Source organism: Pseudophryne corroboree, chromosome 11 (genome assembly GCF_028390025.1).
Source record: "Pseudophryne corroboree isolate aPseCor3 chromosome 11, aPseCor3.hap2, whole genome shotgun sequence".
NCBI classification, from domain to species: domain Eukaryota; kingdom Metazoa; phylum Chordata; class Amphibia; order Anura; family Myobatrachidae; genus Pseudophryne; species Pseudophryne corroboree.
The window spans coordinates 44,957,264-45,101,442 of record NC_086454.1 but is presented as its reverse complement, the minus strand read 5'-3'; the positions used below and the strand labels follow the sequence as shown (position 1 = coordinate 45,101,442).

Sequence of the window (144,179 nt, the reverse complement as noted above, 5' to 3'; positions counted from 1 at the left end):
TCAGCAAAACATCAGCTGGGTCCATGTGTGATCTGCAGAACATCAGTAAGATCTTGGCATAACCTGCACAACATCAGCTGTGGGTCCATGTGCGATCTGCAGAACAGCAGCAAGGTCCATGTGCGATCTGCAGAACAGCAGCAGAGTCCATGTGCAATCTGCAGAACTGCTGCTGGGTCCATGTGCAATCTGAAGAACATCAGTTGGATCTGCACAACATCTGCTGGGTTCATGTGTGATCGGCAGAAAACCAGCTGGGCCCATGTGCGATCTGCAAAATATCAGCCGTGTTTCCGTAAGTGATCTGCAGAACATCATCTTGGTACAGATTCTGTCTGCAGAACCTCTGTGTCTGTCCAGTTTGGCAGCATATATTTGTGTGTCGATATAAGTTCTATATTAAGGAACTAGAATTGCATATAATATTGTGTATGGGAGCCTTTAGTATGATCGTTTCCTGATATTTAATTTGGTCTCTTAGTTTCTGCACATCTGTAAGTCTCCTTTGCATTTATTGCCTGGATATATTTGTTTTGTTTATTAAACACCTGATAAATCTACAGGGAAGAGGATCACTCCTGATGTTGTTCCATCATGGTGATGAAGTGTTCCTGTTACACATGATGACAACTAGATCTAGCTGTTGATGATGGTGGAGACATATTTAGGGTTCTGATGTGAAGATAGGTGATTAGAAACTATATTGAGTTGCTGCCACCGGCCTCACAGACAACAGTCACTTGGTGACCAGAGTTGAACACTAGTGGCCCCATCTGGTGGGTGAATGTAATTATGGATTATGACACTACAAAAAATGTCACTAGGAAGGCTGGGTGGGTGTCCTACAGGACTTACAGCCCATCAGGAAATGGTATATAGTCCAGATTTCTCTGTAATAATTCTGCAAACTATAAATTAACACCTAGCATAGATACATAGATATTTTAGTGCATGTTTATTGTGGACTGGTCTGGACAAACTTGTTTCTTGGTTGTCTTATGTCACATTGTGACAGCGGGTCTCCAAACAGACGTCTGAGAACTAATATGACACAGGGCAAGTTACAAGCTGAAATATTTGTGCCCGATACCATGTGTTCTTCAGTATGTTTGGAGATCACTTGAAACCCAGGAATCTGAGAACGTATAAATTACTTCTCTGCTCACCACAACAGACAGAAATCTCTATTAATTTAGTTTTCTGTTACAAATGAATCTTCTTCCTGGAGAGCAGATTATCAATGGTTAAGAAATCTTGATAAATAGCAGTGTTATCTCGGTAGTGTGAAACCCATTATGACAGCGATCCCTCTCTAAGATCAGGTATCCGTGGGTCACAGTGACAGATGAGAAGAGTATAATCTTCGGGAACATTGACATTATTGCACAATACTGCACGCAACGTGGAGACTGTGGCAAATGCAACAACTATAGAGATATTTATCATTGTAGGAATGCGATCTGAGAGCCGATGCCTAATTACATAGATAAATGTATAAAGATAATATTAATATCAGCTGCAGACTTTAGTGTAACAGCGCCTCTAGTGGTCATTTTATCATGCAGTTACCTCTCCGCAAACTGTCCCAGAATAAAAGGATTGGGTTCAGATATGACACAGAGGATATTTTGGCTTTCAGTTCAGAAAGAGCGCAAAGGATATATTGGTGATTTTTGGAGAGGGTGCAAAAGTATCTACACCCAAATATTTAACATGGGGCCTTATGACCTCCTGCTATACCCTTGGTGTCTGACATCTGTAAAAAGCCCATTCTAGAAAAGATACAGATGATATTCTATTGAAATGGTTCTAACATTTGTTAAAATGGGTAATGAAATAGGTTAGAATCAAGCAGCCTCATGTTTGTCAAAGTTCTACCCAGTGCTTAAAGTGGTCCTAGAGAGGTGGTGAAACTCCTCCCCCTCCCTCTCCCCCCGGCACCCATGCAATAAGGGGCGTTCTCAAAAAGAAAGGGGTGTGGTCACACAATAGTAATAATTCCCACAGTAGTAGCACCCCTAATACACATAATGTCCACAGTGGTAGCACCCCATAATACACAATGCCCACAGCAGTAGCGCCCCTTTTACAATGACCACAGTATTAGTGCTCCTTATGCAATGTCCACTGTACTGGCAGTGCCCCTTATATAGAGCACATAGTAGTGGTGCCCCTTATGCAATGCCCTCAGTAGTAGTGCCCCTTATGTCCCCAGGAGTGATGCCCCTTATGAAGTGCCCCCTTTACAATGCCCTCATTAGTAGTGCCCCCATTAGTAATGCCCTTAATGGTAATGCCCCTGTGTAGTATTGTCCCCAGTAGTAATGTCGCCTGTAGTAATGCCCCCTGTAGTAATGCCCCCAGTCGTTTAGCCCCCTGTGGTTATGCCCCCAGTAGTTTAGCTCCCAGTAGTAATGTCCCTGCAGTTATGACCCCAGTAGTTTACCCCCACTTTAGTTTAGCCTCCCAGTGGTAATGCACCCAGTAGTTTACCCCCACTTTAGTTTAGCCTCCCAGTGGTAATGCACCCAGTAGTTTAGTCCTCATGTAGTTTGCCCCATGTAGTTTAGCCCTCAGTGGTAATGTCCCCTGTAGTTTAGCCCCCCTGTAGTTTAGCCCCCCTGTAGTAATGCCCCTGTAGTTCTGACCCCAGTAGTAATGCGTCCCTGTAGTTATGCCCCCAGTAGTAATGCACCCCGATAGTTATGCCCCAGTAGTTTAGCCCCCAGTAGAAATGCCCCCTGTAGTTTGCCCCCTTGTAGTTTACCCCCAAGTAGTAATGCCCCCAGTAGTTTGCCCGAAGTAGTAATGCTCCCCTGTAGTTATGTCCCCAGTAGTAATGCCCCCCTGTAGTTGTGTCCCCAGTAGTAATGCCCCCCTGTAGTTATGCTCCCAGTAGTAAGGCCCTCCTGTAGTTTGCCCCCAGTAGCTTACCCCAGTAGCTAGCCCCATGTAGCTTGCCGCAAGTAGTAATGCCCCCAGTAGTTTAGCCCCCTTGTAGTAATGCCCCCTTGTAGTTTGGCCCTACTGTAGTTTAGCCCCCAAATAGTAATGCCCCCAGTAGTTTACCCCTTGTAGTTATGCCCCCAGTAGTAATGCGCCCCTGTAGTTTGCCCCCAGTAGTTTACCCCTTGTAGTTTGCCCCCAGTAGTTTACCCATTGTAATTTGCCCCCAGTAGACACGCTACTAATACACTTAAAAAAAAAAAAAAACACACCATACTTAACAAGCCCCGCTCATGCGTCTGACCGCTGTGATCCTCCTGGCGTCCGGCTCCCCAGCACTATGAGAGAGACGTCATGACGTCTCTCCCATAGCGCGCACTGACAGGGCCCGAAGCCGGAGCTCAGTAGTGATCTCCTGCTGCCGGCTTCCACTGTGGAGAGAGAGCCGGGGAAACATCGAATTAGGTGAGGCGGAACTGCGTTCCGTCTCCAAATGGATCTGATAGAGCGCAGTTCCGCCCCGTTATGGCTCACTTTAACCCTTGGTTCTAACCAAATAATCAAATAATACACAAAAAAATATAAAATATAGACAACGATAAATTTATTTATTTTTTTGTATCTGTATTTTAATATACATAATTTTAGATTTTTGAGCCTTTTTAATCGCATATTTTATATATTTTCTGTAAATTTCTGCTGAAACACGTCCATTTCCACAGGAAGCGTATAACATTGCTGCACTACGGGGTCTATGTACTAAGCCTTGGACAGAGATGAAGTGCCAGCCAATCAGTTTCTGTCATTTTTCAAACCCAACCTGTAACATGACAGTTAGTAGCTGATTGACGGGTACTTTATCTCTCCCCAAGGCTCAGTACATAGGACCTGATTCAGTAAGGATTGCAAATTCTACTTATTAGCAGAATGTGCAATACTTGTGATCGCACACTGGGGGCCGCCCATCACAGGGCAAGGTCACCCAGCATGCTACCCGCCGCCTCCCCCCTGCGACCACGCTGAAATTGCGGTTGCACCACAATTTCAGCGTGATCGTAGAAAGTCGGGTAGCCTTCTGCCGCTGCAGCTTGGCTGCGTGTGATGTCATGCAGACACCCCGATCCCGCCATGCCCCTCGTTCACGTTGCCACGCCTCCGTTTCCCTGTCGCCACCCCCCGCACCGCTCCATCTCCACCTTGGAAACGGAGCACTGCCACCCCCCTCCCACCCCGCAAACGCCTCTGTCTGATTGACAGGCAGAGGAGTTTGCATTTACTGCGGGGCACCCGCAGTAAATGAGGGCGCCTGTGCAGGAAAGGCCCTGCACATGTACCTGCGCTGCCTTTTGTAATTTTTGCGGTTGGAACGCGTTTTGCAATCGAACCTGAATAGGGCCCATAGACCCCTATGTCTACACATGTAATAAGGACCCTATAAGGTGGCTATAAGCCTAGCAGAAGCACGGTTCTGGTATGAATGGTCGACCATGTTATGGTCGACAGTCATTAGGTCGACCACTATTAGTTGACATTGACACATGGTCGACACGTGAAAATGGTCGACACGTGAAAATGTCGACATGAGTTTTTTAAAAACTTTTTTTGGTGGTTTTTTGCGTAAAGTGAGGGGGAACTCCAATTAGTGCACCGCGTCTCCTCGCATGGCTCGTTTCGCTCGCCATGCTTCGGGCAAGGTGCCTCACTCTGTTACCGCTGCGCTCGGCACAGATTACCGTTCCCAATCGTAGTACACGTTGATCGTAAAGTATGGAAAAGTTCCCAAAAAGAAAAAAAACTCACGTTGACCTTTTCATGTGTCGACCATTCACGCGTAGACCATTTTCATGTGTCGACCATGGGTCAATGTCGACCATGTCAATGTCGACCAATAGTGGTCGACCTAATGACTGTCGGCCATAACATGGTCAACCATCCAAATGGATACCCAGAAGCACGTCAGTGCTGTGTCCTCATCACACCGACCCCAGGAACCTACTCTATAGATCAGAGGTGCATGAGCAGTCTCATTTACGAACCCTCTCTTTGGGTTTCTACTTCTCTTGAGGTCAAGCTGGAACAGAAAGGTCGAGCACTAGTTACTTAAACATAAGCATGTTGAAAAACATAGGACATGTATGTTCAGGGAAGTCTTTCCCACATGTTTGAGAAGGCATAAGTCTGGAACTGACCAGAGATAACAGGCGTGCAGCCCCCAGAGACAGCACGTGCCAATACAGATTACAATGAGTTACTGCAAGTCTTATGGACTCTCTCCCAGGCACCTAGGTTGTCCTTCCAGCATGAGTTATGTGTTCGTGCTGGAAAATATTCTGGTGTCTGGTGTCAGAATTGTGCCTAGTATTCAGGAACATTGCTCATATCTGCATTGTACCAGATCAGATTCATCATGGCTGAAACAGCTGTAAGGAAATAACTTATCATACAGATCCACAAAGGCTGAAAGATATTCTCGGGATCTCGGGATCATTTATATAACAAATTGCATTTGTGGCTAACAAGATATTGATACAGGATTGTGTGTGATGGCGTAATCAATCATGTACAAGGTTGTGTATGTGAGTAGATCTGTAAAGGTGCGAGTGTGGGTGACTTAATGCATTAGCAATTCTGTCACCAACATTTCATATAGGGTTATATGTGTATGTGTATATAAAGGGTTGCATGTGCGTGTGTGTGTGTGTGTATGTATGTATGTATATGGGTTGCATGTGTATGTTGGCATTTTTAACCAACCAGACTGTGCATACTGTATAGTCGGTCGGATGAAGCGGATTTCCCCTGATACTGGATATAGCGGACTGTCGCTGAGCTTATGTCTGTAGTTATCCAGCACTTCCTCACTTACTGTAGCTCAGCGATTACAGAGCTACCAACAGTTTATAGTTTCAAGGGCACTTTGCACCGAGCACCTAACACCCAACACAATCTCTGCAGATTATGGAGCACTACATAACTCCCATTATGCTACGTCTTCTCAGCATCACCTTCCAGCACCACTGGTGTATTTATAATGGGTGCAGTATGTGTGGTGCACACGGGCCTCCGCAGTCCAAGGCGGCCCACAACGCACACCCTGCACCCATTTTTTTCAATACTTACCCTCCGGAGTCCTGCGGCACAGTGCAGTTCTGCAGAAATCACTGGAAAATGGTACAGCTGCCATTTTCCCGGAGACCTGCACATGCACACTAGACTCTGGGTTAAGAGTTAAGAGCGCTGCTGGCTAGAGAGGTGGGGGCCCAGAAGGAGACTGCACACAGGCCTCCTCCTCCTCCTGAAGATGCTCCTGAGCAGCACACAGCTAAATCAGGAAAAGGTACAGGACGAGAGGGTAGTGTGGCTGGCAGGCCGGGCCCCGGAGCAACTGGACCCTTTGCACCTACTATTCCTACGCCTATGGCGTCAACTGTGCAAGCCCATAAACACCCACTCTCAGTGCCCATGTAGAATTGAGCATCCAGACAGAATACAGAACAAATCTCTGATTTGGGATCCGTCATTCCTTCTCCGTAACTTTCTTACTAAGGATTAAATTTACTAAGATGGTTACATTCCCTGGTGGATATAGTGAGGTCCCTGCTCTGTGACAGTGTCCATGCCAGCGTTGCGGTTCGTCTCCTTAAACCGCGACCGGAACGTGATTTAATGGCGGGTCCCGCCTGGGGGACCCTCTTCCTCCTCCCTTAGTAGCAGCCACGCGATCCAGGAGAGCATCTGCGGCGGTGTGCCTAGGAACCGGAGTGCCTCTGCCGCAAGTACCCGGGAACAGAGCCAGCGGGAGTATGCGACGCCGCTTGGGAGGTGATGGAGATGCAGCACAGTATGTCACACTGACATATGAAGTGCTGCAGCCCTTGAAGTCTTCTAAAAAGCTTTTTCAGGGCTGCCTAGCACAGCCCCCCTGTTAGGTGACCTGCTTCATGCAGGCACCAACTCTAAAACTGAACTCACAGTGCCTGGAGGCGGGGTTATAGAGGAGGCCCCGCAATGCATTCTGGCCTGGGACAGTCTAAAGCTTTAGCCTGTTGGTGCCTCTGGATCAAGATCCATCTCTACATCCCCGATGTATTCCCTGTGGAACACAGTGTACCCCGCTGCAGGAAAAAAAAAATGACAGAATGACATGAAAAATATCCCAACAGAAAAGCCATTAGTTTATAACTTTGCCTCACTCATTTGTATTACAGGTCATTGAAAATTAGATGGTATTGATATTTGCTGGCATTTTGTCCTAATGCCTCTGTCCTCGGGGAACAAGCTGGATTTTATAATGGAAGAATATTGTATTACTGCGCTTTTGGGAAATCTTATATGACTAATAAGATGGAATCATTTCTCTTCGTGGGCGATGTAGGGGATTTTCTGTTGTCTTAAATAACTTATAATGGGGTCAGTGTAGGAGCCGGGCAGCTTCACATAAGATTTATTATTTACTAATATATTATTAACTAAGCTGGTCCAGTTAAACTCTATGTATGTACTGAATGCATGTACTGTATATAGCTCATTTTTTGCATTTGCCAATTATTAATGCCAATTTCTCTCTGAGAATAATGTGAGGATAACTGATGTAAAATGTTCTTAAAACAATATTTAGTGGACAGCTGGAGGCCTTTAAACCTGGACTTTCAATTAGGACTCAAGTAGCCATATAGTGGGGGTGACACATTATTATTATTATTATTATTATTATTATTATCATCCTTTATTTATATGGCGCCACAAGGGATCCGCAGCGCCCATTACACAGTACATAATAAAATGAGCAAACAAGAAAACCGCACTTACAGTACAGGACAAAATAGGACAGGAATAGAAAACCCGGGGTTAGGTGCCATCAAAGGGAGTATGGAGTATAAGATAGTGTAAGTAAGAAAAGGCACATGAGGAAAGAAGTCCCTGCTCTTGCGAGCTTACAATCTTATATAATCCTATATAATAAAAGGATATCGCTGCTCCTCACCTTTTATGGGGAGATTTCAAGTGTTTTGCGCGCCAGATGGTGTCCGACGGAGAAATTCAAGTGTTGCTCCGTTAAGGCGCACATAGCCGTCAGCACTGACATTACTGTTAAGTTGTTCTATCATTTTGATGGGCAGGTAACTAGTTGACCTAATAATGGAGAAGCTCTCTGTAATAAAAAATGATTATTTATTATTAAATAAGTTAATTGAGCCAGCACAGACTAATATTCTTGTCCTCCTACTAGACACAAACAGTGGGTAATAAGGAATCTGCCTCTATGAACACATTTTGACCTTCTTCCTGGCAGACAAACATGGGGTTTATGCTCACAAAATGGCTCACTGACATGTTACACCATAGCAGAAAATCTATAACTCCATACCATACATTCTAGATGGGGAGTGGTGGTCCAGGGATCCACCCTCTCCTCACAGCATGGCCAGGAATCAATCCTCTCCTCACAGTATGGTCGGGAATGCATCCTCTCCTTACAATATGGCCAGGAATACACCAACTCCTTATATCCTGACTAGGAATTCACCCACTCCTAATATCATGACAAGGAATCCACCCCCTCCTCACAGCACGGCCAGTAATCCACCCCCTCTTCACAGCATGGCCAGGAATCCACCCCCTCTTCACAGCATGGCCAGGAATCCACCCCCTTCTCACAGCATGGCCAGGAGTCCACCTCCTCCTCACAGTATGGCCAGGAGTCCACCCTCAAGAAGGAGGACCCTGCTTCAATGAGCTTTCCTTATAAAAGGAAAACAAAAGGAAGGAGTAGGAGTGTTGTGGAGATAAGAGGGGTTAAGGATGTATAAGATGTGGTTAGGTAGCCATCTAGTAGGTCAGGCTAAATAAGTTTTGAGGGAGTGGTTGAAGTAATGGATGTTGAAGGAGATAGAATGAGGGAGAGCATTCTATAGACTAGAGGCACTGCAGAGAAGTTTTGGGGATGTGGACAAGAAATGGTAATCAGTGTGAGGAGAGGTGGGGGTAACTGGCTGACCAGAGGGGGTGAACAGGGAAAATATGTAGGAGGGAGAGGAGAGAGAAAGAGCTTTTTTTAAAATGAGGGTGACTAGGTTAAACTGTATTCTTTAGGGGATAGGGAGCAAGTGATGGCTTTGACATAAAGGAGAGTTGGCGTGAAAGATCAGTATAGCAGCAGCTTTAAGGAGAGCTTGAAGAGTAGAGTTATGGTTGAGGGGAAGACTAAAATGAGATGCTGCATTAATCAAGATGATAAATAAGAGTGGATACATGCTTTTCTAACATTGAGGAGAGCAAGGGGCAAACTCAGTCAATGTTCTGGAGAAGAAACAGACAGGAGTGGGTGAGTGACTGAATGTGGGGAGTGAAGGAGAAAATGAATTCAAGAGTGATGCCCAGGCAGCAGACTCGATGAACTGAGTACAGATGGAGCCCTGCTCATCTATCCCTTTAATACGATTAATTGAGCCAGTGCTGTCGGACTTAATCCCCTGTTGTAATGTCTTAATCACCTGCTGTATTGTTCTTTCTGTATTGTATTGCAGTTGAGAACAATAGTTGATAGCGTTATGTTAATAAACCTTGGTGCACCATGGCGCACCAGAGAAGGCTAGATGAGCAAGGCTCCATCTGTATATGATGGTGTTGGTAATGGTGAGCGAAAGATGAGAAGTGGTGAAAACACAAGTAGGATGGAAGACAATGAGCTCAGTCTTAAACATATTAAGCTTGAGAAAGGATTGAGACATCCAAGAGTAAATATTGGATAGACAGTCTGAAATGCATGAGAAAAAGGAAGTGGGGAGGTCAGAGGAGGACATTTGATATTGCCAAAGATTATTGGGGGGAATTCAATTGTGGGCGAAGGGTGCAAATTGCCATTTCCACAGTGTTTAAATGCTGGTAACGGCAGCCCAACTGGCGCCCTTCACCCAGTCGATTCTCTCCCCGATTCGCTCAACAGTGCTCACTACCCTATGTCCAGGCAAATCCGTTCTATATCAATTGAATTCCACCCACTGTGTCACTCCATTTGCTGGTTTTCCAAATCACAGTTAAACATTTATGTGGATTTTCCATAATTAAATCTGATTTATTTATGTTTTGGTCTTCATTCTGTGTATGGGCCTTATTCAGGTCGCATCGCAAAGCCGCAATTTCCCCTCTGGTAGAGACACGGGGGTAAATTTACTTAGGTGGGAGTTTTTTAGAACTAGTGATGTTGCCCATAGCAACCAATCAGATTCTACTTAACATTTATCAAGCTGCTTCTAGAAGATAATAGATAGAATCTGATTGGTTGCTATAGGCAACATCACCAGTTCTAAAAAACTCCCACCTTAGTAAATTTACCCCAGTGCGTATGCAAAGGTCTCATCCTGCGCGTGTGCACCCAGCCAATGCGATTGGATCGCATTGGCTGCGAACGCCTCTGCCCGATTGACAGGCCGTGGCGTTCTCAGCATGGGGGGGTGGCGATGGACCATTGCAGGGGCGGCACGGGGAAAACGGGTGGGCCCGCTGTGTTTTCATTGGTAAAAATGGCGGCGGACCGCCTCCGTACGCAGCCTAGCTGCGGCTGCAGGGGGTCGTCCACAATTGCTGCAACCGCAATCCGGTTGCGATCACATCGCAATCGGATTGTTGTCGCAGCTTGAGGGCGGGAGTTAGCATGCTAGGCGGCCTTGCACTGCTACAGTATTTATTGCAGATTATGCTTTTTAGCCAAATTTGCGCTGAATAACCCACTATATTCATTGCTAGCATCTCCTAATTTTGCTCAACCAGTTCCAAAAATTTAGAAAGTGTAGTACAGTAGATGTTCTTCTTTATCTCAACTAAAGACTGACAGATCCGATATTATCGCAAGGAAAATGCTGCATAGAATTTGATGAATCATTTGGGCTTTTCTTTGTATTTCTTTGTGTTTTACCGGTTTTTACATTTTCTTCCATGTTTTTTTGAGCGTTGTTTCCACCGAAATGAAATGCAGATTTCCCACTACAAAGCACAGACTCTTCTGTCGAAACTGGATTCATATCTTTGCTCATCTCTAATTGGAACAATTAATGATCAGGTAATTAAGGCCAAACACGTAAATATGCTCTGTGTGAGAAACACAATCATGGGCAATTTTAATTGGTGGGGGAACATTCTGCTGAGTGGAAGGTGGTAAATGTCAGTCAGCTTATTTTAGGCCCTATCTTTCGGTAACTTTATTAAACAGGTCTCCAGGGGAAAAGCGTAAACGTAGGGTCTCAACCTCTGCAGAGAGAGTATTACCTATCACACAAACACCGTATTAGCCACAGTCACGGTCGGCCTGGTATAAAGTGGCTGATGACAGCGTGTCAGCTGGACAGACAGCCAGGGAAATACATGAAGAATAAAGTAGACTTTACAATGAATAAAGGGTTCTCCCTCCAAAAGGTGACAAATTGACATATTAGTACATGTGAAACATCGACAATCCATATTATATAAATGTTGTTCACAGATTTACATAGTGTGAGGAATGGGTGGAAAATCTATATATTGTACATACAATATAGGAAGAGGGATCGAATATACAAATATGTACCATACACTCTGTATTTGTGGACAAGTGGACAAGTGGAGCAGGGCAGACTCAGGATTATATGACTGTGACAGCCTACTGGGTAGATGTATTGCCTCCCGCAGCAAGAACAGCAGCGGCGGCACCAGTAGCAGCATCTCGCAAACGCCAACTCGTTCCTAGGCAGGCTACGCTTTGTATCACCGCTTTCCATAAGAGGCACACAGCTGACAACCTCTTACGGAAACTGAGGAACATCATCGCAGAATGGCTTACCCCAATTGGACTCTCCTGGGGATTTGTGACATCGGACAACGCCACCAATATTGTGCGTGCATTACATGCGGGCAAATTCCAGCACGTCCCATGATTTGCACATACATTGAATTTTGTGGTGCAGAATTTTTTTTAAAAACGACAGGGGCGTGCAAGAGATGCTGTCGGTGGCCCGAAGAATTGCGGGCCACTTTCGGCATTCAGCCACCGCGTGCCGAAGACTGGAGCACCAGCAAATACTCCTGAACCTGCCCCGCCATCATCTGAAGCAAGAGGTGGTAACGAGGTGGAATTCAACCCTCTATATGCTTCAGAGGATGGAGGAGCAGCAAAAGGCCATTCAAGCCTATACAGCTACCTACGATATAGGCAAAGGAGGGAGAATGCACCTGACTCAAGCGCAGTGGAGAATGATTTCAACGTTGTGCAAGGTTCTGCAACCCTTTGAACTTGCCACACGTGAAGTCAGTTCAGACACTGCCAGCCTGAGTCAGGTCATTTCCCTCATCAGGCTTTTGCAGAAGAAGCTGGAGAGATTGAAGGAGGAGCTAAAACAGAGCGATTCCGCTAGGCATGTGGGACTTGTGGATGGAACCCTTAATTCGCTTAACCAGGATTCACGGGTGGTCAATCTGTTGAAATCAGAGCACTACATTTTGGCCACGTGCTCGATCCTAGATTTAAAACCTACGTTGTATCTCGCTTTCCGGCAGACACAAGTCTGCAGAGGTTCAAAGACCTGCTGGTGAGAAAATTGTCAAGTCAAAAGAAAAGGTGTAGTCCCCCACACATCACTAAAACCAGCACCGGCAGAACAAGCCAGGGGGGATAATGCCATAGCAGGGGAGACACTCAGTGTGGAGTCCCCCTGCCATAACATTAATCACCCCCCCCCCCCCCCCCAAGCCAGTCAGTCCAGGGCTGGAATTCCTCGGAATGTGGGTACACCAAAAAATTAAAATGGGGTCCCCCCTCCCGAGCAACAACCAGCACAGGTCTGATAGCCCAGTGCTATGCCCCGCACCTCTGGTGGCGGTGGGTGCAGGGTTCATTGTATGTTAATATTGTTCTTTACAGGTGGCCTACAGGTCCCAGCAAGCCTGCCCCAGCATGCTGGCACTTGGAGAACCACAAGTGCCAGCATGCCCAGGCATAAAGGGCCGCTGGCACCTGTAGTCCACCTGTAAAGAAAATATTAAAATAAAACACCACACTGTTTCAAACAAAAGTTTTATTAGACAGGGTCTTCACCTGGGGGCGGCGGCCTTAAAGATCTTTTGCATGGCCTCCGCCTTCCCAGGGCTTCCAGCGTCTTCGCCTGGCAGGCCTGCACCCACCGGGGCTTCCGCTGTCTTCGCCTGGCGGGCTGGCGGCCATAAGCGCTTTTGCGCAGCCGCCAACCCACCAGGGCTTCCGATGTCTTCACCTGGTGGGATGGCGGCCATATAGCTCTTTTGCGCGGCCGCAAACCCACCAGGGATTCCGGCGTCTTCGCCTGGTGAGCTGGCGCCCACCAGGGCTTCTGGCGTCTTCGCCTGGCGGGCTGGCGGCCATATAGCTCTTTTGCGCGGCCGCCAACCCACCAGGGCTTCCAGGGTCTTCGCCTGGTGGGCTGGCGGCCATATAGCTCTTTTGCGCGGCCGCCAACCCACCAGGGCTTCCGGCGTCTTCACCTGGCGGGCTGGCGCCCACCAGTGCTTCTGGCGTCTTCGACTGGCGGGCTGGCGGCCATATAGCTATTTTGCTCGGCCGCGAACCCACCAGGGCTTCCGGCGTCTTCGCCTAGCGGGCTGGCGGCCATATAGCTCTTTTGCGCGGCCGCCAACCCACCAGGGCTTTCGGCGTCTTCGCCTGGTGAGCTGGCGCCCACCAGGGCTTCCGGCGTCTTCGCCTGGCGGCCATATAGCTCTTTTGCGTGGCCGCCAACCCACCAGGGCTTCCAGCGTCTTCGCCTGGCGGGCTGGCGCCGACCAGTGCTTCCGGCGTCTTCGCCTGGCGGGCTGGCGGCCATATAGCTATTTTGGTCGGCCGCGAACCCACCAGGGCTTCCGGCGTCTTCGCCTGGCGGGCTGGCAGCCATATAGCTCTTTTGCGCGGCCGCCAACCCACCAGGGCTTTCGGCGTCTTCGCCTGGTGAGCTGGCGCCCACCAGGGCTTCCGGCGTCTTCGCCTGGCGGGCTGGCGGCCATATAGCTCTTTTGCGCGGCTGCCAACCCACCAGGGCTTTCGGCGTCTTCGCCTGGTGAGCTGGCGCCCACCAGGGCTTTCGGCGTCTTCGCCTGGCGGCCATATAGCTCTTTTGCGTGGCCGCCAACCCACCAGGGCTTCCGGCGTCTTCGCCTGGCGGCCATATAGCTCTTTTGCGCGGCCGCCAACCCACCAGGGCTTCCGACGTCTTCGCCTGGCGAACTGGCGCCCACCAGGGCTTCCGACGTCTTCGCCTGGCAGACTGGCGCCCACCAGGGCTTCCAGCGTCTTCACCTGGTGAGCAGCAGACTGTAAGCTGCTGCCTCTCCCCAGGGCTTCTGTTCTGATGTGTTCACCTAGTGGGCGGTAACCTTTAAGCTCTTTTGCATGGCCACCGCCCACCAGGACTTCATTTCTCTTCAGTCTTCAGGAGCTCTTCCCTGCTCCTCCCCGGCCCACGAACTGACTGCAACGCCTCGTGCTGGCTTATATAAGCCAGCCTCGAGGGGGCGGGGCGATGACGTGGCGAGCCATGATTGGCTCGCGGCGGCCATCTTGGATTTCAAAAATGGCTCTGCTACGCCATTTTTGAAACTGGAAAATGCTTTCCAACTTCAAAGTCATGGCTGACAGGGACTGGATCCATGATCCAGGCCTGCCGCCGCCCGCCACCGCCGATGCCCGCCACCGCCGCCGCCCAGGTCCCGCCGCCACCACCGCCGGCCAGGTCCCGCTGCCACCGCTGCTTAAGGCCCGTCGCCGCATAACTCCAGCCGCCGCTACAGTGACAGTCCCGCAGCCGCCCGCTACCTGCCCTCCATGCCGGGTCTCACACAGCACAGTGTGTCTGCTCATCAAACATGATGAGCAGGCACTAATACTTCACAATCTGTGTGTTGTGGATTTTTTTATAAATACATTAAAGTACCCTTTATTGTGTGGAACGGGGGAGAGGGGCGGGCGGGGGGGGGGTTTGGGTAGAGGGAGAACATTAACATAATATAACTTAATAGTGCTGTGGGTGCGGCGCTATTAAGTTTATGAAAGACCTGGACATCAGTACTATAAGGAGTTGGAGAGTAAACTGTGACTGTGTGTGTGTGTGTGTGTGTGAGTGTAGTGTACTGTAGAAACTAAACACTTACATGCACTCACGGACACACACTGCAGCTGACACCGTCTCTCCCTCCCGCCTGTATACAGCACTGACAGTGACAGCCGGATGCAGTCACTGTCAGTGTTGAAGCTGCTGCACACTGCCCAGCGCCCAATCACAGTGACAGGGGCGTGCTTTCATATGGCTGAAAGCACGTCCCTGCTGCTCTGAGGCACTTGTATAGGTGCCGCTTTTAGTGCATTTCTTAATGGACTTTTTCAGCACTATCCCTGGCCCCGCCCCCCGCCTGTCCCCTGCTTCCGGACTTTACAATGGTGAGCGAGAGGCACCGCTCTCGGTGCCGCAGACAATGTCAGAAATTAAGTTTAAACAGATATTTATGCTCCAAAATTATTAACATAGTATAAAGCAGATACTTATGACACAGAATATGTGTCATAAGTATCTTCTTTGTATTATATTAATCATTAATGACAGGGGAGGCACTGCCTCCCCTGACTGCACGTCCCTGGTCTGGAGCGAGTGCTGACATCTGGTCCGGACTGAAGGACCTGCCAACGATTACTGACATGTTGTCTACTGTCACTGCATATGATTCTGTCACCATTGAAAGAATGATGGAGGATTATATGAGTGACCGCATCCAAGTAGGCACGTCAGACAGTCCGTACTTATACTGGCAGGAAAAAGAGGCAATTTGGAGGCCCTTGCACAAACTGGCTTTGTTTTACCTAAGTTGCCCACCCTCCAGTTTGTACTCCGAAAGAGTGTTTAGTGCAGCCGCTCACCTTGTCAGCAATCGGCGTACAAGGTTACTTCCAGAAAATGTGGAGAAGATGATGTTCATCAAAATTAATTATAATCAATTCCTCCGTGGAGACATTCACCAGCAGCAATTGCCTCCAGAAAGTACACAGGGACCTGAGATGGTGGATTCCAGTGGGGACGAATTAATAATCTGTGAGGAGGGGGATGTACACAGTGAAAGGGGTGAGGAATCGGACGATGAGGAGGAGGTGGACATCTTGCCTCTGTAGAGCCAGTTTGTGCAAGGAGAGATTGATTGCTTTTTTTTTGGTGGGGGCCCAAACCAACCAGTCATTTCAGTCACAGTCGTGTGGCAGACCCTGTCGCTGAAATGATGGGTTTGTTAAAGTGTGCATGTCCTGTTTATACAACATACGGGTGGGTGGTAGGGCCCAAGGACAATTCCATCTTGCACCTCTTTTTTCTTTAATTTATCTTTGCATCATGTGCTGTTTGGGGACTATTTTTTGAAGTGCCATCCTGTCTGACACTGCAGTGCCACTCCTAGATGGGCCAGGTGTTTGTGTCGGCCACTTGGGTCGCTTAGCTTAGTCACACAGCTACCTCATTGCACCTCTTTTTTTCTTTGCATCATGTGCTGTTTGGGGACTATTTTTAAAATCTGCCATCCTGTCTGACACTGCAGTGCCACTCCTAGATGGTCCAGGTGTTTGTGTCGGACACTTGGGTCGCTTAGCTTAGTCATCCAGCGACCTCGGTGCAAATTTTAGGACAAAAAATAATATTGTTAGGTATGAGGTGTTCAGAATAGACTGGAAATGAGTGGAAATTATGGTTATTGAGGTTAATAATACTATGGGATCAAAATGACCCCCAAATTCTATGATTTAAGCTGTTTTTGAGGGGTTTTTGTAAAAAAAACACCCGAATCCAAAACGCACCCTAATCCGACAAAAAAATTTCAGGGAGGTTTAGCCAAAACGCGTCCGAATCCAAAACAAAAACACAAAACCCGAAAAATTTCCAGTGCACATCACTAGTATATACATATATGTATATGCATATATGTCTGCTTGCGGATATGTATGTATCTGTGTATGTGTATATATATGTGTGTGTGTGTGTGTGTATATACTGTATATACACACACACACATATATATATATATATATATGTATACACACACACACACACACACACATATATATATATATATATATATATATACACAGTATGTGTGTGTGTGTGTGTGTATATATATATATATATACTAGGTGCTTCATCGCGCCCTACGGGCGCTCTTCACACCGTCGCAAGGGGCTACGCCCCCTTAACCCTTGCATGCCTTTCTGGGGTTCAATATTTGTATTATATGGAGTATTACCTGCATTCCTTTGTTAGTGGTTAAATATTGCACAATGAAAGGGCGTGCGATGGTGAAGGAGGCGCAGCCCCTTGCGACAGCGTGAACAGCACCTGCAGGGCACGATGTACAGAATGTAGCGGGTGCGGGGGGGACTGCGGATGGAGGAGGGTGTCTGTAGATGCTGCGGGTGGAGGGGGGGCGGAAGCGGGGGGAGGGGCCCGGATGGGGAAGGGTCGGGAGGTGCTGCGGGTGGGGCAGAGGAGTGGGGGCTGCAGATGGGGGAGGGGTCCGGAGGCACTGCAGGTGGGGGAGGGGCAGGGGTGCCACGGGTGGGAGAGGGGCAGGTGTGGGGATGTTGCGGATGGGTGAAGGGTTCCGGAGGTGCTGTGGGATGGGAAGGGGCGGGGGTGCCGGGGGTGGGGTAGGGGTTCGCAGGCGCCGTGGGTAGGGGAGGGGCAGGTACGGGTGGTGCGGTGGATGGGGAAGGAGGTCCGGAGGTGCTGCAGGTGGTGGAGGGGCAGGTGCAGGGGTGCCATGGGTGGGTGAGGGGGGGACCGCGGATGGAGTAGGGTGTCTGCAGATGCTGCAGGTGGTGGAGGGGCAGGTGCAGGGGTGCCATGGGTGGGGGAGGGGTGGGTGAGGGGGGGGACCGTGGATGGAGGAGGGTGTCGGCAGATGCTGCGGGTGGAGGGGGGCAGGTGTGGGGGGAGACGTATATGGGGGGTGGATGGTGGAGGGGGTCTGGAGGTGCTGTGGATGGTGGAGGGGCGGAGAAGTGGGAGCCACGGGTGGTGTAGGGGGTCTGGAGGCACAGCGTGTGTGGGAGGGGTGGAGTGCCGCATGTGGTGGAGTGGAAGGTGCGGAGGTGTGGTGCATTGGGGAGGGGTCTGGAGGCGCTGCGGGTACTGTACCTGCCAAAAAGGTAGTTGGAGGGTATGCAGTAACAGGGCCAGGACAGGGGTGACAGGGCCAGGACAGGGGTGACAGGGTCAGAACAGGGGTGACGGGGCCAGGACAGGGGTGACGGGGTCAGAACAGGGGTGACAGGGCCAGGACAGGGGCGACGGGGCCAGGATAAGGGTGACAGGGCCAGGGTAGGGGCGGCAGGACCAGGACAGGGGTGACAGGGCCAGGATAGGGGTAACAGGGCCAGCATAAGGGTGACAGGGCCAGGATAAGGGTGAAAGGGCCAGGATAAGGGTGACAGGGCAAGGCCAGGGGTGACAGGGACATGACAGAACACAGGGCACGGGAGAGATTGGTATTAGGGACAGGACAGTGATGACAGACAGATGTGTGTTACCGGAGTCACTGCTGCTGGCTGCTGCTGTTCCACTCCAACCTGTTGGGATCTGCTGCTGGTGGAGACTTGGCATGGCTGACTCTCTCAGGCTGGAGTCCTGCTTCCTCTGCCCGTCCGCATCCCTCCTCAGTCACACACCGCAGACCTCGCGCAGCTGCCGGGCACTGTGAAAAGGGGAGACTGGGAGTGACTGGTTAGCCCCCAGGAGACGCTGCGGCTGGAGGGAGGAGGGGGTCATAGCATGCACACGGCGCGGACCTTGCGGCTGCTGGGCACTGTAATAAGGGGAGACTGGTTAGCTCCCAGGAGACGCTGCGGCTGGAGGGAGGAGGGGGTCGGAGCCTGCAAGCAGCTCGGACTTCTGCAGCGCTGCCCGCCAGCTAAAGTGTGTGAAGGAGCTGGGCGCACCTCACTGCGGGCGGCAACGCTGCAGCTAGCAGTGGGGTTGTTGGGGCTGGAGATAACAGAGGCAGTACGGAACCTGCACAGCGGCAGGTGCCCCACAAAACTGCAACTAAGAAGCGTGGAGTGTGGCAGAAAGTGACGCTCCTCCGCGCCAGAGAGACCCTGCTGAGTATGCTGATGTGGGGGGTCAAGCACACAGTGAGCCGGTGCCCGTCTGTCTGTACGGCATACCCCCTCACACCCCCCCATACCTCCCAACTGTCCCGCGAACTGTTTTCGCGGGACAGTCCCATTTTTTGGGGTCTGTCCCGCTGTCCCACCCGCGGGTCGCAGTGTCCCGCGGTGGGGGGTGGGGGGGGGGGCAGTTGGAAAGCTCCTGTACTCGCTGTTCTGTTTAGCAGAGCAGCGGTGAATAGTGGAGACAGAGGGAGAGGGGGCATCAGGGGGTACGGATTAAAGGGGGGTTCCAGCAGCAGAGCCGGATTAAGGGGGGGGGGCAGGGGGTACGTACCGTTGGCCCCACAGTTTAAGTGGGCCCCCCGGCTCGAATAGCTCTGTCCCAGCACAGAAGCTTCCCCGTCCTGCCAGCAACAGCGGCAGCATTGTGCTACAGTCAGCACACGCTGCTGCGTGTTGGCAGGTCTGTGGTGTTGCAGGGAGGCAGCAGTCTCCCTGCTTTCTTCTGCCTGTGCGGGTGTGTAGGGGGGAGAGACCACCTCCCCTTGATTTAGCCCTAGCTGAGGGGCCAAAATTCCATTGGGAAAAAAAAAAATCCGGAATTTGCATAAGGGGGCGTGGCATCGTGGGCGCGATTAGACCACGCCCCCAACCCCACAGCAGGCACAGCAATGAGATAGGGCTCCCCTGTCTCAAGTGCCTTGGGCCCCCCAAACTCATAATCAGCCCCTGGGGGCATGCCAGCAGCTCACAGAGCGCTGGGCATGCCCCCTCACTGCCGAAAACAGGGGCCCTCCCGTAAAGCCACGCCCCTTTTTCGCCGCTTGTGTGTCCCTCCTTCTGCCTGAAGAAAGCTGGGAGGTATGAATTGACCCCTGCCTGTGCCATGCCCATACTATCTGCTTCTGCTCCTAGTCTCCTATAGATGTGGCCAGATCTGTGACTCATTTGACTAACTCCGCCCAGTGTTGTGACTCCGCCCAGCGTTAGCAAATGAGTCACAAAGTCACAGATCTGGGCTATTATATAGGAGATATATATATATATATATATATATATATATATATATATAAAACCAAGTGAATGAAAAGAGCGACTACTGGTACCTCATAGAATAAAAATAATAGTGCTTAACTTAGGTGTTTGATTCCAGACCCTGGGCGGGATGTACTAAATGACATCACCGCCCATCGCCGCCATTTGTCACGATGTTATTCGCATATGTACTTAAATATGCGATTAGCATTACAAAGGACAGCTCTTCCGATAAGAGATGTCCTTCATGATCTCCTGCTGCTCCCTGACTTCCGGGTTTCGGCCCTGGGAGTCAGTCTGCACATAGTGACGGGGGGCGGCCGCGGGGCATGCTGCGAGGATCCCTCATACCAGCACGGTGGAGAGAAGCCCATAAGCTTCTATGGGGTTTCGCCAGCAAAAGCTGGCGATCCCCCTTCTGCTGCGCTGTCATGGCAGCCGGGGATTAGTACATTAGGAAAATGTGGTAGACGGAGGTTTACCGTATTTTCAGTTTAGTACATCCCGCCCCCTGTCCTCGTAGTATTCGCTCAAGGACACAGGGGGACATTTACTAAGCAGTGATAAGAGCGGAGAAGTGAGTCAGTGGAGAAGTTGCCCCATCAACCAATCAGCAGCTCTGTATCATTTTATAGTATGCAAATTATAGATGTTACTTCAGTGCTGATTGGTTGCCATGGGCAACTTCTCCACTGGCTCACTTCTCCGCTCTTATCACTGCTTAGTAAATGTACCCCTAAATACGGATCCAAGTACATGAGTGAGAGAGATAAAACATAAACGCAAAGCATTGGGGGAGATGTAGCAAATCTTGGAGAGAGAGAAAGTACAAACCAGTCAGCTCCTGTCATTCTTCAAACAAATCCTGTACCATTATCATTAAAAGCTGATTGGTTGGTACTTTAGCACTCCACTTTATCTCTCTCCAAACTGTAATAAATCTCCCCCACTGTGTATACTGCTTTACCAATGTGATTTGTTGTTAGCTACAGTACAGAGAGCTATTTTCATGGGTATAAGGATGTAATGCCCATAATTAGGAACAAAATATGTGTCCCATACATTAATGCATATAAAATCCAGATTATTATAAAAGATTTTAGTGCAAAATGTGTTCATTGAAAGACCAATTACAGTAACAAACAGTAACATACAGACAATCGTGGCGGAGAACATTGTCGTAAAATAACTAGAGATGAGCGGGTTCGGTTTCTCTGAATCCGAACCCGCACGAACTTCATGTTTTTTTTCACGGGTCCGAGCGACTCGGATCTTCCCGCCTTGCTCGGTTAACCCGAGCGCGCCCGAACGTCATCATGACGCTGTCGGATTCTCGCGAGACTCGGATTCTATATAAGGACTCGAGCCGCGCGTCGCCGCCATTTTCACACGTGCATTGAGATTGATAGGGAGAGGACGTGGCTGGCGTCCTCTCCATTTAGATTAGGAGAGAGAGAGAGAGATTGACCTGAGGCTGATACTGTAGAAGAGAGTGCAGAGTTTAGTGACTGACCACAGTGACCACCAGCAGTGCAGTTGTTTTATTTAATATATCCGTTCTCTGCCTGAAAAAAACGGTACACACAGTGACTCAGTCACATACCATATCTGTGTGCACTGCTCAGCCCAGTGTGCTGCATGCCTGCATCATCTATGTATATATTATATATCTGACTGTGCTCAGCTCACACAGCTTATAATTGTGGGGGAGACTGGGGAGCACTGCAGTGCCAGTTATAGGTTATAGCAGGAGCCAGGAGTACAAGACAGTCACATACCATATCTGTGTGCACTGCTCAGCCCAGTGTGCTGCATCATCTATGTATATATTATATATCTGACTGTGCTCAGCTCACACAGCTTATAATTGTGGGGGAGACTGGGGAGCACTGCAGTGCCAGTTATAGGTTATAGCAGGAGCCAGGAGTACATATTATATTAAAATTAAACAGTGCACACTTTTGCTGCAGGAGTGCCACTGCCAGTGTGACTGACCAGTGACCTGACCACACTGACCACCAGTATAGTTAGTAGTATACTATATTGTGATTGCCTGAAAAAGTTAAACACTCGTCGTGTGACTTCACTTGTGTGGTGTTTTTTTTTTTATTCTATAAAAAACTCATTCTGCTGACAGACAGTGTCCAGCAGGTCCGTCATTATATAATATATATACCTGTCCGGCTGCAGTAGTGATATATATATATTTTTTATATCATTATTTATCATCCAGTCGCAGCAGACACGGTACGGTAGTTCACGGCTGTAGCTACCTCTGTGTCGGCACTCGGCAGTCCATCCATAATTGTATACCACCTACCCGTGGTTTTTTTTTCTTTCTTCTTTATACATACATACTACTACATCTCTTTATCAACCAGTCTATATTAGCAGCAGACACAGTACAGTACGGTAGTTCACGGCTGTGGCTACCTCTGTGTCGGCACTCGGCAGTCCGTCCATAATTGTATACCACCTAACCGTGGTTTTTTTTTCTTTCTTCTTTATACATACATACTACGACATCTCTTTATCAACCAGTCTATATTAGCAGCAGACACAGTACAGTACGGTAGTTCACGGCTGTGGCTACCTCTGTGTCGGCACTCGGCAGTCCGTCCATAATTGTATACCACCTAACCGTGGTTTTTTTTTCTTTCTTCTTCATACATACATACTACGACATCTCTTTATCAACCAGTCTATATTAGCAGCAGACACAGTACAGTACGGTAGTTCACGGCTGTGGCTACCTCTGTGTCGGCACTCGGCAGTCCGTCCATAATTGTATACCACCTAACCGTGGTTTTTTTTTCTTTCTTCTTTATACATACATACTACGACATCTCTTTATCAACCAGTCTATATTAGCAGCAGACACAGTACAGTACGGTAGTTCACGGCTGTGGCTACCTCTGTGTCGGCACTCAGCAGTCCGTCCATAATTGTATACCACCTACCCGTGGTTTTTTTTTCTTTCTTCTTTATACATACATACTACTACATCTCTTTATCAACCAGTCTATATTAGCAGCAGACACAGTACAGTACGGTAGTTCACGGCTGTGGCTACCTCTGTGTCGGCACTCGGCAGTCCGTCCATAATTGTATACCACCTAACCGTGTTTTTTTTTTCTTTCTTCTTTATACATACATACTACGACATCTCTTTATCAACCAGTCTATATTAGCAGCAGACACAGTACAGTACGGTAGTTCACGGCTGTGGCTACCTCTGTGTCGGCACTCGGCAGTCCGTCCATAATTGTATACCACCTACCCGTGGTTTTTTTTTCTTTCTTCTTCATACATACATACTACGACATCTCTTTATCAACCAGTCTATATAAGCAGCAGACACAGTACAGTACGGTAGTTCACGGCTGTGGCTACCTCTGTGTCGGCACTCGGCAGTCCATCCAAAATTGTATACCACCTAACCGTGGTTTTTTTTCTTTCTTCTTCATACATACATACTACGACATCTCTTTATCAACCAGTCTATATTAGCAGCAGACACAGTACAGTACGGTAGTTCACGGCTGTGGCTACCTCTGTGTCGGCACTCGGCAGTCCGTCCATAATTGTATACTAGTATCCATCCATCTCCATTGTTTACCTGAGGTGCCTTTTAGTTGTGCCTATTAAAATATGGAGAACAAAAATGTTGAGGTTCCAAAATTAGGGAAAGATCAAGATCCACTTCCACCTCGTGCTGAAGCTGCTGCCACTAGTCATGGCCGAGACGATGAAATGCCAGCAACGTCGTCTGCCAAGGCCGATGCCCAATGTCATAGTACAGAGCATGTCAAATCCAAAACACCAAATATCAGTAAAAAAAGGACTCCAAAACCTAAAATAAAATTGTCGGAGGAGAAGCGTAAACTTGCCAATATGCCATTTACCACACGGAGTGGCAAGGAACGGCTGAGGCCCTGGCCTATGTTCATGGCTAGTGGTTCAGCTTCACATGAGGATGGAAGCACTCAGCCTCTCGCTAGAAAAATGAAAAGACTCCAGCTGGCAAAAGCACAGCAAAGAACTGTGCATTCTTCGAAATCCCAAATCCACAAGGAGAGTCCAATTGTGTCGGTTGCGATGCCTGACCTTCCCAACACTGGACGTGAAGAGCATGCGCCTTCCACCATTTGCACGCCCCCTGCAAGTGCTGGAAGGAGCACCCGCAGTCCAGTTCCTGATAGTCAGATTGAAGATGTCAGTGTTGAAGTACACCAGGATGAGGAGGATATGGGTGTTGCTGGCGCTGGGGAGGAAATTGACCAGGAGGATTCTGATGGTGAGGTGGTTTGTTTAAGTCAGGCACCCGGGGAGACACCTGTTGTCGGTGGGAGGAATATGGCCGTTGACATGCCAGGTGAAAATACCAAAAAAATCAGCTCTTCGGTGTGGAGGTATTTCAACAGAAATGCGGACAACAGGTGTCAAGCCGTGTGTTCCCTTTGTCAAGCTGTAATAAGTAGGGGTAAGGACGTTAACCACCTCGGAACATCCTCCCTTATACGTCACCTGCAGCGCATTCATAATAAGACAGTGACAAGTTCAAAAACTTTGGGTGACAGCGGAAGCAGTCCACTGACCAGTAAATCCCTTCCTCTTGTAACCAAGCTCACGCAAACCACCCCACCAACTCCCTCAGTGTCAATTTCCTCCTTCCCCAGGAATGCCAATAGTCCTGCAGGCCATGTCACTGGCAATTCTGACGATTCCTCTCCTGCCTGGGATTCCTCCGATGCATCCTTGCGTGTAACGCCTACTGCTGCTGGCGCTGCTGTTGTTGCTGCTGGGAGTCGATGGTCATCCCAGAGGGGAAGTCGTAAGCCCACTTGTACTACTTCCAGTAAGCAATTGACTGTTCAACAGTCCTTTGCGAGGAAGATGAAATATCACAGCAGTCATCCTGCTGCAAAGCGGATAACTGAGGCCTTGACAACTATGTTGGTGTTAGACGTGCGTCCGGTATCCGCCGTTAGTTCACAGGGAACTAGACAATTTATTGAGGCAGTGTGCCCCCGTTACCAAATACCATCTAGGTTCCACTTCTCTAGGCAGGCGATACCGAGAATGTACACGGACGTCAGAAAAAGACTCACCAGTGTCCTAAAAAATGCAGTTGTACCCAATGTCCACTTAACCACGGACATGTGGACAAGTGGAGCAGGGCAGGGTCAGGACTATATGACTGTGACAGCCCACTGGGTAGATGTATGGACTCCCGCCGCAAGAACAGCAGCGGCGGCACCAGTAGCAGCATCTCGCAAACGCCAACTCTTTCCTAGGCAGGCTACGCTTTGTATCACCGGTTTCCAGAATACGCACACAGCTGAAAACCTCTTACGGCAACTGAGGAAGATCATCGCGGAATGGCTTACCCCAATTGGACTCTCCTGTGGATTTGTGGCATCGGACAACGCCAGCAATATTGTGTGTGCATTAAATATGGGCAAATTCCAGCACGTCCCATGTTTTGCACATACCTTGAATTTGGTGGTGCAGAATTATTTAAAAAACGACAGGGGCGTGCAAGAGATGCTGTCGGTGGCCAGAAAAATTGCGGGACACTTTCGGCGTACAGGCACCACGTACAGAAGACTGGAGCACCACCAAAAACTACTGAACCTGCCCTGCCATCATCTGAAGCAAGAAGTGGTAACGAGGTGGAATTCAACCCTCTATATGCTTCAGAGGTTGGAGGAGCAGCAAAAGGCCATTCAAGCCTATACAATTGAGCACGATATAGGAGGTGGAATGCACCTGTCTCAAGCGCAGTGGAGAATGATTTCAACGTTGTGCAAGGTTCTGATGCCCTTTGAACTTGCCACACGTGAAGTCAGTTCAGACACTGCCAGCCTGAGTCAGGTCATTCCCCTCATCAGGCTTTTGCAGAAGAAGCTGGAGACATTGAAGGAGGAGCTAACACGGAGCGATTCCGCTAGGCATGTGGGACTTGTGGATGGAGCCCTTAATTCGCTTAACAAGGATTCACGGGTGGTCAATCTGTTGAAATCAGAGCACTACATTTTGGCCACCGTGCTCGATCCTAGATTTAAAGCAAACCTTGGATCTCTCTTTCCGGCAGACACAAGTCTGCTGGGGTTGAAAGACCTGCTGGTGAGAAAATTGTCAAGTCAAGCGGAACGCGACCTGTCAACATCTCCTCCTTCACATTCTCCCGCAACTGGGGGTGCGAGGAAAAGGCTCAGAATTCCGAGCCCACCCGCTGGCGGTGATGCAGGGCAGTCTGGAGCGACTGCTGATGCTGACATCTGGTCCGGACTGAAGGACCTGACAACGATTACGGACATGTCGTCTACTGTCACTGCATATGATTCTCTCACCATTGAAAGAATGGTGGAGGATTATATGAGTGACCGCATCCAAGTAGGCACGTCACACAGTCCATACTTATACTGGCAGGAAAAAGAGGCAATTTGGAGGCCATTGCACAAACTGGCTTTATTCTACCTAAGTTGCCCTCCCACAAGTGTGTACTCCGAAAGAGTGTTTAGTGCCGCCGCTCACCTTGTCAGCAATCGGCGTACGAGGTTACATCCAGAAAATGTGGAGAAGATGATGTTCATTAAAATGAATTATAATCAATTCCTCCGCGGAGACATTGACCAGCAGCAATTGCCTCCACAAAGTACACAGGGAGCTGAGATGGTGGATTCCAGTGGGGACGAATTGATAATCTGTGAGGAGGGGGATGTACACGGTGATATATCGGAGGGTGATGATGAGGTGGACATCTTGCCTCTGTAGAGCCAGTTTGTGCAAGGAGAGATTAATTGCTTCTTTTTTGGGGGGGGTCCAAACCAACCCGTCATATCAGTCACAGTCGTGTGGCAGACCCTGTCACTGAAATGATGGGTTGGTTAAAGTGTGCATGTCCTGTTTTGTTTATACAACATAAGGGTGGGTGGGAGGGCCCAAGGACAATTCCATCTTGCACCTCTTTTTTCTTTTATTTTTCTTTGCGTCATGTGCTGTTTGGGGAGGGTTTTTTGGAAGGGACATCCTGCGTGACACTGCAGTGCCACTCCTAAATGGGCCCGGTGTTTGTGTCGGCCACTAGGGTCGCTAATCTTACTCACACAGTCAGCTACCTCATTGCGCCTCTTTTTTTCTTTGCGTCATGTGCTGATTGGGGAGGGTTTTTTGGAAGGGACATCCTGCGTGACACTGCAGTGCCACTCCTAAATGGGCCCGGTGTTTGTGTCGGCCACTAGGGTCGCTAATCTTACTCACACAGTCAGCTACCTCATTGCGCCTCTTTTTTTCTTTGCGTCATGTGCTGATTGGGGAGGGTTTTTTGGAAGGGACATCCTGCGTGACACTGCAGTGCCACTCCTAAATGGGCCCGGTGTTTGTGTCGGCCACTAGGGTCGCTAATCTTACTCACACAGTCAGCTACCTCATTGCGCCTCTTTTTTTCTTTGCGTCATGTGCTGATTGGGGAGGGTTTTTTGGAAGGGACATCCTGCGTGACACTGCAGTGCCACTCCTAAATGGGCCCGGTGTTTGTGTCGGCCACTAGGGTCGCTAATCTTACTCACACAGTCAGCTACCTCATTGCGCCTCTTTTTTTCTTTGCGTCATGTGCTGATTGGGGAGGGTTTTTTGGAAGGGACATCCTGCGTGACACTGCAGTGCCACTCCTAAATGGGCCCGGTGTTTGTGTCGGCCACTAGGGTCGCTAATCTTACTCACACAGTCAGCTACCTCATTGCGCCTCTTTTTTTCTTTGCGTCATGTGCTGATTGGGGAGGGTTTTTTGGAAGGGACATCCTGCGTGACACTGCAGTGCCACTCCTAAATGGGCCCGGTGTTTGTGTCGGCCACTAGGGTCGCTTATCTTACTCACACAGTCAGCTACCTCATTGCGCCTCTTTTTTTCTTTGCGTCATGTGCTGATTGGGGAGGGTTTTTTGGAAGGGACATCCTGCGTGACACTGCAGTGCCACTCCTAAATGGGCCCGGTGTTTGTGTCGGCCACTAGGGTCGCTAATCTTACTCACACAGTCAGCTACCTCATTGCGCCTCTTTTTTTCTTTGCGTCATGTGCTGATTGGGGAGGGTTTTTTGGAAGGGACATCCTGCGTGACACTGCAGTGCCACTCCTAAATGGGCCCGGTGTTTGTGTCGGCCACTAGGGTCGCTTATCTTACTCACACAGTCAGCTACCTCATTGCGCCTCTTTTTTTCTTTGCGTCATGTGCTGATTGGGGAGGGTTTTTTGGAAGGGACATCCTGCGTGACACTGCAGTGCCACTCCTAGATGGGCCAGGTGTTTGTGTCGGCCACTAGTGTCGCTTAGCTTAGTCATCCAGCGACCTTGGTGCAAATTTTAGGACTAAAAATAATATTGTGAGGTGTGAGGTATTCAGAATAGACTGAAAATGAGTGGAAATTATGGTTTTTGAGGTTAATAATAATATGGGATCAAAATGACCCCCAAATTCTATGATTTAAGCTGTTTTTTAGTGTTTTTTTAAAAAAACACCCGAATCCAAAACACACCCGAATCCGACAAAAAAAATTCGGTGAGGTTTTGCCAAAACGCGGTCGAACCCAAAACACGGCCGCGGAACCGAACCCAAAACCAAAACACAAAACCCGAAAAATTTCAGGCGCTCATCTCTAAAAATAACTGGAGGACTGTTAAGCCACCTTAGCCATTAGCAGAAAAGCCTATATCAAAGTAATATAACAACACAACACACAGATATATACTATTTGGAGGCAAACACATCATGTTGGTCGTGTTAATCAAAAACAAAAAGCTACGTGGAGAAGAAAAGGAAAGAAAAAGAAAAGAGGTACAGAGAGGAACAGAGAAGAAGAAGAAGAGGGGAAAGAAAAGAAGGAGCATCAGAAGCAAACTCAAATCAGGTTCAGGTCAGGTACAGAGTCAAGTTCACCTGGTCCATGCGCGGACCTCCTGCTAGCCATAGAGTGGAGAGCAGTACATTGAGGGAAGGAAGCGTCTATGAAGATGGGTGCGAGCAGGAAGCGAGGATGGACCTAAAGGTTGGGGAGTCTTTGAAAAGTAGCCAGCGGGCCCACTTGTCCCTGAAGGACGAGTAGTCTCCATCAGCGGAGGTCATTATATCATCTAAGTCCATGTATAAATCTATCCTGGTCAGCCAGTCCCTAACAGTTGGAGGAGAGGAGGAGCGCCAACGGACAGGGATCACCGCTTTGGCAGCGTTGTTGAGATGGCATAGCAGGGAATGCTTGTAGCCCGAGACAGGTCTGGACGAGTCATGGAACAGCCTTATTATAAAAGATTTTATTTAGAAAAAATTCCCCAAAACAAGGAGGTAGGTAAAATATAGTAAGTATCAAACATACAAGAAGAAAACAATGAAAATGTGCTTCTCTGTCCATAAATGAGGTCCATTCTATATCTGTATATCTATTATACTATAGATAATTATCTGTTGCCCTCCCCCTCACTCCCCTTTTTTGTTCTCCTTTATCTCCCCCTCTTACTCATTATATCTCTATAAACCTTTGTTTCTCTTTCTTCCTCTGTCATTCTTCCGTCTTTCTCTCTCATTTTCTCTGTTTGTCTTTCTTTCCCTCTCGCTGTCCTATTTCTTCTTCTTCGTCTTTTGTAATTGTTTTTAATGGGGGAACAGGGGCAGGTTTGCGGGTGCTCAGAAAGTGTGTACTTTCTGAGTTTGCTGAATATTAGGTGTTCTATTGGTATTGGACCCCTAATAATTAACACTCTCTCATCCAATTTGGGTAAGGCAGAGCATCAAACCAAACTTTTTCCACAAATTTCTACAGTCAAACGACACTGGATATGCCAGATCCCATTTGATCTTGGAAGCCAAGCATTGTTGGGCCAGATCAGTACCAGAAAGGGAAACCCTCTAGGAATATCTGGTACTGTAGTATCCAGGAAAAGTGACCCATACACAGAGGTGGATTGGCCATAGGGTCTACAGGGAAGATTCCCGGTGGGCCGATGCACCCGTGGGGCCTGTTTTGTTTGAGGACATGTGGTCCTATTTATAGACATAATGAATAAGATGCCAAACAATTTGCATATATGAAAATTACTTTGCCACTTAGCCTGTGATTGCAGATGATCCAGTGTATGCTCTGTATGCCTGCTTGGCTGACATATAAGATTGAGTGAATAGTGATTGGGATACGGTTGGTGTAATAAGCAAGAAAATATCTTTCTAAAGAATTATATAGTTTCCTAAATTCTGAAGGTGTATCATATAATGTGCTCATAATATTTAATTTTATTTCCTTTTAACTTCCCCCTTGATGCTGGACATCCCCACTATCTGGAAAGTCTTGGGGGGGAGGGTGCTGCTGCCATGGCCCATGACTAGACCTTTCACCTCTGGTGCTGCCCGTGTGGGGCCATAGTACAAATTTTTTCCAGGGCCGCTTTTTGTTTCCAATCCGCCCCTGCCCATACATATACCCAGGAAAGCAGAAGTGTACTATACTTCCTTCACAACCAGATTATTGTGGTGTAGACACTCTCTCATTGCCCATTCAATGGAAACAGATGGGCAAAAGCAGAAGTGACTGGTTCCTATTACTATTCCTTTCTAGCTTGTGGACTATGGGTGTGGTATTACTGAATGGTTACTTAATTGGTTACCCCATAAGAAAAAGTATGAAACATTGATTGCTGTTGAGTCACAAAGCCTGAACCTGTTATTTTCAGTTTCTTCCCAATATGCACTTAAATATCTTCATTTGAGATAATAAGAACTGAAAAATAGAAATTTTCGCTCTAACAAACGCCTTTTACTATTATTGCTTACACTCGATATTGACAGTGCCCACTTGGACACTAGACAATTATATTAAAAAGAAGTGAGCAACTGATTTGGTGAATTTATTTAATATGTGTTTAAGTCATTGACAATTTCAATTGTTATTTTCGTATGTATATTCTCAATAAAAGTTAAGTTTTAACTAGAGATGAGCGGGTTCGGTTCCTCGGAATCCGAACCCGCCCGAACTTCAGGTTTTTTTACACGGGTCCGAGCGACTCGGATCTTCCCGCCTTGCTCGGTTAACCCGAGCGCGCCCGAACGTCATCATCCCGCTGTCGGATTCTCGCGAGGCTCGGATTCTATCGCGAGACTCGGATTCTATATAAGGAGCCGCGCGTCGCCGCCATTTTCACACGTGCATTGAGATTCATAGGGAGAGGACGTGGCTGGCGTCCTCTCCGTTTATAGAGAAGAGAGTGAGACTAGAGTAGAGAGAGACACAGTAGTAATTTTGGGGAGCATTAGGAGGAGTACTACTACTTGCTGAAGTGATAGATAGATAGATAGATAGTGTGACTGTATAATGTATATCTGACTTGTGGGGGAGACACTGACAGTGGGGAGCAGTTAGAGTCTGAGAGCAGGACTCAGGAGTACATATAACGTACAGTGCACACTTTTGCTGCCAGAGTGCCACACTGCCATTGTGACCACACTGACCACCAGTATAATATATATTGTGATTGTCTGCTTAGGAGTACTACTTGCAAGTTGCTGATAGTGTGACCAGTGACCTGACCACCAGTTTAATAATCACCACCAGTTTAATATATATATATATATATATATATATATATATAATTGTATATAATATATATATATAATATTGTATACCACCTACCCGTTTTTTTTTTTTTCTTCTTCTTTATACATACTACTATAGTAGCTTACTGTAGCAGTCTGCGGTGCTGCTGAGCTGACAGTGTCCAGCAGGTCCGTCATCAGTCATTACATAATAAATATATCTACCTGTCCGGCTGCAGTACTAGTGTGATATTATATATATATATATATATTGATTTCATCTCATTATCATCCAGTCTATATTAGCAGCAGACACAGTACGGTAGTCCACGGCTGTAGCTACCTCTGTGTCGGCAGTCGCTCGTCCATCCATAATTGTATACCACCTACCCGTGGTTTTTTTTTTCTTTCTTCTTTATACATACTACTATAGTAGCTTACTGTAGCAGTCTGCGGTGCTGCTGAGCTGACAGTGTCCATCAGGTCCGTCATCAGTCATTACATAATAAATATATATACCTGTCCGGCTGCAGTACTAGTGTGATATTATATATATATATATATATATTGATTTCATCTCATTATCATCCAGTCTATATTAGCAGCAGACACAGTACGGTAGTCCACGGCTGTAGCTACCTCTGTGTCGGCAGTCGCTCGTCCATCCATAATTGTATACCACCTACCCGTGGTTTTTTTTTTTTCTTTCTTCTTTATACATACTACTATAGTAGCTTACTGTAGCAGTCTGCGGTGCTGCTGAGCTGACAGTGTCCAGCAGGTCCGTCATCAGTCATTACATAATAAATATATATACCTGTCCGGCTGCAGTACTAGTGATATTATATATATATATATTGATTTCATCTCATTATCATCCAGTCTATATTAGCAGCAGACACAGTATGGTAGTCCACGGCTGTAGCTACCTCTGTGTCGGCAGTCGCTCGTCCATCCATAAGTATACTAGTATCCATCCATCTCCATTGTTTACCTGAGGTGCCTTTTAGTTGTGCCTATTAAAATATGGAGAACAAAAATGTTGAGGTTCCAAAATTAGGGAAAGATCAAGATCCACTTCCACCTCGTGCTGAAGCTGCTGCCACTAGTCATGGCCGAGACGATGAAATGCCAGCAACGTCGTCTGCCAAGGCCGATGCCCAATGTCATAGTACAGAGCATGTAAAATCCAAAACACCAAATATCAGTAAAAAAAGGACTCCAAAATCTAAAATAAAATTGTCGGAGGAGAAGCGTAAACTTGCCAATATGCCATTTACCACACGGAGTGGCAAGGAACGGCTGAGGCCCTGGCCTATGTTCATGGCTAGTGGTTCAGCTTCACATGAGGATGGAAGCACTCAGCCTCTCGCTAGAAAACTGAAAAGACTCAAGCTGGCAAAAGCACCGCAAAGAACTGTGCGTTCTTTGAAATCCCAAATCCACAAGGAGAGTCCAATTGTGTCGGTTGCGATGCCTGACCTTCCCAACACTGGACGTGAAGAGCATGCGCCTTCCACCATTTGCACGCCCCCTGCAAGTGCTGGAAGGAGCACCCGCAGTCCAGTTCCTGATAGTCAGATTGAAGATGTCAGTGTTGAAGTACACCAGGATGAGGAGGATATGGGTGTTGCTGGCGCTGGGGAGGAAATTGACAAGGAGGATTCTGATGGTGAGGTGGTTTGTTTAAGTCAGGCACCCGGGGAGACACCTGTTGTCCGTGGGAGGAATATGGCCGTTGACATGCCTGGTGAAAATACCAAAAAAATCAGCTCTTCGGTGTGGAAGTATTTCAACAGAAATGCGGACAACATTTGTCAAGCCGTGTGTTGCCTTTGTCAAGCTGTAATAAGTAGGGGTAAGGACGTTAACCACCTCGGAACATCCTCCCTTATACGTCACCTGCAGCGCATTCATAATAAGTCAGTGACAAGTTCAAAAACTTTGGGCGACAGCGGAAGCAGTCCACTGACCAGTAAATCCCTTCCTCTTGTAACCAAGCTCACGCAAACCACCCCACCAACTCCCTCAGTGTCAATTTCCTCCTTCCCCAGGAATGCCAATAGTCCTGCAGGCCATGTCACTGGCAATTCTGACGATTCCTCTCCTGCCTGGGATTCCTCCGATGCATCCTTGCGTGTAACGCCTACTGCTGCTGGCGCTGCTGTTGTTGCTGCTGGGAGTCGATGGTCATCCCAGAGGGGAAATCGTAAGACCACTTTTACTACTTCCACCAAGCAATTGACTGTCCAACAGTCCTTTGCGAGGAAGATGAAATATCACAGCAGTCATCCTGCTGCAAAGCGGATAACTGAGGCCTTGGCATCCTGGGTGGTGAGAAACGTGGTTCCGGTATCCATCATTACTGCATAGCCAACTAGAGACTTGTTGGAGGTACTGTGTCCCCGGTACCAAATACCATCTAGGTTCCATTTCTCTAGGCAGGCGATACCGAAAATGTACACAGACCTCAGAAAAAGAGTCACCAGTGTCCTAAAAAATGCAGCTGTACCCAATGTCCACTTAACCACGGACATGTGGACAAGTGGAGCAGGGCAGGGTCAGGACTATATGACTGTGACAGCCCACTGGGTAGATGTATGGACTCCCGCCGCAAGAACAGCAGCGGCGGCACCAGTAGCAGCATCTCGCAAACGCCAACTCTTTCCTAGGCAGGCTACGCTTTGTATCACCGGTTTCCAGAATACGCACACAGCTGAAAACCTCTTACGGCAACTGAGGAAGATCATCGCGGAATGGCTTACCCCAATTGGACTCTCCTGTGGATTTGTGGCATCGGACAACGCCAGCAATATTGTGTGTGCATTAAATCTGGGCAAATTCCAGCACGTCCCATGTTTTGCACATACCTTGAATTTGGTGGTGCAGAATTTTTTAAAAAACGACAGGGGCGTGCAAGAGATGCTGTCGGTGGCCAGAAGAATTGCGGGACACTTTCGGCGTACAGGCACCACGTACAGAAGACTGGAGCAACACCAAAAACGCCTGAACCTGCCCTGCCATCATCTGAAGCAAGAAGTGGTAACGAGGTGGAATTCAACCCTATATATGCTTCAGAGGTTGGAGGAGCAGCAAAAGGCCATTCAAGCCTATACAATTCAGCACGATATAGGAGGTGGAATGCACCTGTCTCAAGCGCAGTGGAGAATGATTTCAACGTTGTGCAAGGTTCTGCTGCCCTTTGAACTTGCCACACGTGAAGTCAGTTCAGACACTGCCAGCCTGAGTCAGGTCATTCCCCTCATCAGGCTTTTGCAGAAGAAGCTGGAGACATTGAAGGAGGAGCTAACACGGAGCGATTCCGCTAGGCATGTGGGACTTGTGGATGGAGCCCTTAATTCGCTTAACAAGGATTCACGGGTGGTCAATCTGTTGAAATCAGAGCACTACATTTTGGCCACCGTGCTCGATCCTAGATTTAAAACCTACCTTGGATCTCTCTTTCCGACAGACACAAGTCTGCTGGGGTTCAAAGACCTGCTGGTGAGAAAATTGTCAAGTCAAGCGGAACGCGACCTGTCAACATCTCCTCCTTCACATTCTCCCGCAACTGGGGGTGCGAGGAAAAGGCTCAGAATTCCGAGCCCACCCGCTGGCGGTGATGCAGGGCAGTCTGGAGCGACTGCTGATGCTGACATCTGGTCCGGACTGAAGGACCTGTCAACGATTACGGACATGTCGTCTACTGTCACTGCATATGATTCTCTCCCCATTGAAAGAATGCTGGAGGATTATATGAGTGACCGCATCCAAGTAGGCACGTCACACAGTCCGTACTTATACTGGCAGGAAAAAGAGGCAATTTGGAGGCCCTTGCACAAACTGGCTTTATTCTACCTAAGTTGCCCTCCCACAAGTGTGTACTCCGAAAGAGTGTTTAGTGCCGCCGCTCACCTTGTCAGCAATCGGCGTACGAGGTTACTTCCAGAAAATGTGGAGAAGATGATGTTCACTAAAATGAATTATAATCAATTCCTCCGTGGAGACATTGACCAGCAGCAATTGCCTCCACAAAGTACACAGGGAGCTGAGATGGTGGATTCCAGTGGGGACGAATTGATAATCTGTGAGGAGGGGGATGTACACGGTGATATATCGGAGGATGATGATGAGGTGGACATCTTGCCTCTGTAGAGCCAGTTTGTGCAAGGAGAGATTAATTGCTTCTTTTTTGGTGGGGGTCCAAACCAACCCGTCATTTCAGTCACAGTCGTGTGGCAGACCCTGTCACTGAAATGATGGGTTGGTTAAAGTGTGCATGTCCTGTTTATACAACATAAGGGTGGGTGGGAGGGCCCAAGGACAATTCCATCTTGCACCTCTTTTTTCTTTAATTTTTCTTTGCGTTATGTGCTGTTTGGGGAGTGTTTTTTGGAAGGGCCATCCTGCGTGACACTGCAGTGCCACTCCTAGATGGGCCAGGTGTTTGTGTCGGCCACTAGGGTCGCTTATCTTACTCACACAGCTACTACTAATTGCGCCTCTTTTTTTCTTTGCGTCATGTGCTGTTTGGGGAGTGTTTTTTGGAAGGGCCATCCTGCGTGACACTGCAGTGCCACTCCTAGATGGGCCCGGTGTTTGTGTCGGCCACTAGGGTCGCTTATCTTACTCACACAGCTACCTCATTGCGCCTCTTTTTTTCTTTGCGTCATGTGCTGTTTGGGGAGTGTTTTTTGGAAGGGCCATCCTGCGTGACACTGCAGTGCCTCTCCTAGATGGGCCCGGTGTTTGTGTCGGCCACTAGGGTCGCTTATCTTACTCACACAGCTACCTCATTGCGCCTCTTTTTTTCTTTGCGTCATGTGCTGTTTGGGGAGTGTTTTTTGGAAAGGCCATCCTGCGTGACACTGCAGTGCCACTCCTAGATGGGCCAGGTGTTTGTGTCGGCCACTAGGGTCGCTTAGCTTACTCACACAGCTACCTCATTGCGCCTCTTTTTTTCTTTGCGTCATGTGCTGTTTGGGGAGTGTTTTTTGGAAGGGCCATCCTGCGTGACACTGCAGTGCCACTCCTAGATGGGCCAGGTGTTTGTGTCGGCCACTAGGGTCGCTTAGCTTAGTCATCCAGCGACCTTTGTGCAAATTTTAGGACTAAAAATAATATTGTGAGGTGTGAGGTATTCAGAATAGATTGAAAATGAGTGGAAATTATGGTTTTTGAGGTTAATAATACTTTGGGATCAAAATGACCCCCAAATTCTATGATTTAAGCTGTTTTTTAGTGTTTTTTGAAAAAAACACCCGAATCCAAAACACACCCGAATCCGACAAAAAAAATTCGGTGAGGTTTTGCCAAAACGCGGTCGAACCCAAAACACGGCCGCGGAACCGAACCCAAAACCAAAACACAAAACCCGAAAAATTTCAAGTGCACATCTCTAGTTTTAACGAATATAGCTTCACTTACCTACATATCAACATGATATCTACCATATAACAAACTTATATACTTACCTTATTGTATAAAACGAGTTCCTCAGAGAGACTAAACAGATTAAACATAATGGGCCATTAAGTGATGATAAATAGACTGCTAAGAGATAAACGTGAATTGCGCCAGTAGATATATTTGGAATCTCCTATACACCAGGCTGTGATCGGAACGGAGTGTGTCCAGAGCACTCCAGCAAGTACCGAGGACAGTCCATTCTATATACCCCGGCAATTCTTCTTTATGGTTGTGAGTCACGGATTTCAGCCAGAGCACTCTGAGAGATTATACAGATTTTCTAGCAGCTGCTCCAGACTGATACTTGGCATCATGAAATAGGATAAAATTACAGCTTTAGAATATGACAAGAAAGCCAACAAAAGGTGCCCTCAAGTAACAGTGACGCAACGATGGCATCTGAGATGGTTAGTGACTTAAATGTGCCTTTAAACAATGATCCCACAGCTCCATAGAAAATGCCATAAAGGGTGCAGTAAAAACTGGGCACAGTGCTCCGATTACCGCTCCATTTGTCCCTGTGGTGGAATGTCCACAATTCATGCAGTATATTCAGAAGAATGCACCAGCCAAGCACTCCTTGTTTTCAGATACGTTGGGATCTTGTAGAAGATTATTGTGCTGGACCTAGGCATGAACTTTGTTTGTTATAACGGTATCGTCCTGACGCTGTGCATTCTGCGATACTCTGCAGTGATCGGGAATAAACAGCTGTCCATACCACAGAACCCCGCCATGACGGAGGTGCGCTGAATGCTTTCTAGATTGAAATTTGCTGTTCGTGTGTAAATACAGCAAGACTAAGTCATAGGGGGGAATTCACTTGTTTCTCCCCGCGGCCGCCACTAGATGGCGCTCAGTGGAGCAATTCAATTGTTGCTCCATTCGGGCGCGCTTAGCCGCAGGGAGACACATTTCAGCTCGCAGCCCCCCATGCTAGCGAACGGAAATGTGTGAAAAGTGACCTGTTTGGGTGCCCAATAATTTAGTCCGGTTTAGCTGCTTTCCGGGGCTAAACCCGACACTAATGGGCGCAATAATGGGCATCAATTAAATATCGCCCCTGCGAGCTCCCGTCACTTTAGACTGTCTGGAATTTTCTGCGGTGCTACTGTGTACAAGGGCACACAAAATGGGTATCCAGATGATAGATAGACACCATATGTTAGACAGACATTGGGTCGACAGGGTCAAAAGGTTGACATAAAAATGGTCGACATAAAAAAGGTAGACACAGGTTTTATTTACATTTTACATGTTTTTGGACTATTTCATACCTTCTCTATCCATGTCGGCACCGAGTTGGTTATAAACCTTGTGGCGGGCGCAGCGTGGCGAGGGTGTGCCTTTCTACATTTGGGGTCCCAGATGACAAAACTATCCACACAAACCACAAAAATGCCCCCAAAAAATAATAGTGTCTACTTTTTTTGTATGTCGACCTTTTGACCCTGTCGACCCAATGTCTGTCAAATATGTGGTGTCTATCTATTGACTGACTAACTAGACACTGCCTATCGGGTGTAGTATGAGTGGGCGGCGAGCAGGATCCCGGCGCCGGGATCCCGATCGCCGGCATGCCAGTAGCGGGGTGAGCGCAAATGAGCCCCTTGCGGTCTCACTATTTATTCTCCCTCCAGGGGGGTCGTGGACCCCCAAGAGGGAGAATAGTTGTTGGTATGCCGGGTTTCAGGATTCCGGTGTTAGTATACTGAGCACCGGGATCCCAACAGGCGGCATACTGAATGCCACCCCTGTCTCTCTATCACCCCACAAAATGTGCATCTCAGAGCTTGCACTCTACTGCACAGAGGGAAGGCTGAAACTAGCGTTGGCATGTTGCTAGATTGCAACGGGTGTGGTCTTTTGGAAAGGCAAAAGACAAAGAGCAACTATATGCCTTTTCCAGGGTACACTTGAAAATTGAAATAGTGAAATTATTAATACATAACTTTTATTATAGTATACTTAAAAAAAGGCGAGAGCAAGCATTCATAATCTAAGTGCATTAGTACTCATATACATTAATATTCATATTTTAGGCGAAATAATGGTGTAAGTGAGCGAAAATAAGTGGTCCCTCATTCCAGAAAGGACGTATTCATATCCTCTATAATAGAGATTCTAATAGAATGAGGTCACTCCCTCGGGTCTGAAAGGGTCCAATAATTATTGGAACCTAGGGTCGATTCCTGACCGTGGGTCCTGAGGTTATAATGTGCGTGGGAGAATAAAATACCTACGGTACCTAGTATTCCCTGGTGGTTCCCCATCCAGGTACTGACCAGGCCCTGCAGTGCTTGGCTTCCAAGATCAGACGAGTTTGGGCATACTCAGTGCGGTCTGACCGTAGGTGGATAAGTCTCCCAGGTGCACCGTATTCCAAATATATGGGGACCCACAGGTATCAGTAATAGTATCGGTAAGTATTGGGCTGGTTAATTTATCAAAAAATTGTCAAGAAATCAAGTTGTGGTAAGGATATTTCATTACTGTAAACGATCTCTTTGCATTGCATTCATTGATAATCCAAACCCTCACCCTTGTGGTTTTGCAACAATTTGTTCAAAAAGAATATATAATAACCAAAGGGTTAACAAAACCCACACATAGGAGGCAATGCCAAATTAACATAGACAGAAGTATTGAACACAAGTATGTATTCTTTCTCAAATGAAATGGGGAACACTGTAAAAGAATATGCTGCTAAATTTAGTATATAGATGTCCTAAAGGTCTCTCCACTTCCAATGCAAAGAGATAGTTTACAGTAATGAAATATCCTTACCACAACTTGATTTATTGACAATTTTTTTATAAATTAACCAGCCCAATACTTACCGATACTATTACTGATACCTGTGGGTCCCCACATATTTGGAATACGGTGCACCTGGGAGACTTATCCACCTACGGTCAGACCGCACTGAGTATGCCCAAACTCGTCTGATCTTGGAAGCCAAGCACTGCAGGGCCTGGTCAGTACCTGGATGGGGAACCACCAGGGAATACTAGGTACCGTAGGTATTTTATTCTCCCACGCACATTATAACCTCAGGACCCACGGTCAGGAATCGACCCTAGGTTCCAATAATTATTGGACCCTTTCAGACCCGAGGGAGTGACCTCATTCTATTAGAATCTCTATTATAGAGGATATGAATACGTCCTTTCTGGAATGAGGGACCACTTATTTTCGCTCACTTACACCATTATTTCGCCTAAAATATGAATATTAATGTATATGAGTACTAATGCACTTAGATTATGAATGCTTGCTCTTGCCTTTTTTTAAGTATACTATAATAAAAGTTATGTATTAATAATTTCACTATTTCAATTTTCAAGTGTGCCCTGGAAAAGGCATATAGTTGCTCTTTGTCTTTTGCCTTTCCAAAAGACCACACCCATTGTTTCATAGTTGTTATAACTATCTCCCGGGAGCACCACCAACCATTTGCTGAACTAATTACCTAAGTAGGCTCTTACGTTGGTCTAATAACATTATCCATTTATCTATCTATAATTGTTATATCCTGTGCAGATTTAAATCTTTCGAATAATGTTGCTAGATTGCACTGATCAATTTCATGTCCTATTCTATATACAAAGTGCTACAATGCGGTGGCCGCGGCATCTTCTCACGCCAACTTCAGTTGTACTTCATCTTCCACCGCATAATCTAGTCCCAACCCCCTTCCTCATGCCTTGGCCATCTCTGTCTCACTTACTTCTATCAGGTCACCTTCCGCTTGCTCGCGCCTCACCTGTCTGTCTCTTCCCCCCTCCCCTTAGATTGTAAGCTCCTTGGAGCAGGGCCCTCTTCCCTCCTGTTCTCACAACCTTCTTCTCTCACACTTCTATTACACTTCTCTCCTACTCAGCAACCATCTATACCCGCATCTCCTCTCGCTCGTAACCGTTCATCTCGCCCAACAGCTGCCCGCCCCTCGTAGTACGCGGACTTCTCCTTTGGTTCCTTACATCTCAGCTGTATTGTGGTGCTGATTGTTACCTGTGCTCTGTTTTAGTTTTTCAGTTAATGGAATGTTACGTTCTGTCTACCCTGTATTGTTCTAATGTCTGCCGTATGTACAGCGCTGCAAAACACTTGTGGCACCTTATAAATAACATGTAATAATAATTATAATTTGCAACTTTGTACGTGTTTAAAACTAATTCCGGTACCTTCGCTCCCCATACCTTCCCCTTTCTGACAGGAAGGCACCACGATCAGTGCCTCCCAAACACATTTTCCCAGGAGTAATGATTAGGATAATATAAAGCAGATACTCACGACACAGAATATGCGTCATAAGTATCTTCTTTATAATATTTGAATCATTAATGACAGGGGAGGCACTGCCTCCCCTGCCTCCCCTGACTGCACGTCCCTGAGGGGCATTACGGTGCATGTAATATTGTGTAAGGGACATTACAGTGTGTTGCATAATGTGTAAGGGGCATTACTACAGGTTGAGTATCCCATATCCAAATATTCCGAAATACGGAATATTCCGAAATACGGACTTTTTTGAGTGAGACTGAGATAGTGAAACCTTTGTTTTTTGATGGCTCAATGTACACAAACTTTGTTTAATACTCAAAGTTATTAAAAATATTGTATTAAATGACCTTCAGGCTGTGTATATAAGGTGTATATGAAACATAAATGAATTGTGTGAATATACACACACTTTGCTTAATGCACAAAGTTATAAAAAATATTGGCTAAAATTACCATCAGGCTGGGTGTATAAGGTGTATTTGTAACATAAATGCATTCTGTGCTTAGATTTAGGTCCCATCACCATGATATCTCATTATGGTATGCAATTATTCCAAAATACGGAAAAATCCGATATCCAAAATTCCTCTGGTCCCAAGCATTTTGGATAAGGGATACTCAACCTGTATAAGGAGTAATAATGACAAATAATGTAAGAGGCATGAGTAAGGTTTGTTTTGTTTTTTCCCCTGTGGTGTCCAATGTCTGGGGTGCATAGTGAAAAACTGGGGTGTAAGGTAGTCTTTTCCTGCAAGGCCACGCCCCTACTTTAAAAAAAAAAACTATTTTTGAAATACCACTGGTGATAGGGCGCAGTTTTTCTTACTGGGAGCCAAATTGTCTAGAAACGGCCCTGTTTCTTTGATACTGTAGGTATGAGATAGATTAGTTAGATCTGTAGATATTATAACAATAGATGATGGATACAGGCGATAAGAATAAACTCAAAATGACAGGACAAAAGGGGCGCACAAGAATTTGGGTGTAACCTTTGCTCTACTGCTGCTCACGGTGCAATATGAGTGTTAGATAAATATGAGATTAAGATGGGAGCGTTAGTGTATAGATGAACATAGATGATAGATATAGTAACTATGAAAGCGTGAAAGATAAATGGAAGTAGAGATGGATTTCTGCATGGTCATTTAAATGGATATGAGGCCTATAAGGGAGAGACAGTCTGTCGTGCCTACTAAGTGAATCTACCTAATTACTTTCCCATGAGATTCCATTGGATAAAAATACCTTATTTGTCCACCTGTCAGTCCAGAAGAATCCAGTATCTGCCCGGCGTGGTCATTCGGTGGTCACATGCTCTCACAGGAGCTTGAGAACATTCCTGCCCGTGAGGGTAAAACACACAGCTCAGCTTTCAGATTGTTTTGCTGGTGACGAACGTCCTGCCTGGCAATAAGGAAGCTTTTTATTTAACACTTCAAAGTACAATAAATGACCATGTAGATTTGGAACGATTGATCTGCTGCCACTACAGTGCGGGTCATCTGTTACCAGAAGTATGTATCGGCATTGTGCCCAAAGATAGAGGATGGATATAAAGAGAGATAGGCTTGGCGGAGGGGGATTCGCCAAATTCCTGCTACCTCACTAATACAGAGTGCACACAGAAAAGCCCCCAAATCTCCACAATGTAATGTTATTTGGAAAGATTCAGCATCCCCAAAATACATTCATACACAGAATATGCCAACACCCCCCCCCCCCCCCACACACACACACACACCCCACCCCAACACCACTTCTTCAGCCCATATGCCAGAAAGCTTATTCTACACATAGGGGGTGATTCCGAGTTGATCCCGCCCCGCATGTCAGTGCCACCCCCAAACGCAGAAGAGGAAAAGCATCGCACAGCGGCGATGCTTTTGCACTTTAGGGGCAGCTCCCGACCAGCGCAGCTTTAGCGTGCTGGCCGGGAGCTACTCGTCGCTTCCCGGCCCGCAGCGGCTGCGTGTAACATCACGCAGCCACTGCGGTCTGCCCCCCGCACGGTCCGGCCACGCTGCATAGTCATCTACCTTCTTTAGAGTCCAATCATGTGTCTAGTAGACCATGCAGACATGATATACCCATTATATTAAACAGAACTGTCTCCTTGGTGGCCGGTGTAATGCGTAGACCCCATTCCTTGATGGTCAGTGCGAGGTGTAATGCCCGCTCCCTGGTGTCTAGTGAAATGTATAGTGTTATCATCATGTGTAGATCCCATTCCTTTATGGTCAGCGTAATGTGTAGATCACATTTGCTGGTGGTTAGTGTAGCGTATTGTGGTCCAATACAAGCTAAAGTGGCAGCCGTCGTTGCCTAGCAATAGCCTCTGAGGCAGAGGCGGTCACTGGGTGGGAGGGAGCTGGACGGCGGTGTTAAGCCACCGTTTAGAGGGAGCGGTTCGGCCAACGCAGGCGTGGCCGGACCGTTGGGGTGGCGGTCCGCGGCGGCTGCGTGACGTCACACGCAGCCGCTGCCAGCCGGGGAGCGACGAGTAGCTCGCTGTGCGATGCCTTTGCACTTCTGCGGGGGAAGGGCCGGCACTGACATGCGGGGTGGACTAGCCCTGTGCTGGGCGTCCCCCCGCATGTCAGGGAAGATCGGAGCTGTGCTAAATTTGTCACAGCTACGATCAACTTGGAATGACCCCCTAAGTTACAGGCTTAGGATAACATCACCTTGCCAATAGATAGAAGCACCATGTATGTCACTAGTGTGACCAGTCCCATTAGTAAATAGTTAATAAGATCTGTATTGTAGAAATGGGCTTCGCTATTAATGACAGTTCTATCCTGTAAATAGGGTTTTGACGGCTTCCAGGGTTGGACTGGCCAGAAGGGCCGATGGCCAGGTGGGCCGATTTATTCATCCATTGCGAGTCCGCCTGCAGCACCACCTCCTTGGCGGCGCTGTGCTGAGCCGACGCGTCATTTGCATAGTGACGTCATGACGCGGCTGCGTCATGACGTCATGACGCGACCGAGCGGCAAGTACGAGTGGTGCGAGCAGGGGGAGCTGAGGGCACAGTGAGACCCCATATGTGAGTCCTGCAGCACCACGTCCTGCTTGTTCCTTTCCGATTTATAGTAAGTCGGGTACGTTTGCCACTACTACCACACTGTGGTGGAATAAAATCTGATTAAAGTACGCATAGTTTCTTGAGGAAACATTATTCTAGAAAACAGTGTATGTCTGATGATATTACACATTGGATATTTTTTATCTCTTTTCCTATGAATGAGTCCAATATTGGTACTGGGACAACCGGAGGAGATATAAGGGGACAAACGTGAAAGATACCTTGATGTGCTTCCTAATCTCCAGTGACAGTGTGAGTGGGGTACGCCTACCTTCTTTTGGTTAATAATACCTTTACAAGTTTGACCCTTCCTGTGTCTATAGTGAGTGTGGTACGCTCCATCTATTGAATCTCGTCTTATAAACCCCCCTGTTTCATATATACAGAAGTTTGCATAAAGACTGTATTACACTATATATATTTTTTTCTCTTTCTTCACATTCAAAACTCTGACTACATACCGCATCACTTTGAGTGGAATCAAGCGCAGAGTGGAGTAAAAGGGAAGCACGAAGACACCCAAATAACAAAGAGAAGGAACGTATTCTCATATATATGAACTTTTAAAGCGCCCAGGGTTGTATATCTCCCATTTGTATTGTATATGGAGTTTCATGTGTGGTCATGACGCGACCGAGCCGGCCAGAGTATGAGACATGCGGGCAGGGTGGGGAGCTGAGTGGGTGGAGTTCCATGTTAAGTTGCGCTGGGTATGAACTGAAAGGCGCGCGCGGGCATTGAGCTGAGCAGCAGGTGCAATGCTCAGATGAAAGTGTCTGCCTGCCTGTGCTCGTGCATCCTGCTCACCATGTGCACCGGCTCCTGCCTCCTCCACTCACCTGCCACAAGCATCCAGTCTGCCTGCCTGAGCCCCTGTCCCTGGATCCCGGCAGCAGCACAGCAGACAGACATCTGCAGCATCAGCACTGCAGGGAGAGTGCTGCCCCCCAGCTAGGGTGAGTGCAGGTGTAGACATATCCTTGTTGACTCTCACTCTCTCTCTGTCTGTCCTCTCTGCGCTCTCTCTCTCTCTATATCCTCACCCCCCTCTCTCTTCCTCTCTCTGTTCTTTCTCTCCCCCTCCGTCCCCGTCCCCCTTTCACTACTGTGGCATAATTTGAATTAGGGTACTATTGTGTGGTCACACCCCTACCTAGTGAGACCAAACCCTATTTTTCGATGCGCTCCTACGGTGCGCACTCTCCCCGCCTAGTGTATGGACAGGGACACCAATGCTCTTTATCTACTCAGGGCACAAAAATGTATACTTACAGCTCTGCTTTGGTATGCACAGATGTGTCCTCCTCTGTGGTCAACCCCACTGGCGTAACTACTGCCCCCGCAGACCCCGCCGTGGCGTGTAATGGGGATTGCGGTGTGTGGCATAATGTATCACGGACATTGCAGTGTGTGTCATAATGTGTCACAGGCATTACGGTGTGTGGTATACTATATCACGGGCATTGTGGTATGTGGTATAATGTCTCAGGCTCATTGCAGTGTGTGGCATAATGTATAACGGGCATTGCGGTGTGTGGCATAATGTGTCACAGGTATTACGGTGTGTGGCATAATGTATAACGGGCATTACGGTGTGTGGCATAATGTGTCACAGGCATTACGGTGTGTGGCATAATGTATAACAGGCATTGCGGTGTGTGGCATAATGCGTCACAGGCATTACGGTGTGTGGCATAATGTATAACGGGCATTGCGGTGTGTGGCATAATGTGTCACAGGCATGACATTGTATGGTATACTGTGTCACAGGCATAGTGGTATAATGTATCATGGGCATTGCAGTGTGTAGCATAATGTATAACAAGCATTGCGATGCGTGGTGTAATCATGGCATAATATGTCACAGGCATTATGGTGTGAGGCATAATGTGTCGGGGGCATTATGGTGTGTGGCATATTGTGTCGGGGGCATTATGGTGTGTGGCATATTGTGTCGGGGGCATTATGGTGTGTGGCATAATGTCTAAGGTCCATTGCAGTATGTGGCATAATGTATACTGGGCATTACTATAAGGAGGAAAAATGACAAATAATATAAGGGGCATGAATCAGGATTATTTTTTTTTCCTGTGGTGGCCAACGTCTGGGCGTGCAGGTTTCAAAACTGGGGTTTAAGGTAGTCTTTCCCTGCAATACCACACCCCTTTATGCAAAGCCACACCCATTTCAGCATGGGCACGCGCAAATTCATCACTTTTCTAATAGCACTCGTGTGTGTGTGTGTGTGTGTGTGTGTGTGTGTGTGTGTGTGTGTGTGTGAATGCATTCCCTTCTCTTTTTGTGTGATCTACACCAATGAAGTCTCCGCTTTACCTAACAGAACCAACCAAATGTCTGACTTTGGCACATGATGGAATCCCCTGCAAGATGAGCTTTGTTCTGTGTATTTTAATAGAGAACGATGTACGCTTGTATGTTGTTATATTAATTATATTTGTAAGAGCATAGACTAAGTAGGAGGAGTCAGGAATAGTAAGGGGAGGAGTCAGATGCTGACACCGAGGTGGGCCTGTCTGCTTAAAAAATGCCAGGGCCTATTTTTAGTCCCAGTCCGGCCCTGGCGGCTTCTATGTACAGTTTGAATCACAAGGGCCCCAATCCTCGGTCATTGTGCTTTCTCCCTTTTTTGGGAGGGGGGGACAGTCCCTGATTTTAATACTGCACAATGAATCGGAAATCACTGCGTGTTTATAGACAGAGCAGCAAGAAAAAGTCTTCAGACCTGCAAACTTCCGACCAATGCCAGGAATGGCTTTTATTAGGTGAAGAGGTTGCTCCACCAGTCTCTGCACAATATGTACAAGGTCCCTACAGAGTGTCTGTGTCTTGTTGTGAATAACAGAAATGTCCTGTAAGGTGAGACCGGCCTGATCCAGGAATGGTGTTTACTGTCATCGGGCAGCTGGTGTCGGCTCCGGCATCTGAGTGTTCCGGGCGTGCTCTGACACCGGCCATCCAGCTCTGCTCCGGCTGGCACAGAGTGTCGTCACTAACTCTGCAGCTGTCCCTGGAATAAGGGAATGAGAACGTTTTGGGGTGCCAGCCAGTCTGACCACTTATCAAGAGACATTTAGCATACTCAGTGGCCTGCAGTATAATGGACTTTATTTTAGTGTGTGTGTATATGATGCGTTGTGTGCATGATGTGTATATTGTTTTATTGTATGTGATGTGTGTGTTATTTTGTATGTGTGCATATGTGATGTGTGTGTTGTATTGCATAGTGTGTGTTATGCAATGATGCATTGTGTGCGTGATATGTGTATTGTTTGCATGTGATGGGTGTTTATTTTTGTATGTGTGCATATGTGATAAGGTGTATGTGTTGTATTGAATGATGTATGTGTGTGGTTTGCATATGGTGCATTGTGTACGTGATATGTATATTGTTTTGTTGCATTTGATGTGTGTTATTTTGTATGTGTGCATATGTGCATATGTGATGAGGTGTATGTGTTGTGTTGCATGGTGTGTGTGTGTGTGTGTGTGTGTGTGTGTGTGTGTGTGTGTGTGTGTGTGTGTACTGTATATGTGCTGAGTATTCATATGCGTTGTCTGTTATGTGTGAAAGGAACACGGCCGGTGACCAGCCATGTGTAGACTAGATTGCAGTTCTCCGCTGAGTCTCATCACGACCTCTAACCTGCATCCCAAGTGTGCTACTGTGCATGTGCGTATTCTTAGTCTGTACATGCCCCGTGGTGCCTGTGCCACATACCGGATGCTGTACTGTGTGCTGGGGACTGTGCTAGTATATACAGAGGTACTACAGCCCCAGTGTCACCACCAATTACTGTTAAAGGGCCTCTGCCACCACTGTATGTATATACAGGTGTGTGCTGCTGGATCTACACACACTATCTGCATTAACCATGAAGCCTCTGGCTAGATCACTCTCTTACTACTCTATGTGCACTCTTGCATTAACCCTTTGTTACCCAGCATCAGAGCCGGCCCTAACCAATATGATGCCCTAGGCAAGATTTTGTCTGGTGCCCCCTAGCACAACCGCTGGTTCCGCCTCTGACCTTGCACCTCTTTCCCAGAACCATCACCCCTCACCCATAGCAGTCCTTATTTTGGGGTTTGTACCCCCTATATTTTAAATAGGAACATTTCACACATTTTGCGCACAGCCCAAAAAGGGGTGTGTTTTTGCTGGCAAGGGGCAAGGCCCTACAATAGTAACCCCAATTCCAATTACGCCACACAGTACTGCAACTTTATTCACATTTGATCATGCGATAGTGTCCATAATTCATATTACATCCCACAGTAGTATTATACCCCTTTCACATCGCACAAATAACCTGGTATCGACACGGCATATTGCCGTGTCGAAACGGGTCGTGTGCGATGTGAAAGCTCCTTTGCTGAATTAGCGGGTCGCCTGACCCGGTAATTCAACCCGGTAAAAAAGAAGGGTTATTATTACCGAGTTGAATACCTGGTCAGGTGCAGTGTGAATGGGAGCCGTTCCGATGCGACACGGCTCCCATTCACAGCATAGGGAGAGGCGGCGCAGGAGATGAGCTCATCTCCCAGCGCCGCCTCCACCCCCGCCCCTGCTGCTGCTGCGCCCCCCGCTGCTATGGCAACCGACCCGGTATATTGCCGGGTCGGAAAGCCAGCAAAGGAGCGCAAATGCCGGATCCCACCCGGTAAGGACACGTTTCTCTTACCGGGTGGGATCCGGCATTTGCGATCTGAAAGCAGCATTACTTTACCTTAAACGTTACTCTTCACAGTAGAGCCCCTTATTCACATTATATCACACTGAATGGCTCCTTATTCAAATTACACCACACCCTATTGCTCTTTATTCACATTAGACCACACAGTAGTGCCCTTTCTATACGCAACGCCACATAGTAGAGTACCTTATACATATAATGCCACACATTAGTAATGCATTTATACACATAATTCCACACAGTAATGCCCCTTACACATATGAGACACATTATTGATGTCCTTATAAACATAATGCGCCTTACACATTATGACAACCTTTATTAATGCCCTTTTACACATTATGTCCCTTACACATATGCTGCACGTTATTAATGCCCTTATACACATAATGACACACACAGTGCCCCCTACACATTTGCTGCACATTATTAGTGCCCCTATACACATAGGGGGTAATTCCAAGTTGATCGCAGCAGGAAATTTTTTAGCAGTTGGGCAAAACCATGTGCACTGCAGGGGGGGCAGATATAACATTTGCAGAGAGAGTTAGATTTGGGTGGGTTATTTTGTTTCTGTGCAGGGTAAATACTGGCTGCTTTATTTTACACTGCAATTTAGATTGCAGATTGAACTCACCACACCCAAATCTATCTCTCTCTGCACATGTTATATCTGCCTCCCCTGCAGTGCACATGGTTTTGCCCAACTGCTAAAAAAATTCCTGCTGCGATCAACTTGGAATTACCCCCATAATGACACACATACAGTATAACCCTGTTACACAAATGGCGCACATTATTAATGCCCTTATACACGTAATGACACACATAGTACCACTTACACATATGTTGTACATTATTAATACATTTTTCATGACACACATAATGCTCCTTACACATATTCCGAACACTACCGCACAACCAACCCACTCACATGCACACAGTACTCACACTGCCACTAACACTGTGACCTCTGCCTCTGCTTGGATACAGATGTGTCCTCATAAATCTTGCCTCAGTGCTAATGTTGGGCACCTTTTTTTATGAAAATGCATCTTATTTGCATTGCTATGTGGCTAGGATGCACAAGCAGCTTCTGCTGATTAAAATGATATGCGGCATGCCTATATTCTGTGTGCGACTGTGGCTGTATCTGCATATGAAATGCTCCACACAGAATATAGACATGCCACATATCATTTTAATCAGCAGAAGCTGCTGATGCCCCTTGGCATATCAAATGCCCTAGGCAATTGCCTAGTTTGCCTATGCCTATGGCCGGCTCTGAACAGCATCCTATTATCTGCCGGTTAATAACCCAATAAGCCTAGTTATGTTATCTGCCGCGTAGACTGACGTCCATTGCACACCACTGATAACTATTAATGGGATGTAGTTAATATTCCGGCGCACAGACAGGGCCAGCGATGGGGGGGGGGGGGGGTCAAAGGGGACACCTGTACCGGGCCCCAAGACTCAGAGGGGCCCCAAGGATACACCACTTAGGGGGACATTTACTAAGCAGTGATAAGATCTGAGAAGTGAGCTGGTGGAGAAGTTGCCCATGGCAACCAATCAGAACTGAAGTAACATCTATAATTTGCATACTATAAAATGATACAGAGCTGCTGATTGGTTGATGGGGAAACTTCTCCACTGGTTCACTTCTCCGCTCATATCACTGCTTAGTACATGTCCCCCTTAGTGCCCGGCAGTGATGTGAGCCGTCTTGTCCAAATAGGGCAGTGAGCTGTAGGCGGACTGACAGGAGCCTCTCACACACAGTGACTGTGCGGCATGAGTGTACACTCGCTCCTCCGGGTCCAGCTCTGCTATGAGACATGGCAGCAGCTCCCCAGGATTCCTGTGCCCTGCGCCGGCCTGTTCTGGTGGGGTGTGAGGCCTGATTGGTATCTGTTGTGTGGTGTTCGGGTCTAGGTACTGGAGAGTGCAGCGCAGGTGAGTCTTTCCCCATGGTAAGAGTGGTTTATATATAATCTGAGGGGGCCCCAGAGATATCACTGTACCGGGCCCCAAGATTTCTGTTGACGGCCCTGCGCACAGAATCCCAATGGATACCGACGGTAAATACTGGGGTTAGGTACTAGGTTGATGGTTAGGCTGCAGGGGGAAGGCAGTTTGGGTTAAGCTGCAGGAAGGGTGGGTTAGGGTTAAGATTAAGGTTAAAATACTTATAAAAATCTGTCTGGATTTTGATCGCCGGGATGCCGCTGTCTGCATTCTAACCGTCGGGATTTTGTGTGCCAGGATTTCTATACCAACCCCCTATCAACACTATAGGCTCTGCCTATAGGTATTATCACCACTTATAGGACTAGTCGATATAAGAAGAAATGTCATATTCCAATGCTGACGGCCCAAAGTGGGTTTGTCACTATGGTGGGGGGACCTCAGGCTGCGGATGATCTGCTATAGAGTCTCCAGCCCTGTCTGGCAACACCTGTTTGTAGTAATACCAATTCCAGGGGCACCCTGGGCTCCCTGCCTTTTCCACTACCAACCTAGACTGGTAGAGCTAATTCTGGTTACCATGCTGTTATTATTATTATTATTATTATTATTTACAATTTTTGTGCCATTTTTTTTTTTTGTGATTTTTCCAAAGCCACCACTTGATAAGTCTGATGATTTGTACGTTCTAACCAATTATTTAAAATTTTTTTTAAATCAGGACGTGTTTAGTGCTAACAGGCGTGATGTTTTGCAGCAGCGTCAACCTTTAGCAAACAGGATGCAAAACAGCCAGGAAAAGGTCGGAAACCTGGCCTTTTGCATTGTGGAAGTTTGGACTTCCTCTGTTGTCACATGATGACTCAGAGATCCATAGACATTTCTATAAATAGGTGCAGTGTGTGTGGTGCACACTGGCCTTTTTGTCCAGGGGGCCCACACCGCACACCCTGCACCCATATATTACTCTTACCCCTCCGGAGTCCCGCGACGGTGGCCCTGCTGTGTGGGCACAGATCACTCAGAAAATGTCCTCCGCTGCCATTTCCGAGTGATCTGTGAATGCGCACTGGAGGTGTCACCCGGAAAAAGGCACGGGCGCCATGTTCCTGGAGACCTGCGCATGCGCAGTAGACTCTGGCATCTAGGAGGGAGCCCGCGATGGAGGCTGCATGTGGGTCATCTCCTCTCTTAAAAAGAGCAGAAACCATCTACACACTTAAAAAAAAATATGGGTAACGGTGTAATGACGCACTCAGTGGTTTCATCGTGAGCTGATGTCATTAGATCTGGGAGCTGGAGGAATACATCACCACTCTTCTCCATGACAAAAAAAAAAAGAACCACATTTAATACTGTGGCTGAAGAAGAAGATTAATTTCCATTCCACCTGGTGGTTGAGCAGCAGGCTGTGGATTAGGCTGTTAGTCGGGGTGTGGGTCTGATATTGAACAAGTAAAATACACATGTGCCAGAAGAACAATACGCCTTTGTTTGAGCTGGGAACACACTGGTCTCGTTAGCCAACTTTCCTAAATGTTGTTTGGTTCTGGTATGCGGCCTGCGTGCCACAAGGAGCAGAGCAGAAAAGACCATGAACCAGTAATTAATGCAAATTATCGGAGGCAGCTGTCACATCACTTGAACGCCACAAAACTCAATATCTTCAGTGAATCACGAGAGGCACGCTTTGCCCTTGGAATGGATATAAGAATCTGCCCCTCACTTTACTAGACAAAGTCTTTGTGTCCTATTAATCATTAGCAAAACATTGGACAAAGCCACACTTAGCACACGAACGGACACCTGACCCTTCTCTTTATTTTATAGAAAACACAGTGGTTGCATTGGAGAATTCCATAATCCTCGGCAGCACCTGTTCACATAACTGCAAATACGCTTTTACTGCGCTAAATCTGGCCTTCCATCCCTCCGAGATGACTTCAAAGGCAGAAAATTGGCCACTAGAAAGATAAATACCGGACTCCGGCCCCCTCTTCTTCCTCCATATTAGCTGTCTGATATAGAAGAAGGATGTGTTATTATTCTGTCACTTGTTTGTTGCAGGGATATTACCAAGAACTGACATTTACTAGAAAAATAAACAATATTAATAACAATCTATCTATCTATCTATCTATCTATCTATCTATCTATCTATCTATCTATCTATCTAAACTCATTTCATGTAGTCCTCAGGATGCCGACGGACACAATACAGACAGCGTCATCCCAAATGTCAGAATCCTGACACAGTCCATCGCTAAGTATTAGGGTTAGGCTGGGGAGGGGGGTGTATGTGGGGGGGGGGGGGGGGGTAGGTAGGGTTAGGCTGGGGGATGGGAGGATTAGGGTTACAGTACTCACCAAAATGTGTCAGGGTTATGACAGTCCGGGTACCATCTGTATACTGACTGTATGGATTCCGTACACAACCCCCTAATGTCTCCCAGATGCTCACAGTGTATTTCTGGTGATATACACTGTAGTATCTATGAAGATAGTTTATGTGCATTAGCTAGATGAGGTAGTGTACCTTTAAGAATCTGGCTGCACAGATGAACATGTGATCAGGAAGTAGAAGGAGAGTAAGGAGAAGGAGAGCAGCATGTGGAGTTGATGTCTATCTGTAACCATGCAAGTGATGCAAGTACTACTTACCAATAAGAAATAAAATACATAATCTTCATACTGCATGATTTATTGAAGTAAAGAGATGTACACCAGGACATAACATACACATGCCATTTATTATCCTGCAATCAAACCACATTTAATCACAAACCCAATTTCTCTTAGCGATCCCTAACACTAACAACATTCACCTTTAGCTTATCCAGCTCCACCCATGGGAAACAGCACCTTTATAAACCCTCTGGGCCGGCAACAGAAATCTTGTGGCCCGGTACAGTGATTTCTCTGGGGCCCCCTCAGATTATATATATATTAAAGTGCAACAGAATTTGCTGCGTTATATGAGAAACTGTTAATAAATATATTATATATATATATATATATATTTATACACATATAAAGATATGTATATCTCTCTACTTACTTCCCCACACACCCCACAGTCTGTCTCTCCCCAATGACTCCATGCTGCATTCCCAGCTCCCCCACCCCATCCCAAAGCCCTGAATCCTCTCACCAATCAGCTCGTAACCCGGGGAGAGCCTCACCTGCGCTGCCCTCCCCAGTATCCAGACCCTCACACCGCAGAGCAGGTACCATGCAGCCAGTGGCGTAACTAGAAATTTTTCTCCCCCAAGCCAAAAAATCCTTTGGCGCCCCCCCCCCCCCCATACCCCCCATAATTGGCACTAGTAAAGGGACAAATATGCGCGCGCCGCCAAAAAGGGTGTGTGGCTTCATTGACATGGGCGTGGCTTCGCGTAAAGGGGCGTGGTATTGCAGGAAAAGACTACCTTATACCCCAGTTTTGCAACCTGCACGCCCAGACGTTAGCCACCACAGGAAAGAAAAATAATCCTGATTCATGCCCCTTACATTATTTGTCATTTTTTCTCCTTATAGTAATGCCCAGTATACATTATGCCACATACTGCAATGGCCCTTAGACATTATGCCACACACAATAATGCACATGACACAATATGCACACACCATAATGCCCCCGACACATTATGCCACACACCGTAATGCCTGTGACACATTATGACAGGAATCGCAATGCCCGTTATACATTATGCTACACACTGCAATGCCCCTGATACATTATAGCACATACAATGTCTGTGACACATTATGACACACACCACAATGATCCTGAGACATTATACCACATACCACAATGCCCGTGATATAGTATACAACACACCGTAATGCCTGACACATTATGACACACACCGCAATGTCCGTGATACATTATGCCAAACACTGCAGTGACCCTGAGACATTATACCACATACCACACAATGCCCGTGATATAGTATACCACACACCGTAATGCCCATTACACATTAAGTTCTACAGTAAGGCTTCCAATTACTTTTAAATTACCTTCTCGTTGCCAGGGGTTTCATGCTCTTGGTTCCATGCACGGTGCCAGGGGTTTTCATGCTCAGGGTGTCATGCTCGTTGCCAGGGGTTTCATGCACTGGGTGTCATGCTCATTGCTAGGGGGTAGTGCTTGTTGCTAGGGCCGTGCTCCCAGTGCCACATATGCTCCCAGTGCCAGATATTCCCCCACAGTGCCAGGTATATGCACCCAGTGCCAGATATTCCCCCACAGTGCCAGGTATATGCCCCCAGTGCCAGATATTCCCCCACAGTGCCACATATGCCCCCTCAGTGCCTGCTCCCCCCAGTGCCAAATATTCCCCCACAGTGCCAGGTATATGCCCCCAGTGCCAGATATTCCCCCACAGTGCCAGGTATATGCCCCCAGTGCCAGATCTTCCCCCACAGTGCCAGGTATATGCCCCCAGTGCCAGATCTTCCCCCACAGTGCCAGGTATATGCCCCCAGTGCCAGATCTTCCCCCACAGTGCCAGGTATATGCCCCCAGTGCCAGATATTCCCCCCAGTGCCAGGTATATGCCCCCAGTGCCAGATCTTCCGCCACAGTGCCAGGTATATGCCCCCAGTGCCAGGTATATGCCCCCCCCCCAGTGCCAGATATTCCCCCACAGTGCCTGCTTCCCCCCCAGTGCCAGATATTCCCCCCCAGTGCCAGGTATATGCCCCCAGTGCCAGATATTCCCCCCCAGTGCCAGGTATATGCCCCCCCAGTGCCAGGTATATGCCCCCCCAGTGCCAGATATTCCCCCCCAGTGCCAGGTATATGCCCCCAGTGCCAGGTATTCCCCCACAGTGCCAGGTATATGCCCCCAGTGCCAGGAATATGCCCCCCCAGTGCCAGATATTCCCCCACAGTGCCTGCTTCCCCCCCAGTGCCAGGTATATGCCCCCAGTGCCAGATATTCCCCCACAGTGCCAGGTATATGCCCCCCCAGTGCCAGGTATATGCCCCCCCCCCAGTGCCTGCTTCCCCTCCCCCCTCCTTTGTGTTGGAGGGACACGGAGCGCATAGCGCGCCTCTCCAATGTCCCTCATGGCTCTCCCCTGGCCGGTCTAATAAAGGAAGTGCCGGTTCGTGAGCCAATCAGAGCTCACGACCGGCACTTCCTTTATTAGACCGGCCGGGGGAAAGCCAGGAGGGACACAGGGGGGCGCGTGATGTGCGCTCCGTGTCCCTCCTTACAGGGCGGCTCAGCGGCGGAGGGAAGAGACCACAGATTGACATGCGGACGCTCGTCCGCATGTCAATCTGTTCTGTCAGTGGCGCCCCCGCAGCCCCTCGACCCCAAGCCACCGCGAGGGCTGCGGGGGCAGTAGTTACGCCACTGCATGCAGCCCTCACACCACACCAGAAGAGGCCGGCGCAGGGCACCGGAATCCCAGCCAACAGCGCAGCTGCTATGAGCGAGCACACACTCACGCCGCACAGTCACTGTGTGTGAGAGGCTCCTGTCACTATGAGGCTGCGCCCACACAGCCTACAGCCCACTGCCGTATTTAGACAAGACGGCTCACATCCCTGCCAGGCACTAAGTGGCATCTCCTTGGGGCCCCTCAGATCCCTGGGGCCCGGTACAGGTGTCCCTTGACCCTCCCGTTGCCGGCCCTGTAAACCCTAGGCTCCACCCCAGCTGTATTCTGATTGGCTAATATTAGACCTATGATTTCCTTTCCCTAAGTCTGATTGCTCCCTCCTTTCCTTTATAAAGTTGAGGAGCCCAGGTCATTTGTTTCACCTGACTGACTATAATAACATCATGGAATCTGACAGGAGTGAGAGCAGAATCTCTTCCAATCACACGTGGTAAGTCTCTTACTTTGCCACACATATCTATCTATCTATCTATCTATCTATCTATCTATCTATCTATCTATCTATCTATCTATCTATCTAGCTGTCTAGCTGTCTATCTAGCTATACTTTTATATATGGAAATAATGAAGGAAGCTAGTGTTGGAAGTTGGGGGGGGGGGTGAATAACAGACATGGGGCCATGGGGACAGAGGTTGGGCATGATGTATTATACAGCACAGCACAATGTGCTGAAACTATAGAAATAATGAATGTTAATAAATAACAGGGGACGGGCCATGAAGGTTTGGAGCCGGTGAGTGGGGGCCATGAAGAGAGATAATAAAGAAGTGGTGATAAATACCATGACTGGAGGGGATGATTGAGAGCGATAGTAGGGGATAATTACTATTTATTTATTTGTGTAGCGCCACTACACTACACTGATTTACAGAGAACATTTAATCTTCTACAGCAGTCTCTGCACCATAGGAGCTTACAATCTACATTATCTTCAGCACAATACACTAGGCTCCAGATTGGAGGTGGGGAAGCACCTACTGTAGCTCTGTAGCCACACCCCTGGCACACTGACAGTGCCCATTTTGGCAGTCTGTTCAATTGGTGGCATGTATGCTTCAGTACCCGCAGGGACGGGAGGGCAGGTTGCAACTGGCCTGAGCCGGTGCTGCTTCTGGGGCCCTTTGCTACAACAATGATCCTGTGTGTTTTTGTTTTTTTTTATTAAACATTCTCATTATTGGAACCTGACATACTGTATGTGTATGGTGCTTTACTTTGATGGAGAAATCTTGCTCCACCATCCAATGTATTTTGTCAATGCTGCTACATTTCTCCTTCAAGAGGGGGATGGTCGGACGGGAGCATGGGCGGACAGACGGACTGACTGACAGAGCACCATATGGGGGCATAGACGGATGTTGGTGGCATTGACAGATAGATGGACAGACAGAGCACAATATGGGGGCATGGACGGACAGGAGGGGGCACAGATGGACAGACGAATGGATGGGAGGGGGCATAGACAGAGCACCATATGGGTGTATAGATGGATGGACAGTAGGGGGCATACACTGACAAACGGACGGATAAAACGCCATATGGGGGTATAGACTGATGGACAGATAGACGGACAGACAGAGCACCATATGGGGGCATAGCCGGACAGGCGGACGGATGAAAGGGGGCATAGACAGACAGACATGGCTGGACCATCTAACTGTACAAGGTGCAGGGGATGCAGCTGTTACGGGGCTTCCTCTAAAATGTATTATTTAATATTTTAATATTATTTAATATGATTTTTCTTCATTTTTTAATTTTTACTTTCTTTGCCACGCAACAGTAATAAAAAAAATAAAAATAAAATGTTTTTATTTTAGGGGGTGCCGTGGGATTGCCTTTGGGGGACCCGCCTTCCCCCCAAGCCGCCAGGACCCGTAGCAGCTGCATCCCCTGCACCCTCTTTAGTTACGTCACTCAACCAGTATTTATCCTGCACAGAAAAAAACCATAATTGTATTTGAACCTCTTGTATGGCAACATGGGCCCTCATTCTGAGTTGTTCGCTCGCTAGCTGCTTTTAGCAGCATTGCACACGCTAGGCCACCGCCCTCTGGGAGTGAATCTTAGCTTAGCAGAATAGCGACCGAAAGATTAGCAGAATTGTGAATAGAAATTTGTTAGCAGTTTCTGAGTAGCTCGAGACTTACTCCTACACTGCGATCAGTTCAGTCAGTTTTGTTCCTGGTTTGACGTCACAAACACACCCAGCGTTCGCCCAGGCACTCCCCCGTTTCTCCAGCCACTCCCGCGTTTTTCCCAGAAACGGCAGCGTTTTTTCACACACACCCATAAAACGGCCAGTTTCCGCCCAGAAACACCCACTTCCTGTCAATCACACTCCGAACACCAGAACGAAGAAAAATCCTCGTAATGCCGTGAGTAAAATACCTAACTTTTGAGTAAAATAACTAAGCGCATGCGCTCTGCGAACATTGCGCATGCGCAGTAAGCGACTAATCGCAATATAGCGAAATTCGGCAACGAGCGAACAACTCGGAATGAGGGCCATGGTTTGTTCCAGGCCCAAAGTTACTTGTTTATTTATTTATTTTTGTTGCTTTACTTTCAGTAGACAAATGAATCAGGCCCATAATGAGTAGCAATGACTGGCCCATATTGTCTTCCTTACTGCTACGGAGACAGGTAGTGTGTACTTACTTTTTGACACTTGCCATATTTTTGTTTGTTGAATAAATTCAGATAAAATATGTTCTAGGTTGTGACATGAGGTTACATTGATCATATTCCTGGACTTGGTGAGGATTGGATGACTGCTTATTTTGTCCCAGCATGTTAGAACATGGATTGGAAGGCGGGTGTATTTTATTTTTGTATAACAGTAAATAATTTATCTAATATTTTTTAAGCAATTGGAGTAATATTTGTGCATAACCAAATGTATCCAGCTCTCTGTACAATCTCCATCCTCCAATTTTCTTTTAGCAAAACTTGCTGCCTCTGTTCCCACTTTGAACTAGGAATTGAGAATATGGGGTCACCTCAGGGTCGGACTGGCCCACAGGGGTACCAGGAAACCACCGGTAGGCCCCACTGCCTGAGGGCCCACTCCTTCCTCTAGGGATCAGGTTCCAGACTGTGTACTTGTATTATACATGGTAGATATGTTGCATTACACTGCACTAGACTATTGTGTATTTCAAGCCTCTGTGGAGGCTGGCCACACCCCCTATGTAGGCTGGCCACACCCCTAACTATGGGCCCCTATCAATTCATTCCCCGGTGGGCCCTTCTTGGCCCAGTCCGACACTGGGTCACCTGCATTTCCATGTAACTGTCTGCTCATCAATAGCATCATACGTACAGAAAATAAGGGCAATTATGAAGATAGTGGGCAAGACAAAAGACATAAACAACTGATGCTCCAGACTTGCTCAGGAACAGCATTGACCTATTGACATATGTTGGGGTGGTCTTCAGTATGCCGACTGACGGGATCCCGGCGCACAGTATACCCGCGCCGGAATCCCGACAGCCGTCATACCGACACTTATTCTCCCTCGTGGGGGTCCACGACCCCCCTGGAGGGAGAATAAAATAGCGTGGCGCGCCACCGTGCCCGCAGCGTGGTGAGCGCAGCGAGCCCGCAAGGGGATAATTTGCGCTCGCCACACTGTCGGTAAGCCGGCGGTCGGCCTCCCGGCGCCGGTATGCTGGCCGCCAGGAGCCCGGCCGCCGGCATACCATACTGAACCCATATGTTGATATGACCTATTGGTGTAGGTCTGTAGGACCTGAGTTGATGCAATAGGTTCCAGCGGAATATGAAATGGAGGTTAATCCACTCAGTGGGTCTTTAAGCAGGCTTGCAGGTTTATTGGTAACAGCAGTAACCCACACAGTGGTAATGCAGGGTAACAGTGGTGGCTATTTGGTCTCACCTCTGTGGAGCGGTATACTGTACATCTGGAAGGTACTGCAACACTCAACACAGTAAGTTGCACAGGTCGCCCAGGTTGCGCCTCTGGCTCACTCCGGGTCCTAGTGTCCGGGTGTATGGTAGAGGAGACCATGCAGGAGCACACTCCTTAGAAGTCCATCCTCGGCTTTGGAACATCACTTCTAGACCTTATTCCAACAATGGTCGGATGAACTGGGACTGTTCTAAGAGGAGCGAGCCGCCATTAGATTAATGTTCCTTATTAGTGACTGCTCCATGTACAACTGTACATCCCTTAATGCTAAAATGATCATCTCGGATGCGATCGCATTGCAAATGCAGGGAGAAAGTGGTATGCATCTCCTCCTGCATTTGCATTGCTAAGGTTTACAATTGCAATGCTGCTGCAAGCAACTTTGCAATTGCAATCCTTAGTGAATTAGGCCCTCTGGCATCTGCAACATACAGTAATTGTATAGAATAATACAGACTGCATCCTACTGTACCATGGAATGTTAAACTGTGTCTGTCTCATCCTCATTTCTAAGATAAATGTCCATAAATATCTGTGTTTTATTCACAACGGACCAGAGCTCAGCACCTGTTAGGCAGTTTACAGTATTTCTGATAGAGCGGATGCAGCGTGTTACGGAGATGAACACCGCAGGGAAAGGTTCAATGATCTGACACTGACTGTGAGTAACAGCTGCTGCAAAATGCTCTACAAGGCTGACTGTCCTAGGGAAGACACTATAGAGATCCATAGTGCTGCTGTGTTACTGCCATATTTACTGTATGCTTCCTGTTCCTCACACAGATACGAAAAATGTGATAGCCTTTGTATATAAGCGGCCACTTACTGGCAATCATCACTCGTTGTCTAGTTAAGGAACATTTTAGCGCCTTCTATATCAGAACCTCATCACTGCTTAAAGTGGAAAAACATTCTGCATATTTCCCCTGTTCTCACGCAGCTCCTGGTCTAAGTATTTTGAAGACCATTACAGTATAAATGATGCACCGTGAAAGTAAAGTACTATAGCGACCTAATTCTTAGTATTGTTGTTTAAGCAGGTCTGGTTGTTATAGTCCATTATTTCATTATTCGCAGAATGGCTGCAATTGTGTTGAGTTCAGTTGCAACAAGGTCCCATCACCAGTAAGATGACCTAGCCAGGACTCCTTGAACTATCCTGATCATTATCATTTTCACACAGCCTTATTGTTAGGTGCCGCGGTCCACGGCGCCGCTCGGTCTGTTTCCGAGCGACGCTCACGGCCGCCGCACCTCCTTCCCTGCCCGCCCGGCGCCTAGCAACGCTGGAACGCCGTGTGCGCTGAGCCGCCGGGTCCCTAGCAACGCTAGGACGCCGTTCGCGCTGAGCCGCCGGGTCCCTAGCAACGCTAAGACGCTGTGCGTGCTTAACCGCCGGACCCTTAGCAACGGGGACGCCACTGACTACCGCGTTCCCCGTTGCTTCCTGCCAATCATTACACTTGTTAGCTCTGGTCGTGCAGCAGGGCAGCTGCACGACATTACTAATCAGGCTTCACTGCAGCTATTGGAGGGTTCCCTGTTAAATTCTCCCTCACTACCTGGCACAGGCGCCGGTGATAGCTTCCTGTATGCTGTTCCTGCCTGGTAACGTCTGTTCCTGGTTTAGCTGTATCTGGTCGATCCTGCTCCCTGTTCTCCCGTGTCCTGGAGTTCTGAAGCCGGTCCTGGGAATCCTTCCTGTCCAAAACGAACCTGTTGCAGTCATCCGTGGGTTCTCATTACTTGGGGTTCTCTCCCGGTTTGTGAGTAGCGGCTTCTGCCGCGAGTTGCGGCCTAGGCCGCTTAATCCTTGTATTACTTTTGTGTTGGTGGTTTTTGCGGAGGTTTCCGCTTTTCACTGTCCTCCCCAGAACTCGGCAGTGCCATGTGGGGGAACGGACGGTGGTATCCTTTGTTGTTCTTTTCCTTTGGCGGCGTGCCGCACATATATTTAGTTTCAGGGTAGTTAGTAGCCCCTAGCTTTTGTTTATTTTAGTTAGAGGTCCCCTTGTTATTATCCTGTCTCGGTTCACGCTTTGTCTCACGCTAAGACCTGGGGGCATCGGAGTTGGGCAGACCTAATCCGCCCTTCAAACGCGGCTGCCGTGGGCCCAAGAAACCATAGTCATTCAGGCGTGAATTGACCACACGGGTAAGACAACGGAGGTAGGGTGCTAGGGGCTATTCTCGTACCACTCCTTAGTTCAGCGTCGCGTCCTGGTGCTCTGAACTCACCTTGCAACATCTCTCCAGTTCTGAGCATCAGGAACGTAACACTTTTTCTGTTCCCCAATGTTTCCTACATGGTTGTCAGCGATGAGGTCATCAATGTGTTGCGCCCGTCCCGGCCTCATGGTGACTGCTAGACTCTTCAGGGAGTCAGTGAGATCACCTCTTTTCCAGGGACAACTTGCAAGTATTCCCTGAATTGTAGCAAACTGATCAGTATTAGCTGGTTAGTAAAGTGATTGCAAATAACTGCCAGCTTATCCAATCCCATAAACCAAAGATACAAGAATGTTTCAGTCAATGGCCCAATGGGCAGTGAAAAAGGAGAGGGGTGACCTTTGGGGTCTATGTACAAAGCCTTGGAGAGAGATAAAGTGGACGGAGATAAAGTACTAGCCAATCAGCTTCTAATTGAAATGTTACAAGCTGCGTTAGAAAAATTACAGCTATGAGCTGATTGGTTGGTACTTTATCTCAGTCTAATTTATCTATCTGCAAGGATTAGGACATAGACCCCTTAGTCTGTTGATTGAAAGCTTGCGAGCAGGGCCTTCCTACCTCTATGGTTCAGGCAGGGCCGGATGTAGACCTTGTGGCGCCCAAGGTGAAAAAATAGGGGTGTGGCTTCATGGAGAAGGGGTGTGGTCAGTTATGCCCCCTGTAGCTGTGCCCTCAGTAGTTGTGCCCCCAGTACTGTGCCCCCTGTAGCTGTGCCCAGTGTTTTGTTCATATGTTTGTAAATCCAGTCATCAGGACACAGAGACATGTGAGTTCACTGCTGTGCTGTGTTTATTCCATCACCAACTCCAGGCACACTGCACACTGGACCACCCACTTCCCAGCATCCCCCTGGTCCCAGGGACCATCACTTAAGATTCAGGCTTACACATTAGTAAGGGAGTGTCTACAAATATTAAGCATTCTAATACAATAACATCACATCCTCTTTTCTTTAAAGATAAGCCCTGTACGCTTCAATGCAACAATTAACAACGTCATATTAAGAAGATCATCTAACACGTTTCAATGAGTCTCTCAGGTCTGCGTATTTCCCTTTTGGGTATTTCATACACAGTCTGTGTTTCATCGACCATGTTGGACCTTTCTAGAATCGTGGTTTGTTCACCATTATCAGGATCATCATACATGTCAGATGAAGGGTATTCTTCAGTCATGTTGTCTTCATTATGGTTAGGTTGAGATCTTAAATCCACCCGATTTCTTCTTACTTCTGTTCCATGCTCTGTACATATAGTATAAGATCTTGGTGCTACTTGTGCTTGCACAATACCTTTCTGCACCCAAATACCTTTCTCATGATCTCTGAGACGGACTTGGTCACCCGATTTTAGATCATATAAGCTTTTTGCTCGCCTGTCATGGAACAGTTTCTGTTTCGCCTGTTGATGTTCCTTACTCAGTCTGACCAACTCTGAGTTATGTGTATTAAGCAGTTCATCATGTATCAGGAGATTTGCTCTAATCCTCCTTCCCGTCAGCATTTGTGCAGGAGAAAGTCCATTCTGTAAAGGTGTACTGTGGTAGATTTAAAGACTTTTGTAGAAATCTTCTTTACCTTCTTGAGCTTTTTTCATGAGACTCTTTACAATTTTTACTGAACTTTCCACCAACCCATTTGAGCGTGGATAGTGGGGACTTGACGTAGTATGGACAAATTCCCACTCATCAGCAAATTGTCTAAATTCAGCACTGGAAAACTGAGGACCATTGTCAGTGAACACTTCCATAGGAACACCATGCCTTGCAAAGACTGACTTCATGCAATTGATTACGGCTTTACTAGTAGTTGTATGTAGTGTCTTCACCTCAGGGTAGTTATAGTAATAATCAGTCACGACAATGTACGTTTTCCCATTACAATCAAACAAATCTGCGCCAACTTTCTGGTACGGTTTCTCTGGCACTGCGTGAGGACTCAGTGGCTCGACTTGTTGTTTCGGTCTATACGTAAGACATAATTCACATGTAGCTGTAGTCTGTGCTATGTCTTGGTTCATTCTTGGCCAATACATAACTTCACGCGCTCTCCGCTTACATTTTTCTTCTCCTAAGTGGCCTTCATGTATCTTGCACAGCATAGTTTTTCTTAGTCGTGCAGGTATGACAAACCTATTGCCTTTGTAAATAATACCATCGACAACTGTAAGGTCACTGCGGTACATCCAATAATCATAGATAGACAGCGGGCACGCATGTTTTTCTGCTGGCCAACCTTTCACAATGATATCTTTCAACACTTTCATTGTGTCATCTGTCTCAGTTTCTTTCCTAATCTGTTCTTGTCTTGCAAGAGACACTGGTAGAGAAGCTACGATCAAATTAACATAGGCTTCTATCTCTTCATCCATCAGACTTTTGGAACCTTCACTTTTGTCCTCAGCACGAGAAAGTGTATCAGCAATGTACATGTATTTGCCAGGACAGTACAGCAAGTGTACATCATATTTCTGTAGTCTGATAAGCATTAGTTGAATTCTCATGGGACAGTCATGTAATGATTTAGTCATGATAGCTACCAATGGCTTGTGGTCAGTTTCCACTGTAAATGTTTGACCATACACAAACTGATGAAATCGCTCACATGCATATGTGATCGCTAGAAGTTCTTTTTCTATCTGAGCATACCTTGTTTCAGCACTTGTCAGTGCTCTTGATGCATAGATTACTGGTTGCCATGTATCCTCATATTCTTGTAACAGCACTGAGCCTAGGCCAAAGTGCGAAGCATCTGCTGAAATTCTTATTCTTTTCGCAGGATCAAAGAATTTTAGCACTGGTTGCTCTGTAATGATCTGTTTCAAGTTTTGACATGTGACCACATCCACTCGTTATCTTTGTCCAACAACCATCTAAGAGAGACTGTTCGTTCAGAGAGTTGAGAAATAAACTTTCCTAAGTAAGTAATCATTCCTAGGAATCTTCCGACGTCGTCTTTGTTGTTAGGACGTTCCATGTTCACTATGGCTGATATTTTCCTTGTGTCTGGTTTTACACCTTGATCCGAGAGTCGCCCATAAAGGTAAGTGTATTCACGCCAAATTCACATTTGTCCTTGTTTAGCTTTAGATTTACTTTCTTGACAAGTTCCATTACTTGTCTCAATCTAGAATCCTGTTCTTCCTTTGCAGATCCCCAGACAATAATGTCATCCATCATTGTTTCAACACCTGGAATATGTTAAAAAATCACGTGTATCTTTTTGTGATATACTTCTGGAGCAGACAATATTCCATATGGTAGTCGAAGAAATCTGTATCGACCTTCTGGTGTATTAAATGTACAAAACTTTGAGCTGGCCTCATCTAGCTTCATTTGCCAGAATCCTGAAGATGCCTCCAATTTACTGAACCATTTTGCTCCCTCAAATTGCAACATGATTTCATCTCTGGTTGGTAGTTTGAAATGTACTCATTTAATAGCTTTGTTTAAATCTCTGGGGTCTAGACATATTCTGAGTTCTCCATTTTTCTTTTCAACAATTACTAAGGAGCTTACCCATTCAGTAGGCTCATCAACTTTCTGTATCACACCCAAGGCTTCCATGCGATTTAACTCTTGTCTCAGTTTTTCTCTCAGCGCAAACGGCACTTTTCTCCAGGGGTGTATCACTGAACTTGCGTGTCTATATTTATTTTATGCTCTCCAGGCAAACAACCTAGACCTTCAAACAAGTCTCTGTATTCTGTAAACATCGATTTGCAGTCATCTTCTACTTGTGATGTCACCATAAAAACTCTTTAGCAAGCTTAGTTTCACACAGGAACTTAATCCTAGAATCGGTTGCACATTTTTTTCCACAATTAGTAGAGATGTTTTAAACTGTTGTCTCTTATATTTCAGTGTCACTAAGCATGTACCTTTCACAGGAATTTCCTCCCCAGTGTACCCTGTTACTTTCACTTTGGCTGGATGAATTTTAGGTTTTACTCTAAAAGACTTATAGTCTTGAAACAATATTAAATTCACCTGCGCGCCAGTATCAAGCTTAAAGGGAATGACAATCTTGTTCACAGTTAAAGGGACAATCCATTCTTTCTTATCTGCACTGCAAAGTTCAATGCAATCCACAAAGAATTCCTCTGTTTGTTTAATAGCATGCACTTGGTTTCACTTTTCATTTTACAGCATTTGGCAAAGTGATTAAGTCTACCACATTTCATGCAGGTTTTACCATAAGCAGGGCACATTTTAGGATTGTGAGCATTTCCACATCTACTACACATATCCTTGTTAGACTGTGGCTTAGACTGCTTCATTCTTGAGAATGGAGGTTTGCTTGGCTCTGTTTTCTACACCACATGTACGTGCTCTACATCAGCTTCCTTGTGTAACTTTTTGGCTTGAAATCTAGTTATTTCTGCAGATCTGCACATAGTCACTGCCTTTTCTAGAGTTATGTCTTGCTCTCTCAGCAGTCTCTCTCTGAGTCCATTATCAGGTATTCCACAGACAATACGATCTCTAGTCAGTGAATCCTTTAAATCACCAAACTCACAGGTTTTACTGAGTGATTGCAGCTCTGTAACATACTGATCAAATCCATCTACAGACTTCTGATCTCATGTGAAAAACTTATATCTTTCATATGTCACATTTTTCCTTGGCACAAAGTAATCTTCAAACTTTTGCATTATAGAAGATAGCACCATGTTCTGCCCCTCAGCAAACTGAAAACTATTATAAATGTCCAGCACATCCTCTCCTATCACATGGAGTAAAATGGATGCCTTAGTTTTGTCAGCCTCTGTATCAGCTCCACATGCAGCAAGATTTATATTAAACCTTTGCTTAAATCTTTTCCAGTTTTCAGACAAGTTACCAGACATCAGCATGCCGGTCGGAGGAGCTAGTTTATCCATGGTTACTCACTGTTTGAAGAGAGGAGCATACGACAGGCTTTGCAGACACTGAGTATCATAGCCTTACAGACTTCAAGATTCTTTCACACTCTGAGAGCACTAGCAGTCCAAGTTAAACTTCTTCTGACACCATGTTTTGTTCATATGTTTGTAAATCCAGTCATCAGGACACACAGACATGTGAGTTCACTGCTGTGCTGTGTTTATTCCATCACCAACTCCAGGCACACACACACACACACACACACACACACTGGACCACCCACTTCCCAGCATCCCCCTGGTCCCAGGGACCATCACTGAAGATTCAGGCTTACACATTAGTAAGGGAGTGTCTACAAATATTAAGCATTCTAATACACTAACATCACACCCAGTGTAGTATTGCCCAAGTGCTGTGCCCCCTGTAGAGTTGTGCCCCCAGTACTGTGCCCCCTAGTTGCGCCGCTTACAAAAAAAAATATTACTCACCATCCCTGCTCCTGCTTCCTGACCGCTGCTGCCCTCTGTCTCCGGCCGCTGGCGCCGCTCCTCGGATCTATGGGAGAGACATCATGACGTCTCTCATATTGCACCGCATAGACACTAAAGGTCAATTATGACCCCTAATGTCTATGTGCTGCTCCCATAATGCAGTGCGGTGCGCAATGACTTCATTGCGCACCACAGAGCACCGCATCTACACAGCACTGGGCGGCACCAGTAGCGGATCTTGCCATGGCGGCGGTGCCCCGTGCAAAAATCCAGCTTGCCCGTAGCAAGATCCGCTACTGGGTTCAGGGTTCAATTTATCATAGGGTAAGAGCCTTACTGCAAGCCAAAATGGTGTATTCTCTGGTGACTGAGCCTCATTTCTGTTTTTTTGCCCAATAAAGTAAGAGTTTTGCATGGAGGAACATATTTATCTAGTACTTTTGTATCCTTTTTTTTTTACTTTTTTTTTTTTTTTTATTTGAAAGATTTTATTTTATTTTGTAGCAGTGGAACTGAAAGCCTAAGCAGAGTCATTAGTTTTACACATATGCTGAGCCACTATCAATCAAGCAAATGTCACAATAAAAATTAAACATGATCATGCTCAAATGTATCATGCCATAAACAAAGGAGATTTCTGAGTTGTTGATTCTCATCAGGCTGGAAAAGGTTACAAACCCACCTCCTTTAGTTTTATTATATTCGTTATATATTATACAAATAATCAAAACAGGACAACAGAGACTTAAGGTCCATACACACTTGACGATCCACACGTTGTTAACGACCGTCGTTAACGACTTCCCTTGAACTTCCCCTGAACAGCTGAGCAAACGACATGAGCATACACACTACCAACGACCAAAGACCATTCATCGTTGAAGCATCCAAGCTGAACAGTTTATTAAAATAATGAGCTGGGAACATGGCTGGTGAAAAGTGGCTTGGTCGTTGGTCGTTCACACCATACACATTCAACGACGTCTCTGGTCGGTAACGACCATAGTGGAAATTGAACATACATGCTCCACAGATAAGCGAGGGTCGTTAACGTCCCGCGGGGCCGCGCATCGGTGGTCGTCGGATGCATACACACTTGCCGATATAATGAGCGACGTCGTTGATGAGGGCTGAAATGAACGACGTCGCTCATTTTATCGTCAAGTGTGTATGGGCCTTTACAGTTGAAGACAATATCAGACAACTACGGGGTAAATAAACATAATTACATAAGCAGATGACACTAAAAGAAGCATCAGGGTGGCAGAAAACTGTGGGATTTGGTGCCTTGAAGATGGTTTAAGTAAGAAATGGGTAAGCACATGAAGAAAAAGGGCCCTATTTGTGAGAGCTTACTTTCTAAACAGGAGTGGAAGACAGACAGGTGTGACACAGATGGCGTAGACCAAGAGCGTGAATCAGAGCGTTAGGATGAGATTTGGCTGGGTTTGGTGAAGTGCATCTTGAGAGCCCGTTTGAGGTTTTGTAGAGAGGTGGAGAGTCTGAGGGGGAGAGGTAGTAATTTCCAGAAAAAGGGAGCAGCACGTGCAAAGTCTTGGAGGTAGGAGTGGGAGGAAGTAATCGGTTGGGGAAGTAATCAGTTGGCAGGAGAGGCGGCGTGCACTAGCAGAGCGAAGAGGACAGATGGGAGTGTAAAGGGAGTTAAGGTCAGAGATGTAAATGGGAGAGGAGTTGGGTGAGGGCTTTGTAGGCAAGTTTGAGAAACTTGAATTGGATTCTGAAAGGGAAGGGAAGCCAGTGAAGGGCTTGTAGGAGATGGGAAGTGGACGTAGTTCGTTTGGTGAGGAAGATGAGCCGGCCAACAGTACTGGGGATAGATTGGAGCAGAGAGAGTCATTTGTCAGGGATGCCAGTCAGGAGGAGATTACAATAGTCCAGTTTGGAGATAACCAGTGAGTGGATGAGGGTCTTAGTAGCATCCTGGGTGAGAGAGGATCTTTTTCATAGTAAAATTTGCAGATTATGCTACAATAATGACTAGTGGGGACCAAGAGAGTAATGGGGAAGAGGGGAAGCAACTTGTTAAGTGTGTGTGTGTGTGTGTGTGTGGGGGGGGGGGGGGGGAGGTAGTGATAGGTTTTAGGAGATATACAGTTGGAAAACTGCCCCAAAGAGGGTGTTTTTGAATAGTTCGGAGGTACAGTAAGAGATGATCAGTGGATTTAAGTTTTTAGGAGTTCATTTCACCGATGATTTCATGTGATCTTCTCATATTTTAGTTGTAGTTGGGAAGGCTCTGCAATGACTTTTCTTTTTAAGAAGACTACGGGCAGCAAGTTTACAGAGACTTTTATTGCTGAGTAAATGAGAACCTCCTAACTTGGAACTACTAGTCAGTATCTGCCAATGTTGGAGGACATATTTGCTAGGAGGATCTTAGTTAATACTAATTAGAACATTGCTGATCTGAGTGCTGGTCCAAGTCATGTCTTCCTTGATGTCCTCAAAGAAACTTTATTGGTGTCTTAGATTCCGTGCTAGCAGGTTGCAAAATAGTTTCATTCCGTCTGTAATTCTTAGCTTCAATGTGTAATATTTGTTGTACTCAGTGGCGCAAGTAGAATTTTTTTCTTACAGGTCCTCTGTGCATGTGCCGAAAAATGGACATGGCCACCATACACAGAAACTTTTCTTTGCACTCTGTGGGGATACACTGTGACTTGCTCTGCGGTGCAGCTAAGTGTGGTAGTAATCACTAACATACCCCCCCACCAACACCCCCACCCAGCCCCCCAGTAATGATCTCAGATAAATCCAGGTCTATTTGCAAAATATATCAATTGATGGGGTCAGCATCATGGTACGGCGGCCAATTTCTCAACGGTACACCGTACCGGAGCTTACCACCACAGTTGCAGCACTGGTTGTACTGTATTTTAATTATTTAAACTGGAGCTGTGAGATTGCATTGTAATTTCAATTTATTTTTTAAATGTTAAAGAGAAAATAAATTAATTAAATTGAATAAAAAATAAAAAAAATCAACTCATTTCCACTTACCACTTACTTCCGTGAGTTTTTCTTCCTACTCATGCTTTTGGAGTTCATAGAATTACCTTGAAAGGAGTATGTAACCTTCCATATTGGCTATATCTGTAAGAAGCTGGAAGGTTTTGGCAGCATTAGTGCTAAACAGGGATTTTCCGAGCTTGGCTGCTAGCACAGCATTCCTCATTTTGTATCACATTGCTTGTACATTACAGAACTGCTTTCAGAATAGACCCAGGGCTTAAATGACAGATCTGTGCAACCTGTCCTGTGTTACAAGAAACTGGGCCATGTTTTCTAATCCACGGCTAATATTTTCCATCTGTAAAACACTAAACTAAGACCAGAGGATATATTTCAGGAATATTCTACCTGACATAGAGGCAGCAAATACAACACTACACCATACTTGCCTACTTTTGAAAAAGCATTTCCGGGAGATGTGAAAGTAACACGTATTAGCAGAGCCGGCCCTAGGCATAGGTAAACTAGGCAAATGCCTAGGGCATTTGGAATGCCTAGGGACACAAGCAGCTTCTGCTGATTAAAATGATACGCAGCATGCCTATATTATGTGTGCGACTGCGATTGTATCTGCATACAAAATGCTACGTTACAGTGTATTCCTGGAAATCACTGTATCATAGCATTTTGTATGCAGATACAACCACAGTCACACACAGCATATAGGCATGCCACATATAATTTTAATCAGCAGAAGCTGCTTGTGCATCCTAGTCACATAGCAATGCAAATAAGATGCATTTAAAGCAAAAAAAAGGCCCCCAACATTAGCAGAGCTGGTTGGGAGCTGCCAGCTGACACGCCAGGGAATTTGCTGATTCATGGCGTATTGAGGCAAGATGTATGAGGACACATATATATTCAAGCAGAGGCAGAGGTCACAGTGCTCGCGGCTGTGTGCGGGTGGGTTGACTAGTGTTCGGCATATGTGTAAGGGGCATTTTGTGTGTAATGTGTATAAATGCATTGATAATGTGCGGCATATGTGTAAGGGGCACTATGTGTGTCATTATGAGAATAAGGGCATTAATAATGTGTGGCATATGTGTAAGGGGCATTATGTGTGTCATGTATATAAGGGCATTAATAATGTGCGGCATATGTGTAAGGGACATTGTGTGTATAAGGGCATTAATAAAGGTTGGCAAATGTGTAAGGGGCATTATGTTTATAAGGATATTAATAATGTGTGTCATATGTGTAAGGGGCATTACTGTGTGGTATTAGGTGTATAAAGGCATTACTAATGTGTGGCATTATGTGTATTAGGTGCTCTACTGTTTGGCGTAACATATAGAAAGGGCACTACTGTGTGGTCTAATGTGAATAAAGAGCAATATGGTGTGGTGTAATGTGAATAAGGGGCAATTCAGTGTGATGTAATGTGAATAAGGGGCACCACTGTGAGGAGTAATGCACATAAGGTAAAGTGGTACTACTGTGTGATGTAACATGAATAAGGAACACTATCGCATGGTATAATGTTAATAAAGTTGCACTACTGAGTGGTGTCATTTGAATTGTGTGGCCATGCCCCTTCCCATCAAGAACACTTCCCTTTTGTGCGCACTGTTCCTATTTAAAATATAGGAGGTAGGATCACCAAAATGAGGACTGCTATGGGTAAGGGGTGATGGTGCAGGGTCAGAGGTGGAAATTGCAGCGGTGCTGCCCCGGAAGAGCAGGCAAATCTCTCGATTTTTGGAGTCTTCCCTGCCCAGCCACCCACTTAGCGAGTAAAGTGGGCGGTCCGGCCAGTCTTGCTGAATCACATCATCATAGCAACGCCCCCCTGCAGTATAATGCCGGTAATAGTGGCATTACACAGCGGGGGCATGTCTTCCATGATGCGATCCATTAACCACGCCCCATGTCCGCCTCCACCATGCCCCGTTCCACCTCTGACCCGCCCCATCTGTACGTCACATCACTTCCCCACCCCCTTCTGAGCCGACCTGGCTGCTCTCTCACGGAGAGAGCAGCAATAAAGTCGCCAACTATGCCCCAAAGTTAGTAAGATCTACTTGTTTGAAGAAAAGACTCTTATGTTTTGCAGAATTTGTTTGTTTATTGTGCTTTACAAGAGGTTCCATATACTGTAAGTAGCCACGAGAAACGTTATTTAAAATGCATGTAGCCATAGGGATCATTGTGTCTTATAACCATTACCAATGCAGGGAAATGACACTGATGTTCCCATTTGAATTTATTTTTCCCCCACAAGAATGTAACAGCTGCATAATTGGGTTAAGGTGCAATCAGGGAGATTGCTGGACTATTCAGGGAGTCAGGGAGATTGCTTCTATTTCAGGGAGTCTCCTGCAGAATGAGGGAGCGTAGGCAAGTATGCACCAGCAATTTGAACAAGAAAATAATAGATTATACATTCTTAACTTGGGAAACGGAGGGGGGGGGGAAATACGATAAAAAAATAAACAACAAAGTTAAGCACCAGAAATGGTTTAATAAACTTTAATAGTGTCCGCCGGATTCTCTTGTGATTTACATACACCATAAAACTGCCACTGTACGTAAAAATAAAATTGTAAAATATGTACAGTAGAGAGAATTTGTAAACTCTGTTTAACTGCAATGGTTTAAATTGACCATCACAGCTAGCTTCACATACTAAAGGGCCCTACTCACTGCGCGATAGTAATGAAAGATATGAACGATCTCGTTCATTAATGAATGAGACACCGTTCATATCTTTCAGTGTGGAGGCACCAGTGATGAACGATGCGCGTCCCCGCGCTCGTTCATCACTGGTGCCCTGTCGCTTGTGGATGCAGGCCAATATGGACGATCTCGTCCATATTTGCCTGCACTTCTATGGAGCCGAAGAAACTTCACTCCCCCGTCACTGCCCCGCCGCCGGGTCGCCCAACGGCCGTATCCGCCGCCGGGCAGCTCGGCGGCGAATCGCGCTGTGTGTAGGGCCCATTAGAACTAGCTTATAGCCGCGGCTTTGCCTTTGTAATTAATGCAGTTTGCAACATTATTGTAAAGTCTCCCTGTATACAATATTTGTTGTTTCGGCTCTATTGCTTTGAGTGCAAATATAAAGATCTCTGCTTGTACTGACAGGCTACATAAATCTGACTATGCAAAGAAGCATCCAGTTCTCGGGTCCACCCGTACTATACATAGTCTGACCTTGCGACTTGTTAATTGTTATAGCAACGCAGATGTTTACTTGGAGCTGAAGCAGGGCCGGATCTAGGGGGGGGGCGAAGGGGGCGACCGCCCCCCCTAACACAGTCATAGCCACGCCCACTTTTGAGCAGACGAGAGCTCTCCTGGGAGAGCATGAGGCAGAACGATGTGCTGCAGCTTATACCACAGCAGCACAGAGGAGCCAGGAGAGCAAGGGTTACAGAGCATTTGCCCCTCACTTGCTGGTGTGTGGGTACTAGGGCTAATAAATACAATTACCCCATAGCACAGTCACATCACATGTACATAAAACAATCACAAAGCTCTATCTCAGTCTCACTCAAAAAGTTCAGTCAGAATTGAGAGAGGAGTTAGGATTGCAGATGGGAGGAGTTGGGACTGTAGAAGGAGGAGTCAAGATTAAACAGTAAACCGCCCCCCCTAAAGAAAAGTCTAGATCCGTCCCTGAGCTGAAGTCTCTTAAACTGGAAAGAAAAGTTATTGGTATTTAGAGGAATCAGTGGTGTAGCTAGGTGTCTTGGTGCCCTGAGCAAGGGTATGTTTCGGCGCCCCCTCTCCTGTGCTGAATTGGGTGCATGTTAGATTTGAAATTAAAAAAATATTTAAAAAATCCTAAAATGGTGACAGGGCAGGTTCTAGACCTGGTGGAGCTCGGGGTAAAAGCCTCCTTTGGGCACCCCCATGGTTAAAATAGGGACAGTGTGCGCCACAGGGTTGCAACAAAAATATAGAGGTGTGGCTTCATGGGGAGGGCGTGGCCACAGAATAGTACCAATTCACATTACACCGCACAGTATTGTCCATTATTCACATTAAACCACAGTAGTATCCGTTATTCACATTACAACACACAGTAGTACCCCTTATACACTTTATGCCACACAGTAGAGCCCCTTATACACGTTACGCCACAGTAGAGTCATTTATACACATTATGCCACTTTAGAGCCATGTATACATGTTACTCTGCAGTTTCTAATGCAGAGAGAGGTGCTGCAGCAGCTGGGCCAGAGAGGGGTGCTGCAACAGCCGGGGCAGAAAGAGGTGCTGCTGCAGGCACAGAGAGTTGTGTAGCAGGACAGAAATCTGCTGCACAGCTACAAGCAGACAGTGAGACATATAAAGAGGGCGGCAGAGCTCCGGCATGTGTTGGCTGTCAGTATCGGCAGTGCGCCCTCTAACCCTTCTGGCGCTTGGAGCTCGCGCTCCACCAGAGCCACCCTCGCTACACCCCTGAGAGGAATTTGAGGAATAAATACATTTCCGCCATTACCGCTTACTGAAACTATAGTGGCCTCTATAACGTTTTCATTGATGAGATTTAACTTTCAGTCTTGTCCCATTGCACAATTTAGGTAGAGTCAAATTTCTTGGCACACCCACATTTAAGGTTATAAAATGTATGGGTAATCCCGATGCTGGTAGATTATTTAGGACATATAGGGCTAGATGCACCATCGCTTGGAAAGGGATCAAATGGAGAGTGAAAAATACCAGACAATCAGCTCCTAACTGCCATGTCACAGGCTGTGTTTAAAAAATGACAGTTAGGAGCTGATTGACTGGTACTTTATAACTCTCCATTTTGTCACTTTCCAAGCGATGATGCATCTGGCCCACCTACTTTTAAAGTCTCCTCTCTGGGAAAAGTCTGGTGAGGAGACTGCTGGCCACTTTGGAGAATGGGGCTGGGCTGTCACATCGCTAGGCCCTGCCCCTGCTGCGGCAAAATGTCATGATTTGCGTGTTCATGGGTAGGAAGCTGGTCTAAATGATGTGATTTTGCATCATTTAGCCCTGACCCCTCCATACGGAGATGCAAATCCCAAGTAGGATCTCCACATCGTTGTCTCTTCAAGATTTTGCCCGTGCTGCACCCCTTCAGTGGAAAGCGCTCCTGCGCTCCATTAGACTCTTCCCGACCTTACAAAGCTTCAAGCGGGCACTGAAACCCCACATATTCATCAAAGCGTACCCCTCCGATGCATAACCTAGTCCTGAGACTGCTCCTCCATCCCCCTGCCTCATGCCTTGAACATCTCTGCTTCGCTTACATACTGCCATCAGGCTACCTCCTGCTTGCTTGCACCTCATGTCATCTGTCTGTCGCCCCATCCCACTAGATTGTTAGCTCTTCAGAGCAGGACCCTCTTTCCTCTTGTTGTCAAAGCCCTCTTCTCAGCACATTCCACTCACAGCTCTGTCCTACTCAGCGACCATCTTTACCCGCTTTTTCTCCTGCTGGTGAAGCCTCACCTCTATCCAGGGACGGACTGGGGACTCCGTCCGGCCCTAGCATTCGTGTGTGCGCACGTGCCGAAGTCGTGCACGAGAAAGGGGACGCGCGCGCCATGTAAAAGACGTGCAGACACTGCAAATGGGGGCGTGTCGCGAGTCAGGGGGTGTGGACTCGCGGCACGCCCCCATATTGCTTAGCAACGAGGCATACGTTGCAGCGGCTGCGGCAGCTGGGGACAAACTAGAGAGCTGGGAGCTGCGCTGAGTGCAGCCTTCCCGGCTCTCTGTGGACCGGATCGGCCCACCAGACCATCGGCCCTTCTGGCATGTGCCAGATGGCCAGTCCGGCCCTGTCTCTATCTATGGCCGCCAGCCCCAAGTAGGCTGATGATTAGTCCCTCGCTACTTACATCTAAGCTGTATTATGTATTGAGAATTGTGCTGCTCTTTGTTACCTGTACTCTATTTCTGTTATTTATTTACTGTAATGCTAAGTTTTGTCTCCCTGTACTGTCCTTTGTACGGCGCTGCGAAACACATGTGGCGCCTTATAAATAAAATGTAATAATAATAATAGAAAGTGGGTGGTATGCAGGAGATCTGGGTGCGGGGACTACCCAAAAAATGAGTTTCCCGCAACTTGAGGGAGAGTAGGATATTATGATTTAGGAACTCAGAAGAATAGTGCACTGTATCGTCTACATTCATGACAGTGTTTATACAATTGTAAACTCTCATCTCCCCTGGAAACCTCTCCAATATATAACTGCTAATACAGTAAACTTGATCATTCTTGGGTGCAAAGATCACATGTTCACATAACCATGAGTTACTATCTCTGGCACATTTTATGGATGGCTTCTCTTAATCACGCTGGGCGCATCCCCTATCGAATTATGAGCTTAGATGTCCCATATGTTATAGATGTATTGGTTGTAGCTGTTAATTATTTTGTGTGCTGCATGTTGTCTATAATACTGTCTTCATCATGTCTGTGTTGAGATATGGTTATAACGTGCATGTTTGTATTCTGTAGGATCCGTGTACACTGCAGTTACCATGGTAATGGGCACTGAGTGATTACGTCATGTGGAAGCGCCGACGGACCTGGTGGGTGCCTGTGTTCCGGAAGCGTGGTGATGGTGATAATTGTACACACTGGGTATTTAGGTAAGCTCATGTTTTACTATGTTTTGACCTGATTAAAATGGATGATTAAATTTCATTGAAACGTTGTCTTCAATTCGGACATAACCGCTATTGTGTTCCCGTCGTTTGGCGTGCCGCACCTCCTGTTGTTTGGTATATATATATATATAAACAGAAAACCCAGCACTCTCCTAAGCAGCTTCATTCACCTTAATGCTTTAATGTTACATCTAAATAAACAATGGGTCATCTTGGTGTCCACACCGCACAGGTCAGCAAAGAGCTCCAGGAATCTGTCCCACTACCTCCCGTCCTACCCCCTACCCTCTCCCACTCTCTCCCTTATCCGTCTCTACAGAGCTGTGCTGGGCTGCAGTGTTTATAAGGAGTCTGCTGCCGGAGAGCATCAGCTGCAGTCTTTGCCTGTGCAGGGGAGGAATAGTGGGTGATCACACTGATCATGCTTCTCCCACTCTCCCTAGATTTGATCCTTTCTTAGTGGTTTTCATGGCGGCACCCCATTCATCAATATATTGTTATATTACATAAAGGGGCGTGGTCTCGCGGGCCGCGATTAGGCCACGCCCCCAAAAGAGCCCGTGCTTGCTCTAGCACACTCTGACAAGTCTTCTCTTGGACCTCTTCTCCCATCCCCTTCCCACTATTCCGATGCTGTCTGCAGCAATATTGACGCTGGCATCATAATGGTGATGATCCCAACAGAGGTGAGGTAATTATTATACCTTGCCCCCCTACCCCTTGCCCTCTGGTACCGCAACCTAACCCTATCCCTCCCCCCTTAGTGCTTAAACCTACCACCCCCCCAGTAGTGCCTAATACCCCCTCCATGCAGCCTAACCTCCCAGGTAGGACCCAAACTTAACTTATCCCGCCTCCACAGCCTTACCCTAACTACCACCACTAGTGCCCCTGCTGCCCAGCTTTTTGATCGTCAACAAGCATCAACCTGGCATATTGTGCAGTGTAAAAGCACCCAGTTGAAATCCCCTACCTGGGGGGTTAGGCGGCTTATTTTAGAATAAAAGCAGTGTTAGTTAAACTGATTATTCTACATTACTGTCTTGAAACGTTTTTTTCTGTACAAATCTAAGGTTACTCTGCTGTCTTTAACTTCTCAACTAAATTTAAGACTGTTGCCTAATAAGCGACTCTACTGTGGTGCAACATGTATAAGGGACTAACGGACGCTACTGTGCGGTGCAATGTGAGTAACTGACACTACTGTGATGTGTAATGTGAGTAACGGACACTACTGTGCGGTGCAATGTGAGTAACGGACACTACTGTGATGTGTAGTGTGACTAACGGACGGTACTGTGCAGTGCAATGTGAGTAACGGACACTACTGTGATGTGTAATGTGAGTAACGGACGCTACTGTGCAGTGCAATGTGAGTAACGGACACTACTGTGATGTGTAATGTGACTAACGGACGCTACTGTGCAGTGCAATGTGAGTAACGGACACAACTGTGATGTGTAATGTGACTAACGGACGCTACTGTGCAGTGCAATGTGAGTAACGGACACTACTGTGATGTGTAATGTGACTAACGGACGCTACTGTGCGGTGCAATGTGAGTAACGGACACTACTGTGATGTGTAATGTGAGTAACGGACGCTACTGTGCGGTGCAATGTGAGTAACGGGCACTACTGTGATGTGTAATGTGACTAACAGACGCTACTGTGCAGTGCAATGTGAGTAACGGACACTACTGTGATGTGTAATGTGACTAACGGACGCTACTGTGCAGTGCATGTGAGTAACGGACACTACTGTGATGTGTAATGTGACTAACGGACGCTACTGTGCGGTGCAATGTGAGTAACGGACACTACTGTGCGGTGCAATGTGAGTAACGGACACTACTGTGCGGTACAATGTGAGTAACGGACACTACTGTGCAGAGCAATGTGAGTAACGGACACTACTGTGATGTGTAATGTGACTAACGGACGCTACTGTGTGGTGCAATGTGAGTAACGGACACTACTGTGATGTGTAATGTGACTAACGGACGCTACTGTGCAGTGCAATGTGAGTAACTGACACTACTGTGATGTGTAATGTGAGTAACGGACACTACTGTGCGGTGCAATGTGAGTAACGGACACTACTGTGCGGTGCAATGTGAGTAACGGACACTACTGTGCGGTGCAATGTGAGTAACAGACACTACTGTGCGGTGCAATGTGAGTAACGGACACTACTGTGCAGTGCAATGTGAGTAACGGACACTACTGTGATGTGTAATGTGACTAACGGACGCTACTGTGCAGTGCAATGTGAGTAACGGACATTACTGTGATGTGTAATGTGACTAACGGACACTACTGTGTGGTGCAACGTGAGTAACGGACATTACTGTGATGTGTAATGTGACTAACGGACGCTACTGTGCAGTGCAATGTGAGTAACGGACACTATTGTGCGGTGCAATGTGAGTAACGGACACTACTGTGAGGTGTAATGTGGCTAACGGACACTACTGTGCGGTGTAATGTGAGTAACGGACAGTACTGTGCGGTGCAATGTGAGTAACGGACACTACTGTGCAGTGCAATGTGAGTAACGGACACTACTGTGCGGTGCAATGTGAGTAACGGACACTACTGTGATGTGTAATGTGAGTAACAGACACTACTGTGAGGTGTAATGCGAATAGTGGATGCTACTGTACAGCGTAATGCGAATAATGGCTGCTACTGTATGGTGTAATGCGAATAATGGATGCTACTGTGCGGTGTAATGTGAGTAACGGATGTTACCGTGTGGTATAATCTGAGTAACGGATGCTGCCTTGCGGTGTAATGTAAGTAACGGATGCTACTGTGCGGTGTAATGTGAGTAACGGATGCTACTGTGAGGTGTAATGCGAATAGTGGATGCTACTGTACAGCGTAATGCGAATAATGGCTGCTACTGTATGGTGTAATGCGAATAATGGATGCTGCCGTGCGGTGTAATGTGAGTAACGGATGCTACTGTGCTGTGTAATGTGAGTAACGGATGCTACCGTGCGGTGTAATGTGAGTAACGGATGCTACTGTGAGGTGTAATGCGAATAGTGGACGCTACTGTACAGCGTAATGCGAATAATGGCTGCTACTGTATGGTGTAATGCGAATAATGGATGCTACTGTGCGGTATTCATTAAGGTGAATGAAGCTGCTTAGGAGAGTGCTGGGTTTTCTGTTTGGTATATTTGAGTTCGGTGGTCACAGCCCACCGCACCCCAACCCCTGGGAATGGCGAGTGCAGTGGTTCCTCGTGTTTGTTTGTATAACGGGGTTAATTTTTAATTGGCCCATTTGTGACCATATCTCTCTCTCATGCACCCCTGAGCTCATTTACCTTTAACCTGGATCAGCTGCTATGTAGGTGTGTTGGTGACTGTCTCACTTTGAAAGCCAGTAGTCTGTTGGCAGGTGAGCTGTAAACCAGGTAAGTAGAGATGAGCGGGTTCGGTTTCTCTGAATCCGAACCCGCCAGAACTTCATGTTTTTTTTCACGGGTCCGAGCGACTCGGATCTTCCCGCCTTGCTCGGTTAACCCGAGTGCGCCCGAACGTCATCATGACGCTGTCGGATTCTCGCGAGGCTCGGATTCTATCGCGAGACTCGGATTCTATATAAGGAGCCGCGCGTCGCCGCCATTTTCACACGTGCATTGAGATTGATAGGGAGAGGACGTGGCTGGCGTCCTCTCCGTTTAGAATTAGAATAGATTAGAGAGACACTTGATTTACTAATTTTGGGGAGCATTAGGAGTACTCAGTAGTGTACAGTGCAGAGTTTTGCTGATAGTGACCAGTGACCACCACTTTTATTTATAATCCGTTCTCTGCCTGAAAAAAGCGATACACAGCACACAGTGACTCAGTCACATACCATATCTGTGTGCACTGCTCAGGCTCAGGCCAGTGTGCTGCATCATCTATATATATTATATATCTGTCTGACTGCTCAGCTCACACAGCTTATAATTGTGGGGGAGACTGGGGAGCACTACTGCAGTGCCAGTTATAGGTTATAGCAGGAGCCAGGAGTACATAATATTATATTAAAATTAAACAGTGCACACTTTTGCTGCAGGAGTGCCACTGCCAGTGTGACTAGTGACCAGTGACCTGACCACCAGTATATAATATTAGTAGTATACTATCTCTTTATCAACCAGTCTATATTAGCAGCAGACACAGTACAGTGCGGTAGTTCACGGCTGTGGCTACCTCTGTGTCGGCACTCGGCAGCCCGTCCATAATTGTATATACCACCTAACCGTGGTTTTTTTTTCTTTCTTTATACATACATACTAGTTACGAGTATACTATCTCTTTATCAACCAGTCTATATATTAGCAGCAGACACAGTACAGTGCGGTAGTTCGCGGCTGTGGCTACCTCTGTGTCGGCACTCGGCAGCCCGTCCATAATTGTATATACCACCTAACCGTGGTTTTTTTTTCTTTCTTTATACATACATACTAGTTACGAGTATACTATCTCTTTATCAACCAGTCTATATATTAGCAGCAGACACAGTACAGTGCGGTAGTTCACGGCTGTGGCTACCTCTGTGTCGGCACTCGGCAGCCCGTCCATAATTGTATATACCACCTAACCGTGGTTTTTTTTTCTTTCTTTATACATACATACTAGTTACGAGTATACTATCTCTTTATCAACCAGTCTATATATTAGCAGCAGACACAGTACAGTGCGGTAGTTCACGGCTGTGGCTACCTCTGTGTCGGCACTCGGCAGCCCGTCCATAATTGTATATACCACCTAACCGTGGTTTTTTTTTCTTTCTTTATACATACATACTAGTTACGAGTATACTATCTCTTTATCAACCAGTCTATATATTAGCAGCAGACACAGTACAGTGCGGTAGTTCACGGCTGTGGCTACCTCTGTGTCGGCACTCGGCAGCCCGTCCATAATTGTATATACCACCTAACCGTGGTTTTTTTTTCTTTCTTTATACATACATACTAGTTACGAGTATACTATCTCTTTATCAACCAGTCTATATATTAGCAGCAGACACAGTACAGTGCGGTAGTTCACGGCTGTGGCTACCTCTGTGTCGGCACTCGGCAGCCCGTCCATAATTGTATATACCACCTAACCGTGGTTTTTTTTTCTTTCTTTATACATACATACTAGTTACGAGTATACTATCTCTTTATCAACCAGTCTATATATTAGCAGCAGACACAGTACAGTGCGGTAGTTCACGGCTGTGGCTACCTCTGTGTCGGCACTCGGCAGCCCGTCCATAATTGTATATACCACCTAACCGTGGTTTTTTTTTCTTTCTTTATACATACATACTAGTTACGAGTATACTATCTCTTTATCAACCAGTCTATATATTAGCAGCAGACACAGTACAGTGCGGTAGTTCACGGCTGTGGCTACCTCTGTGTCGGCACTCGGCAGCCCGTCCATAATTGTATATACCACCTAACCGTGGTTTTTTTTTTCTTTCTTTATACATACATACTAGTTACGAGTATACTATCTCTTTATCAACCAGTCTATATATTAGCAGCAGACACAGTACAGTGCGGTAGTTCACGGCTGTGGCTACCTCTGTGTCGGCACTCGGCAGCCCGTCCATAATTGTATATACCACCTAACCGTGGTTTTTTTTTCTTTCTTTATACATACATACTAGTTACGAGTATACTATCTCTTTATCAACCAGTCTATATATTAGCAGCAGACACAGTACAGTGCGGTAGTTCACGGCTGTGGCTACCTCTGTGTCGGCACTCGGCAGCCCGTCCATAATTGTATATACCACCTAACCGTGGTTTTTTTTTCTTTCTTTATACATACATACTAGTTACGAGTATACTATCTCTTTATCAACCAGTCTATATATTAGCAGCAGACACAGTACAGTGCGGTAGTTCACGGCTGTGGCTACCTCTGTGTCGGCACTCGGCAGCCCGTCCATAATTGTATACTAGTATCCAATCCATCCATCTCCATTGTTTACCTGAGGTGCCTTTTAGTTGTGCCTATTAAAATATGGAGAACAAAAATGTTGAGGTTCCAAAATTAGGGAAAGATCAAGATCCACTTCCACCTCGTGCTGAAGCTGCTGCCACTAGTCATGGCCGAGACGATGAAATGCCAGCAACGTCGTCTGCCAAGGCCGATGCCCAATGGCATAGTACAGAGCATGTCAAAACCAAAACACCAAATATCAGTAAAAAAAGGACTCCAAAACCTAAAATAAAATTGTCGGAGGAGAAGCGTAAACTTGCCAATATGCCATTTACCACACGGAGTGGCAAGGAACGGCTGAGGCCCTGGCCTATGTTCATGGCTAGTGGTTCAGCTTCACATGAGGATGGAAGCACTCAGCCTCTCGCTAGAAAACTGAAAAGACTCAAGCTGGCAAAAGCACCGCAAAGAACTGTGCGTTCTTTGAAATCCCAAATCCACAAGGAGAGTCCAATTGTGTCGGTTGCGATGCCTGACCTTCCCAACACTGGACGTGAAGAGCATGCGCCTTCCACCATTTGCACGCCCCCTGCAAGTGCTGGAAGGAGCACCCGCAGTCCAGTTCCTGATAGTCAGATTGAAGATGTCAGTGTTGAAGTACACCAGGATGAGGAGGATATGGGTGTTGCTGGCGCTGGGGAGGAAATTGACCAGGAGGATTCTGATGGTGAGGTGGTTTGTTTAAGTCAGGCACCCGGGGAGACACCTGTTGTCCGTGGGAGGAATATGGCCGTTGACATGCCAGGTGAAAATACCAAAAAAATCAGCTCTTCGGTGTGGAGGTATTTCACCAGAAATGCGGACAACAGGTGTCAAGCCGTGTGTTCCCTTTGTCAAGCTGTAATAAGTAGGGGTAAGGACGTTAACCACCTCGGAACATCCTCCCTTATACGTCACCTGCAGCGCATTCATAATAAGTCAGTGACAAGTTCAAAAACTTTGGGTGACAGCGGAAGCAGTCCACTGACCACTAAATCCCTTCCTCTTGTAACCAAGCTCACGCAAACCACCCCACCAACTCCCTCAGTGTCAATTTCCTCCTTCCCCAGGAATGCCAATAGTCCTGCAGGCCATGTCACTGGCAATTCTGACGAGTCCTCTCCTGCCTGGGATTCCTCCGATGCATCCTTGCGTGTAACGCCTACTGCTGCTGGCGCTGCTGTTGTTGCCGCTGGGAGTCGATGGTCATCCCAGAGGGGAAGTCGTAAGCCCACTTGTACTACTTCCAGTAAGCAATTGACTGTTCAACAGTCCTTTGCGAGGAAGATGAAATATCACAGCAGTCATCCTACTGCAAAGCGGATAACTGAGTCCTTGACAACTATGTTGGTGTTAGACGTGCGTCCGGTATCCGCCGTTAGTTCACAGGGAACTAGACAATTTATTGAGGCAGTGTGCCCCCGTTACCAAATACCATCTAGGTTCCACTTCTCTAGGCAGGCGATACCGAGAATGTACACGGACGTCAGAAAAAGACTCACCAGTGTCCTAAAAAATGCAGTTGTACCCAATGTCCACTTAACCACGGACATGTGGACAAGTGGAGCAGGGCAGGGTCAGGACTATATGACTGTGACAGCCCACTGGGTAGATGTATGGACTCCCGCCACAAGAACAGCAGCGGCGGCACCAGTAGCAGCATCTCGCAAACGCCAACTCTTTCCTAGGCAGGCTACGCTTTGTATCACCGCTTTCCAGAATACGCACACAGCTGAAAACCTCTTACGGCAACTGAGGAAGATCATCGCGGAATGGCTTACCCCAATTGGACTCTCCTGTGGATTTGTGGCATCGGACAACGCCAGCAATATTGTGTGTGCATTAAATATGGGCAAATTCCAGCACGTCCCATGTTTTGCACATACCTTGAATTTGGTGGTGCAGAATTTTTTAAAAAACGACAGGGGCGTGCAAGAGATGCTGTCGGTGGCCAGAAAAATTGCGGGACACTTTCGGCGTACAGGCACCACGTACAGAAGACTGGAGCACCACCAAAAACTACTGAACCTGCCCTGCCATCATCTGAAGCAAGAAGTGGTAACGAGGTGGAATTCAACCCTCTATATGCTTCAGAGGTTGGAGGAGCAGCAAAAGGCCATTCAAGCCTATACAATTGAGCACGATATAGGAGATGGAATGCACCTGTCTCAAGTGCAGTGGAGAATGATTTCAACGTTGTGCAAGGTTCTGATGCCCTTTGAACTTGCCACACGTGAAGTCAGTTCAGACACTGCCAGCCTGAGTCAGGTCATTCCCCTCATCAGGCTTTTGCAGAAGAAGCTGGAGGCATTGAAGAAGGAGCTAAAAGGGAGCGATTCCGCTAGGCATGTGGGACTTGTGGATGCAGCCCTTAATTCGCTTAACAAGGATTCACGGGTGGTCAATCTGTTGAAATCAGAGCACTACATTTTGGCCACCGTGCTCGATCCTAGATTTAAAGCCTACCTTGGATCTCTCTTTCCGGCAGACACAGGTCTGCTGGGGTTGAAAGACCTGCTGGTGACAAAATTGTCAAGTCAAGCGGAACGCGACCTGTCAACATCTCCTCCTTCACATTCTCCCGCAACTGGGGGTGCGAGGAAAAGGCTCAGAATTCCGAGCCCACCCGCTGGCGGTGATGCAGGGCAGTCTGGAGCGACTGCTGATGCTGACATCTGGTCCGGACTGAAGGACCTGACAACGATTACGGACATGTCGTCTACTGTCACTGCATATGATTCTCTCAACATTGATAGAATGGTGGAGGATTATATGAGTGACCGCATCCAAGTAGGCACGTCACACAGTCCGTACTTATACTGGCAGGAAAAAGAGGCAATTTGGAGGCCCTTGCACAAACTGGCTTTATTCTACCTAAGTTGCCCTCCCACAAGTGTGTACTCCGAAAGAGTGTTTAGTGCCGCCGCTCACCTTGTCAGCAATCGGCGTACGAGGTTACATCCAGAAAATGTGGAGAAGATGATGTTCATTAAAATGAATTATAATCAATTCCTCCGCGGAGACATTGACCAGCAGCAATTGCCTCCACAAAGTACACAGGGAGCTGAGATGGTGGATTCCAGTGGGGACGAATTGATAATCTGTGAGGAGGGGGATGTACACGGTGATATATCGGAGGGTGAAGATGAGGTGGACATCTTGCCTCTGTAGAGCCAGTTTGTGCAAGGAGAGATTAATTGCTTCTTTTTTGGGGGGGGTCCAAACCAACCCGTCATATCAGTCACAGTCGTGTGGCAGACCCTGTCACTGAAATGATGGGTTGGTTAAAGTGTGCATGTCCTGTTTTGTTTATACAACATAAGGGTGGGTGGGAGGGCCCAAGGACAATTCCATCTTGCACCTCTTTTTCTTTTCTTTTTCTTTGCATCATGTGCTGATTGGGGAGGGTTTTTTTGGAAGGGACATCCTGCGTGACACTGCAGTGCCACTCCTAGATGGGCCCGGTGTTTGTGTCGGCCACTAGGGTCGCTAATCTTACTCACACAGTCAGCTACCTCATTGCGCCTCTTTTTTTCTTTGCGTCATGTGCTGTTTGGGGAGGGTTTTTTGGAAGGGACATCCTGCGTGACACTGCAGTGCCACTCCTAGATGGGCCCGGTGTTTGTGTCGGCCACTAGGGTCGCTAATCTTACTCACACAGCTACCTCATTGCGCCTCTTTTTTTCTTTGCGTCATGTGCTGTTTGGGGAGGGTTTTTTGGAAGGGCCATCCTGCGTGACACTGCAGTGCCACTCCTAGATGGGCCCGGTGTTTGTGTCGGCCACTAGGGTCGCTAATCTTACTCACACAGCTACCTCATTGCGCCTCTTTTTTTCTTTGCGTCATGTGCTGTTTGGGGAGGGTTTTTTGGAAGGGACATCCTGCGTGACACTGCAGTGCCACTCCTAGATGGGCCCGGTGTTTGTGTCGGCCACTAGGGTCGCTTATCTTACTCACACAGCGACCTCGGTGCAAATTTTAGGACTAAAAATAATATTGTGAGGTTTGAGGTATTCAGAATAGACTGAAAATGAGTGTAAATTATGGTTTTTGAGGTTAATAATACTTTGGGATCAAAATGACCCCCAAATTCTATGATTTAAGCTGTTTTTTAGTGTTTTTGGAAAAAAACACCCGAATCCAAAACACACCCGAATCCGACAAAAAAAATTCGGTGAGGTTTTGCCAAAACGCGTTCGAACCCAAAACACGGCCGCTGTTGCCTTATAGGTAATTGTCTGCACTTAGTATAATATTAGGGCAATGGATATTGTCTGAATCAAAATATAATTCATTATAAATAGGCGATGTTACCATAGTGGACAGTATACTGGATATATATAGTAAGGAATAGATATGAAATAAGTTTGAATGTATGAGGTAATGTTTAGCTGATTTAAGAGATTAGGTTTGTGTATGTGTTTATATAGATATACTGTATATTTGTGTTTTACAGCAAGATGGTAAAAAATAGTGTAGGGAACAGGTTTATTCTGCTCTAGTCATAAATAAGGCCAGAGAGGTTACAGTAAGATCAAGAGTCATTGTAGAGAAAAGGTATTAGGCCATAAATGATAATAGGTATGTGACAGAGCTCTGTTGGTCATTGGAATTCACAGGTGTGCTTACAGTAGATCAGAATCTACTGGTTTGTCTATTGTCCAGTGAAGGTTAAAAGCTAGGGAGTATAAATTAACTACTATGAAAAGAGATCACATCCATTGATAAAACATTGTGTAACCGACCCCAGGAAAACTTGTCAATACAACAGAACTTTGGATGAAAAGACATTCCAGATTTTACAATACTATACTTGCTTAAGGCAGTGTGGACACCACACTTTTATGACACCATGCCTCCGTGAACAGGACACGACAGCCCAGTTCAATGTTTGTTTTATTACACCTTGGAATCTGACAAACCTATAATTACCTATTCCATTGGAAACTATGAGAATATGATAGTTTGAATTGGTAAAATATGAGATAAAAGGACCAGACTTGTAGTTAGGAGTTAGAAGGAAGAGGGAGAGGGAGAAGAAGAAGGAGAAGGAAGGAAGTCAGTCAGGAGGAGAAGTCATGGAGAACATGCAGAAGGAATGATTCTTGGGATGGCAATCTTTAACTTGCAAGTATAAATATGATAATAATTGAAACTGTTTGTGAAACTTATGTCATGTTGTTTTATGTTATGTAACGAAGGAAACATAGCATAGCTTAATATAATTATAATTAGTATATATATCACTACTGTGTATATCTTATTCTGTACGATTTGATCTGCCTGTAAATAAAGAATCATATAAAAAGAGCGGTAATATTCAAGCTTGAACTCTCTTTAAGGAATCTTAACTTTATAATTTCATAAGTCATATATATATAAGGACTGCATATATTTATCAGCCAATTAATTTGTAAGCCTGACATAATATATTTGCAGATATATATGATAACGCATATTAATTTAAATATATCCATATATTAATAACCATATATGTTATATTAAATATTAATATTCATAAATATGATTCCATAAATCAATATTGGCGACCACGAATTGGACTTGTTATTACTGAATCTGATTATCTGATCTATAATATTTATGAGGAGTAGCAGATGCTATAAGCTGGCTACCAAATCTGCAGAATCACGGTGGGGATGTATCTATGAAAATTTATTACCATTGTGTAATGTCAATTTTGTATTCTGTATAACCTAGGATAAATGTGTTAGTGCAATATACGTTATTTTAACTAACATAATATCTATTAGGAAGCAGCACCAAAGGCTATAAGCCTGCTGGCAAAATACAAGATCACAGTGGAATAGGTTACAAATGAGAATAAAGAATTTAAAGGCCTAGAATAGAAAATGTGCACAGTGGAAAAGAGTATTTCCAAATAAATATATAAATGTACCAGGTATTAGAGTTTAACCTTAAGACACCGGTCAATCTTAAGGAGAGGATACCTTCAGTACTAAAAACAAAGAATATATAAATTTAGCATTTGAAATGTTAAAAATGCAAAAGTTTTCTGTAGCATTTAGAAAAATGCGCAGAACTGCGGCTCTAGAAGCCAAACAGAAATGTAAAGAAGAATCAGGTTCACGTCTTCGTAAGGCGTGCCTGACCATTAATGCAAAAATGCATTCGTTATTTAAGTCCCTTAAACAGAAAAATAAACAGAAAAAGTTTGGGGCAGAAGCGAAAAGCCTGACAGTTTGTAATCAAATTGTCAAGATCTCTGATGAAGAGATAACATCCAGCAAGCAAGCTGAGATAGAAACACCAAACAGGAATAGTGTTGAGGTATGTGAAACTCTGTACACAGAGTCTACAGGAGTCAGAAATGACTTAATCAGTCAAGATCCTAAAATTAAGGAAAGTTACATGTTGCAGGACTGCATCAATGTGCAGCGCATGGAGTCTGCTATGGTCACACAGACCACCAGCAGAACAGCCTCTGTGGTAAAGGAAGAAAGTAGCAATGTGCCGGATGTGTCTATCATCAGACAGCACATTAATGTAAAGGAGGTAGCAGCAATAGGAGATGTCCCCTATACTGTGTCTAGTAAGGGGGAAGATCATTGTAACTCAGATTATGAGTATTCTGCTGAATACACTCTCAGAGTTCCCAATGTAAATGAAGAATTTGTTATGCCCTTAGGCAAAGGTGAATTGTCAGCAGATTTAAACACTGATAGCAGCAGTACAGTGCACACAGGGGTGGGGAAGTTCCCCATGGTGAAAACTCCCATGGCAACCAGAGTTGCAAACCTTGAAATGTATTCACCTGGAAACATGTTTAAAGGGAAAATCCATGAAATTAATTCAGGAATGCATGTTTACAAACAAAGTTCCCAAACTTATGTAACCCCCACAGAGCACTCAGAGACTTCTAGTGATGGTGCAAATGTTTGCATGCTCTCAGAGAGACCACATGCAGAGTGTCATTCTGCAAACCACACACCAATTAACAATGACAAAAAGGATCACCAGGATGAAAATGTTTTTATGCCCTGGTGCCATAACCATTTTATTACAGGTGTGGAAAGACAGAAAGCCCTGGGACCTGCAATACATATTTGGCAAAGTTTAACAAGTTTCTCTCCCCACAAAAGTAGGTTTTTTCAGAAGCTCCAAGATTCTTCCAAACTAAGGAGCCACACCAAGCAGCAAACGCTATGGTTAAAGACAGTCTGGGCCCAGGCTGCATCACAAGGGAGTATGGTCACAAGTGAATACGGTAGTATCATTCCTTTACTTGTTAGATCCAATGTAGCCATTGTTTGCTTTGATGTTCCAACAGCCACAGTTTCCAAATTAAACCAGCATCATATCTGCAGCGACAATTGTGCTGCCATTGACACACAAGGTGACAGGAAAGATTGGCACAGGCCAGAAACAATTGTTTGTTTGTTATTCAATCTTTAAAGACACATTTGTAAATTCTGTACCTGATAACATGCAGCAGATAGGACAGAATGCATAGCACGGTATGTTAAATCACTGTATAAATATCTGTGATATTCATTGTATGTCTTTTTGTTTGATCCATAGTAATCCTGGCAACCTGTATACAGAATGGTGCAAGACTCCAAAAAAGACTCCAATTTACAAGGGAAAAGGTCTTCATTAACCCTTTCATCGCTGCTATCCAGCAAAATCTACATAGCATCCCTAAAGACTGATATATGGACAAATCCTCAAGGAGTTTTCCAGTTTCACAAGAAAGGGGAAGGTTTTCATTAACCCTTTCATCACAAGTAATCATTACTTGTCTTTCAAACTACATGTACACCCCCACAACAGTGTACAGCACATCTCATCACTGTGATTATACAGAACTGTCTCATCCCTTCATATACCTTAATCAAATATATGTAAACATTTGTCTGATATATATATATATATATATATATATATATATATATATATATTATGTAATTGTATTATATACCTTGTAAATATTTTATGTTTTTTTTTATATTACACAGTAGATACTATCTATGCTTCCTTCGTAAAAGCTTCAAAAGTAATTAAATATCTAATACTGGATGGAATTAGATTTAGTTAAAGCCATTCCTAAATGATATTTAATATCTGTTTGAAGCAAAATTATATTCATTTATTGTATTGATAGGATGTTACTATATACACATCAAAAGCATTTTAAATAATTATTAGTCAAAATATAGGTAGGATAGAAAACGCCTTTATATGGGTTAAACTGGTATAAGTTTATGTAAGATTGAGATGTATAAATAGGTACAAGGTAGAATAAGGAGATTTAAGACTGCATGGTAATTTATTCAGTGAGGAAATACAGAACAGAGTAGGTGTACTACTCACAGCCATTTGTGGTACTATTGCCCGAAGACAATTAAGACCTACTATTAACAAGCAAGGAAAGAAAGAAAGAAAGAAAAAAAAAAAAAAAGACTGTTTCATATATGCCTGTTCTATTCAAAATCACAACCTGTTTGTGCAAAAGCAATATGGACACTGGTCACAACTGCGGCATTGGATAAACGCAAAGGAAACAGAACTGCTAAAGACTGTATAAAGACTATTACTATTACTGAGGGTCGTCACAAGTACTGAATGTTCAAGACACAGCACTCGACGTACACAGCCCTCTGCCTCAAACAGCGAAATGGCAAGCAAAGGAGCAGCTGCTACGAAGAATTCTACTTCTAGTAATGGTGCAAATGTTGCAAACGCAAGGCCATAATGCAAACGCAAGGCATCTCCAATTGCAAGCAAACCACGCAGATGACAGTCTTATCCCAGTAAATTGCTACATACAAGAACAGCAAAAATGTCCAAACGTACTGATCCAGATACAGAAAAAAGGTCTACAATTGGGCTATGGTATTCCAAATGTCTGTAGAAATTAGTTTTCCTCATGAATACTGAATAAAAACCTCAGTTTTGTCTGCTTTAGTTAAAAAGTAGAATAAGGTTAGGTAAGCTAAGAATTTTTAGAGATTTTTAAAATCATAATGGTTATTATTATTACACTTATGGTATATATTATGGTTACAACGAAAGTTATGTTTGAAGGAATATTTTGAAATGTATTTGGAAGCAATTACGCTAGTTTAATGTGTGGCCAATCAAAAGAATTTCTCATGGCCACAAGGGGGCGACTGTTGCCTTATAGGTAATTGTCTGCACTTAGTATAATATTAGGGCAATGGATATTGTCTGAATCAAAATATAATTCATTATAAATAGGCGATGTTACCATAGTGGACAGTATACTGGATATATATAGTAAGGAATAGATATGAAATAAGTTTGAATGTATGAGGTAATGTTTAGCTGATTTAAGAGATTAGGTTTGTGTATGTGTTTATATAGATATACTGTATATTTGTGTTTTACAGCAAGATGGTAAAAAATAGTGTAGGGAACAGGTTTATTCTGCTCTAGTCATAAATAAGGCCAGAGAGGTTACAGTAAGATCAAGAGTCATTGTAGAGAAAAGGTATTAGGCCATAAATGATAATAGGTATGTGACAGAGCTCTGTTGGTCATTGGAATTCACAGGTGTGCTTACAGTAGATCAGAATCTACTGGTTTGTCTATTGTCCAGTGAAGGTTAAAAGCTAGGGAGTATAAATTAACTACTATGAAAAGAGATCACATCCATTGATAAAACATTGTGTAACCGACCCCAGGAAAACTTGTCAATACAACAGAACTTTGGATGAAAAGACATTCCAGATTTTACAATACTATACTTGCTTAAGGCAGTGTGGACACCACACTTTTATGACACCATGCCTCCGTGAACAGGACACGACAGCCCAGTTCAATGTTTGTTTTATTACACCTTGGAATCTGACAAACCTATAATTACCTATTCCATTGGAAACTATGAGAATATGATAGTTTGAATTGGTAAAATATGAGATAAAAGGACCAGACTTGTAGTTAGGAGTTAGAAGGAAGAGGGAGAGGGAGAAGAAGAAGGAGAAGGAAGGAAGTCAGTCAGGAGGAGAAGTCATGGAGAACATGCAGAAGGAATGATTCTTGGGATGGCAATCTTTAACTTGCAAGTATAAATATGATAATAATTGAAACTGTTTGTGAAACTTATGTCATGTTGTTTTATGTTATGTAACGAAGGAAACATAGCATAGCTTAATATAATTATAATTAGTATATATATCACTACTGTGTATATCTTATTCTGTACGATTTGATCTGCCTGTAAATAAAGAATCATATAAAAAGAGCGGTAATATTCAAGCTTGAACTCTCTTTAAGGAATCTTAACTTTATAATTTCATAAGTCATATATATATAAGGACTGCATATATTTATCAGCCAATTAATTTGTAAGCCTGACATAATATATTTGCAGATATATATGATAACGCATATTAATTTAAATATATCCATATATTAATAACCATATATGTTATATTAAATATTAATATTCATAAATATGATTCCATAAATCAATACCGCGGAACCGAACCCAAAACCAAAACACAAAACCCGAAAAATTTCAGGCGCTCATCTCTACAGGTAAGCACACTTGTGTAGTTGTGTTAGTGACTGTCTTACCTTTTAAAAGCCATAAGTGTGGCAGGTAAGCTCTAAACCAGAAAAGCACATTTTCCTCTATGAGACAGCAGTTGCCAGGTTTCTATAAAATCTATGTGAAAGTTTATATGATAGAGTAGGACTTGCGGTGAAATGGGGTCCCGTGGAGTGGGCCGCAAGCTTACATGCATTGTACAATTCATAAACCAAAACCCCATTGTTTATTTAGATGTAACATTAAAGCATTAATGTGAATGAAGCTGCTTAGGAGAGTGCTGGGTTTTCTGTTTGGTATATTTGAGTTCGGTGGTCACAGCCCACCGCACCCCCAACCCCTGGGAATGGTGAGTGCAGTGGTTCCTCGTGTTTGTTTATATATATATATATATATATATATATATATATATATATATATACATACATCCAATGAAAACGGCACTCAGAGAAAATATGATGAAAAACTGTATATATTCATTAACGTTTCTGGGCAGCAAGCCCCGTCTTCAGAATGAACACAGAGACATAAACATACAGACAAACTTACCCCACTTAAGTACCCCACCGTGTGGTGTCGGTCCCGCCGTCTCCCGCTTCCATTAACGCTTCTCGGAAGCGGGAGACGGCGGGACCGACACCACACGGTGGGGTACTTAAGTGGGGTAAGTTTGTCTGTATGTTTATGTCTCTGTGTTCATTCTGAAGACGGGGCTTGCTGCCCCGAAACGTTAATGAATATATACAGTTTTTCATCATATTTTCTCTGAGTGCCGTTTTCATTGGATGCATATTTGTTTACCTGTTCTGGCACCGGAGACAGCTGCTGTTTGTTTTAGAGTGCCGGCTGATTTTGGAAATATATATATATATATATATTGGTGCTGGGCAAGATAACGCGTTAACGCCATAAGGCAATAACGGCGATAATATTGTTAACGCTGCTGCGCCGGAAGCAGTAATTCATCTGACCCCCTTGATGGAGAAGCCGCTGGATGCCGCCGGAGAAGAGGAGGCCACCGGATGCCGCCGGAGATGAAAATGTAAATAACCTTGTGTGTCTTAGCAACTGGCTTGGTGCAGAGCAGTAAATAGGTTACACACCTAAAATATATCTGTCCAATCTGGTGGGAACAAAAATCTGGGTAAGAAAACAGATTTAGATTCTCAGAAAACATATTTTATGTTTTAATTTTAATTTTTAACATTTTTTAAATGCTACTGTGTTAAGTGAAAACTGCAAACCAAATGTTTTTGCAGTGTTGTTTAATGTTATTGCACTGTTGTTCATATAGAAGTACTAAAAGTGCGCAATACACCACTTTTGAATTCATTATTGACTTTAGTCGGCTAACAATACGATTAATCGCATGAAATCCTGCGATTAATTGCGATCAAAATTTTGAATCGTTGCCCAGCACTAATAAATATATATAATACACAGACTATGGGGGATATTCAATTGTTTGAAAAGTCAGTTGGTTGTCTGTTTTTTCCTATCTGATAGACAGGAAAAAACAGACACCCAACCGACTTTTCAAACATGTGAATTCCCCCCTATATGTGTTTATGAAATATACACATTTATGGTGGTATTTAGGGAACAGTCTGATCTTTATCCTTGAGTAACACAAGTTTAACTGTTTGCACGTCTGTAGATTTATCCCCCAGGACTCAATTAAAACATCAGGGATATTAGGCTTCTCTTGCGACTCCTCCTGGGTTTGAGGCTGTGACGGAGGATGGTGATCACAGTCGTAGTATTTATGCTGGTACAAGTCACAAACTTGTTACTTCCTCCACAGAGAGTTGGATGGTTCTGATCCTGAATGCAGTTTGTCTTACTGCCTTTGCAACTAACTTTCCTTTTGATTTTTTCCTTTTGATTTTTTCCTTAAGCCCTCCATGCCCCTGGGCATCAGCCTTAATAGATGACGTTGATGGACTTGTATCATCATGACTGCTGGCAGCACCTCCAGCACTAGTATGTGCTTCCTACTCTGCTCTCAATTGTTCGTCCTCCATATCTATCCACAAACACGAATGAAGTGGGGTACAGCACACACAATTTGTACGAAAAATGTAACGCCTTCAGTGTGACATGTGTATGAGTACGAAATAGTAATCAAACACTGCGGTTTAATATCACCAACAGTGTGGCACAATACGTGTATGAGTACAAAATAATAATCAAACACTGCAGTTTAAAATCCCCAATAGTGTGGCACAAAAGTCCGAAATAATAATTTACTGCAGTCTGACCGGCAGTGTCACAGTACTTATAAAAACAAAATAAAAATTGTACAGTACAATGGGGTACAGCACAAACAAAAAAGATATATATTTTTTTTGTTATTTTAATTTTACACTGGAGCGGAGCTACTGGATGGACGGACAGATCACCCCTAGGTGGACAGAGCCCCCCTTGTCAGATACACCACACGAAAGCACCCCTGGAATGATACGGATATATATAACACACCAGCCCCTGGATGTATACACACTTTACACACCGTACACTGGGCTTTAACACTGGGACAGAGCACCTTGATGTATATAGACAGATGAGATCAACCCTTGTCAGATACAACAGACAACAGCACCCCTGGAGATACACCAGCCCCTGGATGTACACACAGTATACTGGACTTTTTTAAAACTGGGTCAGAGCCATAGGAGGATTTACCACAAGGCAACCAAGGCGGCTGCTTAGGGCCCTGTGGGTCTCGGGGGGGCCCTGGCGATAAGGCTGTAAGGAGGGCAATTACGGTGGACCCGCAACCTTCTCTGAAAATGTCCGAGCACTGGGCTGGTTGAATACTCCTGGCAGGCTGCAAGTGATGAGAGAGCTGTTGGGTGCTGAATCCGGTGCACTCCTGTGTCTCCAGTCTTGCAGTATTGTGCGGGGGGGTGGAGGGGAGAACACTGACTGATGATCTATCAATATGCTATTATCAGTGTCGGACTGTGGTATGTAATGCCCACCGGGGAAATGCAGTGGTAGGGGCCCATGTTTAGGGGTGTGGACAGTCTGCTGAGGGGGTGTGGCCTGCCACCTCATTGGTTTGACTAAAAATTAGAGAGTGCAACGTTTGGGCCCCTTCATAAATATATACAGTAAATTCAGCTGCTGCATGCATGATAGTGTATCAGATTAATAACAGCAATGCACTGTAGAAAATACACCATAGTCCAGTATAAGGTAACATATGTATAATGTATAATTCAAGTGCACAATCTAGAACCTGATCCTTAGAGCAGGAGGTGGGCCCCCAGGCAGTAAGGCCTACCGGTGGTTTCCCCTGTACCCCTGTGGGCCAGTCCAAGCCTGGCTATTATACTCTATTTCCATACCTCTCAACTTTGGTCTGGGCCAGAGAGGGACATTATCACGCGCCTAAGTGCCGCGATCGCAAGCCACGCCTCCGTTTTCATTATGGGGGAATGAACAGCGCTCAGAGAGTCGCTGGTCATACCTCCTGTCCCCCTCTGCCGTGAATAGACACTGTGCGCATGCGCACACCATCTATTCACCGCTTCTCTGCTCAGGGCAGCGAGTGACAGGGGGGGATCTCCCAACTGCCCCCCCCCCTTCCCCCCGTGGGACACTGCGACCCGCGGATGGGACAGCAGTACAGACCGTAAAAGACATGACTGTCCCGCCAAAATCGGGACAGTTGGGAGGTATACTATTTCTCTAGCATCCATAAGGGATATTGGGGGAATCTAGTACAATGGGTATAGCTGGGGTCCATAGGAGCCGGTGCACTTTAAATTTCTTCAACTGGGTGTGCTGGCTCCTCCTCTCTATGCCCCCTCCTACAGGCAGATTAGAAAAAAGTGCCCTCAGGAGAGGATGCGCAGTCTGGAGCTCCAGAGAGTTTTCTCCAGTTTCTTTTAAAATCTTTGTTATTTTCGGTATGCTGTCTGGGCAACAGCATACCTGCGCCGTTGGAGTTAGGGGGGAAGGGGGTGGTCACCGGCCTTGCGAGGTGTCAGAGCCGCTTCCTCGCTGCAGGACCACCGTCCTGAGAGGTTGTTGTACAGCGGGGCACTGCGCCTTAGCTGTCACAATCGCAGCATGCTGCACACCCCTAACGGTAGCCTGAACAGCGGTGAGTGCAAACCGGGGACCCCGCTAGGGCGGTCCCCCGGTTCTTGGTGAGGCATACGGGACCCTCCTGGGGGGATCCACTATAGCCCTCCTGTGTACACTGGCAAGCGGATGTGAAAACAGGTATTTATATTATGTTTTACACCTAAAGGAGACATTTGCCAGTATAAATAAGTGTATAGCTCCGGCGCCATTGCAGGGGGCGGAGCTTGCTCAGAGCGGGACGAGCGGCTTCTTGGCGCCTTCCTCTGCTTCCAGCAGCAGCAGGCACACAGCTCCTCCGACACTCCAGATACATATAGGGATGTTAGAAAGGGGTAGAGCAGCTAGGCCCAGTAAATAAGTGGCCCCCGCAAGGTGAATAAAGGTGGCACTGGGCACTAGGCCCAGGCCACCCCGAGGTGTTTAGGTAGGCAGGCCCGCTCGGCCTGAGCCCCTGGAAAGTCAGTGTACGGGAGGTGGGTGAGCAGTACGGAGACCACTCCCCAGAGAGAAGGTATATAAGTGATCAAAGGGACAGCACCGTGGTAGTTACTTGCACTGTTATTGTGATTCGTGATGTGTGTTGTTACCGTGCAGGGCCAAGTTTGTTAAGTTTGTGTCTAGTTTTGTTGCACCACACACACAGAGCTAGTTTGAGGGCTCTGCCGTTGTAGTTAGTGTAGTGGTGTTACATTAGGTTAGAGTTAGGCAATGCACGGCTGTTGTTTGTTTGCCTCCTTACAGGGACCTGTGAGTGGAGAAGATGTTCGCAGTGCGGAACTAACAACGGTGAGTAACATCTGTGTCCGTCTGTCCCCGAGCGCCGGAATAGGGGTTTGCTCACGGATGTGAGAATCCCTTTATCACACTACGCGCGAGAGTGCAAGTGTGTGAGAATTGGGTGGCTGAGGTTTTGTGCCGGTGATGACCTTACACCCAACCAGTGAAGGCCGCCGCCACCCCCTGGGGTATCCCCTTTTTCGGTGGAAGAAGGGTTGATACCCCTCCTTAAGTTGGTTTTCTTTCTCCCCAGTTCGTCCGTCGTCAGTTCCGAGAAGGGATCGCCGTGTCCGGGTCCGACTGAAGATTTCCAGGTCCGTTGAAGGTTTCGGTACCTGAAGGTAAGAGAGTGCGGCGCCTGGTGAGTAGTGAGTCTACACCTGCACGGCAGCAGGCACTACACCGCACCGCCACCCTCTTACACTTGTGCAGTGTCTGTGTGTGAGAGTTTGTATCCTGTGAACAGGGCCAGTTTCAGGCATGTTCCAATAGAGCGGCCGAACAGGGCGCCGCACTTTATGGGCGCCGCTAGCTCTGGCCGCCATATTGGAGCCTGGAGCAGTCCCTGCAGCACTGCACTGTCTGTCTCCCCCGCCCCCGCTAACCGGCGCCGGCCCGTGAGCCAACCAGAGCTCGCGGTCCGGCAGCTGAGGCTGATTGGCTGCCGGACCGCGAGCTTTGATTGGCTTGCGGGCCGGTGCCTAGTTGAAGTGGCCGCCGGAGATTGAGGGCTAGGAGAGGCGCACGCTGCGCTCTCCTCCCGCCCTCAGCTACAAAGCAGCACGGACAGCGCAGCAGCCTCAACCCACAGGAGCAGACTCATGGTGAGCAGCACGGGGGGGGGGGGGGGGGAGGAGGATATCTGGTGGCACTGGGGACATGTCTGGCACTGGGGCATGGGACATGTGTATCTGGCATTGGGGGCATGGGACATATGTATCTGGCACTGGGGGGCATGGGACATGTGTATCTGGCACTGGGGGCATGTATCTGGCATTGGGGGCATATCTGGCACTGTGGGGACAAGAGTATCTGGCATTAGGGGCATATCTGGCACTGTGTGGGGCATATATGTATCTGGCACTGTGTGGGGCATATATGTATCTGGCACTGTGTGGGGCATATATGTATCTGGCACTGTGTGGGGCATATATGTATCTGGCACTGTGGGGGCATTTATGTATCTGACACTGGGGGCATATATGTATCTGGCACTGGGGGCATATATGTATCTGGCACTGTGGGGGCATTTATGTATCTGGCACTGTGGGGGCATATCTGCACTGTGGGGGCATTTATGTATCTGGCACTGTGGAGGCATATCTGCGCTGTGGGGGCATTTATGTATCTGGCACTGTGTGGGGCATTTATGTATCTGGCACTGTGTGGGGCATTTATGTATCTGGCACTGTGGGGGCATTTATGTATCTGGCACTGTGGGGGCATTTATGTATCTGGTACTGTGGGGGCATTTATGTATCTGGTACTGTGAGGGCATTTATGTATCTGCACTGTGGGGGCATTTATGTATCTGGCACTGTGGGGGCATATCTGCACTATGGGGGCATTTATGTATCTGGAACTGTGGGGACATATCTTGCACTGTTTGGCCATTTATGTAGCCGGCACTGCGGGGGGGGGCATGTCACGTGTAGCTGGCACTGCTGGGGGGCATGTCACGTGTAGCTGGCACTGCTGGGGGGCATGTCACATGAAGCTGGCACTGCTGGGGGGCATGTCACGTGTAGCTGGCACTGCTGGGAAGAATATCATGTAGTGTTCCCGCTAGGCGTCAAGGCTAGGCAATGTGTCTCAGTGCTTTAACTGGCGCAAAGTGTCTAACGTGCTGTGCCTGGCGCAAAGTGTATAGGAGGTTCTACCTGGTGCAATGTGTATTAGCTGCACTACTGTGTGGTGTAATGCAAATTGCCACTATTTTGTGGCCACGCACCTTCCCCACGAAGCAACGCCCCTAAATTTTAGCTGCGCGCCTTTGGCGCGCATTGTCCATGCTTTGGCATATAGATATGGGAACAACAAGCACTATAGTATGTACATCATTTAGCCCTCCTAACTTAAAAATGTGCCCTCCCTGTGATCAGCACCCTGCCCTAAAAAGTGAACACTATCATGTGTTGCTGGCACTGCTGGGGGGCATATTGTGTGTAGCTGGCACTGCTGGTGGGCATGTCATGTGTAGCTGGCACTGCTGGGGGGCATGTCATGTGTAGTTGGCACTGCTGGGGGGCATGTCATGTGTAGCTGGCACTGCTGCGGGGCATGTCATGTGTAGCTGGCACTGCTGGGGGGCATATCATATCTTAAACATCCTAGTGATATTCGGTGGACCCCCTTCTTTTAAAGTAAAGCATTCATTACCCTTAAAACCAGAAATAAAGACACGGAGACTTGAATTTTGGCAGAAAAAATTGCTAGCTATTTATTTGACCCTAACCAGTAGCAAACCTGTAATAGAAAATTTTATTAAGATGCCGATCCAGACGGCATATGGTGGCAGCAAAAAGAACGGCTCTATTAACCTAAATTAACCTTAAATTACTAAAAATTCGAAACCATCGTAATTTTACTACAACTATCACAAACCGGTAATAGGTGACAACTCAACCCCCACAGTGACTACCCACCGCTCCTGGGTGCCCTGCCGCTGCCTTCCCGGACGGGTGGTCAAGCGGCCAATAAGTCGATGGAGGTGAGTGCACCTAAACCACACCAAACTGTAAAACACTACAGCTTATCATACAAATACCAAACTGCCGTTCTTTTCCGCCAACAGCGAAAGACTCATCCCCAAAGTCTTCGCACCGCCACTATAACCTACCCTAACTCCTGCAAAACGAAGCCCAGATCCTCCAGGAAAAACATCATCCCCTCATTGGATAGATGCACCCCATCAGGCCGATAAAGGTGACTGTCTCTGAACCGAATCCTAGGGTGGCGAACTACCTTGCCCCCGTGGGATAGCACCCACTTCGCCACCGCCCCGTTCACCTTTTTCCGGGCCTCATCAATCTGGCGACCATCCGCCACACCCCTCCAACTCAACCTCGGCACCATCAATGAAAAAACCAACACACAATTGGTCCATGCCGCGGCCACACTTGCCAGATCTTGTATCATGGCCCACCGCAGATCCAAGGATGTCCTCTTCCCCAGGTCGTTGCCACCTAGATGGACAACCAAGACCCCAGGGACTCCATGCTTGCTGGCCTGACTAACTAGCCTACTCTTCAGCTCGCTCCACATCATCCCTCGCCAGCCAAGCCATCTGACACCCCGTGCTCCAGGCAACGCCTGAGCCCCTTCCGAGGCCACAAACTTGGCTGCCCAGTATACATAAGAGTGGCCAACCACCCAAATAGCCAAATTGTCTTCAAACCAACCTGAAGGGGAAAAAAGGGGTAAATTGATTACTAAAAGCCTCATTAATTGCTTTCACCTGAAGGATCTGCCAAAAGAAAAAACTTTAGATCTCGCTATTGCAGCAGTCACGGCCTAGCCGATCTGCACCATGCTTCTAGCCAATTTGAAGCGAACATAGACACACAAAGGGGAAGTTCAAATAAAATCAACAAAATTAAAACAGGGGGGGGGGTATAAAACGGGAAACACATGTAATAACTCAGCTGGAGGTGAAAGCGTAAAGACCTGCTGAGGGACTCTGATTAGAACAGATTAGCCGAATTGTAGATTAGAATTCAGTCCGTCAAGTCAGGCAAAAAATCGCAAAATAACTCCAGACCCCCGCTGCCGACTCATGCCAGCAACGACGAGTAGCTAATCCCTGAGTAGGATAAAAAAGGGGGGGACACCAACAAACGCACAATACCATAACTCACAGAACTGTAACAACATAATACAAACGCAAATAGACAGAGCACCATACGCAATCCGACCTCTCACGCAACGGGGCGAATATATCGTCTGTAACTTGACGACTTCCATCGCCCCACCGCCTGGATTTCAGTTCTGGACAAACCCGCCGCCGCAGCCGACGTCGCAGCGCCTATTCGAAAGGAATGGGTACCGAACGCAGCGGGTGGGAGGCCCAAGCTCGCCAAACAACGACTCAGCATCCAACGAAACTGGTATTTTGTCACCGGCAGCCCGTCATAATGCAATAGCCATGACCCCCTCCTAACGGGTCGCACCGCCACATATTGCACGGCCAGACCTACTGGGCAAACGCTCTCCTCTCGCGCCGGAACCAAAGTGACCCATCGACCTCTCCCCACTTGGTCCGTCTTAGAGCGCCGCAATCTGCACAGCAAGGACCTCTCACCCACTACCACGTCTCCGAACAGCATGCGCGAATCTGCTCTCTTGGAAGGCGCTACCAACTCCGAAACCCTAAAGGCCCCGTGGTAAGCCATTTAGAACGCCAAACTGAACAAAAGCATCTCAAACCTGGACGACGCGACTCGCTCCACCGCCGCGATGACGGCCGGCAACAAAGCCGCATCTATGGGCCGCCTCCTATCCGGTGGCGTCGGCGCTACTCGCGCCCACCCTTTCATTGCCTTCCGCAGAACATCGCTTTTTGTCACATCGGGGACGCCCCGCAGCTTGCAGAAAAACGAGACCCCATCCAAGTACCGGGATACCACCGCTCGGGACCTACCGGAAACATACATCTGCCAAATAAAAGAAAGCATCAGCCGATGCCTGCTCTTACCTTGTTGCTGACGACCTTGGACAAACTCTTCCCACTCGCTCCAAGCTTGACCGTAAGCCTTGAGCGTGGCTGGCGCGACTGACCGCAATGCTAGACCCTCCAGTCCGGCCCGATCACCTGCCAAACATAACCGGGACAATGAAAACCTTGCTCGTCGGCCTCGGGTGCCAACAACCAAAACCTCTCCCACTGTCCTCGCGACAAAGCGTCGGCAATTCCATTCTCCAAACCGGGCACATGCTGCGCGCGGAAACACAGGTTCCTGCGCAAGCATGTCAAAAGCAATTGCCCTAGCACCCGCAGAACCACCAACGACTTTGCCCTCTGGTTATTAATCGCATGTACCACGCCCAGATTATCGCATCTAAACAATATGCTGCGATTAGCCAGCCGATCGCCCCAGACCTCCAATGCTACCATAATGGGAAAAAGCTCCAGAAGCACCAGATCTTTTGTTAGACCTTCGCTCTGCCATTTTGCCGGCCAGGATGCCGCGCACCAAGATCCCTCCAGAAAGCAACCGAATCCAGAGGCACCCGCTGCGTCGGTGAACAGCTGCAACCGCTCGCTGTCCACCGCTGGCGCTTGCCATATGCACACCCCGTTGAACTCCTCCAGGAACGAGGCCCATATGGCCAAATCCCTTTTTATTTCGGAGGACAAACGCACAAAATGATGTGGCCTGGCACACCCCGCCGTCGCCCTTTCAAGCTTCCGGCAGAAAACCCTGCCCATCGGTATTATCCGGCAAGCAAAGTTCAACATGCCCAGCAATGATTGTGCCTGCCGCAGCGTGACTTTACGCGCCCCTTCGAACCGGCCAATGGTGTCGCGGAGCTTCAAAACCTTGTCCCGGGGCAGCCGACACTCTCCCGCCACTGTGTCAATTTCAATCCCCAAAAATGACAAGCAGGAGGCCGGACCCTCTGTTTTGTCCATGGCCACGGGAACACCGAAATGGTAAAAAAGAGCTCGTATGCTGAAAAGCAAGTCGCCGCATAGTGTAATATTAGCCGGACCCGCACACAGAAAGTCATCGAGGTAATGGGCAACCCCGTGACCCCCTGACGAAGACTCCACGCACCAATGAAGAAACGTGCTAAAACGCTCGAAAAATGAGCATGAAACGGAACATCCCATCGGCAAACATTTGTCGATTAAATACTCCGCCCCAATCCGGAAACCCATAAAACGGAATGAGTCCGGATGTAATGGCAATAACCTAAAAGCTGATTCAACATCAATCTTAGCCATAAGGGCCCCGGTCCCGTAGCTGCGTACCATCTCTAGCGCCTCATCGAATGACTGATACACCACCGAGCAATGAGCCGGCGGTATTGCGTCATTGACCGACGCCCCTAACGGGTAAGAAAGATGCTGGATGAGCCGGAAAGCGCCTGGAGTCTTCTTGGGAACCACCCCGACCGGAGAGATGACCAAATCATCCACCGGGGGTGACATAAACGGTCCCTCCATCCTCCCCAACCTGACCTCCTTATCCACTTTCTCCCGTAGCACTCCCGGCAAGGCTCGGGCAGATTGGAGGTTCCTCTGTGCCCGCACGGACACCTCACTCGCAACAGGCAAGCGAAAGCCTAACTTAAAAACGTCAAACAAAAAATTTGCATCCTCTCTGTTCGGATACAATTCCAACCACCGGCCCATAGCCCCCAACTTAATTGGTGTTGGAGCTCTGCGGAGCGGTCCCGCTCGCGGCCGGCCTGGGGTACGCTTGCTTACCCCTAGTCCCCTGTCTACCGCCTTTGAAATAGGAGGAGGCTGGGTGGGATCCGCCACACTGCTGGCAGGAGTGTCGAAAACGACACTGCTTGCCAAAGGAACATGTTCCGCCGTTAAACGCGAAACACTTTCCTCTCGTGGCGGAGCGCCCTCCTGCCCGGACGGCCGATCCACCTGCCTTTGCAAATCCACCGTCCGCGCCGGACCCCTGGGCTGATGACCCTGCGCGTCGCCCGTCCGCCCCCTGTTTCCGGGGTTCCTCCTCCTGCTGCGAGGCCCGGGTTACTTTGAGCCAGACCTCCACATCCTTGAATCCGAAGTCCATAACCCGCAAACCGTCCTGCTTCTCCCGAAACTCCTGATCATACCGACGCCACTCCGAGCCCGAGGATGTGCGCTGCATGTCGTGTACTAGATGCAGGTACCGGATTACATTCATGTGCTCCTCCGGTCTGTCCTCCAGGTAGCACGCCGCAAATACCCAGAAACCGGCCAACCAATTATCGAAGGTCCGGAATGCCTCCGCCCCGATGCCCTTCTTTGCGACCGCCGCCTTATAATCTTTCTTCGCGGCCTTCGTCAGTACAAAGACATCCACGAAGTCCCCCTTCCGAATCTTCTTGCGGCAGCTATCCCGCAGGCCTCGCATAACGGCGGTGTATTCACAGCGAACGACCCCGGGCAAATCGCGGCGCTTCTTGGCCCTCCGGGCTTCTTCGCTAAGCCGCTTGCGCCTCTTCCGCCTCTTCTGCTGCCCCGCCGCCCGCTTGGCAAATTTCGCCGCCCTCTTCTTCGCCCGAGTAGTGCTACTTACATCGGACGCCTGCGACGACAGAGAAGATGAGGAGGAGGAAGAAGAAGAGCTACGAGAACTATCGCTCGCGGAGGAACCCGATACTGACTGCACCACCTCACCTGATGCCGCCGACCGTTCCGACATGGAATCCTCTGGCGCGTCCACCTCGACGTCTTCCTCCATGAAGTCTTCCTCGTGCTCCCCTATAAAAGACAAAGAAGAGGGGGACCCGGCCCGCACTCGCGGCGCATGCTGAGCCCTATGAGTGGGGGGCGCTGCGGCCGCGCGCCCCTGCCCTTCCTGTCCCGGACCTATCTCCAATTCAGCAGCGGCTGCTCCAAGCTCCCTGCAGGTGCGTGCCACCCGCTGCGCCGCTGAGGCCCTCCGCCTGCCGGACCCGCCTGCCTCCGCAGACGTGCCTGAACTTGCTGCCGCCCTCGGGGAGGCCACCGCGGCTAGCGGCCCCAATGCCTCCACCACTGTGGCCAGGGCCGACGCCAGCGCCCCGGGAGGGTTCCGACCGCCGCGAAAACCGGCAACGGACCCTGAAGGACCCCCGGCCAGCGCCCGGGCGCGATCCCGCGCCCGGCGCCCGACGGTCGTGACCCGGGCATCCGACGCCCGCCGCCCCAGCGGGAAAGCGAGGGCACCCCTATCGGAGCCCCCCCTTTCCCCATCAGAAAACACCTCCTCCCCTTGCAAATCGGAGCTATTCCCCGAACCTGGGGAGGAGCCGCCGCCCTGCCACGCAGCGCGTGCCGCGGCCCTGCGGCCACCAACCCATTCCCTGTCGCCCCTCCTCCCCCGAAAGCCGCTGTATTCCGGCTCCGTTGGAGTATTTTGGGGAGACAGGGCGGACCGCGGCGCTGCTGCGCGCGATCGCGTGCGCACAGCCCCGCCCGCGGTGGGCATGCGCGCACTCCGTGCACGCGCCCCAGCACTGCGCACTGCCGTGTCCCCGTGTGCCGGCCTTGCCCGCTCCTGCCCAGCGCTGCCCTCTACATGCCCGCGCTGCACTCCCCTGTCCATCTCCCCCCCCCAGGTCCTGCCGGATTCCGGCCGCCGGGGATCTATGAGAGGGGACAGAATTGCTGCTGGCGCTCCTGCGCACCCCCGTGCGCGGCTGGCGTCACCCGCGTCCCACTGCCTCCCGCCATCGAGCTCCTGGCCGCCGCATCACTTACTGCCGCCGCGCGAGGCTCTGATACAGGCCCCGCGCGGCGAACCACCGACCCCCGTCCGGCCCTCTCCCCCCGCCCGGCACTTCCACCTGGCCGCGGCAAGGGGGGAGAGATAGAGGCCGGGTCCGTCCGCACAACCAGGCGCCCTCCGCGGCGCGCATGCGCGCGCCCACGGGCGCCCGACGCCGCCACTGACTCCGCCGCTCCTGGAGGCGAGGGCCGATGCCCGTCGACCTCCGGGCGGCCTGAACGGACATCCGGCCCCCCCCGCCGCCCGCGCCCAGCCAGCAACGCCGGCCCGGCCCCCAGCGGCGAGGCCGATCCGGCCCGCAGTGTTGTCCTCCTGCCCGCACTCGTGGAGGCCCCGGGGGACGGGGCCCCGTCCCCCAGGCCAACCACCCCTTCCCCTGGCCCAGCTCCATCGCTAGAACCGCGGTACCGAGCTGGGGGCCCAGCGGAACGGTGAAGGCGGGCAGACATAATTAACTGCTTGAAATGGCACAGGCAGAGGGGACACAGCAGAAGTGACACACAAGAAACAGCACCAAATATGTGTGAAACAAATTAATATCAGCACTGCAGCACTCACCAAGGCAAATCACCACAAGAGAGAGCTAAAATGGCCTCACCTTCCCTATATATATCAAACCCTCCCCTTCAAAAAAGGCTGTACTTTCCTCACAGCTAGGTCCACCCCTCACCAGATGTTTAACTCTTTCCTTTCCTATGCAGTCAATTCTCTCTCCATCTGGCACTGCACATTATGTGTATCTGGCACTATACTGGAGACATTATGTGTAAGGAACACTACTGTGGCTGTTATGTGTAAGGCTGCTAATTGTGCGTGCATAGAGGGGGGTGAAAATATATTTATAGTTTGATGATATAAAGTTACGAGGCCACGCCCACTTTCCTAGGAGGCCACGCCCACTTTCCCAGGAGCGCGTGCGCATATGGGGGGGGGGGGGGCGCTTTTACATTTTCTCGCTCAGGGTGCTAATAGGCCTGGAGCCGGCCCTGCCTGTGAATATGGTAAACACCATTCATGCACATACAGATTCCCCCCTCCCCCCCCTTCTCGTGAACAATGTAGCAAGTCCTCACAAGTTTGTGAGGAGCCTGGGGTGAGGTGCAGCAGCCATCATGGTTAAAATCCCTGGATGGCGGACATGTTCTCTCAGCCCTCTGCAAATAGTCAAAAGACACAGCGACTGCAACAGGCTGTAGCAGTCCTGGCTGTAAGAGGCAGAGGACAGACCCCTTTCCCTAGCTCGGGCCACATAAACGTTCAAAAAGGTTATTGCTACCATGGTTCAGGCCAGGAAACCTGTGACGTCAAACCACTTTCCTCATATCTGGAGGAGATATGTCTCTTGGTGGAGCACATATCCGCCTGCAGGAGTTCCACTTGGGACGTTTCCTCCATTTCTTGCTGACTTGTGTGGATAAGGGCTTATGTCTGGGATCCATTAAGGTCCAGATTTCAGCTCTCTCAATTTTCTTCCAGAAGAAATTGGCAGTATTGCCAGAAGTTCAGACCTTCTTGCAAGGGGTGCTGAACATTCAACCTCCTTTTGTGCCGCCCACGGTACCCTGGGATTTGAATGTAGTGTTGGAATTTTTACAGTCGTCCTGGTTTGAACCTCTACTGACGGTAGAAGACAAGTACCTCACGTGGAAGATGGTGATGTTATTGGCCATGGCTTCTGCTAGGCGCATCTCAGAATTGGGGGCCTTATCATGTAAAAGTCCCTACTTGGTCTTTTACGAGGACAGAGCAGAGCTCAGGACTAGGCAGCAGTTCTCTGCGTTCCACTTGAATCAACCTATTGTGGTTCCATCCAGTTCCGGCGCTTCTGCTCCTCCGGAGGCATTGGATGCTGTGTGAGCCTTGAAGATCTATGTCAAGAGAATGGCTCAGATCAGAAAGACTGATTCCTTGTTCGTGCTATATGATGCGCAGAAAAAGGGGGTTGCCCTGCTTCAAAGCAGTCCATTGCTCATTGGCTTAGGCTTACTGTCCAACAGGCCTATTTGTTGGCAACCTTACCTGTTCCACAGTCTCTGAAGGCCCACTCTACAAGATCGGCCTGGTTGGGGAAGAACACCTTTGTGAAGTTCTACAGGTTTGATACCCTGGCCAAAGAGGATACCCAGTTTGGGCAGGCAGTGCTGCAGAAGTCTCCGCACATTCCCGCCCGTTCTGGAAGCTTTGGGACGTCCCCAGCGTATTCCCCCAATATCCCTTATGGATGCTACAGAAAATAGGATTTTAATTACCTACCGGTAAATCCTTTTCTCATAGTCCATAAGGGGTATTGGGCCTCAGTGCGTTGACTTTTCTGCAGGTTATCTCTTCTATGGTTCCCTGTTCAGCTGTTGCTGTTTTGTTACCAGCCGTTGCTGGTCGTTATGTTATGGTGTGCTGGTGTGTAAATCTCACCACTCATTGTTGTATGTTCCTTCTCTCAAGTATGTCCTTAATCCTTCGGGCATTATTTTACCTATAACTGCCTGTGGGAGGGGGCATAGAGGGGAGGAGCCAGCACACCCAGTTGAAGAAATTTAAAGTGCACCGGCTCCTTTGGACCCCGTTTATACTAGTGATGTGCACCGGAAATTTTTCGGGTTTTGGTTTTGGATTCGGACGCGTTTTGGCAAAACCTCCCTGAAAATTTTTTGTCGGATTCGGGTGTGTTTTGTATTCGGGTGTTTTTTTACAAAAAACCCTCAAAAACAGCTTAAATAATTTTGATCCCATAGTATTATTAACCTCAATAAACATAATTTCCACTCATTTTCAGTCTATTCTGAACACCTCACACCTCACAATATTATTTTTAGTCCTAAAATTTGCACCGAGGTCGCTGGATGACTAAGCTAAGCGACCCAAGTGGCCGACACAAACACCTGGCCCATCTAGGAGTGGCACTGCAGTGTCAGACAGGATGGCACTTCAAATAAAATAGTCCCCAAACAGCACATGATGCAAAGAAAAAAAGAGGTGCACCAAGGTCGCTGGATGGCTAAGCTAAGCGACCCAAGTGGCCGACACAAACACCTGGCCCATCTAGGAGTGGCACTGCAGTGTCAGACAGGATGGCAGATTTAAAAAATAGTCCCCAAACAGCACATGATGCAAAGAAAAAAAGAGGTGCACCAAGGTCGCTGGATGGCTAAGCTAAGCGACCCAAGTGGCCGACACAAACACCTGGCCCATCTAGGAGTGGCACTGCAGTGTCAGACAGGATGGCAGATTTAAGAAATAGTCCCCAAACAGCACATGATGAAAAGAAAAAAAGAGGTGCACCAAGGTCGCTGGATGGATAAGCTAAGCGACACAAGTGGCCGACACAAACACCTGGCCCATCTAGGAGTGGCACTGCAGTGTCAGACAGGATGGCACTTCAAAAAAATAATCACCAAACAGCACATGATGCAAAGAAAAATGAAAGAAAAAGAGGTGCAAGATGGAATTGTCCTTGGGCCCTCCCACCCACCCTTATGTTGTATAAACAGGACATGCACACTTTAATAAACCCATCATTTCAGCGACAGGGTCTGCCACACAACTGTGACTGAAATGACTGGATGGTTTGGGCCCCCACCAAAAAAGAAGCAATCAATCTCTCCTTGCACAAACTGGCTCTACAGAGGCAAGATGTCCACCTCCTCCTCATCGTTCGATTCCTCACCCCTTTCACTGTGTACATCCCCCTCCTCACAGATTATTAATTCGTTCCCACTGGAATCCACCATCTCAGGTCCCTGTGTACTTTCTGGAGGCAATTGCTGGTGAATGTCTCCACGGAGGAATTGATTATAATTCATTTTGATGAACATCATCTTCTCCACATTTTCTGGAAGTAACCTCGTACGGCGATTGCTGACAAGGTGAGCGGCTGCACTAAACACTCTTTCGGAGTACACACTGGAGGGGGGGCAACTTAGGTAAAATAAAGCCAGTTTGTGCAAGGGCCTCCAAATTGCCTCTTTTTCCTGCCAGTATACGTACGGACTGTCTGACGTGCCTACTTGGATGCGGTCACTCATATAATCCTCCACCATTCTTTCAATGGTGACAGAATCATATGCAGTGACAGTAGACGACATGTCAGTAATCGGTGGCAGGTCCTTCAGTCCGGACCAGATGTCAGCACTCGCTCCAGACTGCCCTGCATCACCGCCAGCGGGTGGGCTCGGAATTCTTAGCCTTTTCCTCGCTGCCCCAGTTGCGGGAGAATGTGAAGGAGGAGCTGTTGACGGGTCACGTTCCGCTTGACTTGACAATTTTCTCACCAGCAGGTCTTTGAACCTCTGCAGACTTGTGTCTGCCGGAAAGAGAGATACAACGTAGGTTTTAAATCTAGGATCGAGCACGGTGGCCAAAATGTAGTGCTCTGATTTCAACAGATTGACCACCCGTGAATCCTGGTTAAGCGAATTAAGGGCTCCATCCACAATTCCCACATGCCTAGCGGAATCGCTCTGTTTTAGCTCCTCCTTCAATGTCTCCAGCTTCTTCTGCAAAAGCCTGATGAGGGGAATGACCTGACTCAGGCTCGCAGTGTCTGAACTGACTTCACGTGTGGCAAGTTCAAAGGGTTGGAGAACCTTGCACAACTTTGAAATCATTCTCCACTGCGCTTGAGTCAGGTGCATGCCCCCTCCTTTGCCTATATCGTAGGCAGATGTATAGGCTTGAATGGCCTTTTGCTGCTCCTCCATCCTCTGAAGCATATAGAGGGTTGAATTCCACCTCGTTACCACCTCTTGCTTCAGATGATGGCAGGGCAGGTTCAGGACTGTTTGCTGGTGCTCCAGTCTTCGGCACGCGGTGGCTGAATGCCGAAAGTGGCCCGCAATTCTTCTGGCCACCGACAGCATCTCTTGCACGCCCCTGTCGTTTTTTAAATAATTCTGCACCACCAAATTCAATGTATGTGCAAAACATGGGACGTGCTGGAATTTGCCCACATGTAATGCACGCACAATATTGGTGGCGTTGTCCGATGTCACAAATCCCCAGGAGAGTCCAATTGGGGTAAGCCATTCTGCGATGATGTTCCTCAGTTTCCGTAAGAGGTTGTCAGCTGTGTGCCTCTTATGGAAAGCGGTGATACAAAGCGTAGCCTGCCTAGGAACGAGTTGGCATTAGCGAGATGCTGCTACTGGTGCCGCCGCTGCTGTTCTTGCTGCGGGAGGCAATACGTCTACCCAGTGGGCTGTCAGTCATATAGTCCTGAATCTGCCCTGCTCCACTTGTCCACATGTCCGTGGTTAAGTGGACATTGGGTACAACTGCATTTTTTAGGACACTGGTGACACTTTTTCTGACGTCTGTGTACATTTTCGGTATCGCCTGCCTAGAGAAATGGAACCTAGATAGTATTTGGTACCGGGACACAGTACCTCAATCAAGTCTCTAGTTCCCTGTGAATTAACGGTGGATACCGGAAACAGGGACGGATCTAGACTTTTCTTTAGGGGGGGGGCGGTTTACTGTTTAATCTTGACTCCTCCCTCTACAGTCCCAACTCCCATCTGCAATCCTAACTCCTCTCTCAATTCCTGAAAACCTGAACTTTTTGAGTGAGACTGAGGTAGAGCTTTGTGATTGTTCTATGTACATGTGACTGTGCTATGGGGTAATATTAGGCTCTGGTTAGGGTTAGGCTGTAGTTATGGTAGGGTTAATATTAGGCTCTGGTTACGGTTAGGCTGCAGTTAGGGTAGGGTTAATATTAGGCTCTGGTTAGGGTTAGGCTGCAGTTAGGATAGGGTTAATATTAGGCTCTGGTTAGGGTTAGGCTGTAGTTAGGGTAGGGTTAATATTAGGCTCTGGTTAGGGTTAGGCTGCAGTTAGGGTAGGGTTAATATTAGGCTCTGGTTAGGGTTAGGCTGCATATAGGGTAGGGTTAATATTAGGCTCTGGTTAGGGTTAGGCTGCAGTTAGGGTAGGGTTAATATTAGGCTCTGGTTAGGGTTAGGCTGCAGTTAGGGTAGGGTTAGGATTAGGCTGCAGTAGAAGTAGGCTGCAGTTAAGGTGTTGGCCCGACCTACAGTTGATTTGGTGCCGGCCCCTTGTGAGGCCACTTCCAGAAATTTTTCCAGGGCCACTTTTAATGCCTAATCCGCCCCTGCCTCCCGCTTAGTGCTTCCTGATTGTCCCGGCACGCTGGTCTCTGTTGCTGCTGCCGGCGGCTCCCCAGTCCCGGCTCCTGTGGTTTCTCTGCTGCACTGAGGGCTGCTGCTTTTGTGATTGCCGATGGCCCAGCACCGTGCACTGCATTCCCTGCTGGCTGCTGCCCGGTCCAGGCACCTAAGGTCTCCCTGAACTAGCCTGTGGCTGCTTCTGGTCTGCTGCATGTAAATTAAAGCCTGAACATTATACAAAGGTGAGCCAGCACATCCTAAACAGAGTATTTACTACTGTCTGGGTTCAGGTGTATAAGGAGCACTACTGTGTGGCGTTGCATGTATATGGAGCAACACTGTGTGGCTTAAGGTGTGTATGGGACAATACTGTGTGGTTTTAGGTGTATAAGGAGCATTACAGTGTGGCATAGCGTGTATAAGGAGCAATTTGTGTGAAGTAACATGTATAAGTAGCAAAACTGACTTTATGTGTATAAGGAGCACTACTGTGTGGCGTTACATGTATAAGAAGCAATACTGTGTGGAGTAACATGTATAAAGAGCAAAACTGTGTGACTTACGGTGTATATGGGGCAATACTGTGTGATTTAAGGTGTATAAGGAGCAATACTGTGTGGCGTAACGTATATAGGGAGCAATACTGTGTTGCGTAACATGTATAAGAAGCACTACTGTGTGACGTAACATATAAGAAGCAACACTGTGTGGCATAACGTGTATAAGGAGCAAAACTGTGACTTACGGTGTATAAGGAGCACTACTGTGTGGTGTAGCATGTACTGTATAAGGAGCAATTCTGTGTGGTGTAGCATGTATAAGGAGCAATTCTGTGTTGCGTAACATGTATAAGAAGCAATAATGTGACTTATGGTGGATAAGGAGCACTACTGTGTGGCATTACATGTAAACGGAGCAATACTGTGTGGCTTAAGGTGTATCTGGGGCAATACTGTGTGTTTTAAGTTGTATAAGGAGCAATACTCTGTGGCATAGCGTGTATAAGGAGCAATACTGTGTGTTTTAAGGTGTATAAGGCGCAATACTGTGTGGCATAACGTATATAAGGAGCACTACTGTGTGGCATAATGTGTATATGGAGCACTACTGTGTGTATACCTCCCAACTTTCCATAGCAGCAAGGTGGGACGCTTGCGCGGCACAGCCGCGCACGGCCCGAAAATGGTGCGTGACCTCGGCCGAGTCATTTTGGGGCACCCCTGCTCCCCTCCCAGCATTGAATAGATGCAGTGGGTGATCAAAGCCTCCCCCAACTGCCCCCCCCCCCCCGCCAGCGGGACACTGCGACCCACGGGAGGGACAGCGGGACAGTGTCCGAATAGCGGGACTGTCCCGCTGAAATCGGGACAGATGGGAGGTATGCTGTGTGGCATAACATGTATAAGGAGCAATACTGTGTGGCGTAACGTGTATATGGAGCACTACTGTGTGGCATAACATGTATAAGGAGCAATACTGTGTGGCGTAACGTGTATATGGAGCACTACTGCATGGCTTTCCATTGCTAGGTAATGCTACCTTGATATGGAATGACTTGTCTATACGGGTTCACTACGGCTGGCCGGCGGTCGGGCTCCCGGCGACCAGCATACCGGCGCCGGGAGGCCGACCGCCGGCTTACCGACAGTGTGGCGAGCGCAAATGAGCCCCTTGCGGGCTCGCTGCGCTCGCCACGCTATGGGCACGGTGGCGCGCTACGCGCGCCACACTATTTTATTCTCCCTCTATGGGGGTCGTGGACCCCCACGAGGGAAAATAAGTGTCGGTATGCCGGCTGTCGGGCTCCCGGCGCCGGTATACTGAGCGCCGGGAGCCCGACCGCCGGCATACAGAAGACCACCCGTCTATACCATTCAACGGGTGACTTACAAAGCCTTATAGACTAAGCTTTGCATAATCCACTGCCAGTCATGTCCCACCATCCACAGCAAACCCACCCTCTGCTTGACATCGAAAGCTCCACATCTCTCAGGGGAGAACCCTGGAAATTCAACAAGTATGTATAGGTCTATGCCAGTGACGGGCAACAGACATCCCTCCGAAGCTTCACCCGTGGCCCCAGCTGATTCCTGCTTTGTCAGATTTGTTTGTTATAGCTTATAACACTTGCCTTGTCTGTTGTTACAATAACTGCTGCTATGTTGTTGTTATTATTACACACAGGTGTCTTTTCGGTTAAATCTGTTGTATTTACTGAGATATAGCATCAGGGGGGTCATTCCGAGTTGATCGCTAGCTGAAAATGTTCGCTGCGCAGCGATAATGCAAAAAAAGGCACTTCTGCGCATGCGGCGCAATGTGCACGCGCGATAAACTTTCACAGCGGCCAATGTATTGACAGAGGGTGTTTCTGGGTGTCAACTGACCGTTTTCAGGGAGTGTTCGAAAAAAAGCAGACGTGGCTGGGAGAACGCAGGGCGTGTTTGTGACGTCAAATCCGGAACTGAACAGTCTGAAGTGATCGCTAGCTACGAGTAGGTCTGGAGCTACTCTGAAACTGTACAATTTTTTTTTTTGTAGTCGCTCTGCGATCCGTTCGTTCGCACTTCTGCTAAGCTAAAATACACTCCCAGAGGGCGGCGGCTTAGCATTTGCATGGCTGCTAAAAACAGCTAGCGAGCGATCAACTCGGAATGACGCCCAATGTGCGGCCGTTTTGAAGGTTACAGTTGATTTGAATATGGTTGTCTATGACCGGTCAGTGGGGCAGATGTATTAACCTAGAGAAGGCATAAGGAAGTGATAAACCAGTGATAAATGCAAGGTGATAAACGCACCAGCCAATCAGCTCCAATATATAATTTAACATTTAGGAACTGATTGGCAGGAGCATTTATCACCTTGTATTTATCACTGGTTTATCACTTCCTTATGCCTTCTCCAGGTTCATACATCTGCCCCAGTCTACGTTGTGCAGACAGTAGATGTATTAAGCCTGGAGATGGCATAAGGAAGTGATAAACCAGTGATAAGTGCAAGGTGATAAATGCATCATTACCAATATCTTGTTTTTTTGCAGCTGGGCACCGAACAACAGTGAGTAAGGATTGCCAGGACGGAAGTTCTGGTGCCAAGCTGGACCGCTGCCCCATAGCTACTCATGCCCAAGACAACTTCCTCCTCTGCCTTCCCAGGCGTGAGATGATTTCATGTTACAGTAATTAGGAGAAGCTCTGAGTCCTATTTTCCTTTACTTGTCAGCAGTGAATTTTCTGTAGGATTCCCCGGAGAATATTGTCCCTCGCACGGATTAAGGCGCTTCCTCTTCTTCCCTCTCGGATGGGTTAAGGTCATATACTCTGTGGAAGACTTTTCTTAAACAATGAGGGATTTTATTAAACCTTTCTAGCTAATTAAATGCCCTGTACTTTGTGACAATCTGCAGGTGGTAATCACCCGAAAATATTGTTCTTTCTTCTACATCTATATCTACCATCGCCCCAACAAGCCCAGTAATATAGTGCAAGATATGTTATATTGTGAAATAAGTCAGTAAAATATTCAACCCATAATTCCCTTCTGATTTCTGTGCATTACTGTGTGTTACCTTCTCAGCCGGCAATGGCACAGTGCAACATTCTCTATTTGTCCAGTAGCAGTAAGAATACAACCACAGACAACTGGTGAGTACTGTGTGCTATGTATGCTAAACATAATGCCAGTGTATGACATCTGTCAGCATTGTATAGTGGGGGTCATTCCGAGTTGTTCGCTCGCTAGCAGTTTTTAGCAGCCGTGCAAACGCTATGCCGCCTCCCACTGGGAGTGTATTTTAGCTTAGCAGAAGTGTGAACGAAAGGATCGCACAGCGGCTACAAAATAATTTTGTGCAGTTTCAGAGTAGCTTCAGACCTACTCAGCGCTTGCGATCACTTCAGACTGTTCCGTTCCGGATTTGACATCACGAACACGCCCTGCGTTCGCCCAGCCACGCCTGCATTTTTCCTGGCACGCCTGCGTTTTTCCGAACACTCCCTGAAAACGGTCAGTTGACACCCAGAAACGCCCACTTCATGTCAATCACTCTGCGGCCAGCAGTGCGACTGAAAAGCTTCGCTAGACCTTGTGTGAAACTACATCGGCCGTTGTGAAAGTACGTTGCGCGTGCGCATTGCGCCGTATACGCAGAAGTGCCGTTTTTTTTGCATCATCACTGCACAGCGAACATTTTCAGCTAACGATCAACTCGGAATGACCCCCTGTGTGCGTGATCTCACATTTTCCCATGTAGCGTGTGCACCTTAGTGCATACTTGCATACCCTTCTAAAATGGCCGGGAGGATCACGAAAATCTGATGGCCCTCCCGACCCCCCGGAAAGGTGCGCAAGTCTACCGCTTTTTCTGGCAGCCCCCCACACGCTTACACCAGAGAATAAGTGGGCAGTCCGAGGGGAATACGATGACGCGTTTCCCGCTGAATCGCGTCATTGTAGCTCCGCCCCCGCTGTACAGCGCCTGTTTTCTTGGCACTGTCTAGCGGGGGCGGGGCCATGATGATGTGATCGTGATGCCACGCCCCCGGACTGCTCACTTTACCCCGCCGGTCACACCCCACAGACCGCTCACGTTGCCGCCGGACACGCCCCCATTAACCTACCATGCTGCAGCCTCCCGGAGGAGGGTGCAGCAAGGTATACACCTATGCCTTAGTGGGAATGGAGACCTCTGCGAACACATGCGATTTACATGGATCATTTACAGAATCACAAATAAATGTAGAAATGGACTTGAGTCCTGCACCAGCCCAGAGACAGAAAGTGGACTCATACATGGGTTCGATTCCCACCATGGCTATATCTGTGTGGAGTTTGTATATTCTCCCCGTGCTTGCGTGGGTTTCCTCCGGGTACTCCGGTTCCTCCCACAATCCAAAAATATACTGGTAGGATAATTGGATCTCAACACAAATTAACCCTAGCATGAATGTGTCTGTGTGTACATGTGATAGGGAATATAGATTGTAAAGGTGCATACACACGGAGCGATATAACTGAGCGATTTTGACTATATAGTCAAAATCGCTCAGAAAGTTAGTGCAGATCGCTCCGTGTGTACACAGCCAGCGATAGCGATGCGCGTCCCCGCTAGGTCGCTATCGCTGGGAAAAATAGTAAGTGCAGGCAAGTCAATTTTGGCTATGTCGCTGCAAAAGTTAGTCAAAATCGCTAACACTTTAAGAGGCCAGCGATTTTTCCCAGCGATAGCGATGTGCAGGCGGCGGTGGTGCGGGCGGGGGCGGGTTGCGGTGGTGGTGTGGGCGACGGCGGGTTGCGGCGGCGGTGTGGGCGGCGGTGGGTTGCGGTGGCGGTGTGGGCGGCGGCGGGTTGCGGCAGCGGTGCGGGCGGGGGAAATTTACCTTTCTATTGCAGAGTTTGGCAGCGGAGCGGTACCAGTTTCAAAAATGGCGCCTCAGCGTCATTTTTGAAATTCAAGATGGCCGCCGCGAGCCAATCACGGCTCGCCGCGTCATCGCCCCGCCCCCTCCCGCTGACTTATATAAGTCAGCGCGAGGCAGCGGCTGTCAGTCCGACGGCGGAGGAGGAGCGGAGAAGAGCTCCTGAAGACGCTGTGGAAGTCCTGGATGGGCGGCGGCTATGCAAAAGAGCTTAGCAGCCGCCGCCCACCAGGTGAAGATGCTGGAAGTCCTGGGAAGGCGGCGGCCATGCAAAAGAGCTTAAAGGCCGCCGCCTCCCAGGTGAAGACGTCGTGGAAGTCCTGGATGGGCGGCGGCTATGCAAAAGAGCTTAGCAGCCGCCGCCCACCAGGTGAAGACGCCGGAGCAAGACCCCAGAAGCCCTGGGGAGGTGGCGCCCCCCCAGGTGAAGACGCCGGAAGCCCTGGGAAGGCGGTGGCCATGCAAAAGAGCTTAAAGGCTGCCGCCCCCAGGTGAAGACCCAGTTTAATAAAGGATTTTTAAAAGAATGTGTTGTGGTTTTTTTTTTATATTTTCTTTACAGGTGGACTACAGGTGCCAGCGGGCCCTTTATGTCCGGGCATGCTGGCACTTGTGGTTCTCCAAGTGCCAACATGCTGGGGCAGGCTTGCTGGGACCTGTAGGCCTCCTGTAAAGAACAATATTACTATTGAAAGGCTATCAGCCTCCCATCCACCGGGCCACGGATGGGGGGGACAGCCTCGGGCTTCACCCCTGGCCCTTGGGTGGCTGGAGGGGGGGACTCCTTGATTTAAGGGGTCCTCACTCCTCCAGTGTACCCCGGCCAGGGGTGACTAGTTGGGGGGGTAATGGCACGGCCGCAGGGACCAATATAAAAGTGTCCCCCGGCTGTGGCATTATCTCCCTGGCTAGTGGAGCCCGGTGCTGGTTTGGAAAATACGGGGGACCCCTATGTCTTTTGTCCCCCGTATTTTTTAAACCAGGACCGGACGCAGAGCCCGGCGCTGGTTGTCTAAATATGGGGGAACCCTACTCATTTTTTCCTCTGTATTTTAACAACCAGGACTGGCTCAAAGAGCCCGAGGCTGGTTTTACATAGGAGGGGGGACCCCACGCAAATTTTTTTTTTAACTTTCAGCTATTTAAATACCAGCCACCCTGTAAAATCGTCCTATATATGACACTCATCCCCTTATTTAAATGAGATAGTCAAAATCTCCCATAGCCAAAATCTCCCATAGCCAAAATCTCTTGCATAGTTAGACAAAATCTCTGGTAAAGTTAGTCAAAATCTCCTACTGCCAGTTCAAGGGAAAAGTTAGTCAAAATCTCTCATAGCCAAAATCTCTCCGTGTGTATGCACCTTAAGCTCCACTGGGGCAGGGACCGATGTGAATGGGCAAATATTCTCTGTAAAGCGCTGCGGAATATGTGTGCGCTATATAAATAACTGGTAATAAATTATAAATAATTATCTGTAACCCAAATAAATAAATAAATACGTTCTATCACATTTTGACTTTCCAGCTTAAAGATACTTTCATAATTAGCTTAATGGAGGCTCCTACACTTACTAAGAATGTCCAGGACCAGGGGCGTAGCCAGAACTTTGTGGGCCCCATAGCAACATTTTGAATGGGCCCCGTCCTAATACTTCTAGTGAGACACTTCTCTGCAGCAGTTGTTAATGTTATGCCCTATAATAGTGCCCTAGTTCATTTTCTGAACCATAGTAGAGCCTTATTTAATGTTATGCCCCATAGTAGTGCCCTAGTTTCTTTTATGAATCGCAGTAATGCTTAAGTTCACCCTATATCACATCTCAGAGCTGCCAGTACACATTATGCCGCACAGTACCCCCAATTCACACTATGATATATAGTGCTCCCCATTCATATTGTGCCTCATTACAGTGCCCCGGTTCATATTATATAACATTAAAATACCCTCCAGTTCATTTTATACCACACTACAATAAGCAGGTCCAGGGGCCCCAAGGAAAAGGTTTGAAAGGACCCCTACGTACCACCCAATGGCGAAAAATGTATATAACACATGTAACTGTGACAGGGAAGGTGGCCCCTCTCAGCTCTGGGCCCCATAGCAGCTGCACTGCCCGCACCTATGGTAGCTACGCCCTTGTCCAGGACACTGTGTAGTAACTCAGTTCTATGTAATGGATTGAACTTTGGGCCTTTATATATAATCACATTTGATACGGAACCCTGATTTCTCTGACGTCCTAGTGGATGCTGGGGACTCCGTCAGGACCATGGGGAGTAGCGGCTCCGCAGGAGACAGGGCACAAAAATAAAGCTTTAGGATCAGGTGGTGTGCACTGGCTCCTCCCCCTATGACCCTCCTCCAAGCCTCAGTTAGGTTTTTGTGCCCGTCCGAGCAGGGTGCAATCTAGGTGGCTCTCCTAAAGAGCTGCTTAGAAAAAGTTTTTAGGTTTTTTATTTTCAGTGAGTCCTGCTGGCAACAGGCTCACTGCATCGAGGGACTTAGGGGAGAGAAGTGAACTCACCTGCGTGCAGGATGGATTGGCTTCTTAGGCTACTTGACACCATTAGCTCCAGAGGGAGTCGGAACACAGGTCTCACCCTGGGGTTCGTCCCGGAGCCGCGCCGCCGACCCCCCTTGCAGATGCCGAAGATGGAAGAGGTCCAGAAGCAGGCGGCAGAAGACTTTTCAGTCTTCCTGAGGTAGCGCACAGCACTGCAGCTGTGCGCCATTGTTGTCAGCACACTTCACACAGCGGTCACGGAGGGTGCAGGGCGCTGGGGGGGTGCCCTGGGCAGCAATGTATAATACCTTTTTTATGGCTAAAAATACATCACATATAGCCCTTGAGGCTATATGGATGTATTTAACCCCTGCCAGATCTCACAAACTCCGGAGAAGAGCCCGCCGAAATAGGGGGCGGGGCTTATTCTCCTCAGCACACAGCGCCATTTTCCTGCTCAGCTCCGCTGTGAGGAAGGCTCCCAGGACTCTCCCCTGCACTGCACTACAGAAACAGGGTAAAACAGAGAGGGGGGGGCACTTTTTTTTGGCGATATTACTATATTTAAGCTGCTATAAGGATACAACACTTATATAGGGTTGTTCCCATATATATTATAGCGCTTGGGTGTGTGCTGGCAAACTCTCCCTCTGTCTCCCCAAAGGGCTAGTGGGGTCCTGTCTTCAATAGAGCATTCCCTGTGTGTCTGCTGTGTGTCGGTACGTGTGTGTCGACATGTATGAGGACGATGTTGGTGTGGAGGCAGAGCAATTGCCGGTAATGGTGATGTCACCCCCCAGGGAGTCGACACCGGAATGGATGGCTTTGTTTATGGAATTACGTGATAATGTCAGCACATTACAAAAATCAGTTGACGACATGAGACGGCCGTCAAACCAGTTAGTACCTGCCCAGGCGTCTCAGACACCGTCAGGGGCTGTAAAACGCCCTTTACCTCAGTCGGTCGATACAGACCCAGACACGGACACTGAATCTAGTGTCGACGGTGAAGAAACAAACGTATTTTCCAGTAGGGCCACACGTTATATGATCACGGCAATGAAGGAGGCTTTGCATATCTCTGATACTACAAGTACCACAAAAAGGGGTATTATGTGGGGGGTGAAAAAACTACCTGTAGTTTTTCCTGAATCAGAGGAATTGAATGATGTATGTGATGAAGCGTGGGTTAACCCAGATAGAAAAGGGCTAATTTCAAAAAAGTTATTGGCATTATACCCTTTCCCGCCAGAGGTTAGGGCGCGCTGGGAAACACCCCCTAAGGTGGATAAGGCGCTCACACGCTTATCAAAACAAGTGGCGTTACCGTCTCCTGATACGGCCGCCCTCAAGGATCCAGCTGATAGGAGGCTGAAAACTACCCTGAAAAGTATATACACACATACTGGTGTTATACTGCGACCAGCCATCGCCTCAGCCTGGATGTGCAGTGCTGGGGTGGTCTGGTCGGATTCCCTGACTGAAAATATTGATACCCTGGATAGGGACAGTATTTTACAGACTTTAGAGCAATTAAAGGATGCTTTTCTTTATATGCGAGATGCTCAGAGGGATATTTGCACTCTGGCATCGAGAGTAAGTGCGATGTCCATATCTGCCAGAAGAAGTTTATGGACACGACAGTGGTCAGGTGATGCGGATTCCAAACGGCATATGGAAGTATTGCCGTATAAAGGGGAGGAATTATTTGGCGTCGGTCTATCGGATCTGGTGGCCACGGCAACGGCCGGGAAATCCACCTTTTTACCTCAGACCCCCTCCCAACAGAAAAAGACACCGTCTTTTCAGCCGCAGTCCTTTCGGTCCTATAAGAACAAGCGGGCAAAAGGACAGTCATATCTGCCCCGAGGCAGAGGAAAGGGTAAGAGAGGGCAGCAAGCAGCTCCTTCCCAGGAACAGAAGCCCTCCGCGGGTTCTGCAAAGCCCTCAGCATGACGCTGGGGCTTTACAAGCGGACTCAGGAACGGTGGGGGGTCGACTCAAGAATTTCAGCGCGCAGTGGGCTTGCTCACAGGTGGACCCCTGGATCCTGCAGGTAGTATCTCAGGGTTACAGGTTGGAATTCGAGAAGTCTCCCCCTCGCCGGTTCCTAAAGTCTGCTTTGCCAACGTCTCCCTCAGACAGGGCGACGGTATTGGAAGCCATTCACAAGCTGTTTTCTCAGCAGGTGATAGTCAAGGTACCCCTCCTACAACAGGGAAAGGGGTATTACTCCACGCTATTTGTGGTACCGAAGCCAGACGGCTCGGTAAGACCTATTCTAAATCTGAAATCTTTGAACCTGTACATACAAAAATTCAAGTTCAAGATGGAATCACTCAGAGCAGTGATAGCGAATCTGGAAGAAGGGGACTTTATGGTGTCCCTGGACATAAAAGATGCTTACCTGCATGTCCCAATTTGCCCTTCACATCAAGGGTACCTCAGGTTCGTGGTGCAAAACTGTCATTATCAGTTTCAGACGCTGCCGTTTGGATTGTCCACGGCACCTCGGGTCTTTACCAAGGTAATGGCCGAAATGATGATTCTTCTACGAAGAAGAGGCGTATTAATTATCCCTTACTTGGACGATCTCCTGATAAGGGCAAGGTCCAGAGAACAGCTGGAGGACGGAGTAGCACTAACCCAAGTAGTGCTGCAACAACACGGGTGGATTCTGAATTTTCCAAAATCTCAGTTGACCCCGACAACACGTCTGCTGTTCCTGGGAATGATTCTGGACACGGTTCAGAAAAAGGTGTTTCTTCCGGAGGAGAAAGCCAAGGAGTTATCCGAACTTGTCAGGAACCTCCTAAAACCAGGAAAAGTGTCTGTGCATCAATGCACAAGAGTCCTGGGAAAGATGGTGGCTTCTTACGAAGCAATCCCATTCGGCAGATTCCACGCACAAACTTTTCAGTGGGATCTGCTGGACAAATGGTCCGGATCGCATCTGCAGATGCATCAGCGGATAACCTTATCGCCACGGACAAGGGTGTCTCTTCTGTGGTGGTTGCAGAGTGCTCATCTGTTAGAAGGCCGCAGATTCAGCATACAGGACTGGGTCCTGGTGACCACGGATGCCAGTCTGAGAGGCTGGGGAGCGGTCACACAGGGAAGAAACTTCCAGGGAGTATGGTCAAGCCTGGAGATGTCTCTTCACATAAATATACTGGAGCTAAGAGCGATTTACAATGCTCTAAGCCTGGCAAAACCCCTGCTTCAGGGTCAGCCGGTGTTGATCCAGTCGGACAACATCACGGCAGTCGCCCACGTAAACAGACAGGGCGGCACAAGAAGCAGGAGAGCAATGACAGAAGCTGCAAGGATTCTTCGCTGGGCGGAAGATCATGTGATAGCACTGTCAGCAGTGTTCATTCCGGGAGTGGACAACTGGGAAGTAGACTTCCTCAGCAGACACGATCTACACCCGGGAGAGTGGGGACTTCATCCAGAAGTCTTCCACATGATTGTGAACTGTTGGGAAAAACCAAAGGTGGATATGATGGCTGATGGCGTCTCGCCTCAACAAAAAACTGGACAGGTATTGCGCCAGGTCAAGAGACCCTCAGGCAATAGCTGTGGACGCTCTGGTAACACCGTGGGTGTTCCAGTCAGTGTATGTGTTTCCTCCTCTGCCTCTCATACCCAAAGTACTGAGAATTATACGGCAAAGGGGAGTAAGAACGATACTCGTGGCTCCGGATTGGCCAAGAACTTGGTACCTGGAACTTCAGGAGATGCTCACGGAAAATCCGTGGCCTCTACCTCTAAGGCGGGACCTGATTCAGCAGGGACCGTGTCTATTCCAAGACTTACCGCGGCTGCGTTTGACGGCATGGCGGTTGAACGCCGAATTCTAAGGGAAAAAGGCATTCCGGAAGAGGTCATTCCTACACTGGTTAAAGCCAGGAAGGAGGTGACTGCACAACATTATCACCGCATTTGGAGAAAATATGTTGCGTGGTGTGAGGCCAGGAAGGTCCCCACGGAGGAATTTCAACTGGGTCGATTCCTACATTTCCTGCAAACAGGATTGTCTATGGGCCTCAAATTGGGGTCCATTAAGGTTCAAATTTCGGCCCTGTCGATTTTCTTCCAGAACGAATTGGCTTCAGTTCCTGAAGTCCAGACTTTTGTTAAAGGAGTACTACATATACAGCCCCCGGTTGTGCCCCCTGTGGCTCCGTGGGACCTTAATGTAGTTTTGGATTTTCTCAAATCCCATTGGTTTGAGCCACTCAAATCGGTGGATTTGAAATATCTTACGTGGAAAGTAACCATGCTACTGGCCCTGGCTTCAGCCAGGAGAGTATCAGAATTGGCGGCTTTATCGTATAAAAGCCCATATCTGATTTTCCATTCGGACAGGGCAGAACTGCGGACGCGTCCTCATTTTCTGCCTAAGGTGGTGTCAGCGTTTCATCTGAACCAGCCTATTGTGGTGCCTGCGGCTACTAGCGATTTGGAGGATTCCAAGTTGCTGGACGTTGTCCGGGCATTGAGAATATATATTTCAAGGACGGCTGGAGTCAGAAAATCTGACTCGCTGTTTATACTGTATGCACCCAACAAGCTGGGTGCTCCTGCTTCTAAGCAGACGATTGCTCGTTGGATTTGTAGCACAATTCAACTTGCACATTCTGTGGCAGGCCTGCCACAGCCTAAATCTGTCAAGGCCCATTCCACAAGGAAGGTGGGCTCATCCTGGGCGGCTGCCCGAGGAGTCTCGGCATTACAACTCTGCCGAGCAGCTACGTGGTCGGGGGAGAACACGTTTGTAAAATTCTACAAATTTGATACCCTGGCTAAAGAGGACCTGGAGTTCTCTCATTCGGTGCTGCAGAGTCATCCGCACTCTCCCGCCCGTTTGGGAGCTTTGGTATAATCCCCATGGTCCTGACGGAGTCCCCAGCATCCACTAGGACGTCAGAGAAAATAAGATTTTACTTACCGATAAATCTATTTCTCGTAGTCCGTAGTGGATGCTGGGCGCCCATCCCAAGTGCGGATTGTCTGCAATACTTGTACATAGTTATTGTTACAAAAAAATCGGGTTGTTATTGTTGTGAGCCGTCTGTTCAGAGGCTCCTACGTTTGTCATACTGTTAACTGGGTTCAGATCACAAGTTGTACGGTGTGATTGGTGTGGCTGGTATGAGTCTTACCCGGGATTCAAAATCCTTCCTTATTGTGTACGCTCGTCCGGGCACAGTATCCTAACTGAGGCTTGGAGGAGGGTCATAGGGGGAGGAGCCAGTGCACACCACCTGATCCTAAAGCTTTATTTTTGTGCCCTGTCTCCTGCGGAGCCGCTACTCCCCATGGTCCTGACGGAGTCCCCAGCATCCACTACGGACTACGAGAAATAGATTTATCGGTAAGTAAAATCTTATTTTTATTTTCCCCCTCTTCCTGTTTTTAGGTGTAACTCTTTCATTAGAAGAGGAGGTCTGGTCCAGCAACTAGCCTTTATCTGACCACTGATATATAGGGAAAACAGGGCAGTCATCGTGGGGGGGGAGGGGGGGACTGTGGGGACCGGTGTACAGTCAACACTGCAAAATGCTGTATTACTGATAGTGATTTACAAGTCATCATATTAATAATAATACCTTTAGGTGGATATCCTGAGAGGAGAACTTACCTAGCATCTTCCTACAATTTACCCAGCGCCCCTGTCCCTGCTTCCGGCACCTCTGTGCAAGAGGTGGCCCAATAATTGTGTATAATCAACACTACACCCTGCACGTTACAGTGTGAGGATATTGGAAGTCACCTCAGCTTTAGGGTAAAAAGTTTGCTTTTAGTTTTTACAGAGTTTTTTTTTTTTTTTTTACTGTATCCTGCATATTTCACTGATTCTTGTTATCACCTGGCCAACAAATGGCGAGATGGTATGAACCACCTCATCATACCCTCCCCACCTCATCATACCCTCACCACCTCATCATACTCTTGCCACCCCCTCACTTCCGATATACAAATGTCACACATTATACTCTAGTCATGTAGTTATGTCATTCATATGTGTCTTAATTATGCGACTAAGACGCACATTTTGAGCGGAAAACACTCAGTTCAGCCGAATCGTACAGTACCTGGCACGCGGAGAAGGGGCTTAACAGTTTGGAAAGGACACATATGTGAGAAGAGACTGCAGGGTCAGTGTCCCCCCAGCACAAGATTCTACACAGCCCCCGGCGCCCCGCACATCCTTTCATGTCAATTGCCTCCTATTTGTTTTTCATCTGAGGAGAAATGAGACATCATTAGATTATAATCGTGTCCTCGGCCCCTGGAGATTGGCCCAGCCAGCGGCTGGAGATTGGCCCAGCCAGCGGCTGGAGCCCAATTATTTTCAAGTTAGTTACAGTTTCTTTTCAATTACTGGTAATTCCTTGCACGCTGGGAGACGTGAGAAGAGAAAATAGTGCACTTTAGTTCTTAATCTGTGCGAAACATAATATTTCTGCATTTTAGAACATTTTTTCCTGCTGTTTAAACCCAGAGATTCCCATAATTGCTGCAGGTTGTGAGATCTGTTTTAAATGGTCCCTTTTATAGATCTGGTCAGTGTACCTCACACCTGAGGGGGGGAGAGGGCGGGGACTATTTACTAAGAGGCAGGGATGGACTGGGGGCCGAAATCTTCCCTAGCATCTGCACGTGCTGTGAGCGGGGGCGTGCAGACACTAAAGACAGGGGCGTGCTGCGAGTCAGGGGGGCGTGGACTTGCGGCAAACCCCCGTTTTCATGGAGGGCATGCTGCGAGTCAAGGGGGCATGGACTTGCAGCACGCCTCAAATTTTAACGCTATGGGAGGTGAGGCGGGGGAGCAGACAGACCAGAGGGCTGGAGACTGCGCTGCACGCGGCCTTTCCCGGCTCACTGTGTGACAGGACCGGCCCACCAGCCCATTGGCCCTTTTGGCATTTGCCAGAAGTGCCAGATGGGCAGTCCGACCCTGCTAAGGGGTCTGTTTATCAATTATTATTTGCAGGTACCTGCAGATAATAAATGTCCCCCAAACGCAGGGCGTTTCCAAGGCAGGAGGAGGCCCGTGTGCAGACTCCATCTGGGCCCCCTCCTCCCTAGCCAGCAGTGCAAAAGACCCTGGGCACTAGGGTTGCTAGGGGATCCCTAGCGCTGTCCCAGAGTCTAGTGTGCACGTGCAGGTCTCCGAGAAAATGGAGATGCGGCCATTTTCCTAGTGATTTTCTTACTGCGCGTGCAAATGCTGCCACGCCATTTGTGTCACTGCTGAATAAAGCTCTGTTTTGTAACCTTATATTAACCCATACGGTGTGTTTTTATTGTGGGACGAGTATGTTCCTAAATGCGGTTGTGCACAGTGTTACGCTATGATAAGCTTGCAGTGCTGGGGTGGTGCGCTCTATGTTGCATTTCTTTTCTTTTACATAAACCATGATTTTATTGGTGGTCACATGACCGCAGATATAAGATAAGTAGTGGTTTTAATCCTCATTTTATTTAGCTTGACACTGGGTGTTTTACAATTATTTATTATGCACTATTAGCATACCTCCTAACTTTTAATATAGGAGAAGCGGGACAATGAAAGGGGGTGTGGCCTCATGGCAATACCGCGACCGCCTGACACGCCTTCTTTTCTCATCACAGTGGGGGAATGGCCAGTGCTCTGTGAGCTAATGGCATGCCCCCAGTCCCTCGGTCTCCTGTGAATAAACGCTGTGCTCTGCTAAGAGCAGCAGTGACAGAAGACCCCCCCACCCCCATCGCGGGACACTGCGGCCTGCGGGTGGGACAGTCCCAAAAAAATGGGACTCTCCCGCGATAATCGGGACAGTTGGGAGGTATGCTATTAGGCACTTCCATTTTCTTTACTTCTTAATCGGGTGTGGTATGGAAGGTAGATAGTAGCTAGGTCAACAGGGTCTCTAGGTCAACATGGTCTAGGTCGACAGGTCAAAAGGTCAACATGAGTTTTTTTTTAAATGTTTTTTATGTTTTTTTTGGTGTCGTTTTCTTCGTAGAGTGACCGGGAACCTCAATTAGTGCACCGTATCCCCTCGCATGACTCGCTTCGCTCGTCATGCTTCGGGCAGATTACCGTTCCAATCGTAGCCCACGTGGATCGTTAAGTATGAAAAGGTTAAAAAAAATATATAGTGAAAAACTCATGTCGACCTTTTGACCTGTCGACCTAGAACATGTCGACCTAGTTACTGTCGACCAATAGTGGTCAACTTAGATAGTGTCGACCTAGTTACTGTCGACCTAGAGACCAGATCCCTCTTAATCTACTTTTGTTATGGGAGTTCCAACACATACTGTCTTGGATAAGGAGCTGACACTCATACACTGAATGAGGAGTGTCACTAAAATCACTAAGGTTATACATTCTTATTGCCTAGATTGTGTTACACCAATACCTGTGAGTCTTCCATTATAAATACCCTACCAATAACACACACAAAGTCCACCTGGCCAGGTGGAGCTGATGACTCCAGTAAGGTGAAATCATCGTAGCCTGTGTAATGAAGGGGAACGCTCGTCGCGGGCACAGCAAGATGACTACTGGACTGCCGTTCCTTCCCGCCAACCACTCACAAAGCTGACAAAATGACATACCAAGAACGGGAGGGAGGAAAATGTAAGAAACAAAGCGGGAGATCACTGGCCAAGCATCCACTATATATCCGAAGACGCACCCAATCTCCACCTCCACACAGCTACAGGCTGCACAAACTGTGACCACACCGCAGTAAAGCTGGCCATACACTAGGTCGATATCGTGTACGAACACACAATATCGAAGTGTCATTCGACCCATCGCATGTACATCGTGCATGTTTTGGGTGCAATTACGATGCTATGCACGGCCCTGCGGGTTGCACATCGCATCATCTGTTCATATGTGCTGCACATATGATCAGCCAATCCTGGTGGGGGTCGATTGCGGGTCAAACAATAGATCGCACAGTGCAAAGTCACCGTACAATCTATCGTACACCGGGGGGTGGAGGGGTGGGACGGCTCGCATCTAACTAGTGTACATGTCCAGCATAATACAATGGAAACCATAATGTAAATTACATTTTACCCACAACCGGTCCCAGCCTTGGAGTTTATAGGCCATCACGTTTACTTCTGCGTTCCGTTACTCTGATTATAGAGCGTGTGAGACTCCATTATGGGCCCTGCACTGATATTAAATAACTTTTGTGGGGTATGAACCCCTTTAAAATTTATCTTCGGTGGTTAGTACATAAGAAATAATCAGATTGCATCTGATAGAGAACAGGAAACCAGGTCAGCTACCCACTACCATCGCCAGGGAAGTGAGCGTTTGGGGCAGTTTTTCCACCACCATCTGATTGTCCCAGAGCCTGAACAATTAATTGTAGTGTGTGTGGCCTGTCTGTATTACCCAAGGACAACCTGATTTCTAAGACTGAAAGGTGAGAAGAAATACCAAGGGGGTCATTCTGATCCGGTCGCACGCTGCAGTTTATCGCAGCGGTGCGATCGGGTCAGTACTGCGCATGTGCCGGTGCGGCAGTGCGCCGGCGCATGCTAGACGGACGAAGGCCGTTGTTGCCTAGCAATCGCCTTGCCTGATTGACAGGCAGAGGCGATCGATGGGCGGGAGGGGGCTGGACGGTGGCGTTAAGCTGTCGTTTAGGGGGGCGCGATCCGGCCAATGCAGGCGTGGCCGGACCGTTGGGTGGGCGGGCCACAGTGGCTGCGTGACGTCACACGCAGCTGCTGCGACCCGGGCAGCGAAGAGGTTCTCCCGGCCAGCTGCAGGAGCTGCGCTGGCGGGGAGGTACTCCTGAAATGCAAAAGTGCAATTCTTTTGCACTTCTGCGGGGGGGGGGGGGGGGGCCTCCCCCCCCTCCCGCGCATCCTCCCGCATGTCTGAGTACCTGATCATAGCTGTGAATGACCCCCTAAGTGTAGAATGTATGTGTAGACAATGTCAATCTTAGGCCCAGATTTATCAAGCCTTGGAGAGTGATAAATTGTACGGTGGTAAAATAAAACCTACCATTCAGCTCCTAACTGCCACGTCACAGGCTGTGTTTGAAATATGACAGTTAGGAGCTGGTTGGCTGGTACTTTAAAAATGGGCCAACATGGACAGTTCATGGCCTCAGGTAGATATCTGAACCCATAACAACATTCCCCAGAAATGCGTTTGATAAATCACTTGTTTTAGAACAACGAAAACAGAGATTTAAATGTATCACAACAAGAGGAGTCAGAAATTGCAGAAATGCTGTGTTCTCCCCTTTCCCCCCTACAAGAACAGTTTGATGAGGTCTAAACAATGTGTTGGAGCAATGTTTGGTAAATACAGGAGAGAGGAGGATGAACTCAAGCTGTCGGCCATCACGGACTGTCAACAACCTCAGCAAATCTCATAGACATCTGCGTCCTATCAAATAAGAAGCATTTTTTCCTCCATTAATCTCCTGTAGGCTCGCCCCAGCTTTCATTTCAAAAGGCTTGGCATTATATCTGCCAGAAAATGCTTCATTTCTGCAGCGCAGCTGGTTCTCGGGACTTTGAAATCTGAGCAGGTTACTGAGATGTTGACATCCATGTTGCAGGCAGCCTGTGAAGAGGAACAGACCTAATTAATGAACACCCCTCACACCAGCCTGGAGCTGAGCGGTACAGTGAAGGCATTTTCACCCCTTGCTTCAGAAAAGCGAGTTAGTGAGTCCTTTTAAGTGACAAATAATTGGCCATTAAAGGGGGTTTGATGTAAACGCCGGATCCACGTGCCAGACACCCTCCACCCTTCAACTTGCTCCACTTTTCTAGAAAAGTGACAGGATTGTCCTGTAAGCAAAGCCTGTTGTGTCTTCCTGAAAGCATCCTGCTGGAAACGTGCTCAAAGGAAAGCGACAAATGTTTGGGGACTATTGTAGCAATATTACTTTCAAACAGATTGAGGTATATATTTAGTAACGTGCAGCAAAACGGTCAATTGTCTATGGCAGTGTACAGGGCAGCCATCCGGGGGGGTCTGTGGGTACTAGTGTCCTGGGCCCAAACAGAGAGGGGGACCCACCCCTGGCTTCTAGTGACAATACCTGAAGAGCTGCACCAGGCTGTTTAAACAACAGCAGACTGATGCCCAGAGAGGACTTCTAAGAAAATAGCCTTCTCTGTTTATCAGCTCTCTGTGAACCATTTGTGTAGGCCCGCAACACTCCACCTATATGTAACGTCACAATGTATGACATCACATAGGGGTGGAACGGTATGGCAGCATCTTTTTTGGGGCTGGGAGGGGCCCTGTCTACTTTGTGAGCCCCAGGCCCAACAATTTCTGATGGCAGCCCTGGCAGTGTATCTCAACTGCAGTCCTCAAGTATCCCCAACAGGTCGTGTTTTCTGAATTTCTTTAATCATGCACAGATGTTTTGATCTATTTTTCTGGTTCAGTAATTATTGCACCTGTTTTTAGGAGAGATATCCTGACAACATGACCTTTTGGGGGTAATTGAGGACTACAGTTGAGAAATACTTGCCTTCTCTACTGGAACATTCAGGAGACTCCTGAGTCTCAATTGGTTCTTCTGGATGCCCGGAAAAAAAGGCAAATCTCCCGGATGCCACTCGCCGCTGCGATTGCGCCATCATGGCTCCGCCCCACTATACAATGCAGTGATTATTTGCATTATCTGCAGGGAGTGGGGCCACAATGAGTTAAAAAACACTGGTCTATGTGAAGTGTGAAACCTATATTAAGTAGAGATGTGCGCTGGCCCAAATCTTGGGTTGGGGTTTTGGTTTTGGATCTATATCTCTTTTATGTTTTGGATCTGCAATGGTTTTGCCAAAACTGCCCTTGCAGGTTTTAGTTTTGGATCTGTATATTTTTTTTTTTAAATATAAAAAAAGAAGAAGCTGAAATTACAGGATTTGGGCCTGTTTTTGTCCCTACAGTATTATTACTAGAGATGTGCGGTGGGCACTTTTCGTGTTTTGTGTTTGGTTCTAATTCCCGGCTCGACTTTTGGTTTTGGGTTGGTTTTGCCAAAACCACCCTTTCGTGTCTTGGTTTTGGATTCGGATAAAAAAAAATTTTTAAAACATAAAAACAGCTAAAATCACAGAATGTAGGGGTAATTTTGATCCTACGGTATTATTAACCTCAATAACATTCATTTCCACTCATTTCCAGTCTATTCTGAACACCTCACAATGTTGTTTTTAGGCCAAAAGGTTGCACCGAGGTGGCTGTATGATTAAGCTAAGCGACACAAATGTGCGGCACAAACACCTGGCCCATTTAGGAGTGGCACTGCAGTGGCAGACAGGATGGCACTTAAAAAAACTAGGCCCCAAACAGCACATGATGCAAAGAAGAAAAAGAGGTGCAAGATGGAATTGTCCTTGGGCTTTCCCACCCACCCTTATGTTGTATAAACAGGAGATGCACACTTTAACAAACCCATCATTTCAGCGACAGGGTCTGCCACATGACTGTGGCTGAAATGACTGGTTTGTTTGGGCCCCCACCAAAAAAGTAGCAATCAATCTCTCCTTGCACAAACTGGCTCTACAGAGGCAAGATGTCAACCTCATCCTCATCCTCCGATTCCTCACCCTTTTCAGTGTGTACATCCCCCTCCTCACAGAGTATTAATTCGTCCCCACTGGAATCCACCATCACAGGTCCCTGTGTACTTTCTGGAGACAATTGCTGGTCAAGGTCTTCCCGGAGGAATTTATGATTAATTTGGATGAACATCATCTTCTCCATATTTTATGGAAGTAACCTCCTATGCCAATCGCTGACAAGGTTACCGGCTGCACTAAACACTCTTTCGGAGTACACACTGGATGGGGGGCAACTTAGGTAAAATAAAGCCAGTTTGTGCAAGGGCCTCCAAATTGCCTCTTTTTCCTGCCAGTATACGTACGGACTGTCTGACGTGCCTACTTGGATGCGGTCACTCATATAATCTTCCACCATTCTTCCAATGGTGACAGAATCATATGCAGTGACAGTAGACGACATGTCAGTAATCGTAGGCAGGTCCTTCAGTCCGGACCAGATGTCAGCACTCACTCCTGACTGCCCTCCATCACCGCCAGCGGGTGGGCTAGGAAATCTTATCCTTTTGCTCGCAGCCCCAGTTGTGGGAGAAAGTGAAGGAGGAGCTGTTGACGGGTCACGTTCCGCTTGAGTTGACAATTTTCTCACCAGCAGGTCTTTGAACCTCTGCAGACTTGTGACTGCCGGAAAGAGAGATACAACGTAGGCTTTAAACCTAGGATCGAGTATGGTGGTCAAAATGTAGTGCTCTGATTTCAACAGATTGACCACCCTTGAATCCTGGCAAAGCGAATGAAGGGCTCCATCCACAAGTCCCACATATTTTGAGGAACCACTCCGTCTTAGCTCCTCCTTCAATTTCTCCAGCTGCTTCTGCAAAAGCCTGATGAGGGGAATGACCTGACTCAAGCTGGCAGTGTCTGAACTGACTTCACGTGTGGCAAGTTCAAAGGGTTGGAGAACCTTGCACAAGATGGAAATCATTCTCCACTGTGCTTGAGTCAGGTGCATCCCCCCGCCTTTGAATATATCGTAGGTGGATGTATAGGCTTGAATGGCCTTTTGCTGCTCCTCTATCCTCTGAAGCATATAGAGTGTGGAATTCCACCTCGTTACCACCTCTTACTTCAGGTGATGCCAGGGCAGGTTCAGGTGTGTTTGATGGCACTCCAGTCTTCGGCACGCGGTGGCTGAATGCCGAAAGAGGACAGCAAATTTTTCGGGCCACCAACAGCATCTCCTGCACGCCCCTGTCATTTTTTAAAAAATTCTGCACCACCAAATTAATTGTATGTGCAAAACATGGGACGTGCTGGAATTTGCCCAGATGTAATGCACGCACAATATTGATGGCGTCTGATATCACAAATCCCCAGGAGAGTCTATTTGGTGTAAGCCATTGTGCAATGATGTCCCTCAGTTTCCCTAAGAGGTTGTCAGTGGTGTGCCTCTTACGGAAAGCTGTGATACATAGCGTAGCCTGCCTAGGAACGAGTTGGCATTTGCGAGATGCTGGTGCCGCCGCTGCTGTTGTTGCTGCGGGAGGCCATACATCTACCCAGTGGGCTGTGACAGTCATATAGTCCTTAGTCTGCCCTGTTCCACTTGTCCACATGTCCGTGGTTAAGTGGACAGTGGGTACAACTGCATTTTGTAGGACACTGAAGACACTTTTTCTGACGTCTCTGTACATTCTCGGTATCACCTGCCTAGTGAAGTGGAACCTAGATGGGATTTGATACCGTGGACACTAATGGCGGATACCGGACGCACGTCAAACACCAGCATAGCTGTCATGGCCTCAGTTATCCGCTTTGCAAAAGGATGACTGCTGTCATATTTCATCTTCCTCACAAAGGACTGTTGGACAGTCAATTGCTTAGTTGAAGTAGTACAAGTGGTGTTCCGACTTCCCCTCTGGGATGACGATCGACTCCCAGCTTCAACAACAGCAGTGGCAGCAACAGCAGGCGTACCACTCAAGGATCCTTTGGAGGAATCCCGGTTAGGAGATGACTCCTCAGTCTTGCCAGTGACATGGCCTGCAGGACTACTGACGTTCCTGACTGAGGAGGAAGTTGACATTGAGGGAGTTGGTGGTGTGGCTTGCAGGAGCTTGGGTACAAGAGGAAGAAGGGATTTAGGTGTCAGTGGACTGCTTATGCTCTTGCCCAAAGTTGTCTAACCCTTCAATCAGGTTTAACATCTAATTGATGGTGAGAGTCCATTTGGCATTCATATATTTCTTTATATTTAATTAATGGTATCACACTATTTTGAGCTTCATTTTCCACATATATCCATTGTGAGAGTATCGGGGAGAACTGGAACCCTCGGGAGAATTTGGAGCAAGGTGGAAGGGACCCTATATAACAGTGGCCTCATTACCTTCTTAAAGCGAAGTCTAACCATTTTGGGGTACGAGTCTGGCTACACCACCATACTAACATTTTCACATTTAGTGTAACAGTATCACGCTATGTTTGTTTTTTCTATTTACTATATTTAAGAGTATCATCTCCGGTCAGCAAGATCATTTGACTCAAGCGCCCTAGACCCTTTTGGTAAAATTTACTTGTCTTGATTTGTTTGAAGTGTGGGTGACACTCATCTACCTCTGGGGACAAGGGCAGCTACAGGCGCATGGTTTATACCACCAGTTTCTATATTGTTTGGGATACGTCTTTCACCTTGGTGGTTTATTTGTGCAGCCAGTATATTTCATTTTAGGGAGGAAAGGATGCGTAAATTTGATGCTGCTTTTGCCTCACCTGATGTAGATGTTAGCGTGGCAGATGAGGATCTTGATAACATCTTACATAAATTAGAGACCTTGCTTTTGAAAGAAAACTAGGTGTGGTGGGAGGTGGTAACTCTAGAGAAGTACCTCACCTCCAAGATCATTCCAAAAGGATTGAAGATAGATAAAAAATCTAGTTTTACAACTGCCACTGAACAGTTTAAGAATGAATGGGATTTGATTATTGCTAATTGCTTATTTAAATTAATGGAATTGATCATTCATGAAAGGAAAAAGGACTTAACCATCCTAGATGAAGAGATTAAGGGGCTAAGAGAAGTAACCATCCCATTCATGAACTTACCTGAATTTAAGGAAAAAGAAAAAATCATAGAAGGGAGGATTGATAAATCTGAGAGATTGATAATCTCGAGGAAAACTAATAAATTCTGTAGAGATACAAATGAACTTCAATTAATAAAAAAGATACAACCTAGGGACAAAACCCCTATACAATATCATGATAAATTAGCTAAAAAAGCTGCGAAAGAGAATAGGAAAGATACGGCGGAACAGAGGAATTTTGGTACTAGATATTATCTGGGCAATCATGGTAGGAGGAGGCCCTTTACTAAGCACTTTAATGAGACAGAAGTTAGAACAGGCTATAATCACCAAAAGGATACCAACTCCAATTGGAGAACACCCAGAAGAGATCATGTGCAATATAGGGACCACGGAAGATATAGAGAACAGAGGAACTGGCAAAGTCCCATAGTCACACGCAATAGATTTACACCATTGTGTGAAATTGGACATCAGACTCCTTTTTTAGACAGAGGGAGGAGATACCCAAACCCAAGATAAATCATCGAGGTAAAAGGTGTGGCGCAAAAAGGAAGAGAAAGCGGATCAGGAACCGCAAAAAGAGCAATAATAAAAACATTGAATGTGCCATCCCAGCAGACAACCAGGAGATAGGAACTGAGAAAGGAGGTCCAAGTGGAAAAGTAAAAATGTTCAATCTGAGCTCACGTGCTTTTAGCTGAGGAAAGGTCACTCTTGGAAAAAGGGCTGAAATATGCCCCTTCCACTAAAATAGACCCGTTCAAGGTTTTCATATATATTGAAAGATTTACTAGGAAATTAACTTTAAAAAAAAATGTCAATTAAAAGAGGGGGAGTCAGCTGTACAGGCCAATAATGAGAAATCCCTATTTAAACCTCGATCCACATTCTATCCTGCACATTTGAAAGGTTGTTTCTTGGAATCTTTTGCACATTTGGTAAAGGAAGATATAGAGAAACTTGACACTAAAAGGATTAATTACAATCTCACAATGAAAGAAAGGAAAGCCATTAAAACCCTTACCTCCAATAAGGAGCTGATTATTAAACCTGCAGATAAGGGGGGTGGCGTTGTACTGATGGATAGGATAGATTATGAGTCAGAGATTTACCGGCAGCTCAATGATAACATCACATATAAGAAAATGCGAGGGGACCCAACCAAAAAAATGCAGTCACTTTTAAAGGAGCTAATAGAGAAGTACAATAAGAAAGGAGTCCTAACAGATGAGGAAAGTAAATTCCTGTCCACCGAACATCCGGTCATACCGACTATATATGTATTGCCTAAAATACATAAGAGCCATAAGAATCCCCCGGGGAGACCAATTGTCTCCGGGGTGGACTCTTTGTCAGCAAATCTGTCCAGTATGATTGATCACCATCTCCAACCCCTTGTTTTGCGTAATCGTTCACATCTAAGGGATACTGGCGACATTTTGAATGTACTAAACAAATTGAAATGGGATAGTAATTATCTTTTGGTGACAGCGGATGTCAACTCATTATATACTATAATCAATCACCAACAAGGTCTTTAAGCTGTCAAACAGACTCTAATAGTATCCGACTTATCTTCCCACCTTCAAGAATTTATAATGGAGGGGATTCATTTCATTCTCCAAAATAATAATTTTGTCTTTGGTTATGATTTTTATCTCCAGAGATGCGGGACAGCCATGGGCACCAGGTTCGCCCCCAGCTATGCGAACATTTTCATGGGCGCCTGGGACGATGAGTACATATGGAATAACTGTCCATTCGGGGCGAACCTGGTGTCCTGGCATAGATATATAGACGATGTCCTGTTCGTCTGGAAGGGGGAAGCAGATGCTTTAGAGTCATTTTGCTCCTATTTGAATACTAATGAGCTAAACATCAGACTAACGTTTGATATAAGTGATAAGGAGGTCCATTTTCTGGACCTCACTATTTATGTAGATGACATGTGTTTCAAAACTAAAACATATGTCAAACCGACTGACTCAAGGGCCTACATAGAGAGGCAGAGCTGTCACCATGACAATTGGCTTAGCACGATCCCTGGTAGTCAATTCAAAAGACTTAAAAGGAATTGTACAGACCATTCAATCTTTATGACTCAAGCCACAGAGATGGAGGAGTGTTTTGTGAAATGTGGGTATGATGAAAGGGATGTAAAGGAATCTCTTAAAAAAGTTACCAGTATAGAGAGATCTGATTTAATGACTAAGGGAAATAATAGGAAGAATGAGGGAAATGACAAATTCAAGTGGGCCTTTACTACTGATTATACTACCCAACATAATAAAGTAAGGGGAATATTGAAGACGCACTGGCCCATATTAAAAAGTGATCCAGTGATAGGAGCCGAGCTACCGGATAATCCGGTGTGTATATATAGGAGGGCTCGTAATCTTCAATCTAAATTAGTGCACAGTTTCCATGAAAAGCTGCCCAGTGGCCCGAAAATTGTATCACAGGGATTTTATAGATGCGGACAATGTTTGGCTTGTAAGGGCATTCCAAATACTTTTGGCAAAAAAATAGCAGAGGTGATGATTAATGGAAAGAAGTGTGAGATCACTGATTTCATCACGTGTCACACAACAAGTGTCATTTATTGCATTGAGTGTTCCTGCAATAAATTTTATATTGGTCGGACCAGTAGGGCATTGAAAGTGAGAATGGGAGAGCACCTCAGAAACATTAGGAAAGGGCTCGATACCCATGCTCTATCGTTACACTTTAAGAAAATCCATGATTGCAACACGAAATATATTAAGAATTTTATGGCATTAAAGAAAATCCACCCTGATAAAAGGGGAGGAGATATGCAAAAGAAATTAGCTAAGAGTGAAATGCAATGCATTTTTAATTATAAAACCTTAGAACCCTCTGGTCTAAATTAGGATTTCGAAACTAAATGGTTCCTGTAATATGTATTGTATTAGCATTTGAAATTTTATTAGTTTTATCCTGTGTGCTAACTGTGTTTTTTTCATTTATTTGGTTGCTCCTAACAATAACTGGGAAATTATCTGAGGTATTGGTCCGGTCCATAATATCATCCATGTCCGTTGTGACACGCATAAGTTGAGATGGAACGCAAAGGAAGTGGGGTGTCCGCCACCGAAGTTGTTCGGCAGGATGGTGTGTTGGTCCATCCTCCTCCGCCGGAAGTTGGATGTATAAGCCTGCGGGACGGATATAATGATGATTCATCTCCGCCGGAAGTGATGTAGTGCCGGGCTGAGCGATATCCGCCGGAAGTGAGGCATGTACAACAGCGCGGTCACACACGAGGATTCGGGTGACCCCCTTCCGCAAGAAGTCGTTAAACAGACAGACTTTGAAATACACCTGTTGGGCAATTATGGACGTTCTGTAAAACCCGAAATGGAAATGCGGGGAACGGATGTCTGTCCTTCTTGTATGGTTAGGGATAGGGAATTTAGAGGAGCAGTTGGTCTATGTCTGGAATTAGGTTTTTCTTTTGGCTTCATTGTTTGGTATAAATACCACTTACCATTCAGTTACCTCCTACACCTTGACAAAGATAACAGTAGGTTATCGAAACGCGTTGGTGGAGGTCCTGGGCGGTGATTGATACTACTTACCTGCATGTTTGGTGACGATTTCTGGAGACGCCTGGCTTTCTTCTGAAAACTTGCTTTCTTATCCATTTAACATCTATCGGATGGTGAGAGTCCATTTTCTGCCCATGTGTGTGTTTTTAATAATTTTTTAATAAATGGTTTTACACTATATGGAGCCTTCTTTTCACATATATCCATTGTGAATAAATTGGGGACGATCCTGACTTTCAGGAGGATAAGGAACAAGGGGAAGGAGTTCTATTATAACAGAGACCTGTGTCTACGTCATTGGTGTCTTTAACATCTAATTGATGGTGAGAGTCCATTTGGCATTCATATATTTCTTTATATTTAATTTATGGTATCACACTATTTTGAGCTTCATTTTCCACATATATCCATTGTGAGAGTATCGGGGAGAAATGGAACCCTCGGGAGAATTTGGAACAAGGTGGAAGGGACCCTATATAACAGTGGCCTCATTGGTGGATCCAGGGGGGGGGGGCACTCGGGCCAGTGCCCCCCCTGTCGTTACCCAGGAATTGACATTGGGCACAAAACATAAAACACCGGGTCCCAACTCCCTCAGGACGCGCTGTGAGCCGCAGCACTGTCCTGTCCTGCGCTGTCAATCAGTCCGGTGGGAGGGACGGAACGGAGGGAAGAACTTGGAAGAGGCGGAGACCATGAACAGTGTGATCTCCCGCCCTCCCCTCCTCCTCTGCTCCGCATGCTCTCCCCCCCACGATGAACTCCGCTGCTGTACCTGAGGTGGGGGTAGTTCGGTCCCCGGTCCCTCGGCTGGATGCCGCCGCTCTCCCCGCTGATTCCACTCTTCTCCCTCTTCAAGCATGCGGCCGCCCCCTCCACGTTTTCCGTTCCCCCCTGGCCGCATCCTGTGACTCCATGCTGGCGGCGTTGTGGCCTCATGCGGATCGGACTATACCTCCGGGCCTGACAGCACTGCTGCTCAAAGTTTCCATGGTAAGTGGTGGGGGCCTGGTCCCTGGAGGGAGTTATTTGGTGGGATTTCTGGCTGCACTCTCTCCTGCCTCTCTGTCCCTACCCCCTTAGTGCCTCTGTCCCTACCCCCTGGTGCCTCTGTCCTTACCCCCTGGTGCCTCCGTCCCTACCTACTGGTGCCTCTGTTCCTACTCCCTGGTGCCTCTGTCCCTACCCCCTGGTGCCTCTGTCCCTACCTCTGTCCCTACCCCCTGGTGCCTCTGTCCTTACCCCCTGGTGCCTCTGTCCCTACCCTCTGGTGCCTCTGTCCCTACCCCCTGGTGCCTCTGTCCCTACCCCCTGGTGCCTCCGTCCCTACCTACTGGTGCCTCCGTTCCTACTCCCTGGTGCCTCTGTCCCTACCCCCTGGTGCCTCTGTCCTTACTCCCTGGTGCCTCTGTCCCTACCCCCTGGTGCCTCTGTCCCTACCCCCTGGTGCCTCTGTCCCTACCCCCTGGTGCCTCCGTCCCTACCTACTGGTGCCTCTGTTCCTACTCCCTGGTGCCTCTGTCCCTACCCCCTGGTGCCTCTGTCCCTACCCCCTGGTGCCTCCGTCCCTACCTCCTGCTGCCTCCGTCCCTACCCTCTGCCGACTCCTTCCCTACCCCCTGCCGACCCCGTCCCTACCCCCTGCCGACTCCATCCCTGCCGCCTCCGTCCCTACCCCCTGCTGCCTCCGTCCCTACCCCCTGGTGCCGGCTCCGTCCCTACCCCCTGGTGCCGGCTCTGTCCCTACCCCCTGGTGCCTCTGTCCCTACTCCTTGCTACCTTTGTCCCTACCCCCTGGTGCCTCTCTCTGTCCCTACCCCCTGGTGCCTCTCTTTGTACCTATTCCCTGGTGCCTCTGTCCCTACCCCCTGGTGCCTCTGTCCCTGCTCCTTGCTCTCCCTGTCCCTATTCCCTGGTGCCTCTCTCTGTCCCTGCTACCTCTGTCCCTATTCCCTGGTGCCTCTCTCTGTCCCTACTCCCTGCTACCTCTGTCGCTACTCCCTAGTACCATATAAAACGTGTAAAACATGCTCTACCTGGCGCAATGTGTATAGAACACTAACTGGTGCAATGTGTGTAACGTGCTCTACCTGGTGCAGTGTGTATAACATGTTCTACCTGGCGCAATCTATATAACGTGTTCTACCTGGTGCAATCTATATAACGTGTTCTACCTGGCGCAGTGTGTGTAACGTGCTCTACCTGGCGCAGTGTGTATAACGTGTTCTACCTGGTGCAATCTGTATAGCGTGCTCTACCTGGTGCAGTGTGTATAATGTGTTGTAACTGGCTCAATCTGTATAACGTGTTCTACCTGGCTCTGTTTGTATAACGTGTTCTACCTGGCGCAATCTGTATAGCGTGCTCTACCTGGTGCAGTGTGTATAACGTGTTGTAACTGGCGCAGTGTGTGTAACGTGCTCTACCTGGCGCAGTGTGTATAACGTGCTCTACCTGGCGCAGTGTGTATAACGTGCTCTACCTGGTGCATTGTGTATAACGTGTTCTACCTGGCGCAATGTGTATAGGGTGTTCTAACTGGTGCAATGTGTGTAACGTGCTCTACCTGGTGCAATGTGAATATAACGTGCTCTACCTGTGTGGTGTAATGTGAATTGGTACTGTTATGTGGCCATGCTCTTTCCCCATGAAGCCACACCCCTACATTTTTGGTGCGCGCCTTCGGCGCGCACTGTCCTTGGTTTGAAGTACGGCAGGGGGAGCACCAATTTACTTTCTGCCAAAAGGCACTGAAATGTCTAGTTACAGCTCTGGGGCAGAGTGTCCTGTATGCTACACAGCCCAACAGCATCGTCACCCCCTCCTCCCCCTCGCAATACTTTTGTAGTGTCGAAATCAAGTCTATTTTTATATTTGAATAATTAATAAGATTAATATGAACCTTCATTCCGATGGGACCTAGAAAAGGACAGATAGGACCCCAATTTTTAAAAGTGAGGGGTCCGTGGGACCCACTTTGTTTTGGGCTCAGCGCGATCACTGACACTTCTTTCTCTTTTTCAAAAGGAGAACCACACTCCTTATCTGGGAGCACGCGTGCCTTAGGTGCATGTAAATATAGCTATTACCGTTCCCCTATCATGGTGCCCCCCCCCCCTTTCATTTTCTTCTGGATCCGCCCAGTGGCCTCATTACCTTCTTAAAGCGAAGTATAACCATTTTGGGGTACGAGTCTGGCTACACCACCATACTAACATTTTCACATTTAGTGTAACAGTATCACGCTA

The 144,179-nt window shown here is 47.4% G+C and overlaps 1 long non-coding RNA gene and 3 pseudogenes across 3 annotated transcripts; 3 read left to right on the top strand and 1 right to left on the bottom strand.

Moving 5' to 3' along the window:
• Window positions 1-29,927: 29,927 nt before the first annotated feature.
• Window positions 29,928-30,046, top strand: LOC134971407 (5S ribosomal RNA; annotated as a pseudogene).
• Window positions 30,047-37,356: 7,310 nt separating this feature from the next.
• LOC134969892 (uncharacterized) lies at window positions 37,357-117,310 on the top strand. 3 transcript variants are annotated; one of them, XR_010189553.1, is made up of 3 exons: window positions 37,357-37,574; window positions 77,650-77,783; window positions 116,827-117,310. It is a non-coding gene; the product is annotated as an uncharacterized LOC134969892 (long non-coding RNA). The 3 variants fall into 3 exon arrangements; XR_010189555.1 differs by lacking the exon at window positions 37,357-37,574 and adding an exon at window positions 56,987-57,073; XR_010189554.1 differs by lacking the exon at window positions 37,357-37,574 and adding an exon at window positions 61,184-61,240.
• Window positions 39,404-39,522, bottom strand: LOC134971152 (5S ribosomal RNA; annotated as a pseudogene).
• Window positions 40,075-40,193, top strand: LOC134971151 (5S ribosomal RNA; annotated as a pseudogene).
• Window positions 117,311-144,179: the final 26,869 nt, after the last annotated feature.